Genomic DNA, 106347 nt, shown 5'->3' on the forward strand with positions numbered 1-106347 from the left:
GGCTAGTTTAGCCCTACTACATAGGCATGCTCCCTCTAGGGTCTCTTCTAAAAGCCACAAGAATTCAACAAGGTCTCTCCATTCTGCCTGGTTGGAACTTGAGTGTTGCCCAGCTCAGCTCAGGAATTTGTTTAACTTTTAGCAATCTAAGGGTTCTCTTTCATGAGTCTCATAGAGTTATACCTTATGCAGCATAGTACTCAGTTTAAGACTCAAGGGCACTCAACATTTCTTTCTCTGTATACCTCCCTCTTCTCTGGTACTCTGCCTCAAAAATTACCGCCACCTCAGCCTGCCCAAACTCTGATCTTTTTGCCCACATTTTAGCATGACTGTTTTGTCTGCTTGGATCCCCCCTTCTTGTGATCTGGAAAGTGCCTCTAAGAAGAAAGCTAGGAATATTGTACATATCACTTCATTTGTTTCTCTTCTCCCAGGAATCACAACCCTGCGCTGTGTGTTGTAGGATGAAAACAATTATTTCACGCATTTTTGCCCAAACTTCTTGTTTACTGTGACAGGGGAAATCCAGTTTCAGTTGATTTTCATGTCTGGAAGCGCAAATTTCTTCCTCATGATTTCTTTTTGCACTGCTAAAATTGCTCTTGCTTAAGTCAATAAAAATATTTTTCTGTACAAGTCAAACTGTCTTCTAACTTTCCTCCCTGATGTCACTGACAGCCTATTACTTCCTTTCTCCCCAGGGATCTAAGGAATTCCATTTCCCTTGTTTTTGTTTTAACAACCCATCTGTTCTTCTAGTTTTTACTCCGCTGGTGCTACGTCAGTGTCACTTTTCCTGTGGGTGGACGTCTAGAGTGGTGCTTAAGGCTCTTTTTCTTCCATCTAGCTCCTTTTGGGGGATCCTTACTCTGGTGCATGAAGGGTGGCAGTCTGTCTGCTGGCTGGATCTAACGCATGTTGCAAAGGATTCTCTCCATGTCTGGATTTCCTCTTTCGTAAGTGCCCAAGTATCAACTCAATCTCACCATTTTCAAAATACAGAGACCCTACTTTGTTCACTCTGAAATTAAAAAATACATATATATAAATATATTATTTACTATGTACATACTGTATGGAGAATAATATAAACACCCAATATCCAGCAAAAAGGATGTATAGATAAAGCATTACAGATATAGGTATAACCCTCACTGTAACCCTCCCAATTGTGCCCCCATTCCTATCCTCCTTCCAGGAAGTAAGAAGCTTCTGATTTTGATGTTTTTAATTCTCATGAATATAATGCTATTTATTATTTAGGAATATAGATAGATACATAGATAGATATGGCATGAGTGTTTGTATATATCACTACATATATACTCTCTCTATACCCCTAAACAATAGCATTTTACATGTCTTTAAGCTCTACTCATTCATTCAGGGTTATAGCTTTTCTGAGCTGCAGTGTTTGGACACAGCAGAAAAAACAGACACTCAACAGAACTCTATTTACCAGGGGCTAAGAGGTCTCCCAGTAGAGTGGTTACCTTAAGGGACAAAGGAGCCAGTACAATTGCTTGACCGAATACACAGCCTTGGTCATCTCAGGGGAGGGGCAATTCTGGCTACAGCAAGGGTTTGCCCTTTGGTTTTATTTCTTGAACTCGTGGCAGAATTCTGGGGAGAAAAAAGGGTTACAAGGAAGAACTGACAGTGCAACTACTACTGATGCTACTACCACCACAAGTACCATCACCAGGATCTGTCCCACATGCCTAGTATTAGTCAGGCACTGTGGTTAGTGTTTTTCAAAGAATTATGTCTAATTCCCCAAACATCCTCAAAGTAAGTTTTTTTGTCCTTGTTTTACAGATGAAAAAACTCAGGCTATAAAGACCTTAACCATCCTGAACACAGACAGACCCTCATCCCAAGCTTTAATGAGCATCTTCATTTGGAGAGTCCACAGAAATGTTAGACTCAACATGGTCAAAATTTCTCTCTACCTGTAGCCTCCATCCCGTTTATTCCCTGAGTTAATAGCTGGAGGAGTAATCCTCTTACATCCAGGTTTGATCAGTCGCTGCCGGCTCCTAAGTCTTCAATAGCTTCTCACCCTGCCATTCAAAGTACTCTACACTAGGCCCCCAACCTATGTTCCAGCTTTATCTCCTGTTACTCTATACTCCAGCCAGACTAAACTAGCTGCTGTTCTCGAATATGCCATACATTTCAGCAACTTTGCTTATGCTTCCCTTTAACAGAATGTCCTCCCCTTTTCCTCTACATATCTACCCATTGAAATTCTGTGCGTTTTTCAAGGTCAGTTTTTTTTTGTTTGTTTTTTTCTTTGCGGTACGCGGGCCTCTCGCTGTTGTGGCCTCTCCCGTTGCGGAGCACAGGCTCCGGACGCGCAGGCTCAGCGGCCATGGCTCATGGGCCCAGCCGCTCCGCGGCATGTGGGATCTTTCCGGACCGAGGCACGAACCCGCGTCCCCTGCATCGGCAGACGGACTCCCAACCACTGTGCCACCAGGGAAGCCCTCAAGGTCAGTTTTAAATGTCCTGCTCCTCCCTGTCATGTTTCCTTCACCTCCCCGCCAGGATGTTATTTTTCCTCCTTTAATTCTAATTGCATTTTGTCTGTACATCCCTCCATGGCTGATTCTCCGTGCATTGGACCTTTCTTCCCCATGAAAGCGTAAACTCCAAAGAAGCAAAAGCTATGTCTCCCTCATTTTTGTTTCCCTAGCACCTCCTAGCCCATAGGAGGAGACAGTGCTGTAAATCATTGAATTGATAGAGCTCTTTCTCTCTGAAGAAAACCAGTACTCAAAGAATTCATGTTGAAATATGGAGTCTAACATGTGCAAGGACTGGAATTGCATCCTCACAAGGTTATGGTCATTCTCCAGTCCTATCCCATATCCTTGACCCTCAGTAAGCTGAAATACAATCACTAATTCAGTGTGAAGGAGTGGGACTGAGCTCCTTAGGGCAAGAAGAGGTCTTAGCCATTCAAGAGACTGGAGAAGCTGGAAACCTTACACAGGCTTTGCTTCAAGCTGGAAAGAGATCCTCAGTTGGTAGATAGATTTCTTTCTCTGTAAAGGTATGATAAAGAGATTTTGTCATAGTTTTGTGATTAGGATGGTGGTTAGGAATTAAGGACAGTGTCTGTGTGTCTGTGTGTGTGAGAGATGGTGTGTCCAGAGGCGTCACTGAGCCCTATTTGTGAATAGCAAGGGCTGCCTCATTCCTGATCCCTGACCCTCTGCCACAGCAGGTACAAGTGGCTGGGACCTGCTTCTCTCCTGTGCAGTCCTACTGCGCGTTTGGCACCGGAGACCGCCGAGACGCATGACAGGCTACACATCTTTTGCCCATTTGTTTCTGTCATGATTTTTTTCTCCTTAAAGAGGAAAAAAGAGGCTTGTGTTGTTTGTGTAATTTCCTTCTTTGCTCTGGCCTACTCCAGGCTGTTAGCCCAGTCTAGTCTTCATCTTTCCCCAAATTAATATACAACATGTCATCACCTCTTTTTAAAAATAAAGATCCAGCTCTCCGCCTCAATGACCTTAAAGAACTATTAACTCGACATGTCTAACCTCAGAGTCATCTTTGCTTCCCCTTTCCTTCCTTCCTCTGGCACTCATTTCGTCTCCCTCCCACAGAAGAAAACTGGCTTAGCTTTTGAACCTTTTGGTTAAAGGCCCCCAGTTCAAAACCTTGGCACCCTTTGTAATTCTTCCCTTTGACTTGCCACCCCCCATTCATCAAATCTCTCGGGTGTTTCCTTTGTAATGTCTTTCATATCTATTTCCAGGGCCATTTTTAGTTTAAGTCAGTGATCATCAAGGAATGGGGGATGGGGATGGGGGGTGGGGGGTCTAGATTGTCACTTGGGAATTTTTTCAAAATACCGTATAGCTTAGAAGAGCTCCACAGGTGCTGACACACACTGCTCAGCACCACTCAGTCAAGTCCTCCTGGACACCTATCCTCACCTCCAGCTAATCTTGCTGGCTTCCACTTTCCCCACCCAGCACTCTTAAAACACTGCTTTCCACGTGACATCTTCCATTCAAACGTGCTTTGGCGTCTCCCTACTGACCTCAGCATAAAGTCCAAACTTACAGACACTCCATAATCTGATACCATCTTCTTTGTCTGCTGCTACCTCAAAGTTTTCATACCAAACTCCCTTCACCTTCCTGATGTATCCCCTTCTCTCAGGGCTCTGTACCTTAAACATCTCCTTCATGCTTCTTGGAATAAATTCCCCTTTCTGGGTTTTCCTGACTAACTCCTTTTTTAAATTTTATTTATTTATTTTTGGCTACATTGGATCTTTTTTGCTGCATAGGGGTTTTCTCTAGTTGCGGCGAGCGGGGGCTACTCTTCACTGCGGTGCGTGGGCTTCTCATTGTGGTGGCTTCTCTTGTTGTGGAGCACAGGCTCTAGGCACACGGGCTTCAGTAGTTGTAGCACGCAGGCTCAGTAGTTGTGGCTCGCAGGCTCTAGAGCACAGGCTCAGTAGTTGTGGCACACAGGCTTAGTTGCTCCGTGGCATGTGGGATCTTCCCGGACCAGGGTTTGAACCCGTGTCCCCTGCATTGGCAGGCGGCTTCTTAACCACTGCGCCACTGGGAAAGTCCTGACTAACTCCTTATGTTCTTCAATTCTCAAATCTAGAACCTCTTCCTCCAGAAAGGCTATCTTGCTCCCCACCCCATAGATTCTGCCTTCTTCCTCTGTGCTTACCTTTGACACAGCACTTATTATACTGTCTATGGTGGTTTGTGGGTTTTTTTGTTTTTATGTTTTCATTTTACTTTCCTTTCCAGACTCTCTGAGGGAAAAACCTGTTGTTGTTTTTTTCTATCCCCAGAAACTAGAACAGAAAATAGCCTATAATAAGCATTGAATGTTTGTTGAATGACGAGTGCACCTTTTCCAGCTTTGTCTCCCACTACCCCTCCAGAAATCACCTTCTCTAGGAAAGACATCTAACACCCCCGTACATGCCTGTACTTCCCCACCCGTGTGCCTTCACACCCTTCCTTCACTGACTGGTGGGCGGCAATACCAAGTAGTGGGGGAGGAGGGGGTGGGCATAATAAGCTGGACACTTTGTGCTGGAGAGATGTGTAGTAAGTAGCTGGATGGTGCTCTCCCCTAACACGTCTACTTTTCTTTACTTAGTTAATTATTCCCAATCCTCTGGATCCAGCTAAAATCCCATGTCTTCCACCTCAGTACGAGCATCACCTGTGAACTCCCTTGGACTTTGTTGTCTTATCTCTCATCAAATACTGTCCTGAATGAGAAGTTATCTTTCCCTGGGCTGATGCCTCATCTCTTCCCCTAGAGTTCGTGCTCCCTTAGGGTCAAGACCACAATGGTTAGCCATGGGCCGTGTTCATAACAGGCCTCATAAATTGGTGATGGTGCTTGTTTGGTCCATAGCATGACCAAGCCTCCTGGTTTGTCCATACATGTGTGCAATAATACCATGTTTCCTCTGGTGCATATTCCCTGCTTTTTTTCCATAGTTGAATTTTAATTGATGTGAGCTCTCCCCACTGATGGTGAGCTCCATGCAGTCAGCCTTGTGTCACTCATGGCTATTCATCAATCACCTGAAATGAACCAGGCATGTTATAGGAGATTAATGAATATTTTTTGAGTGAATGAATAGGAAACATTGGGCACCATTATATCTCTTGATAATCTCATTTTCCTTCTAAGTAACAGGACTTCAGAGCTCTACATATACAAAAATTTTAAAGCGCTGGGCATCTTATGGCAGTGACAGTCCAATCCATTCAATTTCATTTTTGGTGAATGTCTTTGTACAGAATGAATAAAGAGAGCTTGAATTTTCACTGATTTTTACAAGAAAAGAATAGAGGACCCCAGAGATGCTAGAATACAAAAAATTGCTCCTGGACATGACAGAAGTCACTGGGACCAAACTCCCAGGGGAATAGAGAGGCGTGTCACACAGATGAGAGGGACTTTAATAGAGAATCTTGTTTGATCTCTTTTTGCCAGATTCTTTATATGAATAATGCTTAGTACACAGTAGGTGTTAAATTTATGGTGATGATTATATATACACACCCAGAGACACACACAGTTTTTTTAAAAAAACTGTATCCTCTGGTATAGAAGTCAAAGCTTAGGATCTGAAAACACTGGAGAATTTCCAGTTCAATAATTCCTGAAAATCCCATAGTACTACTAGCATTGCTTCTTCAAAGCATAAACACCTCCTGATATTGAAGATACAGGGTCAATTTCTTAGATTTTCAAATTAATTATTTTCTGCAAGTTTGAGCCAAAATAACAAGCCAATAAGAGAGAACGTATTGCTGGCATGCAGCCGCTAGGTATTTTAAGACAGGGACTGCTTCAAAGCTTACTACATGCTTCCTCCAGGCAGATGAAAGAGGAAGACCACTTATAGGTTTATATAAAATCTGCATATGAGTGGAACATTAAGGAGCCATACAGTGGTTTTGTAATCACTGCTCCTCAATATATACCCAGAGAGCAGTCCTGTGTTGAATTTAATCTTTGCTTTTCTTTGCCCGTTCACCTCCAGGTCAAATTCGGACAAGGTGCGGCAAAATATATTCTTCTGTTGCAATGGAATTTTTTCTTTTTTTTTTGGTAACATATTGTGTGAAATAAGTAAATTCATTGACTGAGATATGGAAATCTTTTTTTTTTTTTTTTTTTTTTTTTTTGGCCACGCGTCTTGCCGGATTTCAGTTCCCCAACCAGGAATTGAACCCGGGCCATGGCAGACCACCAGGGAATTCCCTGGAAATCTTTTTAGTGATGAAGAAATGTGGGAAATTAGTTTCTTGAATGGCAAGTATTCTTTTCTGTTGTTGTTCTTATACATATGAAAACTTCATTTTGTTTCAAGGCTCACTTCAAGCATTACGTTTTCTGTTAAATTTTCTCTGACTCTCTCTTCACAAACCAAATTTGCTCTTCTTTCCACTATGTTTACACAACACCGTAGGAAACATTTAGGGTATAGTCTTTGATTTGTCATGCTGTCTATCCTCACTAAATTGTAAGGTCCATGCTTTATTTCTCTCTTCATTCCTAGTGTCTGGCATATTGCCTGGCACATAGAAGGCACTTGAAAAATACTTGCAGTTGAATTAAAGAGTGGAGAGTTCGCCAGTATCAGTCTTTTAAATCCCACTCTGCAAGGACAAGAGAATACGGCATGAGCTGAGCCCCTTCAAACTATATCCTGGTTCCTCATCTAGTATAAAGATAGGATTGGGCACACCAGGGGTTATTGAACATTTATGATTGCAGCCCACTTAAGATGTGGCAAAAGATCTCACAGCTACAGATAAAGGATTCAGAGATAATCATAAAGTATAAGTGTACCAGCATGTTTTGGGGGGATTAATAATACCTCTGCTGTACCAAGAGCTCACATTCAATCCTTCTGCAAGTCCTATGTAATCCTCCTCTAAAAAAAGTCTCCGATCTAACCATCTCTACCGCCAGACTACTGACCTAGTCTAAGTTCTTGATTGACCAAGACAATAGCCTGTGTAATAGCCAGCAACAAACTGATTTAATAATGACAAGCTTAACTGTAAGCAATTTATAATTAAAAGCAAAAATGGCAGCAATTGAAAACCATGACTACGGATCTTGTGCTGTTAACAAAGGACCCTTCCTGAAAATTGCAGGAATTCCAATCATCTCAATGTGTACTTGTGCTTGAACAGTGGCCAGAAAGACAACACAGAATTAAAGTCCCTGAAAAAAATCTAGAAAAGCGCTGAGTTTAGTTTATGAACCAAGTGCCTATAAGCTTTGACAACTTGCATAGTAAGTTATTGGTCAGGAGATCTCATTGTACATGGAAACAAAAGTCTCCTGTAAGATATGGAAAAAAAAAAAGGACTTTCCAATTTGGATCAGTTTGAAGGAGGACCTTCTTGGTCTACCTGGGGTCAGGTACCAACTTGACCTGATTAGCATCTAAGGTCCCTTCAACTTTCATATTTTGTTGATGCATAGCATGTATATATAAATATCTGTTACATGATGAATTAATGAATAAAATAATGAATGAATGAATAGCTATGAATAAACCTGTAAGAACTCTGGAAAGTTCATTGATGGATAGAGCAGTGCTTTTCAAACTTCTTCAGGTGATGAAATAACTATAAATCATGTAGCTTTTGGTGGAACATCTAAAAATGTGAATTTATTAAATCTTAAGAGAGTAAACCTATTTTATCTCTGGAAGCACATATAAGAATCTGATAGCATTGATTCCCTCCCAGGAGGGGACCTGGATTTTGGGAGACAGAAATGGGAGTGAGACTTTTCCTGTTACCCTTTCATTCTTTCTGAATTTTACATAATTTGAATGTATTTAAATAAAAAGGAGTGACATATTAAAAATTAAAATTTTTATGATAAATCAGATACTATCTTGATTTAGATTCCAGTATAGTAAAACAATAGAAAAGAGTCAAACTTTGAAGAAAGATGTAAGGAAGAAATTTTATTTTATTATATTTTTGTAAATTTGGAAAGGACCACTACTATTTGATTCTGCAGATAAAACACATTTGTTTGGTGTTCTGTTGGAGCGCAGTTTGGGTATTATGGCTCTTAAGGAAAGAGAACGTTGACAGCCGAAACTTTACTTGGACATGCTTTAGAGAATTTCACAGTGATTTGAAAAGAATACTCTCCCTGATGCACTCTTTAAAAAAAAATTTCTTCTATTATTCTTGAAATTGAAAGCATAAATAATATGCTCAGCCATCAGAAGTGCTGGAATTTTTTCCCCCCTCGGATGCACTCTTTAAACCATTAAAAGACTGTGATTTTGCTTTGTGGATATTGTTGTCTCACGAATTACTTATTTTCCCCAGCAAGCTAGGTATTGTGAATAAAAGAATGAGATCACTAAGCATATTTATGCTTATGGACTAAGGAATTCAAGTCATGTGGGGATAAAGTAAACCAAAGAATTTGCAGTGATGAAGCCTTGACCTCTGAATCACATATGGGTCTTCACATATGGGAAAAGGCAGGAGTGATACAGCATGGAATCATCCTTGACACTCTTCCTGTGTCAGAGTTACATACAGATCAGCACTGAGATTGCAGTTTTCTGTTAGATGATTATTAGTGAACAAATCTCTATTTAGGACCCAGATACCTTATTTACTTAAGATAGTACATGGAAAATAAATGTTCAATAAATACATATGTCTATAAAATTATCATGTGCAAAATATTCACTTTCCCAAGTGCTTTGTTTTACGTATCACATTTAAAACTCATGTCAACATTGTAAAGAAGGCTGGTTACTTATTTTTTTCTGATAAACAAATGTGGAAACTAAGACTCAGAGAGGGTGAGTGACTCGACAGGCCCAAACTATTGATAATTAATGAAGTCAGGCCTTTTGATTCTTTGGCTATTGTATTCTCCATCTCCCCCGAAATGTCTGGTGACTTCAACATGGAATGCCATCCTTCTCTCTTCTTAGGCTTTAAGTCACTCTTTATTTAGAATTTTTCTCAAAATTCTTCTCCAAGAGGCTGTTTCAGAAAGCCCTGACAGTTTTGCTGGTTCCAAGCCTCCCAATAATTTGTTTCTAGTATCTATTTTCTGTCTATTCTATTTGGTCTCTATTTTCCATTATTTATTATCTATCATATTCCAGTATGAATTTTAGCTTTATTGGTGTGCTCTGCTATTTATTTCCCCTTCTTATCCTATGTAAATGCTCTTTATTATAAATAGTACTACCCTTGACTTTTAGACATTTATAATCTATTCTAAATAAAATCCAGGTGACTAGATAATAGTAGTTTCAAACTTTTGTGTGCATAAGTATGACCTAGGGAGCTTATTAAAAGTAGATTTCTCAGTGTTTTTCACGTAGGTTCTGATTCTGTGTGTCTGGGGTCAGGTCCAGGAATCTGCATTTTAAGTAAGCACCTCAGAGGATTTTGATGCAGGCGATCCAATGATCATGCTTTCAGAAACCTTGTTCTTGAGAACTAAAAATTAGACTGTTACATACTGCATATCTATCCTTTGTTCAGTAAAAGATACATAGGTATAAAATAACTGAGTTCTTGCTCTCTTAGTGTTTACAGACTTCCAGGGGAGAAAGAGCAGAGTGCCTGCCATCTCTGACATTATATGATGACAGACCCTGTGAGTGTTATAGATAATAAATGCTATAGGAATGTAAAGAAGAAAGGCATCCCTTTTGGCCAGATTATCATGAATGGCTTCATAAAAGATAGGGGTTGAGCTAGGGTTAGAAAAAACAGTTAGGTCTCAACAAGATGGGGAAAAAAGTGGATTATTTCAAGATGTTGGAGCTGAGGGTCAAGGAAGCACTATACTTTTAGGGTATCAGTGTGTAGAATGATGTGTCTATATTGAAAAAGAGTTTGTGTAGGGACATGGCACGATTTATGCCTGGAAAGACAGCCACGAGTTAGATTGAGAAGAGCCTGGAATTGGGACTTTATTCTGTAGGTACTGGATGGTTCTTCACACATGCCAATGAGAAAATTTGGCATTTAAAAAGACTGATCTGGCAGTGACTTTGAAAGCCCTGAACTATATTTGGTGGGTTGGTTGTGCAAATTGTAAGGAAGGCTTGGTTTGAACGTTTGTGAAGGTAGATTCAACACGATCTGGAACTTGATTTGATGAGGAAGGTGTCAAAGACGCTGCTGAGGTTTGAACCTCCTTGACTAGGAGGCTTGTGTACGATTTCACCACTCAGTGAATGTAAGGAAGGAAGTATTTTAAAGTAGTGTTTGGTTTTAGATCTGGAATCCAACTTCCTACCCAAAGTTGGCATCTTCGGTACATATGCATCAGATAGTTTTGCTTAAATATATGGCAACCATTTTAATTTTGTCGAAAGGAAGAGGTCTGGGGCTCGTGGAAGAGAAATGGAGATTGGGGTCCGCCAAGCTGCAGAGAAGACAGACTGTTCAGCTCACTTATTTTTATTAAGCATCATTATACAGAAAGCGCCACACAAAGAAACTAAGATGACCAGTAGTCCCTGTCCTTAAAAAGTTTAAAATCTGGATGGAATCTACAGGGGATCCCAGTAAGAGTAAATGGCAAGCCCTCAAATCCACAAACCACAGATCAGCCAATTTGTACTCTTCCTGTTGGAGCAGCTGAAGGCCTCCGGCTGAAGAAGAGTGAAAATTAGTAGGATACTAAATTGGAAATGATAAATCTCTTCCTGCAGGGTGTGGATCTGGGAAACTCTTTTCAGTAGTGTACGCCAGACTGCCCAAACTCGCGCTAGAACAGCTCTCAGGAAGTGCAGTGCTAGGGCCACCAGAGAGCTATAAATTTATCCCGTTAACTTCCAAGTGCGCGGCTTAGGGCAGGCGAGGCTCCAAGGCCCGCCCACAGAGGCCAGCACCTCGCTCTGATTGGACAAGTTCATTTCCTCGTCTTCCTCCGTGGGACTACTTCAGCCATCGATCACACTGCTTGTTCCACCCCTACCAGGCCTTTGCTCCACCCGTTTTCAGTGATGTAACACCTGGCGCTCTTTCGCGCTCCAGCCCTCAAGCTCTCCACCAGTCGCTTCAGTTCCTCATTGGCCAGTAGAGAGGGGAGGGAAGGATGGGCACAGTCTATTTTGTTCTCTAAACTCCCTCCTCTAGTTTCCCGGTCTTCTCATAGGCTGTCAGGAGCGCAATTATAGCCTGGAGCTGTCGCGCAGGCGTGCAAAGCTGATCGCTGCTGGAGGAGCACCTCCCCTCAATCATTAGAGAGTTAGTTACACTGTTGTGACGTGAGAGTGGCACTCCGCTTGTCATCCTCACTAACGATTGGCTGTAGCCAAGGTCCATCATACAACCACGCCCCATTCCTCTGCCTAACCTCCCAGTTTGATAGTCCTTGCAGGAGGCCAAGCTTCACCCCGTTGCTGCCGCTTAGCCCTGCGATTGGCTGAGGGAGCTGGCGTGCTTTCCCACCCCCTACTCTTTCCCGGGCCTCCGAGAGGCTGGCGGGACCCCGCGGAAGTTGTCAGTCAATCTCCTCCCTCCCCATCCCCCGCGCGGTCCCTCCCCCTGGCCGCGCGCCCTAGCGCGCGCGCGCACACGCACTCACACTCCCCCCTTGCCTCTACCCAGCACCTTCTCAAGTTGTAGCGGTCGCCCGCCAGGGGTTCTCTGTGGGCTGCGGAAGGGCGCGTGGGGGAGGGGGTTCGGACTGCTCGGCGCTTCGAGGAGCGAGTGTGTGTGCGCGCCCAGGGCCGGGGCGGCGGTTCACCGCCCCGGGAGATGAGGGGTCGGCGCTGACAGGGAAGAGCGGACACCGCGGCGGTGGCGACAGCGGCTCGGAGGGGACCCGCGATGGCAGCGCCTCGGGAGGAGGCTCCAGGCAGGGCGGGCTGCGCTAGCTGCGGCCACTGAGGTGCTGGCGGGCCGGCCGGCTGGCGACCCAGGCTGCAGGGACGAGAGGCGCGTTCGACGTCCGCACCCCAGCGTCCTCGCCTCAGTTGTCTAAACTTCGGGCTCCCGTCCACCAGCCCTCCGAACTCGGAGTCAACAACTTCTTCACCCCCCCACTACCCCCGCCCTCGCCTCCGTCAGCCCCGGGAGCTCGCCGCGCGTCGGGGACCAGGAACCTCCGGCACTGAGATGTGGCCGTGAGGCGTCGGTGGGCGGCGAGGAGAAGCTCGGCGGCGCCCGGGAGCGGGAGGGCAGTGCGGCCGGGGGAACGGGGCGGAGGGGCGCGAGCTCTCGGCGCCTCTCCCCCGCCTCCTCCTCCTGCTGCTGCCCGTTCCGTGCAAGCAGCAGCCGGAGCTGCCAAGCACCAGGGCCGTGGTGATGTCGTCGTCGTCGCCGCCGCCGGCGGGGGCTGCCAGCGCCGCCATCTCGGCCTCGGAGAAAGTGGACGGCTTCACCCGGAAATCGGTGCGCAAAGCGCAGAGGCAGAAGCGCTCGCAGGGCTCGTCGCAGTTCCGCAGCCAGGGCAGCCAGCCGGAGCTGCACCCCTTGCCCCAGCTCAAAGGTAACCTCCGAGGGCGCAGCCCGGGGAGGAACGTGGGGGCTCGCCTCCGCGCCGCCAGAGTCATTTCTTTCTGGGGGTTTCTTCTGCCCAGCTGGCGCTCGGAGTGTGCGAGTCGCGTTCCCCATGCTTCCTTGGCGTCCTCCCACCCCCTTTGATTCAAACAGGTTTGCTGTTAAGAGCCTTGCTTTTCTCACTTCTGGGTTCACCTCAGCTCTTCCGGTCTTGGAGGAGGTCGGCACCCCTCCCCACCTGCGCGCTCTTTTACCTGCCCTTGCGACTGGAGCTCTCCTCTTGCGGTCCGAGGGGTAGAGTGCTCCACTCTTCTTCCCCGAGCCTTGCCCGTCCCCATCTTGCTTTAACAACCTGTCTTACGTTCCGACCTTCCCTTTCTGAGACCTGCCTCCTCTTTTCGGCCACTCTTAGCCAATCCTTTACTTTTCCAATTATAAAGCGCCTGTACGCACTCTCTCCCTAACTTTCCTTCCCATTGATGGTTCCTAAGAGTCTTACAGACCACGAATCCTAATGCACACAGTGGTTAGGAGTTACCTGGCCTTTAGATTTATCTATAAAGAAAAAGCCTAAAAAATCTGACCAGTGTAGTGTCTTACTTACTGGGTCATTAGATTTAAATGTTCCCTGTAGCCCAAAGAATAGAAAGACTTAAAATACTTTATCGTCTTAGAAGATACACACGGTAAACTTGGAGAGGTGTTAAGGGATAGATAGTGTCGCTTTGCAATGGAATGGGAACTTAGTTCGCCAAGCAGTGATTCCAGGGACTTTGTACAGTAATTCAGATTGGTATCCGTGTCAATGCCTTGCAGGAGAACTTGGCACTCCTTTTGGCTCACTCCTTTTTCCCACTAGGTTTAGAGGATTAAAAAAAGAAAGAAAGAAAGAAAGAAAGAAATTGGTTCCTGGTGTTTTGGTTTATTCTTTGTGGATTACTACCTTTTAATTTTGTAATTTTAATGTCTTTGCTTTTTATGAGATAGGCATCATCATGGAACAAGATGATAATGGTACTAAACATTCGAAATTTTTTTTCGACAAAAGAAACCTGATAGAAATCTAGATCATCTGTTTTGCAAGGCCAGGAAATGAAAAGTTCATACTGAAATAGATAAATGTTCAGCAGGTTTTTCTATCAGTTTGAAAAAGCTCCAGCATCCCCTTTAAGGCCAGTCTGGTTCTGATTTGTCTTTGGGCCTATGAATCCAGCCTTAGTTTGGCTAAGAGTCTAAAGAAAACCCCAGATCAAATCACAGTTGACCTGCAATAGCTCTGGAACCCCATTCAGATCCTACACTGCCCTGCCTCTTGGGGTGCTTCTAAATTAAAGACATCCCAGAGCCAGAATCAAACTGACTTTTGAAAGAAGGTTTTATTTAAGATGTGTAGCCTGTGGTACTGCATTTATCATTTGCTATTTAGCATACAAAAATTGTGAAAATTTACATAGCATAGTCAATGGTAGACCACAATGGTAGTAGGCATTGCCAAGACTAATACTTGAGTGATGTCATAGCTATAAAAGAATATCATCTTACCTATTAGGACATTGAACTACTATTCATGAATTTAAAATTTTAAACTTAACTAAAACATATTTTTACCTTTTTAATTTTTTTTCATTAAATTGGCAAATTGTTTTTGCAGTTTGAAGGTTTGGTGCTAGTGTTTTTCTTTCATGTTTCTTTAATTTGCTTTTTAGTAAGATGTTCCTTATATTGTCTTTTTTAATATAATATTTACTTATATTTAATAAAAATAATTGAATATTAGATATATGGTTGCTTCAAGCCAGGAGATGCAGTTTTAATATATTTTGTTTTTAAAAGCCTAGCAAAAATATGCAGAGTCAGTATTCATCCAGGTTTCACGGTGTATAGTTCAACAAGTTGAAGGTGTCATTGAATGTTTTATTTATAGTATTTTGCTCACTAGTAGAGAAAAAAATAAAATTGGAACTTTAGTTTTATTCTATATGTTTTACATGAAAATATAGTATTCTTTATAAGCAAAGTTACGTATTCAGGATAAATTTATGTAAATTTAATTGAAGAATAAGATTCTTACTTAGATTACCCACTAGGAAAAACTACTTGTACTCCAGATGCCAAAATGCTTGAAAAGTGGTTTTTTAAAAATTCAGTTGCTTCATTTGGTACTTTGGCAGTGTCTTTGATACCACAACGTTGAGTGCTTTTTCTGTCAGTAGTAGTTTTTTCCATTTGTGGCCTTAACAAAAACCAGTGGAAAGCCCTGTAATACATGTATGAAAGAGAATTTTTCTTCCTGCTCTGAAATATAATCTTGCTGTGGAGTGATTCAATGTCTGTGGCCATCCAAAATCTTTTAAGTGTTTATGCCAACCTGCTTACGTTACACTTTGTCCACATGAATCTAAACTGGAAAGGTGCCAGCTATTTTCCTTAAAGCATGCTATGGGTAAAGAGTAACAAAATAATCCCACTTTTTAATCTATAAGAAGTTATTCATGTGAAATAATTTAGTAAGTGGGTTGCAGGATTTTAATGGGGAAAATGTTCAGAGAAAATTCTGTTTTATTACAGAAAGTATTTAAAAAACAAGCCTTGTTAAAAGGATGTTTTAAAAATGAGAAACTGTTATGTGGGTCATCAAACTTAACTGCCTTATATTTTATAGCTTAAAAATTTTTTTTTTTTCCAAAATACTTGAAATTTCTTATGTTAATTCTGTAAGTTCCTCTGAGAACTAGGTATTAGAAAATAAAGGTAGGAACATTCTGTCAATCATTTTTTTCTGTATTTAAATTTTCATTAGTATAGTACTTAATTTTTCTACCTTAAACTTTTCCTCTGGTAACCAACAGTTAGGAGACTTTTAACTTAAAAAAAAAATCAGTTAATTGGAAGCTTTTCAGTCTGTTTAGCCTTTTTTGTGTAAGTCTCTAGAAGGATTGGTTTGGTAAAATAGTAGATGCCATACAGTTATATAACATTTAGCATTTACAAATTATTTTACACTTTTATTTATATTTTTAAATTATAAAAACAGTATTGCTCATAATAAGTGAAATAGTCCAAAGTTGTGTAACATCTAATCCCCGATAGCCCTTGCTTTTTCACACCTAAGGTAATATTGTGACAATCCGTAGCTCAATGTATTTTTACAAAAATTATATTTCATTGTGTTATCCCAGCAACTCTGTGCAAGACCAGTATTATTCGCAGATGAGAAAGCTGAGGCTTAAACAGCTTAGTTTCAGGCCTGTGATTACTTAATCTGGATGGTGTTGCACCTGACACCGGTACCCAGGTTAAATGATTTCAGTATTTTTGCTGTTATCCTGCTTTGTGAAATTTGAGCAGTATCATAGAGTTGGGTCATTGGGGTCAGCCCTGGGTCAAAGGTAAAATTTTAATCTTTGTGAGTTGCTTTCCTTATCTCTAAAATGGGGATAATACCTTCTATGTCCCCAGGATTTAGCGGATTAAGTGAAATAATGTAATTAGTGCCTAAAAATAGGCAAAGAATGTTAGTTCCCATTCTGTTTGATATTTGAAAATCCAGATCAAAGGTATTTTCTAAATGAAGGATTCACATAAATAGTAAACTTTGCTAGTGTACTTAATGTATAATTTGTTTATAATCAGTTTTCACATATGATTTATGTGAAATGAGGTGAAGCTGTAACATCAGCATAAGTGTGGATGTGGAAATAGGGTAGAGTGACTATTTAAAATATTGAAAGTTGTAGTTAGAAGTTTTTTATCAAGCAGAGAAATTGAATTAACCAGTAGAATTGTATAGATGTGCATTTCTTATGGGAGACAGCCAGTAAATGGCAAAGAACAGAATGAAACTGGCTTTGAGATTGAAGTCCCCTTCAGATGAGGTAAAGAACTTACCAAGTTTCCTCAGTTTCTTGGTTGGTATATTCTTAGAAGCTGGGTCCCACTGGAGGTATTGAGTCCAGTAACAGTGGTGCTCATTTGAAGTGCTTTGCTTACCTATAGGGAAAAAAAAAATTTTGTTTTTCTTGATGTATGTGGTCTTTTAGGGTATCTGGAACAAGAACAACGACACAATTTGAAATTTCATAACTAACTTAACTTTTTTGTGCTGGTGAGGGACACTACTGACTGAACTTTTAAGGTTTATAGATTTTTTTCAAAATTAATTTCATTCCATCTAATCCCAAAACCCGTTTTAGTAATTGGGGTGGCAATAAAGGAGAGTTGAAATTCATCTGAATATGTTAAAAATGTTTGTTTACAAAGGGATATAACATTTTACCTATTTTAGGACTGTCTTCTGGAAGTAATATTATATTTCTTCTGGTAGACTTACTTTTAAATTTTTAAAAACTTTTTAAGGATATACTTCTAGAGAAATTAATATAGTGTCTGTTGCTGGCCTTCACATGAAGGAAAAACTTCCATTTAAGTCTAATTTAACATCTTCAGAATTCCTATTTAGGGTCAAATTTCTTTTTCCCCCAATGTTATTACCTCCTCTGATTCTTAATTGAATTTTGGATCCTTTTATGAAGTGCCTGTAAAGTGAGAATCCAGTAAAATGTATTTAAGTAAAATAGTGTGATCACTGGGATAGAGTACCATCCTGTAAATAGTACACTTAAACTGTCTTCCTGTATCATTGATGAGTCACAGTTGCTTTGGGCTAGTTGTTTAACCCCTTTGACCTTCAGTTTAATCATTTTTACTTGTAAGAATAATATTTTCCCCTGCTAAAATCACAAAAATGAATTAGTCTTTAATGAGGTATTGCCTCTCTTTGGATGACAAAGACAGGTTTATCAACAAAAATCATACATTTGGGAAATAATAGATTGTGTGTTTTTACAATTTTAACTTTTTAAATTGTAAAAAGCTGGGGATATAAACTACCTTATTTTAATTTTATGTGTTTAGCAGTGTTCTCAACCCTGGCTGTGCACTTAGAGAGTTTTAAAAAACATCAGTGCCTGGGTCCTACCCTCAAGTGATTCTAAATAAATTGGTCTAAGGTAGGATGCAGGCATTTGTATTTTTGAAAGCTCCCAGGATGATTCTGATATGCAGCCAGGGTTGAGAATCACTGGTTTGGCATTATCTGTCTATTGATTTAATTCATTAATTGAGACTTTGTCCTTTTCTCTGGATACTAGCGGCTCATTACCCAGCCTATTAACATTTCCTGCCCTCACTTCACCTCGTGCTATTTACTTTTCACTCTCTTAACTTTGCTGCCCCCTATGGCTAATCAGCTACTTTCCTGAAGGGGATAGTGCTCTTGGATTCTGGAGTTTTAGGTGTGATGAGTTGATTCTATTGGATTTTACTGTAGTTATCATAATTAAAAATCAGCTATTATCCTTTGATACAAGGTGGTCACGTGTTTTTTTTTCTCTCTGTGATTTTCAGAGCTGTGGCTGAGCTGTCAAGTAAAAATGAGAACATATGATAGCAGTTCGCCTAGTTTTAATCTCATCATTCAGGGTAGCATGATAATCCCAACCAATTTGGAATGTAAAGCTGATATTTGCTGTATGTTCACAGCATTGTTCTGCCTCTTGAAGATTTAGAACTAATATTACTAGTGTATATGTTGACTATTAGATGTTGAACAGATGAGATATTGTTGATCATAACTGTTTTTGGTCATGCCTTATATTTATTTAGCATCAAGTAATGTTTTTCTTGTGGTTGCTTTGGCAGCACATAATACTAAAACTGAAACTATTGAAGATTAGCATGATTCCTGCCCAAGGATGACACACAGATTTGTGAAGTATTCCAGATTTTTGCAGAATAAACAGGGCATTTTAGAAAGAAAAAGAAAAAGGAAAAAGAAATGTTTTTCGTCAGAGTGTTTTTACATCTATCATCTTAATCTTGACCACAGTTTTTTACTGAAGGTAGGGCAGCAAGGACCTGGGGCCACTTATATTCCATAACTTTTTGTCTTTGGCCTTTCTGCTAACCAGTTTGAATGATACCTGTATTTGTTGATTTGTTGTGCTGAGTCAGTGTCAGTTATGAAGTGATGTTCTCTCTCCAGAATGAGATGGTAAAATTTTTGTGAAAGCAGAAGTTATCTGTGTTTTCATATCCTATTATAGTACCAAATACGGTGTTCTGTGCATAATAAGTGTGGTCATGTAGGCGGAGTCACTGTTTTGATTAAGAAATTACCTGTTGGCCCTCCCTCTACACACATCCCCCGTTATTGATTATGCTTCCTTCAGTGGTGGTCTGTGCTATCTACCAGCAGATGGGTTCTCTTCTGTTTTGTGTTTTGTTTTAATATATTTGTGCCTAAATCTGATTCAAAGTTATGAATTTTGGGTTTTCAGTACCATGATAATAAATAGTAAATGTAGGTTTGAAACAAAGGATTGTTTGCTGCTGTATTTGTGCTTTGCCAGTGACTGGTTTAAGTGACGTGTAACATTATTGATAGATTTATTTCTAGGAAAAGTATTGTGTAAGGTCTGTGTGGAAAAGTAATACTGGGTTGACTTCCAGATGTGGACAACTATGTAAATATCGGGTAAACTGAAATAACTAGTTTCCAGTAATTTCTAAATTTGAGGCTCAGTCTTTATTTATAAGGATGTCCTTGAAGGAGATGAAAGGAACAGATTTTAAATATATAATTACTTTCAGTGCATTATTATGTGATAGGGAACCTAAATGCTTTACTGAAAGAGTTTTACATGACAGGCTAGGTTTATGTGAAATAAGCTCTGCTTGTCTGGGCAGGATATTCACTAATGAGCAGTTTCAAACCACTTTTTATATATATTTTTGAACTTTTCCTTGAAGGAATTTGTTTATGTGGTTTTTTCGTGTAATGGTGAATTTTAGAAATCCTGCAATTTTGATCAGATTTCTTAAAGAAATCTATTAGGATTTTTTTTTTTTTGTAGTTTGCCAAATATGATAGGTTCACATTATAAAATTCAGAGAACCTATTTCTAACTTGGATACTGAAGGCAAGGGATTTCTTGGGAACTCACTCCTCCTACTGGAATGGTGATGCTAATTGCATTTACTGTAACATTATTGTGATGTTATATCTAGTTGAGCCTTCCAGTGCTGAATGGGACCTCAGAAGTCATTCTGGTTTAGCTTTCATTGGGAATGAGTTTCACTCTTGTTCTAAATAAATAGCTATCTTGTCATTTCATCAGAAAAGCTTTCTTTAAGGTAGGGAGAAGAAGTACAGGGTTTTTAAGCTCTTAGATACTCTCTCAGATTTTGCTTAGTGAGGAAACTGCATAAACGATAGTTAAAAAGATGTTAGGTGTAAGAAACTAGAATTTTTTGATGACTGGGCTTAACTTGTAGTACAGGATAATAAAATATTAAATATAGCTTTAAAAATGATACATTTTCTCTTTTTAATTGGATTTGCCTTTGATTCACACTCATTGATAACGGATATTCTAGAATTATAGCTGTTACCAGAAGATGATGATTATTTTAACTCATGGTTGATCCTGTGCCTCTAAATTGATAAAGTCAAAAGGATGAGACAGTTTTTGTCATAAGCTCTGAATTTTGATTTAGCAAAACTGGGTGTTTTTTTAAAACATAATTTTCCAAACAGACTTTTCTAAAGATAAACATCTGTTGAAGTCATAAGTAAAATAAAATATAATTTCTATAGGAATATATATTTGCTTTTTTTTTTTTTTGTGGTACGCGGGCCTCTCACTGTTGTGGCCTCTCCCGTTGCGGAGCACAGGGTCTGGACGTGCAGGCTCAGCAGCCATGGCTCACGGGCCCAGCTGCTCCGCGGCCTGCGGGATCCCCCCGGACGGGGGCACAAACCCGTGTCCCCTGCATCGGCAGGCGGACTCCCAACCACTGCGCCACCAGGGAAGCCCCTGCTTTTTTTTTTTTAACTTGTACTACTGTTCTTCTTATAATTAGCCAGAGGAAGAAGATTTTGTTTGCCTGCTGTGAAACTAGATACGTACTTTGCTTTCAAAGTCTAGTACAGAAATATTTTCCTCTTTGATGTTCATAGTGCTTAAATTTTAGGTGAACCATTGTAGAGATTAAAACTTTTACTCAGTAAAGTGAATAAAATGATGAATGCTTTTTCTTTCAAAATTAAACGTCTTTAGGGGCTTAGAATCTGGTGGGATAAATATAGACATGTAAGCCGGTGGTTTCAATTAGAGACAAGTGCTGTGATAAGAGTAAGCAGTGAAAGCCTAGGGGAGTGTGTGGGACCCAACTCAGTTTTGGTATGTGAGGAGAGAGATCAGGGAAAGCTTCCTGGAGAAGGTGACAGGTAAGCTGAGACCTGAAAGGCCAGACGTGTTAGACCAAGACACATGGGTTCTAAGAGGTCCACCTAAAGGACAGTATGGGCAACCCCAGAGGTAGGTGAGCATAGCGTATGTTGGGAACTGCCAGCAATATATGTGGCCGTGATAAAGAATATTATAATAGGGAACTGGCTAGAGAAGAGACTGGAGCGACAATTAGTGTCTAGGTAACAGCCTTGATGCCATGTCCTGCACTTATTCCTGACAGTTGTGTGAAGAGTATATTGGGAGATGAGAGTGAAGAATACTAGTTAATGCTGGCACAGTAATCCAGGCAAGAGATGATGGTGGCCTTATCTAAGTGGGGATAGGTGGTATCACAGGGGGACTTGGTGAGAGGGAAAAATCAATGATGATACATTTCTAACTTGTGCAACTAGATGTATGGTAGCAATTTACTGAAAGGGAAAAAGTGTGGAAGATCTGATGTGGGAGAAGACAGGGACAGGTTGTCTGTGGGACAGGTTGAAGTGCCTGTGGAAATAGAAGTGAAGAGTCTAGTAGGAAATTAGATATTTGGGTCTGGAGCTAAGTAGAAAAATCTGTGCTAATAATAAGAATTTAGGAGCTTTAGATTAAAGGTGGCATTTGAAGAGATGCAACTGCTTACTGAAAATGTATATAGAATGAGAAGAGGGCAAGGAATACCATCATTTAGATGATGATCAAAGAAGAAGGAGCAGCAGCTTGAGTGGAAGACAGGAGAGAGTAGAGACAAGGCAGCCAAGGGAAGAAAATATGTTTTTAATTGGGAGTGGGGTGAGGCTAGTAACAGTGAGAAGAACTGCTAACAAGTCAAATAAGAATGGAAGTGTTTCCATGGGTTTGGTAGTCTTCAGGCAACATTTGTGACTCTAGAGGGGTTTCAGAGGATTGATAGACTTGAAACCAGACTTCTCTAAGGAGAAATGAGGAGTGAATGGAAATTGGGAAAGCCAAGTCAGTAAGTATGGACATCTCTTTCAGGAAGCTTGACAATTAAAACAAAAAAAATGTATCACTGGCTGCTGGGTGGAGAATGGATTGTAGCAGAACAAGATTTTTAGGAGGAGGATCAGTTAGGAGGTTGTTTTAATAGACTAGATGAGGCATGATGTGGCTAGGGCTAGGGTGGTAGCAGTAAAGATGGAGAGAAAGAGATGTATTCACAATATAACTAAGCTAGGACTTGTTGATGAATTGTTTGGGAGAGATGGACAGGCAAAGGTAGGAGCCAAAGATGTTTCCCAGGTGTTTTAGCTTGCACAGCTGCGTTGCATAGGTCTACCACCACTGAGAAGGAATACATTAGAAAAAGAACCAGATAAAGAGGGAAAATCCAGAGTTATATTTTAGAGATTTTAAGTTTGAGTTTAAGTTTTAAGTTTGAGATGTCTTTTGGAAACCTAGGTATAAACATCAAATAGAATTTTGGATTTGTGAATCACAGAGTGCCTATTGGTAATTTCTGTGATTTCTAAACATTCATTAAAAGATTTTCAACGGGGCTTCCCTGGTGGCGCAGTGGTTGAGAGTCTGCCTGCCGATGCAGGGGATACGGGTGCCCCGGTCCGGGAAGATCCCACATGCTGCGGAGCGGCTGGGCCCGTGAGCCATGGCTGCTGGGCCTGTGCGTCCGGAGCCTGTGCTCTGCAACGGGAGAGGCCACAATGGTGAGAGGCCCGTGTACTGCAAAAAAAAAAAAAAAATTTTCAACGTTGTTTATTAGAAAATGTTCATAGTTTGGGATGCTGGCCACTTGGTCTTTTGGGCAAAATGGGATTATATATTCCCAATTCAGTGGAATGTCTGTGTATAAGACATTGCGCAGTGGCAAGATGTCCTTGGTATATGTGTGAGGTAGATTACAGAATTTGTTGGGACAGGTTCATGAGTAGGGTTAGTTACTTAATTGGCTGTTTTCTGCCTTTAGACTATAAGTAAAGTGCTCCAGGACCTGAGATCCATATCTTCCTTCCCAGAATTTAGGCAGTCAGTACTTGGTTTAATATTTATTGAATGAAATAATGAAGCAAATGCTATTAAATTGATTTAAAGAAAAACACCGTTTTGTGTCATGCAGTAATTCACAAATTTATAATGATTTATAATTGAGTAATAGTTTACATACAGCCCCAAATTTAGCATTTTGTTGATGAAGAAACCAAAACAGGTAGGTTATATTCTTGTGCAAGTCATTTATAGCTTCATCTTCTCAATTGATTCGTCCTCTGTAATATGAAACCAAGATATGTATTGTCTGCACTAAAGCAAAATTATCATGTTATTTTCTAACAGTGCAAAGGAGAAATATTTGTAGTTGAGAGCCTTACAAGAGAGATAATGATTTCTTTTAGGTCCTGGGCAGGTACTGAAAGTAGGTTTTTCTAAGACCCTGTAAAGCAGAGGATCTTTATTTTTTAAATTCTTCTGGTATAAAAATGCTTCATTGATCTTTGCAGGTCTCCCTTTTAGCACAATTCTTCCCTTTTTTAAAGTAATGTAAAGTTTTTCTGAAGAAGAAATTGGAGAACAGTTGTTTTATGAATGAGTACTGAGAAACAAGATGAAATGAACTTTTAATCACTCAGCACATTTGTGTCAGAGCTAGATTTATAATTTGGAGTCTCTACTCACTTAAAGTTATAATGATATGTAATTAGCAGCTTTGAGGAATTATGGAATTATTATGGGATATCAAGACTGATTAGATTCTACTTATTTTTGCTTCTCTGTTCTATACACAAGCTATGTACACACAGTTTTTGAAAACTTTTTTTTTTTAAACTATGACCACATTAACATAGCACTGTCTTTCTGATCATTATTTCCCAATTCAAGGGAGGAAAATAAATTGGGGCAAGATAACTGAGACTTGGATATAAAAGTCATTTGGGCCAATTCATCTATCACTCTACTGATTTTATTCTCCTGAAAACTGAGAAAAACTGAAATTAGACAATATGTCATCTCTCTAAGTAGTTTTCTACATACATTTGTGACTGAATTTGAATCCAAAGTGGAAATAAAATAGCAGATGTAACAATGAAATGCTTTTAAGGTGCATTTAATTTTCACAGTCATATTTCCTTCATAGGAAATTTCTATCATTCATGTAGGAGAGGTAAAAATAACCCAGGTTTTACTTAGCTACCAGATACCCAGGCACTGATTTTGGTATTTCATATATTTTGTTAATTCTGTTTTTAATTTGAACCACCTGTATAAGCTTACACATAATCATATTTTGATATTTTGAGAACTTCTTTTTTTTTAAAAAAGATCTAGAAAAGTAGCTTCTCCTGTGGAATAGGAATGACTATTTTAGGATACAGTACTTGCTGTGAGTCATGAGTGAGTCTCAGTTTTCATGGTTTTCTAAAATAAAGTCATTTAAAGACTATGCAGTGAGAAATGTCATATTCTTAACTACCCTATTTCTTGTATAATGGCTTTATTATTTTTGTAAAAACTTACAGACTCACTCTTAAAGACAAGTCAATAGAAAGTAAAAATCCCCAGGCAGAGGAAACTTCTAAAATTTTGAACATCTTCCTATATTTTCCCATTAGTGAGATCATATAATGTATGTTGTTCTATAACCCATTACTTTCACTTTAATAGAATACTATAAATAGCATGTTTCTGAAAGAAAAAAATTAAAATCTAGAATTGTTTCTGATTAAACTTTATTTTTGGAAATACTGAGTCAAATCATTTTAAACCTTGATTATGAAAATTCCTTATGTTAAAAGGAGAGGAAATAACTTCTAAGAGTACTGTTGTTTAATTTTGGGGAGATTATACATGGATCTCCTAGAAAATCTGATTAAAGAAATCCACCATCTCAGAAAATACCATATACAATATTTTATATATAATTTCAGGGTCCTTGGATTTGCAGCACCACCGCCATGCTGAAGCCTGTCTCTGGTCAGATGGAGGAGGGAAGTGGGTGGGTTGTTCTGTGGCCCTTAGGCCCTGCCCTAGAGACTTGAACCACCTTGTTAAAGTAGGTAATCCTTTTCCTAACACAGTAGCAGGTGTTTCTTAGGAGTTGCAGGTAGAGTTAGCTGCAAGATGGAACCTCATCACAGCTATGGAAACCATCTATAAAGATCTGTTTTAAAACACTTCTTGTTCCCCAAGGGTCCCAAATGAAACAAAGATGCTTCTAAAAACCTTTATTTAATGAATAGATTTTATATTCAAATTGAATTAAACAGATGACACAATATTCCATTTATTCTTCTAGGAGACTGTTTTTCAGTATTCTGCTTCTCAAGGTTCTACATTCCAAGAAATCCATATAACATGCCCCACTAGCTCATCTTCATTTCTTGTTCTTATCTTCTTTAAAGTGTTTTTTTTTTTGCAGTACGCAGGCCTCTCACTGTTGTGGCCTCTCCAGTTGCGGAGCACAGGCTCCGGACGCGCAGGCTCAGCGGCCGTGGCTCACGGGCCCAGCCGCTCCGCGGCATGTGGGATCTTCCCGGACTGGGGCACGAACCCGTGTCCCCTGCATCGGCAGGCGGACTCTCAACCACTGCGCCACCAGGGAAGCCCCTTTAAAGTGGTTTTGATAACAAGAGGAAACATAATTTTTTGAAATAAAAATTGAACAGTATATTTTAACCCTTTTGTAGTGTAGTAGTTGTGAATGTATTTGTATTTGAATGGTAATTGAGTAAAGCATGTAAATGTTTATGCTTTTTCAAGTTTTAGATAGTATTCTAGGGGTTTTCTTAAAATGGTATAATTTGTATATTAGAATGCATTATCAAACTGGTAGGGTTCATGTATTCAAATTCCTAAGATGTGATAGCTACAATTTTTCCCACCATTTTCAATTTTAATGAAATCATAGACCCTTACCTAAGTCATATTTAGTTACAGTGCTGTGAATCATTTGTTAATAAACGTTTCCATTGTTACCTTATAAAAGCTTGATCCTCTGAAGTTTCAAATAAAAGCTGATTTTAGACTCTTAGTTATTAATGTTCTAGGGGTATTGCCAAAAAAAGCTGCATGTCCTATATTCTGTGCCAGTTTCTTAAATTAGAATCTTGGATTGCATCCTCAGCGTGTCACTGTAGTGGTATTGCTGGGTTGCTATGATACGGTGCTTGTTCTGTAATTTGTAGCACGAATCTTATATGAGAGCCTGCTTTAGATTTCAAGTATGTGAGCAACAGTAATAGGGAATATGTTATCTTTTTTCTTTAAGGAAAATTATACCTATAAAACTGTTATTTCTGTTACAAATTATGATATCTAGTACTTCAAACTATTCTTAGATGTAAAATAGAGGATTAACAATGAACAACTTGAAATAATTTGGTTATCCCTAAGAAGTTTAGTTTATCACATTGACTTTTATGAAAATGGACAAGAAATGGAAGGCTTTATGATAATGAATATTTTAAAATTTTAGTGTTCTTGATATTTGAGGTCTTGAGAGAAACGAATATAGACTAGATTTTCTGGTAAGATTCATTTGAGACAGTACCAGCAAAACTATATTACGAGAGAAAACTCAAAATTATCTTCCTGTACTGAATTTAGTATTTTTTTATTCAATGAACTGTTATTAAAACCAATACTACATAGCCATGTTAATAAACTATTATTATTATCTCTTTTTAAAAAAATTTTATTGAAGTATAGTTGATTTACAAGGTTGTGTTAATTTCTGCTGTACAGCAAAGTGAGTCAGTTATACATATATATATTCTTTTTCATTATGGTTTTTTTTTTTTTTTGCGGTACGCGGGCCTCTCACTGTTGTGGCCTCTCCTGTTGCAGAGCACAGGCTCTGGACGCGCAGGCTCAGCGGCCATGGCTCACGGGCCCAGCCGCTTCGCTGCATGTGGGATCTTCCCAGACCGGGGCACAAACCCGTGTCCTCTGCACGCGCAGGCGGACTCTCAACCACCGTGCCACCAGGGAAGCCCCATTATGGTTTTTTTTTTTTAACATCTTTATTGGAGTATAATTGCTTTACACTGGTGTGTTAGTTTCTGCTTTATAACAAAGTGAATCAGTTATACGTATACATATGTCCCCATATCTCCTCCCTCTTGCATCTCCCTCCCTCCCACCCTCCCTATCCCACCCCTTTAGGTGGTCACGAAGCACCGGAGCGGATCTCCCTGTGCTATGCGGCTGCTTCCCACTAGCTAGCTAGCTGTTTTATGTTTGGTAGTGTATATATGTCCATGCCACTTTCTCACTTTGTCCCGACTTACCCTTCCCCTTCCCTGTATCCTCAAGTCCATTCTCTAGTAGGTCTGCATCTTTATTCCCATCTTGCCCCTAGGTTCTTCATGACCTTTTTTTTTTTTGATTCCATATATATGTGTTAGCATACTGTATTTGTTTTTCTCTTTCTGACTTACTTCACTCTGTATGACAGACCCTAGGTCCATCCACATCACTACAAATAACTCAGTTTCGTTCCTTTTTACGGCTGAGTAATATTCCATTGTATATATGTGCCACATCTTCTTTATCCATTCATCTGTTGATGGACACTTAGGTTGCTTCCATGTCCTGGCTATTGTAAATAGAGCTGCAATGAACATTTTGGTACATGACTTTTTTGAATTGTGGTTTTCTCAGGGTATATGCCCAGTAGTGGGATTGCCGGGTCATATGGTAGTTCTATTTTTAGTTTTTTAAGGAATGTCCGTACTGTTCTCCATAGTGGCTGTATCAATATACATTCCCACCAACAGTGCAAGAGGGTTCCCTTTTCTCCACACCCTCTCCAGCATTTATTTGTAGATTTTTTGATGATGGCCGTTCTGATGGGTGTGAGACGATATCTCATTGTAGTTTTGATTTGCATTTCTCTAATGATTAATGATGTTGAGCATTCTTTCATATGTCTGTTGGCAATCTGTCTATCTTCTTTGGAGAAATGTCTGTTTAGGTCTTCTGCCCATTTTTGGATTGGGTTGTTTGTTTTTTTAATGTTGGGCTGCATGAACTGCTTGTAAATTTTGGAGATTAATCCTTTTTCAGTTGCTTCATATACAAATATTTTCTCCCATTCTGAAGGTTGTCTTTTCGTCTTGTTTATGGTTTTCTTTGCTGTGCAAAAGCTTTTAAGTTTCATTAGGTCCCATTTGTTTATTTTTGTTCTTATTTCCATTTCTCTAGGAGGTGGGTCAAAAAGGATCTTTCTGTGATTTATGTCATAGAGTGTTCTGCCTGTGTTTTCCTCTAAGAGTTGTTTTTGTTTTTGCGGTACGCGGGCCTCTCACTGTTGTGGCCTCTCACTGTTGTGGCCTCTCCCGTTGTGGAGCACAGGCTCCGGACGTGCAGGCTCAGCGACCATGGCTCACAGGCCCAGCCGCTCTGCGGCATGTGGGATCTTCCCAGACCGGGGCATGAACCCATGTCCCCTGCATCGGCAGGTGGACTGTCAACCACTGTGCCACCAGGGAAGCCCTCCTCTAAGAGTTGGATGGTGTCTGGCCTTACATTTAGGTCTTTAATCCATTTTGACTTTATTTTTGTGTATGGTGTTAAGGAGTGTTCTAATTTCATTCTTTTACATGTAGCTGTCCAGTTTTCCCAGCACCACTTATTGAAGAGGCTGTCTTTTCTCCACTGTATATTCTTGCCTCCTTTATCAAAGATAAGGTGACCATATGTGTGTGGGTTTATCTCTGGGCTTTCTATCCTGTTCCATTGATCTACATTTCTGTTTTTGTGCCAGTACCATACTGTCTGGATTACTGTAGCTTTGTAGTATAGTCTGAAGCCAGGGAGCCTGATTCCTCCAGCTCCGTTTTTCTTTCTCAAGATTGCTTTGGCTATTTGGGGTCTTTTGTGTTTCCATACAAATTGTGAAAGTTTTTGTTCTAGTTCTGTGAAAAATGCCAGTGGTAGTTTGATAGGGATTGCATTGAATCTGTAGATTGCCTTGGGTAGTATAGTCATTTTCACAATGTTAATTCTTCCAATCCAAGAACATGGTATATCTCTCCATCTATTTGTATCATCTTTAATTTCTTTCATCAGTGTCTTATAATTTTCTGCATACTGGTCTTTTGTCTCCTTAGGTAGGTTTATTCCTAGATATTTTATTCTTTTTGTTGCAGTGGTAAATGGGAGTGTTTTCTTAATTTCACTTTCAGATTTCTCATCATTAGTGTATAGGAATGCACTAGGAAGGAAATTTCTTTCCTTCTGCTAACTTTGGGGTTTTTTTGGTTCTTCTTTCTCTAGTTGCTTTAGGTGTAAGGTTAGGTTGTTTATTTGAGATGTTTCTTTTTTCTTAAGATAGGATTGTATAGTTATAAACTTCCCTCTTAGAACTGCTTTTCCTGCATCCCATAGGTTTTGGGTCGTCGTGTTTGCATTGTCATTTGTTTCTAGGTATTTTTTGATTTCCTCTTTGATTTCTTCAGTGATCTCTTGGTTGTTAAGTAGTGTGTTGTTTAGCCTCCATGTCTTTGTAATTTCTTACAGGTTTCTTCCTGTAATTGATATCTAGTCTCATAGCATTGTGGTCAGAAAAGATTCTTGATACAATTTCAATTTTCTTAAATTTACCAAGGCTTGATATGTGACCCAAGATATGATCTATCCTGGAGAATGTTCCATGAGCACTTGAGAAGAATGTGTATTCTGTTGTTTTTGTATGGAATGTCCTATAAATATCAATTAAGTCCATCTTGTTTAATGTATCATTTAAAGCTTGTGTTTCCTTATTTATTTTCATTTTGGATAATCTGTCCATTGGTGAAAGTGGGGTGTTAAAGTCTCCTACTATGATTGTGTTACTGTCGATTTCCCCTTTTATGGCTGTTAGTATTTGCCTTATGTATTGAGGTGCTCCTATGTTGGGTGCATAAATATTTACAATTGTTATATCTTCTTCTTGGATTGATCCCTTGATCATTATGTATTGTCTTTCTTTGTCCCTTGTCATAGTCTCTGTTTTAAAGTCTATTTTGTCAGATATGAGAATTGCTACTCCAGCTTTCTTTTGATTTCCATTTGCATGGAATATCTTTTTCCTTCCCCTCACTTTTAGTCTGTATGTGTCCCTAGGTCTGAAGTGGGTCTCTTACAGATAGCATATATATGGGTCTTGTTTTTGTGTCCATTCAGCCAGTCTGTCTTTTGGTAGGAGCATTTAATCCATTTACATTTAAGGTAATTATCGATATGTATGTTCCTATTACCATTTTCTTAATTCTTTTGGGTTTATTATTGTAGGTCTTTTCCTTCTCTTGTGTTTCCTGCCTAGAGAAGTTCCTTTAGCATTTGTTGTAAAGCTGGTTTGGTGGTGCTGAATTCTCTTAGCTTTTGCTTGTCTGTAAAGGTTTTTATTTCTCCGTCAAATCTGAATGAGATCCTTGCTGGGTAGAGTAATCTTGCTTGTAGGTTTTTCTCCTTCATCACTTTAAATATGTCCTGCCGTTCCCTTCTGGCTTTCAGAGTTTCTGCTGAAAGATCAGCTGTAAACCTTATGGGGATTCCCTTATGTGTTATTTGTTGTTTTTCCCTTGCTGCTTTTAACATTTGTTCTCTGTATTTAATTTTTGATAGTTTGATTAATATGTGTCTTGGCGTATTTATCTTTGGATTTATCCTATATGGGACTCTATGCTTCCTGGACTTGATTAACTATTTCCTTTCCCATATTAGGGAAGTTTTCAACTATAACCTCTTCAAATATATTCTCAGTCCCTTTCTTTTTCTCTTCTTCTTCTGGGACCCATATAATTCGAATGTTGGTACGTTTAATGTTGTCCCAGAGGTCTCTGAGACTGTCCTCAATTCTTTTCATTCTTTTTCCTTTAATCTGCTCTGCAGTAGTTATTTCCACTATTTTATCTTCCAGGTCACTTATCTGTTCTTCTGCCTAAGTTATTCTGCTATTGATCCCTTCTAGAGAATTTTTTTTTAATTTATTTTTTTGAAGTACGCGGGCCTCTCACTGTTGTGGCCTCTCCCGTTGGAGAGCACAGGTTCCGGACGCGCAGGCTCAGCGGCCATGGCTCACGGGCCCAGCCGCTCCGCGGCATGTGGGATCTTCCCAGACCAGGGCATGAACCCGTGTCCCCTGCATCAGCAGGCAGACTGTCACCCACTGTGTCACCAGGAAAGCCCTTATAGAGAATATTTAATTTCATTTATTGTGTTGTTCATCACTGTTTGTTTGCTGTTTAGTTCTACTAGTTCCTTGTTAAACGTTTCTTTTATTTTCTCCATTCTGTTTTGAAGATTTTGGATCATCTTTACCATCATTATTCTGAATCCTTTTTCAGGTAGACTGCCTATTTCCTCTTCACTTGTTAGGTCTGGTGGGTTTTTGCCTTGCTCCTTCATCTGCTGTGTGTTTCTCTGTCTTGTCACTTTGCTTAACTTACTGTGTTTGGGGTCTCCTTTTCGCAGGCTGCACGTTCGTAGTTCCCGTTGTTTTTGGTGTCTATTCCCAGTGGCTAAGGTTGGTTCAGTGCGTTGTGTAGGCTTCAAGGTGGAGGGGCCTAGTGCCTGTTTTCTGGTGGATGAGGCTGGATCTTGTCTTTCTGGTGGGCAGGTCCACGTCTGGTGGTGTGTTTTAGGGTGTCTGTGGCCTTATTATGGTTTTAGGCAGCCTCTGTGCTAACGGATGGGGTTTTTCCTGTCTTGCTAGTTGTTTGGCATAAGATGTCCAGCACTGTAGCTTGCTGGTTTTGAGTGGAGCTGGGTCTTGGCGTTGAGATGGAGATCTCTGGGAGATTTTTGCCGTTTGATATTACATGGAGCTGGGAGGTCTCTTGTGGACCAGTGTCCTAAACTTGGCTCTCCCGCCTCAGTGGCACAGCCCTGACACCTGGCTGGAACACCAAGAACCTGTCCTCCACACGGCTCAGAATAAAAGGGAGAAAAGGAAGAAAGAAAGAAGATAAAATAAAGTAGTGAAAATAAAAAATAATTATTAAGAAAAAAAAATTTTTAAGTAATTAAAAGAACCCCAAAACGGACAGACAGAATCTTAGGACAAATGGTAAAAGCAAAGCTATACAGACAGAATCACACACAGAATCATACACATACACACTCACAAAAAGAGAAAAAGGGGAAAAAAATATATATCATTGCTCCCAACGTCCACCTCCTCAATTTGGGGTGATTCGTTGTCTATTCAGGTATTCCAGAGATGCAGGGTACATCAAGTTGATTGTGGAGATTTAATCTGCTGCTCCTGAGGCTGCTGAGAGAGATTTCCCTTTCTCTTCTTTGTTCGCACAGCTCCTGGGGTTTAGCTTTGGATTTGGACCTACCTCTGCGAGTAGGTCGCCTGAGGGCAGCTGTTCCCTCTCAGACAGGATGGGGTTAAAGGAGCAGCTGATTCGGGGGCTCTGGCTCACTCAGGCCAGGGGGAGGGAGGGGTACGGATGCGGGGCGAGCCTGCGGTGGCAGAGGCCGGCGTGATGTTGCACCAGCCCGAGGTGCGCCGTGTGTTCTCCTGGGGAAGTTGTCCCTGGATCCCGGGATCCTGGCAGTGGCGGGCTGCACAGGCTCCCTGGAAGGGAGGTGTGGAGCGGGACCTGTGCTTGCACACAGGCTTCTTGGTGGCAGCAGCAGCAGCCTTAGCGTCTCATGCCCGTCTCTGGGGTCTGCGCTGATAGCCACGGCTCGTGCCAGTCTCTGGAGCTCCTTTAAGCGGCGCTCTTAATCCCCTCTCCTCGCGCACCAGGAAACAAAGAGGCAAGAAAAAGTCTCTTGCCTCTTAGGCAGGTCCAGGCTTTTCCCCGGACTCCCTCCCAGCTAGCTGTGGTGCACTAGCCCCCTTCAGGCTGTGTTCATGCAGCCAGCCCCGGTCCTCTCCCTGGGATCCGACCTCTGAAGCCCGAGCCACAGCTCCCAGCTCCCGCCCGCCACGGCGGGTGAGCAGACAAGCCTCTCGGGCTGGTGAGTGCTGGTCGGCACCGATCCTCTGTGCGGGAATGTCTCCACTGTGCCCTCCGCACCACTGTTGCTGCGCTCTCCTCCGTGGCTCCAAAGCTTCCCCCACTCCACCACCCGCAGTCTCTGCCCACGAAGGGGCTTCCTAGTGTGTGGAAACCTCGCCTCCTTCACAGCTCCCTCCCCGAGGTGCAAGTCCCATCCCGGTTCTTTTGTCTCTGTTTTTTCTTTTTTCTTTTGCCCTACCCAGGTACCTAGGGAGTTTCTTGCCTTTTGGGAAGTCTGAGGTCTTCTGCCAGCGTTCAGTGCGTGTTCTGTAGGAGTTGTTCCACATGTAGATGTATTTCTGATGTATATGTGGGGAGGAAGGTGATCTCCGCGTCTTACTCTTCTGCCATCTTGAAGCTCTCCTCCTCCATTATGGTTTATCACAGGATATTGACTATAGTTTCCTGTACTATACAATAGGACTTTGTTGTTTATCCATCCTATATATAATAGTTTGCGTCTGCTAATCCCAAACTCCCAATCCTTCCCTCCCCAACTTGTCCCTCCCTCTTGGCAAATACAAGTCAGTTCTCTATGTCTGTGAGTCTATTTCTGTTTTGTAGATATGTTCATTTGTGTCATAGTTTAGATTCTGCATACAAGTGATATCATACGGTATTTGTCTTTGTCTTTCTGACATGCTTTGCTTAGTATGATAATCTCTAGGTCCATCCATATTGCTGCAAATGGCATTATTTCATTCTTTTTTATGGCTGAGTAATATTCCATTGTATTTATATATATATATATATAAATATATATATATAACACATCTTCTTTATCCATTCATCTGTTAGTGGAGATTCAGGTTGTTTCCATGTCTTGGCTATTGTAAATAGTGCTTCTATGAACATTTATAGTTATGCCCAGGAGTGGGATTGCTGGATCATGTGGCATTCCTAGTTTTTTGAGGAGCCTCCATACTGTTTTCCATAGTGGCTTCACCAATTTACATTCCCAACAGTGTAAGAGGGTTCCCTTTTCTCCACACCTTCTCCAACATTTATTATTTGTAGACTTTTTAATGATGGTCATTCTGACCAGTGTGAGGTGGTACCTCACTGTAGTTTTGATTTGCATTTCTCTGAAAATTAGCGATGTGCCTTTCGGCCATCTGTATGTTGTCTTTGGAGAAATGTCTAGGTGTTCTGCCCATTTTTCAATTGGGTTGCTTTTTGTTGTTGTTGTTATTGAATTGTAGGATCTGTTTGTTTATTTTGGAAATTAAGCCCTTGTCAGTTGCGTCATTTGCTAATATTTTTTCCCAGTCCATAGGTTGTCTTTTTGTTTATGATTTCCTTTGCTGTGCAAAAGCTTATAAACTTGATTAGGTCCCATTTGTTTATTTTTGCTTTTATTTCTATTGCCTTGGGAGACTGACCTAAGAAAACATTGGTATGATTTACGTCAGAGACTGTTTTGCCTGTGTTATTATCATCTCTTATGTGATGGTTTTGAATTTTCATTTACATGTTCCGTGAAAATTTCTAATTTAGTATTATAAATTAGTATAGGCAACATAAAGACAAAAACAAGGGTATTCTAAGCATCCATTGTATATATTGTACATTTATGGTGGAATGAAGTTTATGTTATTTTTACGTGTATTTGATCTTTAAACTACAATTGATCTTTAAACTTTTACTCTCTTTCAGTAATGTCTTAGGTATTTGATAGGAAAGTATTTTAGAGACCAGGACTGGACTAAATTTTTTAAACACCTTTATTTAGATATAATTTATGTACCATACAATTCACCATTTAAAGTGTACAATTCAGTGGGTTTTGGTATATTCACAGATATGTGCTACCATCACTACAGTCAATTTTAGAACATTTTCATCATCTCAAAACAAAATGCCATACTCTTTAACTATTACCCCCACTATCCCCTCATCCCTCCCACCCCTACCCTAAGCAATCACTAATCTAATTCTGTTTCTATAGATTTCCCTATTCTAGACATTTTACATGTATGGTCTTTTGTGACTGCTTCTTTCCACTTAGCATAATGTTTTCAAAGCTTGTCATGTTGTAGTACATATCATTACCGCATTCCTTTTATGACCAATTAATACTCCATAGAATGGCTTTAACACCACATTTTATTTGTCCATTCATCAATGGATGAACATTTATGTTTTTTCCTCCTTTTAGTTATTATGAATAATGCTGTTATAAATATTTGTGTACAAGTTTTGGGGTAGACATATGTTTTCATTTCTCTAGGGTATACCTACACTTAGGAGTGGAATTCCTAGGTCATGTGGTAATTCTGTGTTTAATCACTTCATAAACTGCCTCACGGTTTTCTACTGCAGCCCCACTGTTTTACATTCTCACCAGCAGTGTATGAGGGTTCTGATCGTTCACATCATCACCAACACTGTTATTCTGACTTTTTGATTATAACCATCCTAATGGATATGAAGTTATATCTCTTTGTGGTTATGATTTGCATTTCTCTAATGATTATTGATGTCAGACATCTTTTAATGTGCTTATTGGCCATTTGTTCTACCTTCTTTGGAAAAATGGCTCTTCAGATCCTTTACCCAATTTTTTTTTTAAATAAATTTATTTATTTATTTTTGGCTGTGTTGGGTCTTTGTTGCAGTGCGCAGGCTTCTCGTTGAGGTGGCCTCTATTGTTGCGGAGCACGGGCTCTAGGCACACGGGCTTCAGTAGTTGTGACACGTGGGCTCAATAGTTGCGGCTCGCGGACTGTAAAGCGCAGGCGCAGCAGTTGTGGTGCACAGGCTTAGCTGCTCCACGGCCTGTGGGCTCCACACACATCCCAGACCAGGGATCGAACTCATGTCCCCTACATTGGCAGGCGGATTCTTAACCACTGCGCCACCAGGGAAGCCCCTTTGCCCAACTTTTAATTGAATTGTATGTCTTTTTATCATTGAGTTGTAAGAATTCTTTATATATTCTTGATATAAGTCCCTTTGTCTTTTCACTTTCTTGCTGGTGTCCTTAGAAGCACAGATGTTTTTAATTTTGATGAAAAGTCCAAGTTATCTTTTTTTTTCCCTTACTGCTTTTGGTGTCATATCTAAGAATCCTTTCTAAATCCAAGGTTATGAAGATCTACCCTTATGTTTTCTTTTCAGAATTTAATGGTTTTAGTTCTCACATTTAGGTCTTTGACCCATTTTGAGTTAATTTTTGTATGGAATGTGATGTAAAGGTTAAAATTTACTCTTTCGTGTGTGTCCCAGCACTATTTGTTGAAAATACTATATGTTTTTCTCATTGAATGGTCTTGGTTCCTTTGTTGAAAATCAGTTGGCACATGATTTTATTTCTGGACTCTTAATGCTATTCCATTGATCTGTCTATCTGTCTTAATCAGCACCACACTGTATTGATTACTGTTGCTTTGCAGTGTGTTTTGAAATGGGGAAGTATGAGTCTTTCTACTTTATTCTTTTTATATTTTATATCTTGCCTTCCCAACCTGCCTCTAAACTCCTGAAGGCAGTAAATCATCTCTGACTTTCAGAATTAACCCCAAAGGATCGGTTTTCAAGATTGTTTTGGATATTCTTGGTCACTTGCAATTGTAAGGCTTAGGTTATTGATTTGTGATCTTTATTCTTTCTTATATAGGCATTTACAGCTATATTTGTCCCTCTAAATACTGTTTAAGCTACATCCCATATGTTTTGTGTCTTCATTTGCATTTGTCTGAAAGTATGCTATGATTTTCCTTTTGATTTCTTCTTTGATCAACTAGTTATTTAATAGTGTGTTGTTTAATTTCCTCTTACTTTTGAATTCTCCAAATATTCTTTCTGTTTTATTGAGTTATAATTTTATTCCATTGTGATCAGAGAACATGCTTTGTATTATTTCTGTGTTTTTAGATGTTTTGAGGTTTGTTTTGTGACCTGGCATATGGTCGGTCCTGGAGAATGTTTCATGTGCACTTGAGACTATATATTCTGCTGTGATAGGGTGGAGTGTTCTATAGTAAATAAAAATTCTGTAGTGTTCTTTAGAAGTCCGTTAAGTCTAGTTGGTTTATTATGTTGAACAAGTCTTCTGTTTCCTGTTGATTTTCTGCTTCAATGTTCTATCCATTATTGAAAGTGAGATATTGGACTTCCCTGGTGGCGCAGTGGTTAAGAATCCGCCTGCCAATGCAGGGGACATGAGTTCGATCCCTGGTCTGGGAAGATCCCACAAGCCTCGGAGCAACTAAGCCCATGCACTGCAACTACTGAGCCTGCACTCCACAGCCCGCGAGCCACGACTACTGAGCCTGCGTGCTGCAACTACTGAAGCCCGCGCATCTAGAGCCCGTGCTCTGCAACAAGAGAAGCCACCACAATGAGAAGCCCACACACCGCAAGGAAGACTAGCCTCTGCTCTCCACAACTAGAGAAAGCCCGCACGCAAAAACGAAGACCCAATGCAGCCAAAAGAGAAATAGTGAGATATTGAAGTCTCCAACTATTATTGAGTTGTCAGTTTTTCCTTCATGTATTTTGGCATTGTGTTAGTAGGTGCAAATATCTTTATAATTGTTTCATCTTACTGATGAATTGACCATTTTATCATTATAAAATGGTCCTCTTTGTTTCTAGTAAGTTTTTTTGTTTGCATTAAAGTCTGTTTATCTGATATTAGTATAGCCACTCCAGCTTTCTTGTGATTGTTTGCATGATATATCACTTAACATCCTTTTACTTTCAATCTGTTTATATCTTTGAAGCTAAAGTATATCTTTTGGAGACAGCATATAGTTAGGTCATTTTTTTAAAAATCCAGTCTGACAATCTCTGCCTTTTGATTGGATTGCTTAATCCATTCGTATTTAATGTTATTGATATGGTTGGATTTATATCTGCCATTTTATTTTTTTGTTTTATATATATGTCATGTCTTTTTTGTTCTGTATTTTCTCTTTACTGCTTTGTTTAATATTAAGTTTATATTTTCCAATTCAGCATTTATGTTTGTTTAATTTTTTTTCACTGTATCTTTTTTAGTTTATTTTTAGTGATTGCTCTTGGGCTTACCATATGCATATTGATTTATTGGAATCAACTTCAGATTTATGTTAATTTAGTTCCAGTGAGATAATAGAATCATTACTCCTATATTCCTCTATTTCCTTTTCCTCCTTTTTGTGGCATTATTGTTATACAGTTACATTTATTGATGTTACAAAACCAATCATACATTGTTACAATTATTGTTTTACCATAAGTAGTTATTTCTTTAGCCCAGTACAGTTTTGCTCCCACCCACCTCCTTTGTACTGTTACTGGCAAATATATTAGGTATCTATATGTTAACGACCCAACGATACATTGTATACATATTATTTTATACAATTTAAAAAATCAGTTAAGAGAGAAAGAAAAAATATGCATTTATACTGTCTTTTATAATTATATAATTACCTTTACTGTTGTTCTTTGTGTGTGTGTGTGTGTGTGTGTGTGTGTGAATTTGAATTACTTTCTGTAGTCATTTGCTTTCAGCCTGAAGAAATTCCTTTAAGGAAGGTTGGCTAGTGATAAATTCTCTCATTTTTTTGTTTATCTGGGAATGTCTTTATTTTGCCTTCATTTTTTAAAGAGAACTTTGCAGGATTTTTGGTTGATGGCTTTTTTCTTTGAGCAGTTTGAATATGTTATTCTGCTGTTTTCTGGCCTCTACTGTTTCTGCTGAGAAGTCAGCTGTTAATCTTATCCCTGTACAATCTGTTTTTCTTTTGCTGCTTTCAAGATTTTCTCCTGTCTTTAACTTTCAGCATTTTTACTATGATATGTGTATTTGTGGATCTCCTTGAATTTTTCCTTCTTGGAGTTTGTTAAGCTTCCTCAATGTGTAGGTTAGTGTTATTCAATAAATTTGGGAAGTTTTCAGTCATTATTTCTTCAAAGTTTTAAAATTTTGCTCCTTTCTCTCCTCTCCGTATGGTACTCCCATTATGTGCATTTGTCAAACCTGATGAAGTCCCAAGAAGCTCTATTCATTTTTCTTCATCTCTTATTTTTTCCTCTCTGTTCTTCTCATTTCCTAATTTCTATCATTCTATCTTCAAAGTTCTGTAATTCTTTCTTCTGACAGTCATATCTACTGTTGAGCCCCTCTGGTGAATTTTCCATTTTGTTATTATACTTTTCGATGCAGAATTTCCGTTTGTTTCTCTCTCTGTGTGTGTGTTAATTCTGTCTCTTAATTGGTATCCTCTATTTGATTTGACATTGTCACATCTTCTCTACTTCTTTAACCATGGTTTCCTTTATTTCTTTGAACATATTTACAATAGCTGCTTTGAAGTCATTTTCTGTTAAATCCAACATCTAATTGCTCTCACAGGCAGTTTCTGTTGCCTTTTTTTTTTTCCTTAGTGTATAGGTCATACTTTCCTGTTTCTTTGCACATCTTGTAATTTTTTTGTTGTAAACTGGACATTTTAGACAACATAGTCTAGCAGCCCTGGGTACTGGTCCTACCCTTTGGGGCCTGTTACTGTTGTTTGTTTGTTTGTTTAGTGACTGGGTGACGTTTTCCTCCACCACAGCATTAAGCCTCTGGTGTTCCTCAGCAAGGCAACTTTGGGTATGCCCATAGTCCCCCTGAGATAACAGTAGTTGTGACAGGGCTCTCTTTGTCTTCTCCTGACCACAGCCCCAGCTTTAAATTCCAGTGACTTTCAGCTAATTGCTTACTTGTTTTCAACAATGCCGTGGAGCATACTTGTTCTACAGAGCAATCCAATCAAATTTGTCCTTTGAAGGAATATTTCCTGACATCAGCATTTGATATTTGTTCTGACACCAAGAGGGCTCCTCCAAGCTGTTCCTTTCTCTGGTGTTGACCTGCAAACTAGCCAGCCTAGAGTTTAGCCTTATATCCTCATTGACTCTGCAAATGTCTCCATTACCTTTTACCACAACCTCCATTGTTTTGAGGGGTTAAGCTTGGGGTTAAGCTTGAATTTAAGCTTGAACTTTCCCATGCTCTGTTGAAAATGAAGTCTTTGGAAGGAGACATGGCTTGCTTCCCCACTACCCCACTGCCCCAGGCAAAATCTCTGAGCCAGGGCTCTGGAGCTGGTGGTGGGGAAAATAACAGACTTCTCTCTGAGGGACAACACACTTTAGGAGCTGAACGTGAGGTGGAGAGGGGGCAGTAGCCTGAGATCTTGGCTTTTCCTCTTCCAATATGGAACCATAGCATTACAGGCCAAGACTCAGGTAATCAGGGCTCCAGTATTCTCAGTGAGTGGTTCTGCACCAAATATAGAGTCTCTGTCCCAGAAATACAGGTTGGGCAGAAGAAGGGAGCCCCTCTTTTCAACTACACTGGCCTGGAAATTGGCCTCAGCAACAGGTAGCTGTGGGCAGAATGAGAAATGCCAGCATTCTGCTCCACATCTGAAGAAAGCTGTCTGACTGGGAGCTGGAGGTAGAGGGAACCTTGTGTTCTTTTTTTTTTTAAATTTTTTACTTTTATTTTTGGCTGCGTTGGGTCTTCGTTGATATGCGCCGGCTTTCACTGGTTGTGGCGAGTGGGGGCTACTCTTCGTTGCGGTGTGCAGCCTTCTCATTGCGGTGGCTTATCTTGTTGCAGAGCAGGGGCTCTAGGTACGTGGGTTTCAGTAGTTGTGGCATACAGGCTCGGTAGTTGTGGCTCGCGGGCTCTAGAGCACAGGCTCAATAGTTACGGCACACGGGCTTAGTTGCTCTGCAGCATGTGGGATCTTCCCAGGCTAGGGCTCAAACCTGTGTCCCCCGCATTGGCAGGCGGACTCTTAACCACTGCGCCAACAGGGAAGCCCCAAGCCTTGTGTTCTTGACTGCACCTCTCTGGAGTGGAGTTTCTGCCTACTGAGCTGGGAGGAGGCTGTCTTGGTTCAGATACCAAGGCTGGCTTTTCTTACTAAATTTTCATAGATATTCTTGGATAGATGTTTCCTCATTTACTTTTTTGCCTTAGGACCATTTCCAGAGGCTTTAAAGGTTGTTTTAAAAATGATTTTCATCAGCTTCACTGGAGAGCAGGTCTGTGGAGCTCTTAACCTTGTCTTGCTGAAAGTTGATCTCCCTGTGGTCTAAAAATTTAGCTTCTTTTACAGTAAAAATTAGTACTTTACAATTATCTAGGATTTCACAGCTTACAGGTATGTAATAATGCCAGTAAATTTGAAAACTTAGAGGAATTGGGGAAATCCCTTAATAAACAGCTTTCTCAAACTGACACAAGAAGAAACAAAAGTTTGAATAAGTCATATCTATTTAATTGACTCCTCATTAAAAACCCTGTCAAGGACATTATAAAAAAAGATAATTACAGACCAATATCCCTTATGAGCATAGACGGAAAAATCTTATACAAAAGTATAGCAAATTGAATTTAGCAACATATACATAGGATGATACATCATGATCATGTGGGATTTATGCCAGGAATCCAAGGCTGGTTTACATTAAAAACTGATTTGCTGAATAAATAGAATAAAAGAGAAAAATCATATCATTACTTCAATATAAATAGAAAAGTAGAAAATTCCTTTTCTGTATAGTTACCTTCTCTCTAGTACTTTTCCATACAAATTCCAGGCACCTCAGTAGCCCTGATCTACTCTGTCTATTTAGCTCAGTAAGTCTGCTGGCTATTTTGAAGCTATATTGCTTCTCCCTATGCTGCAATCTGGGAAGTGTTAACAGGTAGAACTGGTGCAATTATGGGACTCACTCTGTTTTCCTTCTCTCAGGGATTGACGTCCCATACTACCTGATTTTCAACATCTGAAAACAATTATTTCATATATTTTGTCCAGTTTTCAGTAGTTTACTATAGGAAGATTAATCTGCCAGAAGCAGAAGTCTTGCCCACACTTCTTGTCATCCTTATGCAATGGGTATGAAGTGATGTATGGCATTTCATACATAAATTCATATATATAGTTTATATAATACATATTTACATTTTTCTCCTTACCAGTGTAGTTAAATGTCTTTTCATATGTTGATTGGTCAGTTGTGTTTCATGTGCCCTTCTATAGGTTTATTTGCCTTTTTCTTACTGATTTATAGATTTTTTTGTGTGCATTCTGGATACCATCCAGAGTTGGTTATAAAACGCTTAAATGTTTTATAATTTTCCTATTCACATTTAGTTTTTTAGTTCTCTTAGAATTAATTTTTATAAATGATGTGAAGGAGGGAATCTAATTTTTTTATTAGAATAGACAGTGGTCCTTGCATAATTTATTTTAAAATTCCCCACTGACTTTTTAAAACACCAATTCTATTGTATATTAACCTCCTATGTATGTACACTGGCATGTTTCCAGGTGCCTTATTCACGCCCCCCCCCCCATGGTCTTTTTGTCTATTCCTGCACAATACCATTTAATTTTGTGTTTTTTAAATAATTTTATATATTTTATTTACTTGGCTGCATTGGGTCTTAGTTGTGGCACGCGGGCTCAGTAGTTGTGGCTCACAGGCTCCAGAGCGCAGGTTCAGTAGTTGTGGTACATGGGCTTAGTTCCTCCACGGCATGTGGGATCTTCCCGGACCAGGGCTTGAACCCGTGTCTCCTGCATTGGCAGGCGGATTCTTAACCACTGTGCCACCAGGGAAGCCCCCACCATTTAGTTTTAATTACTATATGTGGTAAGATGACTGTTCCCTTCATCTTAAAAATCATGTTGGCTATTCTTGGCTCTTTATTTTTCCGGACGGATTTTAAGAGCAAGTCTTCAAGTTCCAACAAAACACCCTGTTGCAATCCAAACTTTATTCCCTGTATAGAATCATTGGGGAAGATGTTGAATATTCTCATCCATGGATACAATGTATGTTACTTACGTCTTCGATATATTTCTTTCTTTTTTTTTTTTTTTTTTTTTTGCGGTACGCGGGCCCCTCACTGCTGTGGCCTCTCCCGTTGCGGAGCACAGGCTCCGGACGTGCAGGCTCAGCGGCCATGGCTCACGGGCCCAGCCACTCCGCGGCATGTGGGATCTTCCCAGATCGGGGCACGAACCCGTGTCCCCTGCATCGGCAGGCGGACTCTCAACCACTGCGCCACCAGGGAAGCCCTCGATATATTTCTTAAAAGTTTTATAATTTTCTTCATAAAAGTCATATTTGTCCTTCGTTAGACCTCTCAAATTACTTGCCCCTGGAACCCAGTCACCATATTATGAGGAAGCTCAGGCCACATGGAGAGGTCACATGTGGGGGTTCTGGCACTAGCCCCAACTAGTCCTTCAGCCAAAGGCCAGAATCAACTGCAAGACATATGAATGATTGAGTCCTCACATGAGTCTAGTCCCTAGCTTTCTAGTGTTCTAGCTGAGGCCTTAGACATCATGGAGCAGAGATAAGCTGTCTCTGCTGTGTCCTGTCTGAATCTCTGACCCAAAGAAATCGTGATAGATAGTATAATAAATGTTGTTTTAAACCACTAAAGTGTGGGATAATTTATTATTAAGCAATAGAAAATTAATACACCAGACATCATTCTGATTATGGATTGGTTTCTCCTGTAGGTCTGCCTAAGGTCTAATTATATTCTAATATAATTAGAGTATTTTAATATATTACATGGAATAATTTCTCATCCTAAATTAATAAATTGGCATTTATTACTGTGTCATGAGCTTGGCTAATTTATATTTGTATTGTGTATAAGAAGAAACCATGTATTTGCATGTGTAAGGCAGAGGAATAAATTCAGACATTGAAAATTCATCATGAACACCATGGGAAATATACCCATGTGGTTGAGAATGAGAGTTCACGTTCCATGATATTTCTGTAGTCAGATACAGTTGTGCAATGTTAGAAAACCTGAACTTGTCTTAAATACCTCTTGATTTGGTGGTACAGTCTTTCTAAATAGGTTTCGTAAACTGACACCAGAGAGTACAGTGTAAAACTTCCTTATATTTTTCTAAAGACTCTAATTTACTTCAAAAAAATTCTTACGAAGTTTTCTAATAACAAATGAGTCAGTGTGATCAGCTAGGCTATGTACTCAACTACAAAGGTATTATTTTTCTCAAATAGTTTATTTGTGAACCTTGAGGTCTCTCATGACTCCAAGATATTTCCAGGAAGAATCCACCTTGGAAGTCACATAGCCTCACTTTTATGACCCAGACTTGGAAGTCATGTAGCAGCACTTCTGCAATACTCAGTCTGTTCCCTAGAAGCCAGTCACTTTAGTCCAACCCACATTCACAGGAGAAGTAGGCTCCACCTTTTGAAGAGAGGAGTGTCAAAATAATTTGTGGACTAATTTTAGAACTACTACACTTGATAAGCATGGAATTAGAACAAGGGAAGTTTTATAAATATTTAATGGTATTAGGCTTAACATAACCTGATTCTCTGTCTCACAACAGAGGATATAGTCGTGTTTAATGGTCCTGGTAGACTTAAAATCCTTTGGCTAAAGCTTTTTACTCATTGGGTAGTATTTGGATGGGCATTGTCTTTATTTGCTTCTGCAGAGAATGAAGAATAATGATGGGAGAGTGCATCCCAACCAGTGCATGTGCAAATAGGCCATTTGGGGAACTTTAAGTATCAGTATAAATGGAACATGGGATGTAAAGGGGGGAATGATGGGAAATGAAGTTGGAAAGGTAGTGCCCCTCAGTTTCTCCTCCTCTCCTTTTACCCTCAGCTTTTGTCATCTTTACATTTTTAAGGCTAATAACATTTTCTGTAGCCATAATTAAGTTTTTTGTAAATTGTAAGTTAATTCTAAAAGTTGAAAGCCAGTGAACAAGGTTTATATTGTGTGACTGTGTAGGCTTCAGAGCTGCATAATGTAATTATATTTCCTTTCTTATATACTATTTTTAGTATTTCCTGGAGTTTCTAATTGTCTTTTTTTTGCACCTTTAACATACTCATGGTTTTTTCCTCCAAATCTCCATGTGGTAAGATATCCTAATGATTCTGCTTTAGAGACCACTCTCATGGGTCCTTCTTTCCTCCTGCTCTAAACTGATCCACTTGTTCTCTAGTCCTACTTTCTTGAATTTCCCTAATTCCTGGATTCCATTCCTTTCTCTTTCTCCCTACTGCTACATCATGTCCTCAGAATTTCCTATGAAAGGATATGAGGGTGCTAAGTTTTCCAAGTATTTGCATGTCTGAAAATGCCCTTTTTGAACCCGTATACTTTACTGATACTTGGCTAGTTACAGAGTTCTAGATTGGCATAAGAATTCTAGTGGCAGGGCTTCCCTGGTGGCGCAGTGGTTGAGAGTCTGCCTGCCGATGCAGGGGACGCCGGTTCGTGCCCCGGTCTGGGTAGATCCCACATGCCACGGAGCGGCTGGGCCTGTGAGCCATGGCCGCTGAGCCTGCGTGCCCGGAACCTGTGCTCCACAACAGTGAGAGGCCCGTGTACCGCAAAAAAAAAAAAAAGAATTCTAGTGGCAGAGCCCCATTATATTCTGGCATCACTCTTGCTGATAAGAAGTCTGATGGAGATCTGCCTCTGGTTCTTTTTTGAGTGACTTTTTAATTTGAAAGCTTTTAGTCTTTTTTCCTGGGCATCTGAAATTTTGGTGTTAACTAAATTATCCCTTTGTTTAGGTTTTTTTCCTCTGTTGATTTAGTTTTTTTTTCATGTTATAGGCTTTCCTCGAATATCTGGTGATCCTTTATAATCTATTGATACGTATGAGTGAACAAAAAAAAAGTCACTTCAGAAGTTGGATGGGATTTGTTGACAGTCTAGTTTTGTTTAGAGTAATCGGGCAGGGAACTAGTTAAAAGCTAGAATGTATGAATATTTCTCTGGGACTATTCAGTTTCTTTAGGGAAGAACTTTCCAGGTTTTGTTATTGTTTTTTTGTTTCTTGGGTTTTCTTTTTGATTTTGTTTTTGCCTGGAGCATGAATGCTTCACTGTCTTTTGGAGTGGGGTAGTAAACTGCATAGCACATACAGATTTATGTCATCCCCCCTATTTTCAGTTCATGTCTTAATCCGTCCTCTATTTCATCTGGTGTTTCTAATCTGTAGTTCTGTAGGAAACTCACCGTAATACCTTTTCTGTTTATTCTAGGATATGAGTTCCTCTTTTTTGGTTTTGTCACTTACCACTTAATGTCCTTCGAATTTTCCAGAAATTTGATTGTCTTTTGCCTGGGGTACCATTCTTCTATTCTCTTTGATATTGTGGATTTATCCCTCTCCCTCCCTCCCTCCCTCCCTCCCTCCCTCTCTCTCTCTCTCTCTCTCTCTCTCTCTCTCTCTCTTTTTCTCTCTTTCTCTCTTTCTCTCTTTCTCTCTTTCTCTCTCTCTTTTTTCTGGTCTAATCTTCTAGAGCAGGGGCCCCCAACCCTGGGCCTCAGACGAGTAATGGTCTGTGGAACTGGGCCACCCAGCAGGAGGTGAGCGGCAGGCGAGCAAAACTCCCCATCTCTCGCATTACTGCCTGAACCATCCTTACCTTACCCCCAAACCCCCCACACCCCCCGGTCCATGGAAGAATTGTTTACCGTGAAACCAGTTGCCAAAAAGGTTGGGGACTTCTGTTTTAGAGTAAAGGGAAGGAGATAAACAAATTTGCCACTTTTAAGTACATGCATTGTGATCTGTAAGTGGGTAAAGATTTAGAAGATAGCTATTAAAGGAACAGTTGACATTTCAAAGACAGTAGTTTTATATAACACTTGTTTTCCTTGCATTCTAGGTGATTTGAATCCCATTTTTATTACAGATATTCTTTGTGATCTTGGGCGTGCTAGGTAGTGTGGGATCTTATTGTACTTTACATATTGTACAGCAGTGGTTTACAGAGTTTTTTTTTTTTGACTGAAAACTATAACAAGAAACACATTTTACTTTACAACTCAGTTCTCATATAATGTTTCATAAAATAACACTCTTACATGCAATATGCTGATATTTTATATTTATTTTAAGTTCTGGTTGTGCCCCACTAAAGTTATCTTATTCTACCCACTAAGGCATTGCAACCCACACTTTGAAAAACAGTTCTCTAGAGCACTATTTTTTAAAGTGTGAGCCAGATACATCTTCAAGTTGAGTATTGAAAAAACTTAACAATTTAGAGATAAGTAGGAAAAATCTAGCTGGGCTTTTGTGAGTTTTAAAATGTGTGTTAATAATTCTCCAAAGATGAAATGCCTCACTTCTCTAGAATTATCTTGATTCTCTCTCTGCCTAAGGCCATGGATCTCAACAGTGGTAAGAATTCTTGAGTCCGATCAAGTTTCAGTCATAATAATAAAATAGAAGATAGTTAAGTTTTTAAAGAATTCATCTTGAGAGGGCAGACAGCAGAAGCAAGAAGAACTGCAATCCTGCAGCCTGTGGAACAAAAACCACATTCACAGAAAGATGGACAAGATGAAAAGGCAGAGGGCTATGTACCAGATGAAGGAACAAGATAAAATCCCAGAAAAACAACTAAAGTGGAGATAGGTAACCTTCCAGAAAAAGAATTCAGAATAATAATAGTGAAAGAATGGAGGCAAAGATCGAGAAGCTGCAAGAAATGTTTAACAAAGACCTAGAAGAATTGAAGAACAAACACCTAGAAGAATTAAAAAACAAACAAACAGAGATGAACAGTACAGTAAGTGAAATGAAAAATGCACTACAAGGAATCAATAGCAGAATAACTGAGGCAGAAGAACGGATAAGTGACGTGGAAGACAGAATGGTGGAATTCACTGCTGTGGAACAGACTAAAGATAAAAGAATGAAAAGAAATGAAGACAGCCTACGAGACCTCTGGAACACCATTAAACAAAACAACATTCGCATTATAGGGGTCCCAGAGGGAGAAGAGAGAGAGAAAGGCCCTGAGAAAATATTTGAAGAGTTTATAGTTTAAAACTTCTAACATGGGAACGGAAATAGCCACCCAAATCCAGGAAGTGCAGAGTCAAAGGCAGGACACGCTGGAGAAACACACTGAGACACATAGTAATCAAATTGACAAAATTAAAGGCAAAGAAAAATCATTGAAAGCAACAAGGGAAAAAACGACAAATAACATACAAGGGAACTCCCATAAGGTTAACAGCTGATTTCTCAGCAGAAACTCTAAAAGCCAGGGCTTCCCTGGTGGCGCAGTGGTTGAGAGTCCGCCTGCCGGTATGGGGGGTGCGGGTTCGTGCCCCGGTCCAGGAGGATCCCACATGCCGTGGAGCGGCTGGGCCCGTGAGCCGTAACCACTGAGCCTGTGCGTCCAGAGCCTGTGCTCCGCAGCGGGAGAGGCCACAGCAGTGAGAGACCTGAATACCGCAAAAAAAAAAAGAAAAGGAACTCTACAAGCCAGAAGGGAGTGGCATGATATATTTAAAGTGATGAATGGGAAGGGGTTTAAAGGGATGAAAGGGAACCTACAGCCAAGATTACTCTACCCAGCAAGGATCTCATTCAGAATCAACGGGAAATCAAAAGCTTTACAAAAAAGCAAAAGCTGGGAGAATTCAGCACCATCAAACGAGCTCTACAACAAATGCGAAAAGAACTTCTTTAAGTGGGAAACGCAAGAGAAGAAAAGGACCTACAAAAACAAATGCATAACAATTAAGAAAATGGTAGTAGTAACATACATATCAATAATTACCTTAAACGTGAATGGATTAAATGCTCCAACCAAAAGACACAGGTTCGCTGAATGGATACAAAAACAAGACCCATCTATGTGCTGTGTACAAGAGACCCACTTCAGACCTAGGGACACATGCAGACTGAAAGTGAGCGGATGAAAAAAGATATTCCATGCAAATGGAAATCAAAAGAAAGCTGGAGTAGCAATACTCATATCAGATAAAATAGACTTTAAAATAAAGAATGTTACAAGAGACAAAGGAGGACACTACATAATGATCAAGGGATCAATCCAAGAAGAAGATATAACAATTATAAATCATTATGCACCCAACATAGGAGCACCTCAGTACATAAGGCAACTGCTAACAGCTCTAAAAGAGGAAATTGACAGTAACACAATAATAGTGGGGGACATTAACCCCTCACTTACACCAATGGACAGATCATCTAAAATGAAAATTAATAAGGAAACACAAGCTTTAAATGACACAATAGACCAGATAGATTTAATTGATATTTATAGGACATTCCATCCAAAAACAGCAGATTACACTTTCTTCTCAAGTGCGCACGGAACATTCTCAAGGATAGATCACATCTTGGGCCACAAAACAAGCCTCAGTAAATTTAAGAAAACTGAAATCATACCAAGCATTTTTTCTGACCACAATGCTATGAGATTAGAAATCAGTTACAGAGAAAAAAACATAAAAAACACAAACACATGGAGACTAAACAATACGTTACTAAATAACCAAGAGATCACTGAAGAAATCAAAGAGGAAATCAAAAAATACCTAGAGACAAACGGCAATGAAAACACGATGATCCAAAACCTATGGGATGCAGCAAAAGCAGTTCAAAGAGGGAAGTTTACAGCAATACAAGCCTACCTCAAGAAATAAGAAAAATCTCAAATAAACAATCTAACCTTACACCTGAAGAACTAGAGAAAGAAGAACAGACAAAACCCAAAGTTAGTAGAAGGAAAGAAATCATAAAGATCAGAGCAGAAATAAATGAAATAGAAACAAAGAAAACAGTAGCAAAGATCAATAAAACTAAAAGCTGGTTCTTTGAGAAGATAAACAAAATTGATAAACCATTAGCCAGACTCATCAATAAAAAGAGGGAGAGGACTCAATAAAATTAGAAATGAAAAAGGAGAAGTTTCAATAGACACCACAGAAATACAAAGCATCCTAAGAGACTACTACAAGCAACTCTATGTCAATAAAATGGACAACCTGGAAGAAATGGGCAAATTCTTAGAAAGGTATAACCTTCCAAGACTGAACCACGAAGAAATAGAAAATATGAACAGACCAGTCACAAGTAATGAAATTGAAACTGTGATTAAAAATCTTCCAACAAACAAAAGTCCAGGACCAGATGGCTTCACAGGTGAATTCTATCAAACATTTAGAGAAGAGCTAACACCCATCCTTCTCAAACTCTTCCAAAACATTGCAGAGGAAGGAACACTCCCAAATTCATTCTATGAGGACACCATCACCCTGATACCAAAACCAGACAAAGATACTACAAAAAAAGAAAATTACAGACCAGTATCACTGATGAATGTGGATGTAAAAATCCTCAACAAAATACTAGCGAACAGACTCCAACAGCACATTAAAAGGATCATACATCATGGTCAAGTGGGATTTATCCCAGGGATGCAAGGATTCTTCAGTATACGCAAATCAATCAATGTGGTACACCATATTAACAAATTGAAGAATAAAAACCATATGATGATCTCAGTAGATGCAGAGAAAGCTTTTGACAGAATTCAACACCCATTTATGATAAAAACTCTCCAGAAAGTGGGCATAGAGGGAACCTACCTCAACATAATAAAGGCCATATATGACAAACCCACAGCAAACATCATTCTCAATGGTGAAAAACTGAAAGCATTTCTTCCAAGATCAAGAAAAAGACAAGGATGGCCACTCTCATCACTATTATTCAACATAGTTTTGGAAGTCCTAGCCACGGCAATCAGAGAAGAGAAAGAAATAAAATGAATGCAAATTGGAAAAGAAGAAGTAAAACTGTCACTGTTTGCAGATGACATGATAGTATACATAGAGAATCCTAAAGATGCCACCAGAAAACTACTAGAGCTAATCAATGAATTTGGTAAAGTTGCAGGATACAAAATTAATGCACAGAAATCTCTTGCATTCCTATACACTAATGATGAAAAATCTGAAAGAGAAATTAAGGAAACACTCCCATTTACCCCTGCAACAAAAAGAATAAAATACCTAAGAATAAACCTACCTAGGGAGACAAAAGACCTGTATGCAGAAAACTATAAGACACTGATAAAAGAAATTAAAGATGATACAAACAGATGGAGAGATATACCATGTTCTTTGTTTGAAAGAATCAATATTGTGAAAATGACTATACTACCCAAAGCAATCTACAGATCAAATGCAATCCCCATCAAATTACCAATGGCATTTTTTACAGAACTAGAACAAAAACTCTTAAAATTTGTATGGAGACACAAAAGACCCCGAATAGCCAAAGCAGGCTTGAGGGGAAAAAACGGAGCTGGAGGAATCAATCTCCCTGACTTCAGACTATACTGCAAAGCTACAGTAATCAAGAAAATATGGTACTGGCATAGAAACAGAGATGTAGATCAATGGAACAGGATAGAAAGCCCAGAGATAAACCCACGCACCTATGGTCAACTAATCTATGACAAAGGAGGCAAGGATATACAATGGAGGAAAGACAGTCTCTTCAATAAGTGGTGCTGGGAAAACTGGACAGCTATATGTAAAAGAATGAAATTAGAACACTCCCTAACACCATACACAAAAATAAACTCAAAATGGATTAGAGATCTAAATGTAAGATCGCACACTGTAAAACTCTTAGAGGAAAATATAGGAAGAACACTCTTTGACATAAATCACAGCAAGATCTCTTTTGATTCACCTGTTAGTGTAATGGAAATAAAAACAAAAATAAACATATGGGACCTAATGAAACTTAAAAGCTTTGGCACAGCAAAGGAAACTGCAAACAAGACCAAAAGAGAACCCTCAAAATAGGAGAAAATATTTGGAAATGAATCAACAAAGGATTAATCTCTAAAATATATAAACGGCTCATGCAGTTCAGTATTAAAAAAAACAAACAACGCAATCCAAAAATGGGCAAAAGGCCTAAAATAGACATTTCTCCAAAGAAGACATACCAATGGGCAAGGAGCACATGAAAAGCTGGTCAACATCACTAACTATTAGAGAAATGCAAGTGAAAACTATAATGAGGTATCACCTCACACCAGTCAGAATGGGCATCATCAGAAAATCTACAAACAGCAAATGCTGGACAGGGTGTGGACAAAAGAGAACCCTCTTGCACTGTTGGTGGGAATGTAAATTGATACAGCCCCTGTGGAGAACAGTATGGAGGTTCCTTAAAAAACTAAAAATAGAATTACCATATGACCCAGCAATCCCACTACTGGGCATATACCCACAGAAAACCATAATTCAAAAAGACACGTGCACCCCAATGTTCACTGCAGCACTATTTACACTTGCCAGGTCATGGAAGCAACCTAAATGCCCATCAACAGACAAATGGATAAAGAAGAAGTGGTATGTATATACAATGGAATATTACTCAGCCATAAAAAGGAATGAAATTGGGTCATTTTTAGAGATGTGGATGGATCTAGATACTGTCATAGAGAGTGAAATAAGTCAGAAAGAGAAAAACAAATATTGTATATTAACACATATATGTGGAATCTAGAAAAATGGTACAGATGAACTGGTTTGCTGGGCAGAAATAGAGATACAGATGTAGAGAACAAACGTATGGACACCAAGGGGGGAAGTGGCGTGGGGTGGTGGTGGTGGGATGAACTGGGAGGTTGGGATTGACATGTATACACTAATATGTATAAAATGGATAACTAATAAGAACCTGCCCTATAAAAAAAAAAAAGAATTCATCTTCCAGTCAGATTTTAACTATTATGTGTTTTGCAAACATATCTGTTCTTTAGATAATTCCTTGATTGTGTAGCTTTTCTTGCATCTTTAATACTTTACATGAAGAGCTTTTTATATTGGGAATTTAATAATATTTTTCAGAAGAGCACTTTTAGTAAATCCTTAGCTCTGATATTGTTAGTGAAGAGATGCATATAAATATGAATATAATATATTGGTGTTTCAGGTCTGTTACATTATATTCTTAAGTTGTGATTAGGTTTCTTTGAAGCAACATAAAGACTGAAGACATTTAAGATTGTTGAATATGCTATATTGTGATCATAAATGGTGGTCTGAATTGCTCCCAGATCAATACTTAGGGGGAGGTCAAGGTATGCTAATAGGTTTATGTATAGGACTGGGTTTTTCTCTTTGCTTATTTATTTATTTATGTTTATTTTAATATTTATTTATTTGGTTGCTTAGGGTCTTAGTTGTGGCTTGCGGGGTCCTTAGTTACCGCACGTTGGCTCCTTAGTTGCGGCAGGCAGGCTTCTTAGTTGTTGTGGCATGCGAACTCTTAGTTGTGTCATGAATGTGGGACCTGGTTCCCTGATCAGGGATCGAACCAGGGCCCACTGCATTGGGAGTGCGGAGTCTTATCCACTGCGCTACCAGGAAGTCCCTCTCTTTATTTAAATGGCTGTCACCAGGATCTTAAATGCTCATCTCTTATTTGGTCATGATTCATATACACATTTTGGAAGAAATTAATATTTATTTGAAATAGGTACAGTGTCATCTTTACAAGAAGTCCAGATTTAAACTGCTCCAACAAAATTTTGGGGTCTCCTGTAATTAATTTCAGAGTGACTAGCAAATACTGTGTTGTACTTGGGGCATGTTGCAAAACAATTACATTGTCAGCATCCACCATTCCAGTTGCTATATGATGTAGCACTGTAAGGTATTATGAATTTTTCCTGTGAATTAGTATGTTTCCAGGGATATTTTTATTTTTGAACCTCTAAATGGAATTCTGATGGATAACATCAGTTAATATTGCAGGGAGAATCCCAGGTGAGGAAGTTCTCACTATAGGAATCAGAATGGATATTATTATCCACATGTGAGAATGGCAAATGGATAATCAACATAAGCCTAGTAAAAATAGCCAAGTAAAAACAGCATGTGACCTAACTGCCTAAAAGTAAGGGATTGCCATACTGAAACACCGCTGAGTATGACAGACTTCATTTGCAAGCATGCTTGTAATGGGGAAGCTGAAGTATAAAGTGGTCAGTGTAGATACTGTCAGTGCTTTTTACATTTAGTGAACAGAATTTTTTTTTTTTTTTTTTTTTGGCTGCGTTGGGTCTTCATTGCTGTGCACGGGCTTTCTCTAGTTGTGGCAAGTGAGTGCCACTCTTCGTTGCAGTGTGCGAGCTTCTCTTGTTGTGGAGCACGAGCTCTAGGTGCACAGGCTTCAGTAGTTGCAGCACGCAGGCCCAGTAATTGCAGCACACGGGTTTTAGGGTGCGTGGGCTTCAGTAGTTGTGGTGCGTGGGCTCAGTAGTCGTGACTCGCGGGCTCTAGAGTACAGGCTCAGTAGTTGTGGCGCACGGGCTTAGTTGCTCCACGGCATGTGGGATCTTCCCGGGCCAGGGATCAAACCCGTGTCCCCTGCTTTGGCAGGCGGATTCTTAACCACGCCACCACCAGGGAATTCCCTAGTGAACAGAATTATTACCCATTCTTTTCCTCACAAAGTATTTATTATTCATATTTATGAAATATAGCCAGAATGTAGTCTGATCTTTTTTCAGCTTACTGAAATATATTTTTTGCTTTTTGTCTCTTTTTCTTATAAGAAAATTCTGAAAATTGATGTTTCAGAAAGGTGCCTAAGAGTTGGGATTAGGGGCTTCCCTGGTGGCGCAGTGGTTGAGGGTTCGCCTGCCGATGCAGGGGACGCGGGTTTGTGCCCCGGTTCAGGAGGATCCCACGTGCCGCGGAGCGGCTGGGCCCATGAGCCGTGGCCGCTGAGCCTGCGCGTCCAGAGCCTGTGTTCCGCAGCGGGAGAGGCCACAACAGTGAGCCCGCGTACCGCAAAAAAAAAAAGAGTTGCGATTATGTTAAACATTGACAAGTGTGAAATATTTTATAATTTTTTAATGATGAAAACAATGATCTCATCTTTTCTTAGTAGGGTAACCATTATAAAAATGTTTTCGATCTATATGAAAAGATTGCTTGTCTTGAACCTAGAAGTAGGCCAGCCAACAGTAGGCGACAGGAGCATTCTCTTCTCTCACTTAACCTTTTACAATCTGATCACCTCTTCCACCGCTGTTTTACCTTAATTGCCAAGCAACTCAACACAAAGTGATTAAATATAGCAGTCAAATACCTTGTAATATCTATAGCTTTCCTGCTTTTAATTAATCCTGATTTTATTTTTAACTGTTCTCCTTATATTTAATCTTGTAAGTGCTCTCAAATTCTTTTTGACTCCAGGTTATATAGAGAATAGATTGTGTGTGTGTGTGTGTGTGTGTGTGTGTGTATGGTAAACAACCATACCTTTTACATTTGTTTATCGCCTGATAGCATTATTTTTTAATGTTTTGTATCTTGTCTTCCCAACCTGCTTCTAAGCTCTTGAAGGCAGGAAATCATCTCTAACTTTCAAAACTAACGTTAAAGGACTGCTTTGACAGTTAAATAAATAGACATAGGAAACAGAGTTGTATTTGGCATGAAGGAAGCGCTAATGTTCGCAGCATTATGTTTTATTATGTAGCACAGTAGACTGTTCAATAGAACATGTATTACCTACAGGAGGGGTTAGATAGGAAAAGATTTTTCTATTCCCTAATACCTAAAAATAATTGTGGTTTGGACATTTCTATTTCAACTCAGAGCCAAAGGAGTTGAAATGTTAACTGCTTTCTAAATATATCTAATGTTTGGGAAAATCCAGATGTGACCTGTTCCATCCAAATATTAGGTAATGCTGGGATATAATTCTGGAGGAGAAAGCAACTTCAAAGAAATCTTTAGGCTAAGTAGCGGATTACTGAATGGAGAAGCTATGAAAAACATTAATTTCTTCCCAAGGAGACTCAAGAGTTAGGTGCCCAGAAAGAGAAACTTACTAAAAAAAAGAAAAAGAAACTTCCTTTTTATATATAACATGTTCCTGAATCTACTGTTTGTCAGTCTTGAAAATCATTTTGTGTCTTCTACATGTTAGCTGTAGGCTACTAGCCTGTGGTGAGAAAAATGCCTTCCGTTTGTATCTACTTTGACATATATGCACTCACCTTCATGATCATTATCTCATTTAATCCATTTAAATCAACCATCAAGGTAGGGTATTGATAAAAATGGTCATTGTTATAAATTCTTAAGCATAGATATGATGTAATAATTCACTATTTATGCCAGCTTTGATATGCAGCCTCTTTTCCTTGTTCTATAGCCTATTTTAATTCAGTGCATAATCTTATTCTTCAAATTCAGAGTTTTTTCTACCATCAAATACACATTTGTTGGCTCCTTATATACCCTATGCTAGAAGTAAAAGAGATAAAAAGGAAAGCCTGCTCAGTGAATGATCCTTGCCCTTGAGGAACCTGAATTCTTTTGATGAGTGCTAAAAGAAATATTCATTAAATACAGGCCCAAAGTTAATGCATGCTCAAGTGTGTGACTGAGATTGTATTATAGATGTCCAGAGAAGGGAGGGATCAGTTTATCCTGACCTACCTAAGGGAAATTTGGTGGAGAATGTGAGATTTCAGTTTATTCTTTTTTATTTTATTTTTTTTTGCGGTATGTGGGCCTCTCACTGTTGTGGCCTCTCCCGTTGTGGAGCACAGGCTCTGGACGCGCAGGCTCAGCGGCCATAGCTCACGGGCCCAGCCGCTCCGCGGCATGTGGGATCTTCCCGGACCGGGGCGCGAACCCATGTCCCCTGCATCGGCAGGCGGACTCTCAACCACTGCGCCACCAGGGAAGTCCTCAGTTTATTCTTAAAGGGTGAGTAGGATTTGGAAACATAGGGGAGGAATCTGGTAAGGTATTTCAGGTAGGGAAGAGTCTGAACAAAGATATGGCCTTTGGAGAACAGAGAGAGGAGTGATTTCACATAGAGAAGGTGGTTTGGAGGCAGAAGGAGAGAATAGCGCTGGCTATCTAAGATGATCTCTGATTGAACTGGGATATTGTATGAGTTTGTATTTTTTTAGCATAAGGAAAAGAAGGTTAAAAATATTTTAAGGGGCTTCCCTGGTGGCGCAGTGGTTGAGAGTCTGCCTGCCGATGCAGGGGACACGGGTTCGAGCCCCGATCTGAGAGGATCCCACATGCCGCGGAGCAACTAGGCCCGTGAGCCACAACTACTGAGCCTGCGCGTCTGGAGCCTGTGCTCTGCAACAAGAGAGGCTGCGATAATGAGAGGCCCACGCACTGCGATGAAGATCGGCCCCCCCTTGCCGCAACTAGAGAAAGCCCTCACACAGAAATAAAGACCCAACACAGCCAAAATAAATACATACATAAATAAATAAGTAAAAAAAAAATTTTTTTTAACTCTCTTAAACTGAGTTACCTTCTAAAGGTATGGCACCTATTTCCCCAAACCATCATTATAATGGAATTTAACTATATATAAAGATATGTGTTATAATAGACAGTATAAAGCTATACAATAAGGATGTAGATATATTTATAAATAGATAGAGTTATTACTGAGTAATGGAGAGAACTATGGGGATTTCTTGTACAGTGTGAGTTGAGAAGGATTCTTACAGCCCAAATTATTACCCACTTCTCTAATGTGTAATACATACCCAATCTAATAAGTTTAGCCTGATTAGGAAGCTTACAAAAAGGACAGGTGTCCATCTTCTAGTTTTTCAAGCCAAGTATTTGTATTAAGCAGACGTCTGTTTAGTAATTGAAATAAACTAAATACCAGTCTTAAGTGGATACCTTTTTAACTTTAAGGGAGAAAACCCCAAGAGAATTTAAGAAAAAGGCCATTTAAGATACAGCTAACGTCTCAGGGAATGAGCAGATTCTAATAACTGATGGTCGTTTTGGGATGAACTAGTATAGTGAATTATGACTGGTAAGATTATATGCAGTATGTATGCCGGATGGTGCTTCACTCTCACCCGCAGTAGAATGAGGTTTAATAAACTTCTGGGTAAAGATAACTGTTTAACAAATTACTTGGTATTGAAAGTAGTTGCAGATTTAATGGTCTTTTTTTTAAAAAGGATACATAAAAATGTTCCCACAAAAGAACAGTTCAAATAAAGGTGTTCTTGAATCAAAAACTTTATGGAAGTGATCATCAAAAATGTCGTGTACTCTGTCAATATTACATGAACTCTGATGCCTATCTTAGGATTGTAGACCTTGGCTTTCATGTAGCAGAGAGCCATTATTGATTTTGGAACATAGAGTGTTATGCAAATTCTTTGTAAGTGTGGCACTACCACAGAAGAAGTTTCTGCTGGCATAGCCATAAATGGGTTGCAGCAAATTCAAAATTGTTTTAGAATCTTTATATTTTTACTTCAAAAGTCATGTGAATTTTGTTGTTCTTTATAATATATCTATGTTTGTTTTTTTGTAAATATTATGTTTCAAGTTATTGAACAAAATTGACTAATCAAAAGGATATGCTGTATTTGTCTTTTTTGTGTGAGTGGGCTTAGGATATCTGACCTGCTATACTTTAGCAGTACCTTATCTAGCTCAGCTTTTTAAGGACAGCACTTGACTATAGCTGCAAAGTAATTTCACTTGGCTTCCTGCCCCAGAGGAATTAAAAAGCATGGGCATCCTTGGTTAGGTTATCATCTTTATGAAGATTTCTACCTCTATCTTTATATAAAGCAGGCATTGGATTTGAATGAAGGAATACTGTTGTATACTATGAGCTCAGTATCAGTATTGGAATATATGATTTTTAAAAATTTAATCTCAGTAGTTCAAGAAACAAATAATTGAGCTGAATAACTGAAGGTCCTTGTTTATAGATTTGAAATTCAGAAGTGAAATTTCATTACTTTTTGAATGTTGCAAACAAAAAGATTTAATACATTTGTTAGAATCAAATGATTATAATGTGCCCATATTTTTGTACTCAGTAGAAGATAAAACAATAAACATTTACTGAATGCATGTTGTGTGGCAGGTACTGTGCTAGATAATGAGAGGGCGGAGGGAGGGGGAGAGAGAGAGAAAGAAAGGGAGAACACTTGTTTCCTGTCTTTGGGGGCCTCGTAATCTAAGAGTATAATACATGTAAAATATAACTGCCATATCGCACAGTAAATACTACAGTAGAGATAGCACCTCAGATACATTTGGGTCAATGTGGATTAACCAACCAATTTAGCTTCAGTGCCATAGAGAAAGCTTCTGAGAGTGGAATATGCTTATGCTGAAACTTAATAAATGGGGAGAGTTCTCAGGGTGGAAATGTGGGAAAAGGGCATTCCAGGCAGAGGGAACAGTGTAAAATCTTCAGGAAATTGCAGAAAGCATGGTTTAACTAAAGTGAAGGTGCATGCTAGATAGTGTTGAGAGATGACTCTTGGCCGTAGGCAGCTTCATTTTGTATACAATCCTAAGGAGTTTGAACGTCATTCTGTAATTTTTGGAGGATCATTGAAAAGTATTGAGTTTGATCAGAATGATTCTCATTTTAGCAAGATTTTAGCTTTTGAAGTAGCTTAGAGGATAAATCAGGAATCGCAGGTTATGGCCCCAGGCAAGAGAAGCAGTTAGGGTGTCATTGCTGTAGTCTAAATGATGAATGTGAGGGCCGTTAAAGTGGCAGAGGGAATGACAAGAAAAGGATAGATTCCAGATAAGTTAAAGAAACGGAATCAATAACATTTAATGATTGATTGTGGGTAGTGAGAGAGGAGGAAGATAGAAATTCATGTCTGGCGTGAATAATGGGATTAGATGGGTAAATTTCTCACTAGATTTTTGAGAGAAGTTTTACTTTATGTACGTGAATAGCTTCTACAAAACTGGCAAACATGAAGGTAACTTCTGAGTAGGTCATTTCTAAGTTTCTCTTTATTTTTATTTACAGATGCCACTTCAAATGAACAACAAGAGCTTTTCTGTCAGAAGCTGCAGCAGTGTTGCATACTCTTTGATTTCATGGACTCTGTTTCAGACTTGAAGAGCAAAGAAGTTAAAAGAGCAACATTGAATGAACTGGTTGAGTATGTTTCAACTAATCGTGGTGTAATTGTTGAATCAGCGTATTCTGATATAGTAAAAATGGTAAGCCTCTAGACTTAAGTTCCTCAGATTTATATAAATTCAAGTAAGATCTGAGGTGTAATTATGATTTAATGAGACTGATTTTTAATAAATACACAATAATTAATGTGCTCAAAAGAATGTTTTTTTAAATAGTCCATTTGAAAGATTATCCATCCATTCCAATGATGGTGTCATTCCTTTATAATAGTTTGGGAATTCAGTAGCCACAATGGCTGGTGGCTACCACATTGGATAGTGCATATCTAGAGCTTAGGAGAAAGATACAAGCTCAAGATAATACAGATTGATAGATAATTAACATGCAGCTGAATAGCTGTGGAGAAAGAACATCTAAAGGGGGAAGAAAAGACCAATGAAAAACTATGGGGCTCTCAGCAGTGGATAAGGGAGTCAGGTCTAAAATAAATCTTATTTAGGACATTTTGATATCATATATGTAGATTCTATAACACTGAATTTTAATCAAAACGTGGGACCTTTAAGAAGTTAAATGATGTAAACAAAAGTTTGAAATATCTGCTGTGAAAAGTATTGAAGTAAGGTTGTTTAGGATACTGTTTATTAATTATTTAACCATATTCTCCATCAAACTGTAGAAATTTGTTTCGGACTTGTGGTTTTTGTATTTTGGTGCATAACAAAATACAAAAAATTCATTTGAAATAATTAGAGTCACTGAGTACACAATTTAAGCTTAAATGTTGGTTATAGAAGGTTATAGCAAGTATAATCTAAGCTATAAACTATACAATTTAGTTGCCTTAATTTCTTTCCCTGTGCCTGATATATGTTCTGGGGGAAGAGCAAAATGTGCAGGAAAGTTAAATTTGACCCTAATATACTAGCTGAGTTTTCTTTCATCATATTGTACTAGAAGACCAGTTAAAAGGACTTAGGACATTTTGGTTCGTTTTTTTCTTTTTAAAAAACAAAATAAAAGCCTTAAGATTTTTTTAAAGATTAGCTCTAGAGAGAACATTCATCAAAATGAAATTAGCTTCCTCAATTCCACAGATAATTAAAAGAGACAGTTTGAGAATATAAGTATTGATTATTGATAGACTTTGTATTTTGTTCTTTGTTTTGTGTTGGTCATTAAAAAACGTTCAGGGGGAAAATGCAATATTTCCACTTTATTGATTTCAAATGGTTTGTATTCAGGAATTTTGAAAATCCTAGGGAAGATATTTTTATCTCTCTAAAGTTGTTGCCTCAGATATTGAAAGTACTCAAATATTTGAGTCAAGTTATTTTGTAATTTTCTATTTACTAATAAATTCTGAGATTTAATTTCTTTCCCCAAGTAAAAAGATGTGTGTGTTTTGTCCTTTTTTTTTTGTTGTTGTTGTTAACTTCTGGGTACTTAATTTCTAGATAAGAAGCCAACTCACCCGCTTAGTTCTTTAAAGCTCTTCTGTGTATTTGCTGTATACAGTTAATTTTATTGGTGGCTACAAGGTTTAACTTTTACTACCAACAATAATAAGTATGATTTCAAAGGCAAATTATGCCCTCCTATGGGATATATTTCCTTTTCAAGTTCTATCTATGACTTTCTGCCACTCTGTGAAATTGATATTTATCAAACTATTTATTGGCTCTGCCTTCATATACTGGCTTTGAGTTCTAGCAAATCAAATTCTGGATTATAACTTTCTAAGTCTTATGGTTATAATAATTGACTGTTAGCAGTTATTTGGATTACCATAGATGCTACTTCATAAGAATGGTTGGGAATTTGCTTGCACCACCAAACAACGCTTGTCTCATCCTCTGTTCCCCAAATAATTTATCTTAAATGACCAACCCCTCAAAATTAGGGCCTTACATGTTTACTAAACCATTTGGTCTGTCAGTCTGTTCATCATTCTTCAACGAATTTTGAGTTGGGCTCACAATCCCTCCTTTGCTAGAGAAAAAGGATATGTAGAAAAAGGATATGTACTTTGGTACTAAGACAGACAATGTGAAAGATGAAGTTATAACCTAAAATGAAGACTCTGAAATGAAGAGTCTCAAAGCATATCCTTATTTCAGAGACATTAATATTTTTTTTTTAAAAATGCTCAGAGTTAATGAAATACAGTAAATTAAGTCATCATGGGGTATTATAACTATGTCTGTAATGGCAGTGAATAACTATGTCTGTAATGACAGTGAAAGTATTCTACCCCCATCCTCCTCTTCTTTAGCGTGATGTGTATGTGTAAGAGGTATTTTACCAAACTCTTGGGTTATAAGGTAAGTAAATGGCTGGGTTAGAATATGGGGGGAGTTGTGGAAAGATGAAAATAATCAAGTTAGGGATAGGGAGAGTTAGGAACTTTATGCTCCGCCCCCCCCCCCCCCCCCAGTTCCCTCACATCCTCTTTTTCTTAAAAGCAAAACTTGGAAAGAAAAACTTGTGATTTAAGGAAGAGGAGTCTAGAGGTAATCTGTATGAAGTTTGATATCTATAGAAGTCAGAATTATGGGACAGAGAAAAGAGAGAAACAAATGGCTGCCTTCATATCTTGAAGAGATTTATAGGTTTTGAACTAAGCTTACAGCCACAACTTAACCTTTTTCTTAAATAAAGTTATCTTAAAAATATTTCATTTTGCATTTTTTAATTCAATTAAGCAACAAAAACATATGTTTATTTAGAACATGAATCTAAATTTATTTTTCTTTACAGATCAGTGCTAACATCTTCCGAACTCTTCCTCCAAGTGATAATCCAGATTTTGATCCAGAAGAGGATGAGCCCACACTTGAGGCCTCTTGGCCTCACATACAAGTATGGAACATAACTTTGTATTGACAATTTTTACATTTATGATATTCTGCTGAAATCACAGAACTCTGTTTTAGACCTGAGTGTCTATTTAAAGTACTTGACTTTTTTTTTTTTTTTTTTTGCGGTACGTGGGCCTCTCACTGTTTTGGCCTCTCCCGTTGTGGAGCACAGGCTCCGGACGCGCAGGCTCAGCAACCACGGCTCACGGGCCTAGCCGCTCTGCGGCATGTGGGATCTTCCTGGACCGGGGCACGAACCCGCGTCCCCTGCATTGGCAGGCGGACTCTCAACCACTGCGCCACCAGGGAAGCCCTAAAGTACTTGACTTTTAATATGTTTTCTTAACATTTTCTTTTCTCAAAATATTGCTTTTCACTTTTTTTATTGTGGTAAAATACACTTAACATTTACCATTTAAACCATTTTAAAGTGTATTCTGTAGCATTAAGTGCATTTTTAATGCTATGCAACCATCACTACTATCTAGTTCCATAACCTTTTCATCACCCCAAATGGAAACCCCCTTGTCATTAACAGTCACTTTCCATTCTCCCACCCCCACAGCCCCTGGCAGCTTTTCATCCACATTCTGTCTCTATGGATTTGCTTGTCCTAGATATTTAATATAAATGGAGTCATATAATATGTGGCCTTTTGTGTTTGGGTTCTTTCACTTAACATAATATTTTCAGGGTTTATCAATATTGTAACATGTATCAATATGTCATTCCTTTTAATGGCTGAATAATATTCCATTGTATGGACATACCACATTTTGTTTATCCATTAATCAGCAGATGGACATTTGGATGGTTTCTACCTTTTGGGTGTTGTGATTAGAGCTGTTAAGAATGTTACACATTCATGTACAAGTTTTTGTTTAACATCTGTTTCCCATAGATTTTGATATGTTGTGTTTTTGTTTTCATTCATTTCAAAATATTTTCTGATTTCCTCTGTGATTTATTTGGCCCATTAGTTATTTAGGAATGTGTTTAATTTCTACATATTTGTGACTCCCAGATTTCTTTCTGTTACTGATTTATAATTTTATTCCATTGTGGGTGTAGAATATACTTTGAAGTTTTCAATCCTTTTAAATTTATTGAGGCTTCTTTTTATGGTCTAGCATATGGTTTATCATGGAGAATGTTTCATGTGTACTTGAGAAGACCACGTATACTGTTGTTGTTGGGTGGTGTGTTGTGTTGAAATCTCTTAGATCTAGTTGGTTGTTTAAGTCTTCTGTTTCTTTGTTGATGTTCTGTCTAGTTCTGTCCATTATTGAAAGTGAGATATTGAAGTCTCCAACTATTGTTGTTGAATTGTCTGTTTCTCTCTTCAGTTCTGTCAGTTTTTGCTTCAGGAATTTTTGGGGCCCTATTGTTAGCTGCATATGTTTATAATTGTTTTATCTTCCTCTTGGATATGTCCCTTATCATTATAACTCTAATAACAGTTTTTGTGTTAAAGTTCATTTTTTCTGATATTTACTGTCTAACTGCCACTGTCTAACTCTCTTTTGGTTACTGTTTGCATGATATGTCTTTTTCATACATTTACTTCTTATCTGTTTGTTTCTTTGAATCTAAATTGTGTTTTTTGGGAATTCCCTTGTGGTCCAGTGGTTAGGACTCTCCACTTTCACTGCTGAGGGCCTGGGTTCATTCCCTGGTCACGGAACTAAGATCCTGCAAGCTGCACAGCATGGCAAATAAATAAATAAATAAATAGTGTTTCTTGTAAGCAGCATGTAGTTGGAACCCGTTTTTTGTTTGTTTGTTTTTTTTCTTTTAATCAATTTTGACTGTCTCTGCCTTTTGAGCAGTATTTAATCCATTTACATTTAATGTAATTACTGATAAGGTAGGATTTATGTCTTCCATTTTGCTGTTTTATGTCTTATATCTTTTTTGTTCCTCTATTCCTCCATTATTACCTTTTGTATTAAATAGGTATTTTCTAGTGTACCATTTTAATTCGCTTGTTTCTTTAACTATATTTTTTTGAGTTACTGTCTTAGTAGTTACCCTAGGGATTACAATTAGCATCTTAAAACGATCTAGTTTGGTTGAATGCTAACTTAATTTTAGTAGTATACAAAATTTTGGTCCAGTATACCTCCATTCCCTCCCCCTTCCTTTGTGGTATTACTGTCATACAAATTAGATCTTTATGCAGACATAAAATAGCATCTTATTGCACTTCACTTTATTGCACTTTGCAGATATTGCATTTTTTACAAATTGAAGGTTTGTGGCAATCCTGTGTTGAACAAGTCTATCAGAACCATTTTCCAACAGCATTTGCTTACTTCATGTCTCAGTGTCACATTTTGATAATTCTTGGAATACTTCAGACTTTTACATTGTTATATTTTTTTATGGTGATCAGTGATCTTTGATGTTATTATTGCAAAAAGATTACAAATTCCTGAAGACTCAGATGATGGTTAGCATTTTTTAGCAATAAAGTATTTTTAAATTAAGGTATGTACAATTTTTTTAAACATAATGCTATTGTATACTTAAGAGACTATAGTGTACACATAACTTTTATATGCATTGGGAAACCAAAAAAAATAATGTGACTTACTTTAGTGCAATATTCGCTTTATTATGGTGGTCTGGAACCAAACCTGCAATATCTCCAAGGTATGCTTATACATTGTACACCATTAACACAGTTTTGTAATTATTGCTTTATGTGGTTGTCTTGTAAAGCAGGAGAACAAAAGAGTTATAAATAAAAGTACATTTATACTGTCTTTTATATTTACCTATGTAGTTACCTTTACCTCTTTATTTCTTCCAGTGGATTCAAGTTATATATGGTGTCCTTTCATTTAAGCCTGAAGGATTCCTTTTAGTATTTCCTGTAAGGCACAATAGTATTTCCTATTTGTCAGTTGATCTGGGACTCTCTTAATTTTCCCTTCATTTTTGAAGGAGAGTTTTGCTGGATATAGAATTCTTGGCTAACTGCCTTTTTCCTTCAACACTTTGAAGTTGTCATCCTATTGGTGCTCTGGTGTCCATGGTTTTCTTTTGACAAGTCAGTTATTAATCATATTTAGGATCTGATGTATGTGATAAGTTATTTATTACTTGCTGCTTTGAAAATTTTCTTTGTCTTTAACTTTCTGTCTGTTTGATTATGATGTCTCTAGATATGCTTCTCTTTGACTATTCTAGTTGGACTTCAGTGAGCTCCACTTAATAGTTCATTGTATAAATTAATACTTTTCATCAAATTTGGGTTGTTTTTAGCTATTTCTTCAGCTATTTTTGCTCATCTTTCTCCTGTCCCTCTGAGACTCCCATTATGTATATCTTCGTATGATTGATGGTATCCCATAGGTCTCTGAAGCTCTGTTCATTTTGTGTTCAATCTTTCTTTCTACACCTCAAACTAGATAATCTCTATTGACCTTTCTTCTGCCAGCTCAAACTGTTTTTCATTGTTTTTTGTGAGACAGCAAATTTACTGAAGTCCTCACTCTGCCATTGCAAAAGTCCATCTCTGTAGCACATTTTTTTAGTTGAGACTGAGGGAGGGATAGTCTTCTTGCCCTAATGCCACTGTGTGACAACTCACTCCTCATAATTATTGGAAAATTGGTAATAAAAATTTATTATATAGATTGGTTCAAGATGGTGGAGTGGAAGGATGTGGTCTCACTCCCTCCTGCAAGAGCACTGGAATCAAAACTAACTGCTGAACACTCATTGACAGGAAGACACTGGAACTCACCAAAAAAGATACCCCACATCCAGAGTCAAAGGAGAAGCCACAATGAGACGGTAGGAGGGGCACAATCACAATAAAATCAAATCCCATAACTGCTGGGTGGGTGACTCACAAACTGGAGAACACTTATACCACAGAAGTCCACCCACTGGAGTGAAGGTTCTGAGCCCCAAGTCAGGCTTCCCAACCTGGGGGTCCAGCAACGGGAGGAGGAATTCCTAGAGAATCAGACTTTGAAGGCTAGCAAGATTTGATTGCAGGACTTCGACAAGACTACGGGAAACAGAGACTCCACTCTTGGAGGGCACACACAAAGTAGTGTGTGCATTGGGACCCAGGGGAAGGAACAGTGACCCCATAGGAGACTGAACCAGACCTACCTGCTAGTGTTGGAAGGTCTCCTGCAGAGGCCGGGGGTGGCTTTGTCTCACCGTGAGGACAAGGACACTGGCAGCAGAAGTTCTTGGAAGTACTCGTTGGCGTGAGCCCTCCCAGTGTCCACCATTAACCCCACCAGAGAGGTAGGCTGGTAGGCTCCAGTGTTGGGTCTCCTCAGACCACACAACCAACAAGGAGGGAACTCAGCCCTACCCATCAGCAGACAAGCAGATTAAAGTTTTACTGAGCTCTGCCCACCGGAGCAACAGCCAGCTCTACCCACCACCAGTCCCTCCCTTCAGGAAACTTGCACAAGCCTCTTAGATAGCCTCATCCACCAGAGGGCAGAAAGCAGAAGCAAGAAGAACTACAATCCTGCAGGCTGTGGCATAAAAACCACATTCACAGAAAGACAGACAAGATGAAAAGGCAGAGACCTATGTACCAGATGAAGGAAGAAGATAAAATACCATAAAAACAACTAAATGAAGTGGAGCTAGGCAACCTTCCAGAAAAGGAATTCAGAATAATGATAGTGAAGATGATCCAGGACCTCAGAAAAAGAATGGAGGCAAAGATCGAGAGGCTGCAAGAAATGTTTAACAAAGACCTAGAAGAATTGAAGAACAAACAAACAGAGATGAACAATACAGTAAGTGAAATGAAAAATACACTAGAAGGAATCAATAGCAGAATAACTGAGGCAGAAGAACGGATAAGTGACGTGGAAGACAGAATGGTGGAATTCACTGCTGTGGAACAGACTAAAGATAAAAGAATGAAAAGAAATGAAGACAGCCTACGAGACCTCTGGGACAACATTAAACGCAACAGCATTCGCATTATAGGGGTCCCAGAAGGAGAAGAGAGAAAGGACCCGAGAAAATATTTGAAGAGATTATAGTCTAAAACTTCTCTAACATGGGAAAGGAAATAGCCACCCAAGTCCAGGAAGCACAGAGAGTCCCAGGCAGGACAAACCCAAGGAGAAACGCGCTGAGACACATAGTAATCAAATTGACAAAAATTAAAGGCAAAGAAATATCATTGAAAGCAACAAGGGAAAAAACGACAAATAACATACAAGGGACCTCCCATAAGGTTAACAGCTGGTTTTTCAGAAGAAACTCTACAAGCCAGAAGGCAGTGGCATGATATATTTAAAGTGATGAAAGGGAAGGGATTTAAAGGGATGAAATGGAACCTACAACCAAGATTACTCTACCCAGCAAGGATCTCATTCAGATTCAACAGAGAAATCAAAAGCTTTACAGAAAAGCAAAAGCTGGGAGAATTCAGCACCATCAAACGAGCTCTACAACAAATGCGAAAAGAACTTCTTTAAGTGGGAAACACAAGAGAAGAAAAGGACCTACAAAAACAAACCCAAAACAAGAAAATGGTAGTAGTAACATACATATCAATAATTACCTTAAACGTGAATGGATTAAGTGCTCCAACCAAAAGACACAGGCTCGCTGAATGCATACAAAAACAAGACCCATCTATATGCTGTCTACAACGACCCACTTCAGACCTAGGGACACATACAGACTGAAAGTGAGAGGATGGAAAAACATATTCCATGCAAATGGAAATCAAAAGAAAGCTGGAGTAGCAATACTCATATCAGATAAAATAGACTTTAAAATAAAGAATGTTATAAGAGATGAGGAAGGACACTACATAATGATCAAGGGATCAATCCAAGAAGACGATATAACAATTATAAATATATATGCACCCAACATAGGAACACCTTAATACACAAGGCAACTGCTAACAGCTCTAAAAGAGGAAATCGACAGTAACACAGGGACGTTAACCCCTCACTTACACCAACGGACAGATCATCCAAAATGAAAATTAATAAGGAAACACATGCTTTAAATGACACAATAGACCAGATAGATTTAATTGATATTTATAGGACATTCCATCCAAAAACAGCAGATTACACTTTCTTCTCAAGTGTGCACGGAACACTCTCAAGGATAGATCACATCCTGGGTCACAAATCAAGCTTCAGTAAATTTAAGAAAATTGAAATCATATCAAGCATTTTTTCAGACCACAACGCTATGAGATTAGAAATCAATTACAGAGAAAAAAACATAAAAAACACAAACACATGGAGACTAAACAATACGTTACTAAATAACCAAGAGATCACTGAAGAAATCAAAGAGGAAATCAAAAAGTACCTAGAGACAAATGACAACGAAAACACGATGATCCAAAACCTATGGGATGCAGCAAAAGCAGTTCAAAGAGGGAAGTTTACAGCAATACAAGCCTACCTCAGGAAACAAGAAAAATCTCAAATAAACAATCTAACCTTACACCTAAAAGAACTAGAGAAAGAAGAACAGACAAAACCCAAAGTTAGTAGAAGGAAAGAAACCATAAAGATCACAGCAGAAATAAATGAAAAAGAAACAAAGAAAACAATAGCAAAGGTCAATAAAACTAAAAGCTGGTTCTTTGAGAAGATAAACAAAATAGATAAACCATTAGCCAGACTCATCAATAAAAAGAGGGAGAGGACTCAATAAAATTAGAAATGAAAAGGGAGAAGTTTCAATAGACACCACAGAAATACAAAGCATCCTAAGAGACTACTACAAGCAACTCTATGCCAATAAAATGGACAACCTGGAAGAAATGGACAAATTCTTAGAAAGGTATAACCTTCCAAGACTGAACCACAAAGAAATAGAAAATATGAACAGACCAGTCACAAGTAATGAAATTGAAACTGTGAATAAAAATCTTCCAACAAACAAAAGTCCAGGACCAGATGCCTTCACAGGTGAATTCTATCAAACATTTAGAGACGAGCTAACACCCATCCTTCTCAAACTCTTCCAAAACATTGCAGAGGAAGGAACACTCCCAAACTCATTCTATGAGGACACCATCACCCTGATACCAAAACCAGACAAAGATACTACAAAAAAAAGAAAATTACAGACCAGTATCACTGATGAATGTGGATGTAAAAATCCTCAACAAAATACTAGCAAACAGAATCCAACAACACATTAAAAGACTCATACACCATGATCAAGTGGGATTTAGCCCAGAGATGCAAGGATTCTTCAGTATACGCAAATCAATCAGTGTGGTACATCGTATTAACAAATTGAAGAATAAAAACCATATGATCATCTCAATATATGCAGAAAAAGCTTTTGACAAAATTCAACACCTATTTATGATAAAAACTCTCCAGAAAGTGGGCATAGAGGGAACCTACCTCAACATAATAAAGGCCATATACGACAAACCCACAGCAAACATCATTCTCAATGGTGAAAAACTGAAAGCATTTCCTCCAAGATCAAGAAAAAGACAAGGATTGCCACCCTCACCACTATTATTCAACATAGTTTTGGAAGTCCTAGCCACGGCAATCAGAGAAGAGAAAGAAATAAAATGAATGCAAATTGGAAAAGAAGAAGTAAAACTGTCACTGTTTGCAGATGACATGATAGTATACATAGAGAATCCTAAAGATGCCACCAGAAAACTACTAGAGCTAATCAATGAATTTGGTAAAGTTGCAGGATACAAAATTAATGCACAGAAATCTCTTACAGTCCTATACACTAATGATGGAAAATCTGAAAGAGAAATTAAGGAAACACTCCCATTTACCCCTGCAACAAAAAGAATAAAATACCTAAGAATAAACCTACCTAGGGAGACAAAAGACCTATATGCAGAAAACTATAAGACACCGATGAAAGAAACAAAAGATGATACAAACAGATGGAGAGATATACCATTTTCTTGGATTGGAAGAATCAGTATTGTGAAAATGACTATACTACCCAAAGCAGTCTACAGATTCAGTGCAATCCGTATCAAATTACATGGCATTTTTTATAGAACTAGAACAAAAAATCTTAAAATTTATATGGAGACACAAAAAAACCCCAAATAGCCATAGCAGTCTTGAGGGAAGAAAACGGAGCTGGAGGAATCAGACTCCCTGACCTCAGACTATACTACAAAAGTACAGTAATCAAGACAATATGATACTGGCACAAAAACAGAAATGTAGATCAATGGAACAGGATAGAAAGCCCAGAGATAAACCCACGCACCTTGGTCAACTAATCTATGACAAAGGAGGCAAAGATATACAGTGAAGAAAAGACAGTCTCTTCATTAAGTGTTGCTGGGAAAACTGGACAGCTACATATAAAAGAATGAAATTAGAACACTCCCTAACACTATACACACAAAAAATCTCTAAATAGATTAGAGACCTAAATGTAAGACCAGACCCTTTAAAACTCTTAGAGGAAAACATAGGAAGCACACTCTTTGACATAAATCACAGCAAGATCTTTTTTGATCCACCTCCTAGAGCAATGGAAATAAAAACAAATAAAAACAAATGGGACCTAATGAAACTTAAAAGCTTTTGCAAAGCAAAGGAAACTACAAACCAACCGAAAAGACAACCCTCAGAATGGGAGAAAATATTTGCAAAGAAATCAACAGACAAAGGATTAATCTCCAAAATATATAAACAGCTCATGCAGCTCAATATTAAAAAAACAACCAACCCAATACAAAAATGGGCAGAAGACCTAAATAGACATTTCTCCAAAGAAGACATACAGATGGGCAAGAAGCACATGAAAGCTGCTCAGCATCACTAATTATTAGAGAAATGCAAATCAAAACTACAGTGAGGTATCGCCTCACACCAATTAGATTGGACTTCATCAGAAAATCTACAAACGACAAATGCTGGAGAGGGTGTGGAGAAAAGGGAACCCTCTTGCACTGTTGGTGGGAATGTAAGTTGATACAGCCGCTGTGGAGAACAGTATGGAGATTCCTTAAAAAACTAAAAATAGAATTACCATATGATCCAGCAATCCCACTACTGGGCGTATACCCAGAGAAAACCAGAATTCAAAAAGACACATGCACCCCAATGTTCATTGCAGCACTATTTACAATAGCCAGGTCATGGAAGCAACCTAAATGCCCATCGACAGATGAATGGATAAAGAAGATGTGGTACGTATATACAATGGAATATTACTCAGCCATAAAAAGGGATGAAATTGGGTTATTTGTAGAGACGTGGATGAATCTAGAGACTGTCATACAGAGTGAAGTTTTGTCAGAAAGAGGAAAACAAATATTGTATATTAACACATATAATCAGAACCTAGAAAAATGGTAAAGTTGAAGAGGTTTGCAGGGCAGAAATTGAGACACAGATGTAGAGAACAGATGTATGGACATTAAGGGGGGAAAGTGGCAGGGGGTGAGCCTTTTACTTTCACAGTAAATACTTACATGGCAATTCAGAGCTTCTTCTACTTCCCATACTCTTCTCCTTCCCCTCCTCCAACTCCCTATTTTTGATAGTTGTACATAGTTAGAATATATAACTGATTTTATACTATTCTGTCACCTTTATGCCCAACACTTGTCATTAGTTCTACAGGTAATATATTTAATATTTACTATCAATCCTTATGAAAAGTTTCTCTGACCATTTCTTGGTAATTTGAAGCTTATTCTTTAGTAGAAGGGCTCATGGGACCACTACTTCCTGAGTTGTTGCACGTTTCATCTCAGTTTGTCTCTAGCATTTATGTTTAAAGATCAATTTGAATTGATATAAAATCCTTGGTTCAGCTTCTTAATTTCCTTAAGTACCTTAAATATGTTATTCCATTGTCTTCTTATTTCAGTCTGATTTTTTTCTTCTTATATTCTTGGTCTTTATGCCTGGACGCCCAAAGGATATTTTTCCTTTAATGGCCAGTTGGTTTTTTGTTTTTTGGTTGCACTGGGTATTCGTTGCTGCGCACAGGCTTTCTCTAGTTGCGTCGAGCAGGGGCTACTCTTTGCTGCGGTGCATGGGCTTCTCATTGCAGTGGCTTCTCTTGTTGTGGAGCACAGGCTCTAGGCGTGCTGGCTTCAGTAGTTGAGGCTCACGGGCTCTGGAGTGCAGGCTCAGTAGTTGTGGCACACGGGCTTAGTTGCTTCTCAGCATGTGGGATCTTCCTGGACCAGGGCTCGAACCCGTGTCCCCTGCATTGGAAGGTGGATTCTTAACCACTGCGCCACCAGGGAAGTCCCGCCAATTGCTTTTCTTGGTCTGTACATAAGTGTTGATGTTTTCTACATCAGTTTTCCCAGTTGAATAGTGTTCTTTTGCTGTAAAAAAAAACACTTTTATTTTTGAAAAGTTTTCTTCAATAATACTTTTTAGTATTTCTTTTGTTCCACCCCATTGTTTTCTTCTTTGGGAATACCTGCTATTCATATGTCGGCTCTTTGCTTCCGTCTATATATATGACTTTCTCTTGAAATCTTTTTGTTTTTCTTACCTCTTTCTTCATTTTGTTGGATTGTCGTTAATTTTTCTTTTTTCCATACTCTTTTTCATTTTTCCATTACTCTGGTTGAAAGGCAGACTGACAGAATCAATATTTAGTTTTTCCAGCTTCAGTAGTAGAGACATGCAGGGGAAAGGGAATGGGTGTTAGATTAGCTAAGCAACAATGCCTGCCACAGGCTTGAACCATTGGAGGCAAGAGTCTATCCTGAATAAAATGAAAAATGATAGATTTGTTAATGACAATGGGATGGATAACATCAGCTATTTTCTACATAGCTCCTGGGAGATAGAGAGGAACCTTGCTTTTATATATGGGTGCTCGATGTTGCTTCAGATAATATTGTTTGTTTGTTTGTTTGCTTTTGGCCGCACTACATGGCTCGCGAGATCTTAGTTCCCCAACCAGGGATTGAACCCAGGCCCTCAGCAGTGAAAGTGTGGAGACCTAACCACTGGACCACCAGGGAATTCCTCCAGATTGTATTGTTGAGTTTTTATTTTACCAGGACTTATATTTATTAGTGCCATTTCATTCTATTTTTATTATAAAAGATGAGAAAGAAATTTATATTCTAAACTATTTGGGACACTTTAAAGCAATAGTCTGCTTCATTATTTATTCACTCTGTCTAGCACCTATACCTCCAAATAAAATGGAAGAGGAATCCTAGGATTAGTGTAAACTGATAAAATTTTTGAGATTTATCAGCACATTAGAGCTTATAGAATAGAAAAACTGAAGTGGTAAACTGTGTTTTAATAGCACTGCACAGGATTCATCTGAAATTTCATGCCATAGTTGGTATAAAATTGGTGATAATAGGTTTAATGATGCAAAGGTTTTAAAAGCATGAAATTCTCTTTAGCCAGTAAGTTATATATATTTTTAATCACATGTAGTTGGATAACCTGAAAAAAAACTCAGTCTTTGAATTTTTAAAAACAATTTTTCCATTAAGATATTTTTATATGCCCTTGGGAATTAACAGTAAATATTCAGCCATATATACAGTGTGCTTTCTGTTTTTCACTGGTATGATTTGAAGTTTACTTAAATTCACTGGAACTAGTGGTTCTTAACATTTTAGGAGATGGTGAGTTGCTTTCAAAATATGATTTTTTAAAAGTGAGTTTTCTCTCAAGACAAATTCATAGGTACCTGAGAAATATTACGTAGCCATGGTCTTCTGATTAAAAGCCTCTGCTCTGGATATATATGTTTATAGTTAAAAATCTTTCTAGTAACTAAAATTTGGTATACAGTTTTTAAATTTGGCAGTCAGATGGTCTGTTAAATGCGAAGTGAACTGATTGATAGGATTTGTCAGTAGCTACATCATCATACTTTTTTTAGAGTGGAATGTTAAAGCTGTTCTGATGAATAAACTTATAGAGAGTATAGCACTGAGGAAGTTTGCTCAATGAAAATTTCATTCCTTGTTGTTAATATATCTTGAATCATGTCACCTGGAATTTTTTTTTTTGTACTAAAAGTTTACATTTTACATATAGCTTATCAGGTCTTTGATGCTAGAAATTAATTTGCCAGGATGAAAAATAAATATTAAATTTAGTTAATGAGGGGAATAATCTCAAGTAATTTCAGACCTTTCAAATTTTTGTTTCTTCATCTTTTTGTGAATTTTCTAAAAAGGTGCTAATTTACAATTTCTTTTTACTTTTTTTTCCACACTGTAATGGAAATACTAATGAACAATGGAATAAATGGAATAAAGAAACACAGAAGAAAAGAACAAAAGAAAGGCCATTTTAGCACTGGGGATCACTATCTGGCCATATCTTTTAATTTACTGAGTATTATATGATAATTATTGATGTAAAACAGCTATAAGTTATTTTTAAATTTTCTTTCCTAAGTATTATTGCTTTGTATTTATTGAAGACCAACAAGATAGTAATTTTCTATATGCCTACTTCTAGATAATTAGAGAGGCATGACTGCTATACTAGCTTGGAATACAGGCAGGTTATATAGTATTTTTATTTTCTTTTATCAACTATCTTCTTTTTTTGGCACAGATAATTAAGATGTAATTATGTAGGATACTGAATAGAACACAGACCTTTTTAGGATAACTTGATTTGAGGAACTAGAGGCTCTTCTTTATGATCTGTATAAGTAGAAATTTAAAGTGGGGACATGATATATTTTATAATGTACACCTTCACATCCAAATAGCTCTTGACCAGATGCTATATTTTAAATATTTGCATGTTCTAAGAATCAAAAATTATAGGGACTATGACTTAGTGCACCAACACTTATGCACAGAAATAGAAAAGGAACATCTTTTATCCTTATTTTAAGGTTGAGAAACATTTTCATTACTTTGACCTTTTTAATTGTAAATAGTTATTTGTTATTAATTATCTTTTTAATTATTATGATTAAAAGAGCAGCAGAAAAATAGGCTGATCATATTTAAGCTATTCAAGTTTTGTGCAGAATATGTCCTATTTTTAAAAGGAGAAAAAAACAACAACCCAGATTCTTACAGGACTAAGATTTTGTTAGTGTTTGCTATGTACCAGGCAGTGTTCTAGGCACTTAATATCCGTCATTGAATTTAGTATACGTTAATTCTTACACAAATTCTTTCAAATATTAAATCAATTTTTAAAGCCCCATTTAAATTAGCTTCCTCTTAATGGAGGTTGGAAAACATTCAGTCAGCATACTCCTTGAAAAAGAGCCTCTGTGTATTTGTAAATCATTAAAGTTGCTTTTAAGTCTGCCTTTCTAAGCCAAACATTTCTAGTTCCTTTAGCTTTTTATATAGATCTTATTTTCAAATACATTAATGATCTATGCTCTTTTGTGGTGTGCCTTCTAAAATCTTTTATTGGTAAAGACCAGAATTTTACGTATTTTATTTTAACTGCCTTAGGAAGGACACAGTCAGTACTGAATATAATGCTAAGATTATCCTTCTTTCCTTACACTTTTTAGTTATCTTTCATCTTTTAGGGTATTTTTTGGATTAAAGGAATAGGAGGACCTTGAACATATGTGAAGATTGCCATTCTATTAGAGAAATAAGCCCATTGCTGAAAGTGTCTATTGTCCCTTTGCAGCACTGTTTGTTAGGTTCTTGGAGCAAATTATTTTTTCATGTGGAAGAACATAGAGAAACTTTAATACAGAAATACAAATACAGTTTCTCAACTATGATTTTCATTCATTCAGCAAATATTTATTGGGCATCTCTTGTGTTTCACGCATTATTCTAAATATTGGGGGTAAAGCACTGAAGTAATAAGCAAACTGTCTTGCACTCTAGGGGAAAAGAATAAATAATACTATGTCAGGGTGTGATAAATACAAGAAAAAAAGTAATGCAGAATAAAGGGTATAGAGAGAGTGACAGTGGGGGCGGGGTAAAGTTTTATAGAAGCATGGTCTTAGTTGTGCCATATTGAAGATTTTTAGCTCTGTAGGTCACTCGTGTTTTTCTACCTCTGTTTGGGATTACTGAACATGTATTTAACCTTTTGTCATCATCTCTTCAGTGGTGCTAAGTTGGTTGCATAAAAGCTTTTTGCTACTCATCTTGACTGGTCACTTAATTAATGTTCACTGTGTCAGGTAAGTGATGCAGATGAAACCTGTGTAAGAAATGATATGTCATATCTGTGATAGGCACAGGTTTCAACTGTATATGTGATTTAGAGGATTCATGTTGATCTGGAGCTTGATGTCATGTAAGTCTCCCAAAAGACATGCTATTACTGTTAAAACTAATAAGCCTTAAGCCCTGAATGCATGCCATGCTTGACTCAGGGCTAACTTGGCCCCTCCTTACCACAGCTTTTAACTTGGAATCTGCATAAAGAGTCTCTGATTTCATACCCACCAGCCCCTACACTACACCATCTTCTTCTTGAGACATCTACCTTTCTTATAAAAGCCCTCCTCTTTCTTCTTGATTTGTCCAAAATCACACCTAATGCAGGGCTCAAGTTTTATGTCCTCCTTAAAACTTTCCTGTTGACCTTATTCCACAGTGATATAGCCCTTTTCTAAATGTCTCCTGAACTCATAGTTTGTGCCATATAGTTTTTTGTATATATACCATTTTATATGTTTTTATTTTTGTCTTACCTCCCCAGTACGTGAATGAGCTTTTCAGAGCTTACCTGCTATCTGTTCACACTAAACATAGTTAAAGGAAAACTTGTTTCTTCTACCCTCAACATTTCTGACACCAAATATATAGATTTTCCGCACCAAGAAATTCTTCAGTTCTCTGTGAACATCCACTGGGTGTCCTACAATTTATTCATTCTGACACTGACTACCCAGAGTTAGCAAGGACCCCAGGGGGTTAAGGGCTCAGTCCATCAAGACTGGGGTCTTGCCATCACTGCAGTTGGCAGTCGAGAGTCTGGACCTCCCATACTTCTGACTAATTGGCTATAAATCTGGGGTTACCATGACCCACTCTTCTGGTTCAATAATTTGTTATAACAGCTCACAGAACTCAGGGAAACACTTTACTTACTGTTACCAGTTTATTATAAAGGATATAACTCAGGAATAGCCAAATAGAAGAGATGAATAGGGTAAGGTGTGGAGAAGGGGCTTGGATTTTCCATGAACCACCCTCCCAGCACTTTGAGGTGTTTACCGACCCAGAAGTTCTTCAAACCCCTTTGTTTAGGATGTTTCTGATGGTTGTATCACGTAGGCATGATAAATTAAATAATTGGCCATTGGTGGTTAAACTCAATCTTCTTCTCCCCTTCGTGGAGGATGGGGGCTTGGGCTGAAAGTTCCAACCCTCTGATACTATGGTTGGTTCCTCTGATAACCAGCCTTCATCCTCCAGAGTCACCTCATTAGCATAAACTCATAACCATAAACTGTGGTTGAAAGGGGCTTATTATGAATAACAAAAGATCTTCTTCTCACACTTTATCACTCAGGAAATTCCACGGGTTTAGGAGCCCTCTGCCAATAACCAGGGATAAAGACCAAATATATATTTCTTATTTTATCACAATATCACAGTAGCCCAGTATTAGAGATGAAAATAGGCACTGAGCAGGTTGTGCCAGTGAAACCGCATAGCAGTTTGTGAGAATGTACTAACACTTCACAAGACTCTGATAATTTTTGTATATCTTTTTGCATGTGTTAGCCCAAAGCAAAATTATCTATATAGTTGGTTGATTAGAAAATTATTTATAAATAAAAAACTAATATTAACTTCTATTTTTTCTTGTTACATTCTTTTTCTTAAGGGTAAATTTTTTTTTTTTTATATACAACAGGTCCGTATTACTCATCAATTTTATACACATCAGTGTATACATGTCAATCCCAATTGCCTAATTCATCACACCACCACCACCACCCCACCAGCACTTTCCCCCCTTGGTGTCCATACGTTTGTTCTCTACATCTGTGTCTCAATTTCTGCCCTGCAAACCAGTTCATCTGTACCATTTTTCTAGGTTCCACATATATGCGTTAATATACGATATTTGTTTTTCTCTTTTTGACTTACTTCACTCTGTGTGACAGTATCTAGATCCATCCACATCTCTACAAATGACCCAATTTCGTTCCTTTTTATGGCTGAGTAATATTCCATTGTATATATGTACCACATCTTCTTTATCTATTCGTCTGTCGATGGGCATTTAGGTTGCTTCCATTACCTGGTTATAGTAAATAGTGCTGCAATGAACATTGGGGTGCATGTGTCTCTTTGAATTATGGTTTCCTCTGGGTATATGCCCAGTAGTGGGATTGCTGGATCATATGGTAATTCTATTTTTAGTTTTTTAAGGAACCTCCATACTGTCCTCCATAGTGGCTGTATCAATTTACATTCCCACCAACAGTGCAAGAGGGTTCCCTTTTCTCCACGCCCTCTCCAGCATTTGTTGTTTGTAGATTTTCTGATGATGCCCATTCTAACTGGTGTGAGGTGACACCTCATTGTAGATTTGATTTGCATTTCTCTAATAATTAGTGATGTTGAGCAGCTTTTCATATGCTTCTTGCCCATCTGTATGTCCTCTTTGGAGAAATGTCTATTTGGGTCTTCTGCCCATTTTTGTATTGGGTTGGTTGTTTTTTTTATATTGAGCTGCATGAGCTGTTTATATATGTTGGAGATTAATCCTTTGTCCGTTGATTCGTTTGGAAATATTTTCTCCCATTCTGAGGGTTGTCTTTTTGTCTTGTTTATGGTTTCCTTTGCTGTACAAAAGCTTTGAAGTTTCATTAGGTCCCATTTGTTTATTTTGGGTTTTATTTCCATTACTCTAAGAGGTGGATCAAAAAAAGATCTTGCTGTGATTTATGTCAAAGAGTGTTCTTCCTGTGTTTTCCTCTAAGAGTTTTAAAGTGTCTGGTCTTACATTTAGGGTCTCTAATCCATTTAGAGATTTTTTGTGTGTATGGTGTTAGGGAGTGTTCTAATTTCACTCTTTTACAATGTAGCTGTCCAGTTTTCCCAGCATCACTTAATGAAGAGACTGTCTTTTCTCCCCTGTATATCCTTGCCTCCTTTGTCATAGATTAGTTGACCATAGTGCATGGGTTTCTCTCTGGGCTTTCTATCTTGTTCCATTGATCTATGTTTCTGTTTTTGTACCAGCACGATATTGTCTTGATTACTGTAGCTTTGCAGTATAGTCTGAAGTCAGGGAGTCTGATTCCTCCAGCTCCACTTTTTTCCCTCAAGACTCCTTTGGCTATTCAGGGTCTTTTGTGTCTCCATACAAATTTTAAGATGATTTGTTCTAGTTCCGTAAAAAATGCCATTGGTAATTTGATAGGGATTACGTTGAATCGATAGATTGCTTTGGGTATTATAGTCATTTTCACAATGTTGATTCTTCCAATCCAAGAAGATGGCATATCTCTCCATCTGTTGGTATCATCTTTAATTTCTTTTATCAGTGTCTTATAGTTTTCTGCATACAGGTCTTTTTTCTCCCTAGGTATTTTATTCTTTTTGTTGCAGTGGTAAATGGGAGTGTTTCCTTAATTTCTCTTTCAGATTTTTCATCGGTAGTGTATAGGAATGCAAGAGATTTCTGTGCATTAATTTTATATCCTGCAACTTTACCAAATTCATTGATTAGCTCTAGTAGTTTTCTGGTGGCATCTTTAGAATTCTCTATGCATAGTATCATGTCATCTGCAAACAGTGACAGTTTTACTTCTTCTTTTCCAATTTGTATTCCTTTTATTTCTTTTTCTTCACTGATTGCCGTGGCTAGGACTTCCAAAACTCTGTTGAATAATAGTGGTGAGGGTGGCAATCCTTGTCTCATTCCTGATCTTAGAGGAAATGCTTTCAGTTTTTCACCATTGAGAATGATGTTTGCTGTGGGTTTGTCGTATATGGCCTTTATTATGTTGAGGTAGGTTCCCTCTATGCCCACTTTCTGGAGAGTTTTTATCATAAATAGGTGTTGAATTGTGTCAAAAGCTTTTTCTGCATCTATTGAGATGATCATATTGTTTTTATTCTTCAATTTGTTAATATGGTGTATCACATTGATTGATTTGCGTATACTGAAGAATCCTTGCATCCCTGGGATAAATCCCACTTGATCATGGTGTATGAGTCTTTTAATGTGTTGTTGGATTCTGTTTGCTAGTATTTTGTTGAGGATTTTTGCATCCATATTCATCAGTGATACTGGTCTGTAATTTTCTTTTTTTGTAGTATCATTGTCTGGTTTTGGTATCAGGGTGATGGTGTCCTCATAGAATGAGTTTGGGAGTGTTCCTTCCTCTGCAATGTTTTGGAAGAGTTTGAGAAGGATGGGTGTTAGCTCTTCTCTAAATGTTTGATAGAATTCACCTGTGAAGCCATCTGGTCCTGGACTTTTGTTTGTTGGAAGATTTTTAATCAGTTTCAATTTCATTACTTGTGACTGGTCTGTTCATATTTTCTATTTCTTCGTGGTTCAGTCTTGGAAGGTTATACCTTTCTAAGAATTTGTCCATTTCTTCCATTTTATTGGCATAGAGTTGCTTATAGTAGTCTCTTAGGATGCTTTGTATTTCTACAGTGTCTGTTGTAACTTCTTTTCATTTCTAATTTTATTGATTTGAGTCCTCTCCCTCTTTTCTTATGAGCCTGGTTAATGGTTTATCAATTTTGTTTATCTTCTCAAAGAACCAGCTTTTAGTTTTATTGATCTTTGCTACTGTTTTCTTTGTTTCTATTTCATTTATTTCTGCTCTGATCTTTATGGTTTCTTTCCTTCTACTAACTTTGGGTTTTGTCTGTTCTTCTTTCTCTAGTTCCTTTAGGTGTAAGGTTAGATAGTTTATTTGAGATTTTTCTTATTTCTTGAGGTAGGCTTGTATAGCTATAAACTTCCCTCTTAGAACTACTTTTGCTGCATCCCATAGGTTTTGAATCATCATGTTTTCATTGGCATTTGTCTCTTGGTATTTTTTGATTTCCTCTTTGATTTCTTCAGTGATCTCTTGGTTATTTAGTAACGTATTGTTTAGTCTCCATGTGTTTGTGTATTTTACGTTTTTTTCCCTGTAATTGATTTCTAATCTCATAGTGTTGTGGTCAGAAAAGATGCTTGGTATGATTTCAGTTTTCTTAAATTTACTGAGGCTTGTTTTGTGACCCAGGATATGATCTCTCCTGGAGAATGTCTGTGCGCACTTGAGAAGAAAGTGTAATCTGCTGTTTTTGGATGGAATGTCCTATAAATATCAATTAAATCTATCTGGTCTATTTTGTCCTTTAAAGCTTGTGTTTTCTTATTAATTTTCATTTTGGATGATCTGTCCATTGGTGTAAGTGAGGTGTTAAAGTCCCCCACTATTATTGTGTTACTGTCGATTTCCTCTTTTAGAGCTGTTAGCAGTTGCCTTATGTATTGAGGTGCTCCTATGTTGGGTGCATATATATTTATAATTGTTATATCTTCTTCTTGGATTGATCCTTTGATCATTATGTAGTGTCCTTCCTGTCTCTTGTAACATTCTTTATTTTAAAGTCTATTTTATCTGATATGAGTATTGTTACTCCAGCTTTCTTTTGATTTCCATTTGCAAGGAATATGTTTTCCCATCCCCTCACTTTCAGTCTGTATGTGTCCCTAGGTCTTGTGTGGGTCTCTTGTAGACAGCATATATATGAGTATCATTTTTGTATCCATTCAGCAAGCCTGTGTCTTTTGGTTGGAGCATTTAATCCATTCATGTTTAAGGTAATTATCGATATGTATGTTCCTATGACCATTTTCTTAATTGTTTTGGGTTTCTTTTTGTAGGTCCTTTTCTTCTTCTGTGTTTCTCACTTAGAGAAGTTCCTGTAGCATTTGTTGTAGAGCTGGTTTGGTGGTGCTGAATTCTCTTAGCTTTTGCTTGTCTGTAAAGCTTTTGATTTCTCCATTGAATCTGAATGAGATCCTTGCCGGCTAGAGTAATCTTGGTTGTAGATCTTCCCTTTCATCACTTTAAATATATCATGCCACTCCCTTCTGGCTTGTAGAGTTTCTGCTGAGAAATCAACTGTTAACCTTATGGGAGTTCCCTTGTATGTTATCGTTTTTCCCTTGCTGCTTGCGGTAATTTTTCTTTGTCTTTAAATTTTGCCAGTTTGATTACTACGTGTCTCAGCGTGTTTCTCCTCGGGTTTATCCTGTATGGGACTCTCTGCCCTCCCTGGACTTGGGTGGCTCTTTCCTTTCCTATGTTAGGGAAGTTTTCGACTGTAATCTCTTCAAATATTTTCTCGGGTCCTTCTCTCTCTCTTCTCCTTCTGGGACCCCTATGGTGCAAATGTTGTTGCATTTAGTGTTTTCCCAGAGGTCTCTTAGGCTGTCTTCATTTCTTCTCATTCTTTTTTCTTTATTCTGTTCTGCAGCAGTGAATTCCACCATTCTGTCTTCCAGGTCACTTATCCGTTCTTCTGCCTCAGTTCTTTTGCTATTGATTCCTTCTAGTGTAGTTTTCATTTCAGTTATTGTATTGTTCATCTCTGTTTGTTTGTTCTTTAACACTTCTAGGTCTTTGTTAAACATTTCTTGCTTCTTCTCGATCTTTGCCTCCATTGTTTTTCCGAGGTCCTGGATCATCTTCACTATCATTATTCTGAATTCTTTTTCTGGAAGGTTGCCTATCTCCACTTCATTTAGTTGTTTTTCTGGGGCTTAATCTTGTTCCTTCATCTGGTACATAGCCCTCTGCCTTTTCGTCTTGCCTACCTTTCTGTGAACGTGGTTTTTGTTCCACAGCCTGCAGGGTTGTAGTTCTTCTTGCTTCTGGTGGATGAGGCTATCTAAGAGGCTTGTGCAATTCCCCTGATGGGAGGTACTGGTAGTGGGTAGAATGGTAATTTTTTAAAAATTTTATTTATTTTATTCATTTATTTTTGGCCGCATTGGGTCTTCGTTGCTGCGCACAGGCTTTCTCTAGTTGCAGTGAGCAGGGGCTACTCTTCATTGCATTGTGCACATTTCTCATTGTGGTGGCTTTTCTTGTTGCAGAGTATGGGCTCTAGGTACATGGGCTTCAGTAGTTGTGGTGCTCCAGCTCAGTAGTTGTGGCTCACAGGCTCTAAAGCAGAGACTTGGTAGTTTTGGCGCACGGGCTTAGTTGCTCCACGGCATGTGGGACCTTCCTGGACTAGAGCTCGAACCCATGTCCCCTGTATTGGCAGGTGGATTCTTAACCACTGTGCCACCAGGGAAGCCCTCATTATATTCTTAATTCATACTTAACATTAAATATTAAATTAGATAATAATTAGACCAGATAAGCATCACTCTTTTTGCATAGTTGGGCAAAGATGAATCAAACAAAACAATATTTACTCAGATCCCAAAACTGTTGTTAGCCTTAGCATATTATTGAACTCACTGCAGTAAAAATTTGCTATTCTGTGGTGAATGATAGAGCTCAGATCTGGTAATGCTTTTTGTATGTTGTGAGGTCTGTAAATTTCATGTAGCAATTTCCCCCGCCTCCCTTCTGTATTGTGGCCTAACTGGCTACCTAAATGTTTATTGAATGACTGTTTTTACTTTGGGATCTAATCCTCCTTTTTTGTTTTTAGGGTGCCAGCTTGATATGTTGTTTAATAGCTAGTAAATTAAGGCACATTTTGGGCTAGACTCCTGCCTTTTATAGCTATTAGGTTACCATAGAAAAAAAGTTTAGTGTTTTTGCCTTTCTCCTTGAAAGGTAGATGTAGGTGTGATGTAGGTAAGTTGAACTAAACATTACTTTTAATTCTGATTTGTGGCAGCAGGTGAATATTTTGCTATTACAATAGTCCCCCTTTATCCATGGTTTTGCTTTCTGCAGTTTGTTACCTGGGATCAACCGCAGTTCGAAAATATTAAGTGGAAAATTACAGAAATAAACAATTCATAAGCTTTAAATTGTGTGCCATTCTGAGTATCATGTTGAAATCTCCCATTGAGATGTGAATCATATCTTTGTCCAGCATATCCAGCCCATTAGTCACTTAGGAGCTACCTCTGTTACCAAATCGACTGTTATGGTATTGCAGTTCTTACGTTCAAGTAACCCTTATGTTTTACTGAGTAACAGCCCCAAAGTGCGAGAGTGGTGATGCTGGCAGTTTAGACATGCCAAAGAGAAGCTGTAAAGTGCTTCCTTTAAGCAAAAGGCGAAAGTTCTCAATAAGGAAAGGAAAAAAGCATATGCTGAGGTTGCTAAGATCTATGGTAAGAATGAATCTTCTATCTGTGAAATTCTGAGGAAGGAAAAGAATCGTGCTAGTTTTTTTTTTTTTTTTTTTTAAATATTTTTATTTGTTTTTGGCTTCGTTGCTGTGCACAGGCCCCCTCCAGTTGCGGCGAGCAGGGGCCACTCCCCATTGCGGTGCGCGGGCCCCTCACTGCGGCAGCCTCTCCTGCTGCAGAGCAAGGCCTCCAGGCGCGCAGCCCTCAGCAGCCGTGGCGCGCGGGCTCAGCAGTTGTGGCTCACAGGCCCAGTCGCTCTGCGGCATGCGGGACCCTCCCGGACCAGGGCCCGAACCCGCGTCCCCCGCACCGGCAGGCGGACTCCCAACGACTGCGCCACCAGGGAAGTCCCGAATCGTGCTAGTTTTGCTGTCACACCTCAGACTGCAAAAGTTATGCCCACAGTGCTTAGTTAAGATGGAAAAGTCATTAAATTTGTGGTTAGAAGATATGAACAGAAAATAGGGTTTGGTGCCATTTGAGGTTTCAGTCATCCAGTGGGGGGGTCTTGGAACTTAGCTCCCATGGTTAAGCGGGGAATACTGTATTTTTAAGATGTTTGGCACTTTTTAGTAGAAGGCTTGTTAGGACTTCTAGTTTATTCACTGTGGTGCACAGACATTTCTTCCTGAGCCCTGTACTTATATGATTTGGTTCATTACTTCCCAAGTGTGGATTTTTTCCCACTGTAGTTTTATAGAAAGACTTGAAGTTTTTCTCTTTTTTTTTAGTTGGTATTGATACACTGCCCCTTATAATTCAGTTTACTCTTACCTGGAGGTTTCTGATCCTGCATTTAAGGAACTCTGGAGATTAAGCTGAGGTAGGTTAGTGGTCCACTGGAGAAGGGTTCCCAGTGAGTATGGAGTGCAAAATAGTCTTCTAAATTAAATATTTTATAGGCATTATCTTTGTTTTCTGGCTCCTGTAAGTTAATATTTTCAATGAATGATGCAACACAATAAATAAATCCCAAAATCTACTAGCTTAGGAGACCAAACTGTGCATATGTATTTAGTTTTTAAAAAACTGTTACCAACTCATGACGTTTTTTAATGAGATCTGAAATATCCTTACTAAGTTGGTAAGGGAGGTATGTTTTTGGTGTGAAGTAATGACTTAAGGTAAAATTTTATAGGCACCAGCTTAGCTTTTATTTCACTTTGTCTTGTAGTTGGTGTATGAATTCTTCTTAAGGTTTTTGGAGAGCCCTGATTTCCAGCCTAGCATTGCAAAGCGATACATTGATCAGAAGTTTGTACAACAGGTAAGGAATTCTTCTGTCTTAAATTTTTATATTCATCTTAGCAATGATTTATTAACTTGTGATTAAAATAGTCTTTCAAAACTTTAAGGATTTCTGTTTAACAGCACTTAATATTCTTGCCAGGCAATGAAAATAAAAGTAAGTAGCTTTGAGAACACAAGAGTATTTTTTAATCAAGGGTGGCCTTCTAGTGAAATCAATCAAATTATCCTATCCAATCCTAAATCCTCATAGAGCAAGCCTTTCTGGAATATCTAACTTAGAAAATTTGGTATAACTAGGGGGGAAACCTTTTTTAAAATTTTTAAGTCTTTGAGCTTGAACTTGACATATGGTTCTAAGCACTGTGACTTTGAAATGACAGAGGGTGGAAAAAATAGAAATGGAATTATTGTTAGAAGTTTGGGCTTTATGCTCCTTTCTTATCATCAAGTGTCACTTACCTTTCCTTTTTTTTTCCCCCCTTCCCATCTTAGGCATTCTAGCCACCCAGTTCCTAAACCACAGATAAAATGGGATCTTTAAGAAGAAAAGGAGATAGAGTTAAACATGTGTGATACCTTCTTTCTTTTTATAAGTTGATTATTAGTTGGTTCTTTTGGAACCTTAAATACTCAAAATTAGTTTCTCAGAATGTGTTTATTTTTATTTTCAAAATCTTTTCAACAATTTAAAGGCCTCTTTTTAACTATGTGGTCTTTGCTGGCCCTAGACAAAATTGTGAAGTAGACCAAACCTCTGTGGGTCCATTTTCTCTTTTGAAATACGTATCTGTAAGTTGGGTCTCATTAGGAATTCTCCTCTTCTAAACTAATTAGCATTTTAAAGAAAGGTAGGAGATGGGTGGAAGGGTTGTAATGAAGTGCTGAGGCCAGGATTAAAGATCATTACAAGGACGTTTGCTGCCCTCTTCCCACCATTGTGTGTCCCCTAGCATAAAGATTATACAAGCATGAGTTCCACATATTTGGAGTTCATTTTTGGTCATTTCCTGTAATTACCAGATAAAGTATTTTGACTAGTAGCTGTGAAGTATTGATAAATGAAGAATATTGTCAAGAATATGTCCTTCAGCCATTCAAGTAGTTCTTCATAAACTATGAAGAAATATTAGGTGTGTGTTAACAGTAAAATGTTAATTTCATTTCAATAACAAGTTAAAAGCAGTCAGATTAAATGGAGCTATGTTATTTTGGTAATTGCAAATGAATGCATATTTATTTCCTTCTATAGCTCTTGTGTGCTACAGAAGGAATACAGTGTATTAAGCAACTTCAGTAATGCCATGTTAAATTGTATTTAAGATAATAGCAGGTTGAGTGGAACAATTGCCTTAGGGCTTCCTCACTCTGGAGCTTGAGGTGTTTTGGCTGCTGGATTATTCAGTGGATTTGAGGGAGAACAAGAAAACTGGTAGGGTAGGATCCATTTTCTACATTCTACTCTGAGTGCCTGAATTATCTGAGAAGCCAAGGCCCAATAATTTGTTTCTAGCAGTTTATATCACTGTGATTTCACAGATCACTGCTCTGAGGTATTCTTAGTATGTTGCTTCCATAAATATTACTATGAGAATTCTCAGCTTTTGTATTTTGAAATTATTTGATTAGGTGGTAAGTTTAAGACTTACAAGTACAGGAGAAAAATCTAAAGTATAAATTTGGACATTTATCATTTCAAGAGAAGAAAACAAGTGTGTAGTTCCAGGTTATGTTCAAATCATAGGATTTCAGAAGAAGGAAGCTAAGAATTATTGAGTGCTTTTTATGTGCCAGGCACTGTCCTTATATGCTTTTATATAAAGAGCTAGACCATATCCAAATTCACAGAGCTAGAAAATGGCACAATCAGGATTTGATTATATTTGATTATATATAAATAGATTGTTTTATTTAGATTGTAATATTTCAAAATAACTTATTTAAATAGATTTGACACTTAGCTAACAACTGTTCTCTACTATTTTACGTTGACCCTGAGGATCAACTTGTATTACATTATGTTTGTTCTTGAATTAGACATAGGAACCTTAACAATTAAGGGTTCCTTTTATTAATTTCAAAGCATATCTTCCAAGTAAACCCAACATCAGAACTTGGATTTGAGTGTCTTAAGTGAATAGTTTAGCTATTTTAATTAGAATAATTTAAAGTGACTTAATTAGGTATATTAACATAAATTCTCATACTCTGTGGATATTTTTTGCTGGAGCCGCATGCAGTACTTAATAATCTAGCAAACGACAAATGCAAACTATAAGCCAGACACTTTAGGGTTATATAAATGTGACTAAAGTCATCACTACTCTCAAAGAATACCCACTCTTGTAGAAGAGATACACATGTAAACAATTACATATAATTCAAGACAGAATGGAAAAAGAACTTAAGGTTCAGAGCATGCCATCATGACTGTAATTATCAATCCCAAAGTACAGAACATAAAATTCCTTGACAACTTCATAGGTAATTGTATTCTATAAAGAGAGGTTTTGTATATTTTTTCCTAAGAAAATCCAGTGTTTCATTTAAAATATAGTAATACTTTTTTTTGACTGAAGAATTTCAGTTTCTTTACCGTTTTAAAATGGAAATTTGAGCTTTTGATTTAAAATTTTTCAAAGATCTCTTTGTCCTGCCTTTGCTGAAGAGTTGTGTAGAGGTGTAGGAAAATGCTGATTTGGCCAATTTGAACTGGTTTAAAATTTTTCAGCCATTTGCTAAGCTGACTTTAAATAAAAATCTGTAGTCTCATCTTTTATTTCACTGTAATTTCATGAATGATTTTCACTCTGTTAGCATATATCTACCAATATTTTACCTATTAACTAAATATTAATCTTTGAGCTGTTGGCATGGTGACTTGAATGTTTTTAGTGTAAGATCACATAAAAAAAGAAGCCTTAGTTTGTATAAATTTGCCTAGTAAACTAGAAATACGCATTTGTGCATGTGTATTTTTTAAACTTCATTTATTTAACAATTTGTGGTCTACAAGCTTAAGATTCTGTATGTAGTTTTGACATACTATCAAAAAACATTTAAAAATCTCTCACATTTCAACCCTTTAAAATTATGAGCCGTGTTTAGTAGTCAGGAGTAGGTCAGCATTTTAAAATGAGTGGCAAGGCCAGAAAACAATATTCCACTTCTTGAAGTGTTTATATTATTTATTGTGTGTCATTTTTCAAAATGAAATTAAAAAAATACTCCATAAGCTTTTCTTTATTTCATTATTTAGCAAGAATAAAGTCAATCTGATGAGGCAGAATCTTTTTAAAACTTTTAAAGCTTTTGTGGATTATCTTAAAATCAAAATTAGAATAGAGTGAAGTTTTAGCTCGATTATTTTTAAAAAGTAATTTCTCAGATTTTTTTTAAAGCTCCTGGAGCTTTTTGATAGTGAAGATCCCAGAGAACGCGACTTCCTGAAGACCGTTCTGCATCGAATTTATGGGAAATTTCTTGGATTAAGAGCATTCATCAGAAAACAAATTAACAACATTTTCCTCAGGTAAATTGGTTGTATATTCATATACAGCACTTTTTTTTCCCTTCCATATTTTCTTTTTATTCCAGTTCTTTTAGGTTTTTTAAAATAAATTTATTTATTTATTTTTTGGCTGCGTTGGGTCTTCATTGCTGCATGCAGGCTTTTCTAGTTGCAGCGAGCGGGGGCTACTCTTTCGTTGTGGTTTATGGGCTTCTCATTGCGGTGGCTCTCCTGGTTGCGGAGCATGGGCTCTAGGTATGGGGCTTCAGTAGTTGTAGTGCGCGGGCTCAGTAGCTGTGGCTCGCAGGCACTAGAGCGCAGGCTCAGTAGTTGTGGCACACAGGCTTAGTTGCTCCGCGGCATGTGGGATCTTCCCGGATCAGGGCTCGAACCTGTGTCCCCTGCACTGGCAGGCGGATTCTTAACCACTGCACCACCAGGGAAGCTCCTTTAGGTTAATTTTTTTTTTTTTAACATCTTTATTGGGGTATAATTGCTTTACAATGGTGTGTTAGTTTCTGCCCTACAACAAAGTGAATCAGCCACACACACACACACACATGTTCCCATATCTCCTCTCTCCCGCGTCCGCCTCCCTCCCACCCTCCCCATCCCACCCCTCCAGGTGGTCACAAAGCACCGCGCCGATATCCCTGTGCCATGCGGCTGCCTCCCACCAGCTATCTACCTTACGTTTGTTAGTGTATACATGTCCATGGCCCTCTCCCGCCCTGTCACAGCTCACCCCTCCCCCTCCCCATATCCTCAAGTCCGCTCTTCAGTAGGTCTGTGTCTTATTCCTGTCTTACCCCTAGGTTCTTCATGACATTTTTTTTCCTTAAATTCCATATATATGTGTTAGCATACGGTATTTGTCTTCCTCTTTCTGACTTACTTCACTCTGTATGACAGACTCTAGGTCTATCCACCTCATTACAAATAGCTCAATTTCGTCTCTTTTTATGGCTGAGTAATATTCCATTGTATATATGTGCCACATCTTCTTTATCCATTCATCCGATGATGGGCTCTTAGGTTGTTACCATCTCCAGGCTATTGTAAATAGAGCTGCAATGAACATTTTGGTACATGACTCTTTTTGAATTATGGTTTTCTCAGGGTATATGCCCAGTAGTGGGGTTGCTGGGTCATATGGTAGTTCTATTTGTAGTTTTTTAAGGAACCTCCATACTGTTCTCCATAGTGGCTGAACCAATTCACATTCCCACCAGCAGTGCAATAGGTTAATTTTTAAAGTCTGAAACTTAACTGATAGTATTTGAGTCATTTTTAGCCTGTTTTATGGATATCATTTGATTGCATCTAACTTTTTCTTGTAACTTCTCATCTAAATGGATAGTATTAATGAAGACAGTTTTTAATAGATAATACCAGTGTTACTGATGTTTAAAATTTATTGAGAGGAGAGTTTGTCTGGTTATCTATTTGAGCACTTGTTTAAAAAATTTTGTATAAATACTATTTAAATCAGTAGCTCTTGGCAGTATTTTCATTCAATTTTCTGACAAAGCTAATTAAATTTATCTTTTGATTACTTTATCAATGAAATCTATTGAGTAGTTGCTTCAGATTAGGAGATTTTGCTTTAATACCCAAATTTCAGGTTTGGTTTGTTTGAGTTGACAATGTGGCAAAATTAGGCTAGCATTTTCACACTGTAACAGTCAGAGATGAGAAACATTGCCTCCTCTAGAGAGAGCATCTTTGTCCAGCTCTCTGTCGTTCTCTCTGGGGCCCTGCCCATCATTTATGGTATCTTCCCTGCCTATCCTGTCATCATTTGAGTCTATGACTCCCTACTTTAAAGGCGACCCTAATCTTAGAAAGCTAGTCAGCCTGTGTAGTTTAGGCTTAGAGAAATTCTGAGTAAAAGTGGCTTTATTACATGAGTCCTTTTCTCTTAGAGTTACCTATGTATGAGTAGAGGTTTCCTATTTTAAAAAGTATTTCTTTGAGAAGACCCATCTTTCTTATAAATTTTAAAGTAAAATAAAATATTCCAGATGAAATTATATTGTTATCTTAATATATAGCAAATTTTAGCAAAAGTATATGTGGTTTAATAGGAAATAGACCTTTTATAAGATTGCTAAGAAGTAACTGGGGGCAAAATAGCTTACAAAGAATTCATTCCTAAAGTGTGCTTGAACATTTCTTATATTTGCCCCTTAGATTTCTTTGTACCTTCCTACATCTTTCTCTCAGTTTAATTTTCTGATGTTTGATTTTTCTTTATATCTATCTTTATTTTAAATTTAGGTTTATATATGAAACAGAGCATTTCAATGGTGTTGCTGAACTCCTTGAAATATTAGGAAGGTAGGTCAGTTTTTTGTTCTTTTTAAGAATTAAGTAACTTTGAATGCTTTCTGTATTAAAATAGCTGGGATTGGAGAAATTATTTCATATTTTAGAGTTTGAATATATAGTATAAGGCATAGTTTCTCAACTGAATTCTTATTATAGCTTTTTAGGGGGTCAGCATATTAAAATAGTGCCATGCAAGACATCTGTTTCAGAATAGACTTGTGCTTTTGAAGCTGTGGCATATTTTTATGCCTGATCTTTGCCAGACTGCCTCAGAAACCTATAGGATCTGATTGGGAAGAGATGAAATAAGTTACAGTGAATCTTTGGTGAAGTTACAGGAATTCTTGTTCAGGTGTTGATAGATCATTCCTGTACATCTGTTCTTTTTAGAAGAATCTACAGCCTTTGATTTTAGTTTATATGAACATTTTTGCCTTCCTTATTCACCACATAGCAGTATTAACGTGAGAGAAGTTTAGACCCTCTATTTATGTTTAGACAATGGTTTTTGTCTCCTCTGTTAATACTTAGAGAATGATTATGGAGAGAACTACTTCTTAATTTCAGATCTTTCAATAAAGTAAGAGAAACTACCCATTTACTTTAGAATATATTGAAAATTCTAACAATATTGTGATATTGACTCTCCGGTGCTTTAGAGAAGAAAAATAAAGGCATGAATAAGTGATAGGCTTTATAGAAGACATAAAGTTGCTTACTGGGACATTAAATTGGCAGTCCTCGTTTTCTTTTGGGATCACTGAATGACTTAAAGGAGCAGACTTCATAGTGATAGTCTAACGTAGTTTGCAGATGAGTAAGTCATTCAACACCAGGACTGAAGCAGAGCAGTTCCTAGGTACTTGGGGATGTAATAACTTTTAGAAATAAAGTAGTAACTACGTAACCCTTCCCCTGCCTTTTTTTCCCTCCAGTATTATCAATGGCTTTGCATTGCCACTGAAAGCAGAACATAAACAATTTCTAATGAAGGTTCTTATTCCTATGCATACTGCAAAAGGATTAGCTTTGTTTCATGCTCAGGTAAGTTGCAGGAGATTTCAGGTGAAATGAATTTTGTTTCAAAGACTGATATAAAGGCAGAGAAACTGAGAAGTATTGAGGTGGCAATTTTAAGTATATTTAAGCAATTTGCTTTTGTAAGTTGCCCAAAGCAAATTTTTACTATATCATAATTTTTAAAGCATTATGATATTTAGTGTTCTTAAATAAGTTGAATGAACTGTAAGTATAGATATAGGAAAGATCAAGTTCTGTTCTGGTCCAGGCCCTGACCTAACTCACTGTGTGACTTTGATAAATCCCACATATCTGCAGAATGTTCCATCTAGCCTCAGTGACCTAGTTAGAGAATGGTTTTAGTTTCCTCTATTAATACTCAAAGAATACTATCATATCGGCATAGGCGTACATGTTAGGAACATGCTGAAAAACTAAAATGTTAGCTCTAGTCTTATTTCAGTCAACTTTATTTATCTGTGTAAGTATCTATTAATTTAGTGTGCTATAGTTTACACTTCTGATTTGTAAGACAAAGGCAGTGCTTTTAATTCCCCAAAGAACTGGTCTGCCACCTAAATGATATCGAAAGATTGATATGTCCAACTGCATTTTCTTTAATATTTCAGTTAACTTAATATTCAGAAGTTACTACTGAAAAAAGGACTTTTTTTTTTTTTTTTTGCGGTACGTGGGCCTCTCAGTGCTGTGGCCTCTCCCGTTGCGGAGCACAGGCTCCGGATGCGCAGGCTCAGCGGCCATGGCTCACGGGCCCAGCCGCTCCGCGGCATGTGGGATCTTCCCGGACCGGGGCACGAACCCGCGTCCCCTGCATCGGCAGGCGGACTCTCAACTACCGCGCCACCAGGGAAGCCCAAGGACATCTTTTTTGAAGTAGAAGTTACTTGCACAATTATGAGTATATTCATTTTTATATATTACGATAAAGTTTGTCAAAATGAGGTAGTTTTGTTAGCTAAATATAAAAATCCTGCATTACTAAATGTTATTTCATTCAGTAATATTTATAAACTGTCCCTTGTATTTTAGCTAGCCTACTGTGTTGTACAGTTCCTGGAGAAAGATACAACACTAACAGAACCTGTAAGTGTTTTACTTATTTTTATGTTTTTGGTCTACATTGTAGCATTTTATTTTAGCTTTCTTTATTCCCTTATAGAGTACCAAACAGTAGTAGTAATATATTTTAAACTAAAATCATTTAGAAGAAGGAAAGTGAGGTTAATCTGTATTCAGAGAACAAGATTGGGATGGGGAGCTCTCATGAGTTATAATATATGTCTTGAGTAACTTAAATGTAGATTAAAGTTAATATATAGTAGTTAAGATGTGTGAGGACAGGATCAAACGACTACAGTGAAATTTTATATACATGGTACCTTCAGTGATAGTCTTTTTAATCTTCATTCACCTTTTGAAATTAAAACATACTTTAAGGGTCCCAAAACTATTCCCTTGAGTTTTGTGTTTTCTTTAGAAATAGGATTTCCCTTCTTATTAACAGTAAACCACATGATAGGGATTGAAAACATTTCCTTGCCTTTGGTGATTAAGATATAATCTAGGAATTAAAGATTGTTTACTTTATGAATCAACATAGCAATTCAGTCTTTGAATTCTGCTGCTTACTAATTGTCTATAATACAAAGATTCAGGAGAGAATAAAAATATCATGAAAATTTGAAGATTTCAGAAAAACAAAAGATAAGTTCAGGGAAAAACAGAAAAGGATAAAAACATAGAAAACAACATTTTAACCTTGGTGAAGTAAGTATTTTGAGAGAGTGTTTTCTAGGTATCCTAAATATTTAAACTAACGGTTCTTGAAGAATAGCAAGGGGTTTGAAGGATTTAAATTATATGATTTTCTTTATATTAGAGTTTTCTGAGGCTAGGGGCACTTGAAAAAAATTATGTACTTAGTGTTCTCCCTTTGACTTGAGCTTTGTCTGTGTAAAGGAACGAAAGATATTTTTCCACTCCCTGATGTTTAGAGTTTAGACTTTTTAGGCTTGCAGTTCTTTCTGGAAACAGCTAAAAACAGTTTTTAAAGACAAATAGGAGAATTAGAAGCCCAGTATTTACATGAAATCACATAAACCTCTAAAGTGAAGTAAAACTTAATGCAAATCCATGATAACTCTCATTAGAATTGAGACAAAGGAAACCCATAACATGGTTCATGCTTGGTGAATAATAAACAGAAATAAATATAATTAAGTTAATATGGAGTGGATCGGGGAGACAGCTGATTTCTTTTTATAGAGTAAAAGGTTAGGGAGAGAGATGAGGGCCGGACACTTGGCTTAGATGAGCTGGGTTAATAGAAATAGGAGCAGCATGAGGAGGTAAAATGTCCAAGTTGACAAAGGAGAATATTTTTCAATTCATAGAGATCTGTAGATACAGAGATCTTGTAATTTCTACTATAGGCCATTCTAGCACCAAAATTAAGGCCATGGTACTTGGGTTTGAGCCCTAATACTCATTTTCTAGGAGCCTGGCATTCATACCAAAGCTTCCTACAAATTGTAAGTAAGTCAGAGCTTTAGGTAGTTTATTACATTCTTTATGTCCCTAGATCTTCTATTGAAATTATTTTATTTTCCAAAATGGAAATGACTTTATTGTTACTTCCACTTATGAAAGTAGTGTGTTAATTTGGTTCACACAAGACAAAATCATAAAGCATAATGTGGAGGAAGTTCCTTAAAATCGGATCCCCTAAAGATAACCATATAAATTGGTGAATATATTTCTATAAATTTTTTTCTGTACATATATTTATGTATAGGTTAAACAGTGGGACAGTGCTGACTAGGTTTTTTCACTTGTCAATATAATGTGGATATCTTTCCGTATTAATCTGCTTCATTTTTTCACTGGTCACATCAAATTCCATTATATGGATTATCATAACATATTTAATCAATCCCCAATTCATGGACACTTGAGTTATTGGAGTTTTCATTGTTAGAAGCATGTCGCTGGGTGTGGGGATGTTTTAGGGTATTGGAATTATTCTGTGTCCTGTCTGTAATGTTGGTTACAAAAAAAAAAAAATCTGTGTATAAAAAACCCTGAGAACTGTACACCAAAAAAAGAAAAAATTTTACTGTATGTAAAATTTTTAAAAATTACTAAGGGGGGAAAGTGGTGGGGGTGGTGGTGGTGGAATGACTTGGGAGATTGGGATTGACATGTATACACTAATATGTATAAAATGGATAACTAATAAGAACCTGCTGTATAAAAATAGAATAAAATAAAATTCAAAAAAATATAAAACCAAATTACTGAAATTAAAACCATATTGCTGGGTCAAAGAGTACAGTGTGGGAAGGTGCCTATTTTCCCTTATCAGCCAGTGCTGAATATTGTTTTAAATTTTTGCTAGTCTAATAGGTATGAAATATTTTAATTGGCTTTTTAAAATTATTACAGCCATCCTTTTATATGGTTATTAGTCATTTATATTTGTGTCCTTTGCCTACTTTTAAGCCTTTGCCTATTAGATTTTGCAAATTTTTTTACCCATTTGGAGTTTTCCTTTTAACTTTGAATATACTGTTTTTAATATTTGCCTTTTTAAAGAACTAAAAATTTTTTATGTAGTGGAATCTATTCATTATTATGGCTTCTGGCCTTGATGTCATGCTAAGTAAAATCTTTCTACCCTTTGAGATTATAAAAATACTCTCTAGTATCATATTCTAGTTATTTTATGGATTTAGTTTTTACGTGTAAAAACTTTATTCCATCTATAATAGTTTCCTAGGGCTGCCATGACGAATTACCACAACCTTGGTGGCTTAAAATAACAGAAATTTATTCTCTCACAGTTCTGAAGGCCAGAAGTCCAAAATCAAGGTGTCGGCAGGGCTGCACTCCCTCCAGATGCTCTAGGGGAGATTCCGTTCCTTGCCTCTTCCAGTTTCTGGTGTCTCCAGGTGTTCTTGGCTTGTGGCTGCATCGCTCCAATATCACATTGCTGCCTCTTCTTCGGTCTCTCCTCTGTGTTATCTCTCACAAGGATACTTGTCATTGGATTTAGGGCCCACCCAGATAACCCAGGGTGCTTTCATCTTGGGATCCTTAATTATATCTGTACAGACCCATTTTCCAAATAAGTCACATTCATAGATTTCAGAGATTAGGACATGAACATATCTGGGGGCCACCATTCAACCCACTCCACCATTTGAAATTGAAATTTTTGTGTGACACGGGTAAGGAATTGTTTTAGTTTTCTATTGCTGCATAACAAATTATCACAAAATTTCATGGCTTAAAACAACAAACATTTATTATTGCACAGTTTCTGTGAATCAGGAATCCAGGCATGACTTAGCTGTGTCCTCTGCCTCAGGGTTTCTCACAAGGCTGCAGTCAAGGTGTTGGCCAGGTATAGGGTTGCATATAAAGTCTCAGATAAGGATCTGCTTTTGAGTTCATGTGACTGTTGTTAGCATTTGGTTCTCAGATGCTGTTGGCCAGCAGCCACCCTCAATTCCTTGGTACTTGGGCCTTTCCAACATAGCAGCTTGCTTTATCAAAGCTTGCAAGACAAGAAGGCCCTAGAGAGTCTGCTCATAAGATGGAAGTCACAGTCTTTTGTAAATTTCTCATGGAAGTGACATTCTGTCCCTTTTGCCACATTCTGTTGGTTAGAGGCAAGTCAGTAGGCCAGTCCACACTTCAGGGAAGGGCTCAACTACACAAGAGTGTGAATTCAGGAAGTAAGGATCATAGGAGATCATTTCAGGAGTCTGCCTACCAAAGGAGCTACATTTTTTTCCTAACTGGTGAGCCACCAGTTCAAGTACCACCAATTAATTGACTAATTCAGCTGTTTCCCAGGAACTGAAATGCCACCTTTGTCATATATTAAAACCTCATATATACTTGAGTCTGTCTAGATATTCCTCTGTGTCATATATCTTCTCTGTCAGTTTCCATGCTACCTTACTGTTCTAATTATTTTTCTCTGATTATTGTAACTGATACTTTGTTTTAAAAGGTATTGATTTTTACATACTTATCTTTTATCTGACCACATATTGAATTTTCCTACTCATTCTAGTAATTTTTCATCTTTTAATATTTAAGCGGTATATAATTATCATACACTTAGACAAATAAGTATAATTCTGATATCCCTTTTCAACATTATTCATCAGATTCTTATCTTACTGGATTGGCTCCAGAACAGTGTTCTTCCCCAGTTTTAATTTGGATGAGTGTTCATTACTAGACAAGACCAATAACTAAATTTACTTAAAAGGCTGTCAGAGATTTATTTCCACAAAAGCACCAGGCCCAAATGGTTTTACTGCCAATTTCCAAGAGACCATTATATAAGTTGATTGCTGATGGTTTCTGATAAATTCTTAGTTCTAGCTTACTAAATTGTTATCAGAATATATAATCAATCAAAAAATCAAATAACTGTTCAAAATCTTTTGAGATGATCATACAGTTTTTTTTTCCCCCTTTTAACCTATAACTATAATGAGTTGAACCATCCTGGAATTTCTGGAATAAGTTATTGGGTAGGTAGCAGCATTCTGTTAATATACTGTTATATTTGGTTTAATACAGATTTTTGCAACTATGTTTACTTAAATTCACAATCGCTTGTTTTGTTGTATTTGGGTTATCAAGACTGTGCCAGCCATGAAATAAATTGGGAAGCTTTCTGGCTTTTTTGGGTGCTTCATAATGGTTTAAATAACAGGAATTATCTGTTCCTTAATTTCTCCTTAAAATAACCTCCCTTCCTCACCCCACCAAGTCATTATCTCATACTTTATTTTCTTAGTAGAAAGTAGCACTTACTACTATTAAAATTATTTTATTTATAAGTTTAATTACTAACTTATGTTGGTCTTCCTGCTTCATGAAAATCAGGGACCTCCTTCTGTCTTACTCATCAGTGTGTCCCTGGCACCTAGAACAGTATCTGGTACAAAGGCACTCAATAAGTATCTGTTGAATTGGTAGAAGTCTAAAGCTGAGCAGAGTAAGGGGATATACATAGTTATTGAATACTGTTGTTCTCCTTCAGAATGAATATTGATATTATCACAATTATTTAAAATTTCCTGAGATTAACCAGCTTCTTTGCTTAATTCATGCTAAATAAACTTTTCCCTTTTTTGCAGGTGATCAGAGGATTGTTGAAATTTTGGCCAAAAACATGCAGTCAGAAAGAGGTGCATTTCATTCAACAAAATCAGTGCATTTTATTAGAACTTCTCAATCTCAGGGCTATAAACCATGCTTCTTTGGGCTGGGTGTATCATCACTGCTACCAAGCGGGAGATGTTCTGTGGGGATTAGAGAGACTTGGTAGAATATCTGTACATCATAGTAAATTGCGTATACTGTCAAGAGTTTTTTCATCCACTGTTTAATTTGTAGGTTAACCTTCTCATTTGTGTTTTCTATATTAACATCATGTAATTTGTCATGTTTCTTAAAAGAAAATTTTTTTAACCTAGGTGATGTTTTTAGGAGAAATTGAAGAAATCTTAGATGTCATTGAACCAACACAATTCAAAAAAATTGAAGAGCCCCTTTTTAAGCAGATATCCAAGTGTGTATCCAGTTCTCATTTTCAGGTATGATGTTTTCAGTGAAGCCGTTTTTATTTTATACTATTACTTCTTTTCTCTTTTAGTTTTGACATTTCTAAATGTCTTTTTTTAGGTTGCAGAAAGGGCACTGTACTTCTGGAACAATGAATATATTCTTAGTTTGATTGAGGAGAATATTGATAAAATTCTGCCAATTATGTTTGGCAGTTTGTACAAAATCTCCAAAGAACACTGGAATCCGTAAGTGTCTTTTATGTTGATTGTGTTATTTTTGTGTTTTTGTTTTTTTGACCTCTTTGTCATTTGATCTCATAACTCATACTTATGAAACCTGTACAGATTTGGAATTGATCCCAAGGTTAACGTCACATAGTTTTATTCTATTCTGCACTGAGTTTTATGAAGTTGTATGTGTGTCTGTATGTTCTGGGGTTTTTTTGTTGTTTGTTTTTTTTTTTGGAGCAGAGAAAGGTTTATTGCAGGGCCAAGCAAGGAGAATGGGTGGCTCTTGCTCAGAAACCCTGAACTCCTGTATGTTCTTAATTTCAACTTAGAATTGCAAATCTAGGGACTGTCTGGTGTGACATTCTGTACCAGTGTGTGGTTAAACCCTGTTGGGGAGACCAACCCAACATCTGCAGAGGATGCACATGCGACTGTGTGCTGCCAGTATCCAGTCTCACCTCCATAGCTGGCCTAGCCCAGGGAGAAGCTTCAGTGCTCAAGGTCACATCAGTGATGTTTAGATTGCATACATTCTAAATTCTGTAACACCCTTATCCTGTGTTTTACTTTTCTTCTTACAAGTTACGGTAATTGGATCTTTTTCAAATTTCTTTTAATGCTGTTACTCAGGGTTTGTGATAGTAGACTCTAGAGCAGACAGGAAGCTGACCATAACATTTTTAGGGTTTAATCTAAGCATGATACAGTGGGAAGGACTGTATCATGGAAGGAGTTTTGGAATCAGACCGACCATCTCTACTACCACTGGCTGTGTGACCTTGAGCAAATTACTAAACTTCTTGAACTTCAGTTTGTCAGCTCTAAAACGGATTGACTGAGTCAGCTAGCATCTAACCCATTTCAGAGATGATAGTGTTACATTTCCCGTCTGTTAGTAGCATCAGTAACCCAGCACTGGCTTGTTTTCATTTTAGGACCATTGTAGCACTGGTGTACAATGTGCTGAAAACCCTCATGGAGATGAACGGCAAGCTTTTCGATGATCTTACTAGTTCATACAAAGCTGAAAGACAAAGGTATTTGACATTTTTATTTATAGACTTATCTGTACATTTTAGATTAGTTGAATGTGATTCAGTCCAATAAGGTATTCTAAGTTAAAATTATGTTTAAGAAGCCAATTGCTGCAGTAGGATGAATTGAGAGATTGGGATTGACATATATACACTAACATGTATAAAATAGATAATTAATAAGAACCTGCTGTATAAAATAAAATTCAAAAAAGAAAAAAAGCCAATTACATTTAGCATTTCAATTTGAATGTCTCTAATAAGTACTTTAAAGTCATTTCCAGGTAAACTCCTAATGGTTAGATTATGATTTTAATGTGGATCATAAATTCTGTTTATCTCATTCTGAGCCTTAGACTTTATCAGTATGATAACATCTGCATTGTGAAATACAATTTATGCTGGATTTTAAATACTATTTTACATAATTATTTTCACATTTAGGAGAATTGCTTTTGTCCACATGGGCTTCCATAGTGAGCTTATTCTTCATCTGTTCCCTGCACAATAACTTGATAGTTTTTAAGCTTCACATTTTAACAAAGTGGTATTTTAAAGTCAGTATAGTTCCCTTTGGGGAAGGGGAAACTCACATAAGGATATTTCTGTGGCTGAGTACTATTACTGACATTTTGTTCCTTGCAGTATATATTTTAGTGAATAAATGGTCGCACACATTAGCATTTAGGAACTTGGCTTAGTGATTACCTCCTTTTGAAAATTTCATAAATTACTACAAAATAATCTAAAAATCACTTCCTTCTCATATATTTATTTCAGTTTCAATAACTGCTGTACCTGAGCCTATTTATTTCTAATAAGTGTATTAACTATTCTGTTTGGAAAAGCTGATCTATTTTGACTGTAAGTTCCTAGTCCTGGTTTTCTGGTGGCAAGTAGAGAAAGGATCTCTCTTCTTCAAGGCCATCCTAGTCCATCAGTAACTAACTCAATGCACTATTTCTTTTAAATAGCATCTTTCAGGCAGGAATAGAAATTAGGTACATAGTTTGAGTCCCAGGAAGCAATGTGAAGAAGGAAAAATGACTAGGATCATATGAAACTTATATTTGAAAAATGCATATTTCACATAACTAAGAGCGATCATTATATCTTACTGGCTGCGTAAATCAGCACTTTAGTCCCCTTAAAACATATGTAACTGCAGAACGGTAAGCCCATGGTTTTTTCACATGTTCATATAGCCCTTCAGAATAGTTTGGTCCAAGTTATTCAGAAATGTTCTCTTTAGAACTGAAATTAAGTAGTTGAAGCAGCATATTTTGAGTTTTGCTTTTTTCGAGGTTATTCAAACTTTAAAGTCTCCTTCTGACATGCAGGAGACAAGACATAGTAAGACACAGACTGGTTGGCAGCTAGCGACGTGGAGCCAAAAGGATATGGCTTCCACCTGGAAACGGCTCCAGGCTGACTCGTGGCCAGCCCTTCAGTCTGTCGGCAAGACCCCACTGCAAGGGGTTTACTGCAAGGGGTGACTAAGTACTTTGCCAACCATAAAGCACAGATGCCACAGTCGTGGTGGTGGTGGTGATAAAATGCAGGGAGGGAAGGCGAACGATAGCTTTCCGTCGGTACAGGAGCCACACAGACGTGGTATTACACTCAGGAGATGAAGATGAGTAACGCGGTGCTCTAGGTAATATACAGTCTCAAATGCTTTAGTAGAGGGATTTAAGTGACATGTGAGTGAACAGTCTGTTCTCCAGCCAACTGCCAAACAGCATGTTTCTCCAAGCTCTGAAATAAAAGTTTCTAACTGCAAAAGTCTTGATTTACAGGGAGAAAAAGAAGGAATTGGAACGTGAAGAATTATGGAAAAAATTGGAGGAGCTAAAGCTGAAGAAAGCTCTAGAAAAGCAGAACAGTGCTTACAACATGCACAGTATTCTCAGCAATACAACTGATGAATAAAAAAAGCCTTCCACCTCCGTTGGATAGGTGGTTTTGTACACTTTTCTGAAATATGTAAAAATTATGAAACCTCATCAGTGTAATTAAAAGGCCAATTTTTTTTCTGGCAACTGTAAATGAAAAAAAATATATGGACTCAACATAGCTCTGTGCTATATCATGGCCATAGTATATTGTAACCTTTGTCTAATCATTGATTTGTGTCCCTCTTCTGAAGTTTCACAGAAATGAATGAGCTTTATCATCAGTGATATGAGTGAAATCATTACGGGAGTGGTAAGAATCATGACTTGAATTCTGTCTGGGTTGTGTTGCACATAGATACAGTAGAGTCTGCTCTGTGTATTTTTCCCTTTGATAACGTGCTTTCACATTGCTGCAGACCTTAGTTACATCCCAGGACAAAGACTTTCCTAAAGTAAAACTAAGGTGTAATTCTTGTCCTTCCCTTCCTTCATCTCTCCCAGAAATATGACGGAGGGAATTACTTGCCCTAAGCCTTCCTTCACAGAGATATTACTGTACTCTGGAATTTGAGCAAAACCTTAAATTTCCAGGCTTTCTAAAGCACAAATTATAAATAAAAGCTGGGAACGTAAACCAAATTCTTCAGATCGATCCTTATGGACATCCCCCTTCATCTGCAGCTCCCCAGAGCGCTGAGCACAGATTAGTGGGGGCAGTGCCATGAACACAGCCTGCCTCTCAGTTCATTCCTCCTCTTCCTCCCAAAGGCTGAAGGCAGGGCCTTTCCAGTCCTCACAACCTGCCCTTCTCCAGTACCTCCTGATGCAGGGATGGAGGCTTTGAGTCCCACGGTGTGGTGATGCAGAGCGCTCATTGTCACTGCCTGGCTTTGTGTAAAGGAAATGCAGTAGGCTTCCTCTGTAGGGTTCTGAAAAAGCTGACTCTAGAGAAGTCGTATATGTTTCTACTTGGTCAAGTATTTTCTCACATTTTGTTATCAGAGTACCATTCCAATCTCTTAACTTGCAGTTGTGTGGAAAACTGTTTTGTAATGAAAGATCTTTATTGGGGGATTGAGCAGCATTTAATAAATCTATGTTTGTATTTTGCCTTACGTCGACTTTGCTTTTTTTCAGCACTAAGGTTAGGCGCTCAGAAGAAGCCTGCCCCCCTTCATTCATACATATATACATACGTACGTACGTACATACATACGTGTATATAGAGAAAATTTTAAGGCAAATTGCAGGTTGTACACCAGTTAAAGAATAGGAAGACTGTGTGCCAGAGTCGAGTGTTCTAGCCATTTACCAAAGTATATCTGCTGTATAGAATTTCACATAAAATTCTAAGTTCTAGGATATCCTTCCATCTTCCTTCATGTCCCTTTATGTTTGGAGGATGGGTTTAACTTACCTTAAATGTGTGTACATATGTACATAGTTTTAATGGAAATAGACCCATGGGATTTCCCTGGTGGTCCAGTGGTTAGGACTCCATGCTTTCACTGCCAAGGGCCCGGGTTCGATCCCTGGTCAGGGAACTAAGATCCACATGCCGTGCGCTGCGGCCAAAATAAAATAATAAAATGAAATAGACCTAGGAGGATAAATCTCAAAATCTATAATAAGTAATAACAGCACTGTTTTTATGGGGGCAGGGAGATCGTTACAAAGTTTTCAACTACTGGTGTCTGCTTCTACTCTTTCACATCCACGAAAAACAACTCTAGCACACTATTCCTAGGTCACCGTGAAAGCACCTCGTTCTGCTCGCCGTGAGACCAGGAGAAACTCCTCTTCCTTTCGGGACGTGGCTCCTATCTTACGATGCTCTCAAATGGCCGCCACCTCAGCCGTCCAGGCCCAGTGCTCTTGCCAGATGCTGTACACTCACCTAAGGCCGGCCGGGATCACTGACAACGGGGGGCAGCACACGGAGAAGGAAAGGGTGACCCTGCTACAGAACACAGCAAAAGGCAAGCCCCTGCCCCCCCAGAAGAGACGGTTGGGTCTAAATGTCTATTTTGTGGACGGTCTAGGCATACATTTCCTTCACTGAAGAGCAGCCAGAGTAGATTCTGGCAGGCTGCAGCTAACAGCTGTTGTGGAAGAGAGCGCTAGAAATGCCCACTTCCTAATTAATTAGCTGCTTACTTGAAAACACGTTCAAGAGGTCTCTCAACTTTCTACAGTACAGGAAGTACAGTTTTAATATGTTCATTGGAGCAAATTTTGTTAGCTATTTAATATTAAAGTGGTGTGTCATCTTTAGAGAGAATTTAAAAATACACATACCTGTTTTTCAGTGCTGTTAACGTAAGCTTTAATGCCTGGCTTTGCATTTGCCTTACAATAAGATTTTATAGAGACAGGACCTAGGCTCAAGTTTGTACCTGCTTCTGTGCCATAGAAAAATAGCAGGGAATATTTCCTTACACAAGTTCCCTTTTAATAATTCAACCAAAAACCACAGTTTCTTGCTGCTAACTAGATACAAGATTAAAATTGCCCCACTCATACACTTGAGTTGTTCTCTTTGAATTATCTAAAACCGGGTTACAAAACTGAAGAAATGCTACCAAGTCCTCTTTGGAGGCAAAGGGCATGTAAATAATTTAAAACTCTGGAAATAATCTTCATAACCTTAAATCAGCCAATGGCTACCGTGTGAAAAATACCCAGAGGTTACTCATCTCTGTCACAGGCTGGGCTGAAAGCTCTGAGGGTCATACTGAGGGCCCCTTTCTCAGATGGGTGGGGGGTTTGTAGGACAGGAAGAGCTAACACAGCTTATTCATGGGGCTTTATTGTCACTTCCTGACCACCTGCCATCTATCGCCTGCCCACCTTGCCCTTCCCTGGACGTGGTCATGATGTACCTTGGGAGTCCAGACCCGTCCATCGTGTAAGTCCAGGCTCACACTCCCTTTTATTTGGAGGTCACGGAATGAAAGCGTACTGGTGCCTGTTGATTTAGCAGATATGCATACTGGCACACTGATTCCTTTTGTATTAACCTAACTTTTATTCACCTATTAATGAAATCATCAAAATACACTGAGTAGGCACCTGCTATGTACACATGTCCTAGTGTTTTTGTATGTTAATCAGTCCGAACTCACACCTGCATCAACCAACATTCTAGCCAGACAGGTAGGTGGCTAGTCAGTCCACAAGAGATCTAATTACTAGTTTTTCTAGTAGCTTTAAAAAAAAGT

At 38.1% G+C, this 106347-nt stretch overlaps 1 protein-coding gene across 1 annotated transcript; it reads left to right on the forward strand.

Annotated features, from left to right (window-relative positions):
* The first annotated feature begins 12148 nt into the window (after nt 1-12148).
* PPP2R5A (protein phosphatase 2 regulatory subunit B'alpha) lies at nt 12149-104257 on the forward strand. Its single transcript, XM_082832654.1, has 13 exons — nt 12149-13035; nt 60018-60214; nt 62895-62996; nt 86414-86506; nt 89889-90019; nt 92279-92338; nt 93265-93373; nt 94400-94453; nt 99535-99585; nt 99874-99993; nt 100082-100209; nt 101130-101231; nt 103028-104257. Exons 1-13 carry the CDS (start codon nt 12852-12854, stop codon nt 103158-103160), a joined length of 1464 nt encoding a protein of 487 aa, XP_082688780.1. The 5' UTR covers nt 12149-12851; the 3' UTR covers nt 103161-104257.
* Nucleotides 104258-106347: the final 2090 nt, after the last annotated feature.

This window comes from Leucopleurus acutus, assembly GCF_964270905.1.
Source record: "Leucopleurus acutus genome assembly, chromosome: 2".
NCBI lineage: Eukaryota > Metazoa > Chordata > Mammalia > Artiodactyla > Delphinidae > Leucopleurus > Leucopleurus acutus.

Coding starts and splice junctions, on each gene's coding strand:
- PPP2R5A (XM_082832654.1), top strand. CDS start 12,852: ATGTCGTCGTCGTCGCCGCCGCCGGCGGGGGCTGCCAGCGCCGCCATC. Junction 92,339..93,264: donor CTCCTTGAAATATTAGGAAG/GTAGGTCAGTTT, acceptor TTTTCCCTCCAG/TATTATCAATGGCTTTGCAT. Junction 94,454..99,534: donor ATACAACACTAACAGAACCT/GTAAGTGTTTTA, acceptor CCTTTTTTGCAG/GTGATCAGAGGATTGTTGAA.